The sequence below is a fragment of the Ascaphus truei genome, chromosome 2, assembly GCF_040206685.1.
Source record: "Ascaphus truei isolate aAscTru1 chromosome 2, aAscTru1.hap1, whole genome shotgun sequence".
Taxonomy (NCBI): domain Eukaryota; kingdom Metazoa; phylum Chordata; class Amphibia; order Anura; family Ascaphidae; genus Ascaphus; species Ascaphus truei.
Window position 1 is genome coordinate 124,565,028 of NC_134484.1, and position 144,179 is coordinate 124,709,206.

Consider the following 144,179-nt stretch of genomic DNA (forward strand, 5'->3'; position numbering starts at 1 on the left):
TTGTTTCAACGGAACCTATAACTGCAAATGGAGCAGTCTCTTGGAGATATCCTCCAACAATATTGGGGTATCCTACTAGCAGATAAAGATCTACGAGCTATCTTGGGAGATACGGTGAAATTAACCAGTAGTAGAGAACCTAATTTAAGAGATAAGTTAGTGAGGAGTCACTAAATCTCTCCTTCACCCACCACCTTTCTAAACAAATCCGAGATTAAAGGTTTCTTTAAGTGTGGTCATTGATAGGCCTGTAAATACATGAAACAAACGTGTTTTTTTAAAACCTCTTCAGGTACGAGGGAATATAAAATCTTTTATTTTCTCAATTGTAGATCAAAGAACATAATTTACTATCTTAGCTTCCCATTTGGGTTGATATACATTGGGATGACCACTAGAGAACTTCGGGTCAGGCTTATAGAGCACTCTAGAAATATTAAAAATGCCCACCAGGATCTGGCATCCTTTAAAAAGATTACAAGTGTTGCCAGACATTTTCTAAATGTGCATGGCTCTGACCCTTCTGTTTAGGTAGCATTTGCTATAGATAAGATTACTTTAGGCATCAGAGGTGGGGATATTGAGTAATCCCTTTTGAGAAAGGAATGTAGATGGATAGTACAGCTGGGATCTAGGATCCCAGCTGGGCTTAATGACTACATTGGCTTTGCCATGTTTTTGTGAAACTGCTTACTGTAGTCTCGACGATAATTCTAAAACAAATCTTGGGCAATCTCCAAAAAGACCCAGGTACATGCTGGGTATATGCTGGGTACATGCTGCAACATTTCACACATTTCTGCAGACAGACTAATGGCCCATCGGCTTAACAGCAGGGGTCCCTGGCAGTCAGGACCCCCTGCTGTGCTAATCAGATGGGCCATTAGCCTCTGCAGAAATGTAACTGAAATGTATCCAGCATGTACCTGGTTAGTTAAAGGCAAGTTTAAGAATACTTGTTGGCTCGTCTGTTTCTCTGCTTCTTCTGTCTCTTGTATCTGATCATTCTGTATTCATTTTTTGCTCTATTAGTTCTCAAAATATAAAACAATTTAAAAACAATTTATTGCACATTTCTTTTTTGCATACTTTAACATATCTTTCTTAACCCTCACTCATTTTTGCCCTTCTCTGTATTATTTGTATGTTTTAGTACTTGTATTCATTTGTTTCTTTTTAGTTGCAGATTATTGCAGTCTATTCACTTACTTTGTGCTGGTTAAGGCATATACGATCCAGCTCAATCCTGATTGGACCAGACGCAACATGTAATCTATGGCGCAAAATCGGGAGGGATTTAAAAAGTGCTTACCTGCGCAACACAGACCATACTCCCGGAAAAAGCCTTACGGCGAAACGGCCGTCGGAGTATAACTTAGCTGTCTGGCCCGAGTTTAAATGTCAGCCAATCTGACTGTATCCATTACAATCTATTACATTGTGGGTTACTATCATCAGGCAACTGGGACTAATCTTTGAGCTATATTTGTAGCATTTTTTATTTGCTGTTGACTTTCACCATGGACCACATCTACTATCAATTACATGTGATATGTTTACCAGCTGTAGTAACCCAAGGGACAGGAAAATGGGGGAATGGATGGGGAAGAGAAATTACCCCGGTTCAGCTACAGTATAGTAGTAGTGGATATGGTGCTCGTCCCAGGATATAATAATGTAGGCACTAGAGAAAAAGAACCTGGTATATTGAGGGCACTCAAGTATCCATGTGTAAGGTTGTCATATTAAAAATATTTTTTATTGATAATATAATTAAAATAAAAGGGTATATGTAGAAACATGACGAATTATCGGTAATGTAGGTCAGTTAAACAATAGTATTGTAAACACTGTATACTTTTAATGAATGAACTAGGTTTTATCTAGCTAAGTTGTTTAGCATAGAACAGATAATGTGCTTACATAAGCACCTTGGTGTTAAAGTGCGTTTAGTGATTATGCTATTCTAAGTGACTAGTAAATCACCTTAGATCTACTCTTCACAATAATGTAGGTACAGCTTAACCCCGTTATAACGCGATCCGTTACAACGCGAATCCGCTTATAACACTATGCAAGCATGTCTCCCAATTTTCATATTTATGAATACTTTACATCACGATTATTGGTATCTTAAATACTTTATTGTACAATGCATACAATTGTACATTATTTCTAACGCGATCTGCTTAGAACGCGATGTGATTCTTTGGACAAGCACAGCGTTATAAGGGGGTCGAGCTGCTGTTAGAACTGGGCTTACAATAAGCTTCTGACCTATATACCTGTACTGCACTAAAGTAAAAGAGCTGATGGTTAGACCCCAGTGGATATATACTGTTGTCTATTAACCATATAACCAGACGATTAAAAAGGTGAAATTGGGAGTCTCAAATCCCTAATTCACTCAAGCTCAGGCAGTGGATGCTAGCCCATGAGTGTCTGATCAGGGCACAAATAAAATGGGCTGTATGTGAAATCAATGTTCATTTAGTTAAATGGATGCTAGACTCGATATACGTGGATAATACTGTAAATGGTTATTACCCACAACTTATGTGTGCAGTTATTGTCTCAAACTGAAATCATGTGGTCATTTGAACATAGCCTCCCTAGGTTATAGGGGAGAGATACCACTCTTTTTGACCTTAGGTATGTAGCTGCAACACTCTCGATAGAGTGTCAATATATAAATATATATAAATATATATATATATATATATATATATACATATATATATATTACAGCTTAACTCCGTTATAGCGTGGTCCTCGGGGGCTACCCGAGACCACCGCGTTATAAACGGGGTCGTGAAAAAAAATGCCCGCGTCCGCCGTAGGGGGAAAGCTGAAAACTCTCCCAGCATTCCCAGACCCGGTGGGGCAGCAGCAACTGCACGTAGCACTTACCCGGCATCTGGCAGCTCTTCTCCCTGTCTCTGCTTCTGCTTCTGTCTCTGTGTGTGTATGTATTTGACTGTGTGTGTGTGTGTGTGTGTCAGTGTATGCAGTGAGTGTGTGCAGTGTGCTGTGAGTGTATGCTGGGTGTGTGCAGTGTGCTGTGAGTGTATGCAGTGTGCTGTGAGTGTATGCTGTGAGAGTGCAGTGTGCTGTGAGTGTGTGGAGTGTGTGGAGTGTGTGCAGTGTGCTGTGTGCAGTGTGCTGTGAGTGTATGCAGTGTGCTGTGAGTGTATGCTGTGTGTTCAGTGTGCTGTGAGTGTGCTGTGTGTGGAGTGTGCTGTGAGTGTGTGCGGTGTGCTGTGAGTGTATGCTGTGTGTGCAGTGTGCTGTGAGTGTGCTGTGTGTGGAGTGTGCTGTGAGTGTGTGCGGTGCTGTGAGTGTGTGCGGTGTGCTGTGAGTGTGTGCTGTGAGTGTGTGTAGTCTGCTGTGAGTGTGTGCTATGTGCTGTGAGTATGTGCAGTGTGCTGTGAGTGTGTGCAGTGAGTGTGCCATGTTTGCAGTGTGCTGTGACTGTATGCAGTGTGCTGTGAGTGTATGCAGCATGCTGTGAGTGTATGCAGTGTGCTGTGAGTGTGTGCAGTGTGTGTGCAAAAAAAAAAACCTTCAAATGTATTTATTATTATTTTATTTTTTTTAAATTCGGGGTCCACGCTCAAATTGCGTTATAGCGGATCCGCGTTATAGCGGATCACGCTATAACGGGGTTGAGCTGTATATATATATATATATATATATATATATAAAAACAAAAAATTGTAGCTCCAAAAACAGTACTGTGATAAATGGTGAGAAAATTAAACTATAGTTTCAACAATAAATAAATTGTGCAAATTATATGAATTATAAAAAGTGTATATATCTATAAATTGTATTACCTATTAAACTCTATTTGAACACACCCTATATCAATATAATAACAGTGCATAAACGTGCTGAAAAAAGAAACAGAAAAAATGAATAAAAAGTCCAACCAGTCCTTCAATAATTAGTCCATAATGATAAGTATTCGATGTAGATAGAGGGGTCTTAGGCTGCTCTCACACGGGGTAAACCAACTCCACAGATATCTAAAAACAGAAAAAGAGAGAGAGCGCACGCCCTATAGCATAATACTGCATATGATTTATTAAAAATAAGGGAAGGGGATGGGGGGTGGGGGGGTAGGAATCACACTCACAAGATTAAAATTTATAAAAAGCAGTTTGTGAATAATATCACCACCATCCGGTTCTGGATGCTGAAAAACGTCTCCGTGGACTCCTTCAGGACTGCCAGATACGATCACCAAGAACCAGGTATACAGGGCTCCGTTCGCTATCTGTATAATGTCCAGATTTCAGCTCTCGCTTCCAATGGCCGCCGATGGTATTCCCGCGCTTGGTGTGGCCTCCTGCGCGTGCGCAGCGTCGTCGTGACGTAATCGCGCTATCAGTTCCCTGACGCGTTTCGTCACCTGACGGGCGACTTTCTCAAAGGGCTGATGCTGTATAGAATCAAGTCCTGCCCTCTTATAGCTAGTCCGTTGCCAGGCAACCCGTGATCGGGTGATTGAATAAACCTGTATTGTACTAATGAGGCTGATGTTTATTAGGAACACTAATCAATAGAAAACTAGCTATACAAAGACTATTTGGGACTGATGCACTTAAGGAAAGAACAAAGAATTAATAAATAATTAAATTATCTCAAGGACAACAGTATTGGAACAGGATGGATATGCTAAAACTAAAACTAAAATAGGGTTCAAATATTCATACACAGTCACTTCATATATATTAGTATTTCATTGTACTGCAATGTATAAGTTCAAACAATTTTTTATGATTCCCCATTAGGAAAACCAGCATGATAAACTAATTATATGAGATTTATATATACTCTCAAAAGATTAGAATAGTTATATCATACATTGCACTACATGGTAACCATATTGAAAAAAAGAACATTAAATTAAACAATGAAATCAAATACAAGACAACAGATCTCAATAATAAATAGAGCAATATCACCCGTAAATTCCAATTCCATATCAATTTCATATATATAGAAAGGTTTAGGACCTAATGGTCTGATATAAAACATAAGTTTAGACCGAGACAAGAGTGTCTGCAAAAAATAAATTCCCATATGGGATAATAAAATATATCTGTATATCCACATTGGTGTCTAGTGATAATACAAATATATTCAGACTAATTATGTTGCTAGGGGGCCAAATGAATTACACATCGAACCTCAAATATTATATGACATAAAAATTAAATTACATTTACACTTATTTCCACAGAGACAAGAAGAAGATAGTACCAAGGAGTATATCCAAAAGTATTAAAAAATATATAGTAAAATTATATGTTATGAATATATAAAGGCAAATAAAATGCCTACAATAGTCACACTCATACACATGTACAAATATATATGTTGAGAGAGAAGAGAAGAGAGGAAGTACAAGGATATTAAAAATATATATTGATTGAATAAGGTGGTTTGTGTCCGTAACTAATATTTACCTAATTCGATTATCTAAAAAACCTTCAATAAAAATATAACTAAAAATGTAGTAAAAAACCACTGGGGATATTGTTGGAAGATGGGATAGGGAAGGGGTAGGGAAAGATGGGATGGAAGAAAAAGGAATTGGGAAAGGAAGGAAAGGGTAGGGAAGGGGGCTGAAAGGAGGCATTATGCTCTAAAAAACCTAAGATAAACAAAAATCTCAGCCAAGGTGAACTGGAAAGGGGAGGGCCCAAGCAGTAGAATTGAGAAAACAAATTGGTAGAACGGCAGGAACCCAAAAAAGCACCGGTCAACTCACCAGGAGTAACAAAAATAAAAAAAGTTTATTGGATCACATTGTTAAAAACAAAAAACAAACTAACACAAAAAACAAAACCTCCTACGCACTTCAGGCTCTCCAGCCCTTTCTCAAGATACTCCTTAGGAAAGGGCTGGAGAGCCTGAAATGCATAGGAGGTTTTGTTTTTTGTGTTAGTTTGTTTTTTGTTTTTAACAATGTGATTCAATAAACTTTTTTTATTTTTGTTACTCCTGGTGAGTTGACCGGTGCTTTTTTTGGGTTCCTGCCGTTCTACCAATTTGTTTTCTCAATTCTACTGCTTGGGCCCTCCCCTGGCATAGTGTCTAATGGACAACTTTCGTTTATGATCAAACTCTGTGCTGTACGTACAGGCAATAAACTTCTCATTATCAACTAACCCGTGTTTGTGAGTTTGCAATCAACGACAGCTTAATCACCCCATAATCCCAGACCAGGTTTGCTCTTAGATAACCCCGCTTTTAGACATAAACACAGAAATAGGCCAAGCTCATTGTGTGCCTTATCCCATTATAAACAATATATGTATTTTTAAGATGTAATTTTGTAATTCAAGTTAACCTTTTGTGTGCCCGATTATTAAAACCCTGAATATTGTAATGATCTTATCATGACACTAATAATTATATTCTCCCAAAACATCCTGCATATTACTCCCTAAGAAACTTTTAAGTACCTTAATGACTAGTAATTTCTATCTCTCATTCTCTCCTCTCAAGCAAATAAATATAAATATTTCAGGGTCTGGATGGTAGCAATGCCACCTCTATGTATGCCAACTAATTTCTCATTGAATCCCTGAATATAATTGAAGATACACGTTAAGGTATAACATGACATTAACTTTGTTTATCATGTTAAGTCACTTTACAGAGCTTTGTGGATAGCTTTTTTTATATTTTACAAAGACTCAATGCCATACAACACAGTAGATTGTTGTACAAAAGAAAATTGTCCTATGTGCCAATATTTGAGAATTAGTTAAGGGAAAGGCAACAGAGAGTGATATGAAACAGAACATATTATGACTATGCTTGTGATTTAGTGGTGTGCCTTCAGTGTTCAATACTAGGGGTAGAGATAAAACCTCAACTTTTGCTGAGGGATCTAAAATTAACTGGGCTGCAATTTCTCTGCAGGAGGACTTGAATAAATTATCCCTATTCTCCTGGGCAGGTAAATGGTAGATAAGCTTAAATATAGATACATAGGTGGTTTGCATTAAGATAACAAGTATAAGCATGGAATTTGACACACTTGAAACAAATCAAAATTAAGCTTCACTTTTGTGGAGAAGATCTAATAGTGATTGTAGATAGTAGGCTTAGCAATACTACTTAGTGCAGGACAGCCGCTGTTAAAATTACCAGGATATTATCTTGCATCAAACAAGATGAACATGGAAATTAGCAGAGCAAAATTATGCCTGTGTATAAAACTCTAGTAATACTGAACCTTCAATATGGAGTACATTTTTGTGCATGCTACCTTAATTATATCATAAAACTAGAAAAGGTAATTGAAACAGCAACAAAGTGATAAAGGGCAAGTTAGGTCTTACAGTATGTATTTGAAAAACAAATTAGTTTGACATGCAGAGCAAGTGTAAACACGGGCAGAAAATTGATCCAGTGAGTCATCTGATTTAAATTTGGAAATTTTCTTTTCCCTTTTAGAAATAGTTGGCAATGTTTGTACTGGAGTTTTTTTTATGTTCTTATTTATAAATTTATTTCAGAATTTACCATTATATTACTATCGTGTTTGACATAAACGTAATAGTATATAATTGTAGAAAATGGTGTTACATTTAATGTGGAGCCAAACCAGAGATTTTAATTAAGGATGAGGTCGAGACTACTGCAAGAGATAGTATGATTTTGTAAAAAGTAAAGAGGTGGCAGGAAGGTCAATGAATAAAAAAGGTAATACATTAGTGCTTTAGCTGTAGAATGAAAAAAGTGGATCATAATTATTTTATCTAGGAAGACATTTTTAAGAATGAATGTGAGAGGACTGAGAGAGTGATGAATTTAATCTCATGCCTAGGGAACATTATTCATCTGGTATCTGGTCAATGGACACAACAGATAATAGTGCTGTCTATGATTTAAAACTATGATTTAAAACTAAGCAGTGGGTGAACAAACTCTTTTGTAAAGATCAAGAGCTCTCAAAATACTTTAAATTGGCAAAGTGAAGTCTATAAGATAACATTGGACTGGGTGGTAGGGTGTAACTCTTGGGAGTGAAGATATAATTGAATGTCATCTGCATAAAGGTGATACCTGGAGCCAAACAAAGTATGCCACGTAAGGTGGTAGAGAATGAAGAGAAGTAGTCCAGAGCAGAGTCCTGAGGGACCAGGAATAATAAGAGCCATGGTTATAAGGGATTTAAGAAAGTAAAGACAAGAAGACGTCTAGTGATATCAAGAGTAGAAGAAAGGCTAAAAGGATAAATAGGAGAGTGATGGCTTTGCTATTGAACAGCATCTAAGGTTTTGTTTACAGCACTGTTGATTACAACCTAATTAGAGAGCATACTATTCAAGATAATAGAGAAAATGACTTGTAACTTGAATTGAGGCTGCATACCGTTTCTAATGTTATTTCAAAATGTAACACATTTCATTGCTGCAGCAGTTTCATCAGATGTTTCACACTGATAGGTACGTAGGGGCGGGGGGAGGGTACAATTAGACTATAAAAGTAGCTTGCTTACTCAAGGTTACCTGATGCTGACTGACCAATTGTAATCTATTGCTGCACTTTGACATATTTCACCAAGTTTAGTCGATTGGACAATGTGAAATTGTATTAATTTAGTATAGGTACCTGCTATATTTGGTTTACTAGGACAGGGTTAGAATGCTTGAATCATGTTTTGATCAAAAGATACAACTAAATGGCTCCTTTGTTTTTAGATATAGGTTAAAAATGTATAAATCTCACTATTAAATTGCAGGCTAATTTGGGAGGAGCGCTGGATTTGTATATTTGTTTTCAATAAATGTGAGGCCAATCTTTTAACCAACGACATATTCCATAAAGGGAGGAAAACAGGTTCTATGGATTTGTTTTCTATAATAAATAACCATCTGATTCTCCGAAATGGCCCTCATCTGTCTATAGCCAAGAACCTGATTATACAGACCATAGGGTTCCAATAGTTTGCAATCCTTTTTATTTCATAACCCTACAATTGAAATATATGATTTCCATCCCTTATTGCATTGCTTGTGGTAAAGAACTCATATTATCAATGGAGTTCATTATCGTGATCGTCATTATATATTGTGCAATATTGATCATTTAGACCATAACGTTGTGGTAAAAGCACACAATATTGTTTATTTTATTTATTTTTTCTAGTTGCTCCTACAGTATTTTACACAGTTTGATGTATCTAGGCCTTAGTATTAAAGCTTGTTAGTCCTGTTCCTTCATATTTATTATGTGTCAATAATATGAATGGTTAGTATTAATTCATAAGAAATGTCTTCTGAGATTTGCTCCTACTATCTAAACTAAATAAAACACTTTTTGCATCTGTTTTTATTATAGTGACAATACCCTTTATTTGTTTGTTTATATTTTATGACATTATTTCTAAGAATTACCTTAATATAAAATTCATATAACTCTATAGACTTATGTAGCCCTTTTTGTGAACCCCTGCACAAAGGAACTACTGATGCTGTGTTTTACCTGTGGCTCCAGGAGCTCTAAGCCTCCGCTGTTGGGGAGCCTGGGGTCTTACCCTCTATTATCATGGTGCAGCGCCTCCACTTACCCAGGATTCCCATTGTAGAGAATCTACCCTGAGTAAGAAACATACAACTGTATTGTGCAACAAGCAACCTTTTACTATGATACTAGCTAATACGAAAATACATATAACATGCATATAACTCTTATACTTTATAATCAAGCATTTCACACTGTGGCTCGGCCACACCTTTATAGGGTTAATGTCCTGTACACAGGTGGCTCTGCCACTCTCCCAAGGAGTATGTCCTGCAACTAGTAGTTGTATTGAATGATTTACTGGCACACTAGTGCCCCCAATTAGTTAGTGGGAGGCGGGATCAGCGCCTGGTGACCGGTGTAGGTGCACTTGATGACTAACAATACCTCCCGGTCACTGTGGTGACCACACCACACCACTTCACAAAGGGTCCGTAGTGTTGCTCCAGCCTTGCGCCGACACTCTGCTCTGCTGTGCGGTCTGTTCTCCAGACCAAGATGGCGTCCGCAACTCTTGCAAATGAACCAGCACTAATGGGATGCTTCCCTAAATGCTACGGCCGTCCCTACAAAAGCGGCACCCTACGGTGACAGGGGTTATACTCCTGGGGGCTGGGGGAATGTATCTGTCCTAAGCGGAAGGGTCACTGACCCTCCGCTCGCACACACGAGGTTCCGCCACCTTCCTCCTTCTCCTCTCTCACTCGTGTGTCTGCCCACACGCTTCCTGTCTCTTCCCTATCCAGAGTCTCACACCCTATTGGTCCCCAGCCTCAGCTGACTCCTCCACAGTTCACAGTTCAGAGTTCAACCCCCAAAGTCCCGCCGGATTGGTTGCCGTTCGCGCGCTTTCCTCGCGCATGCGCAGCCTTGCTATTCACACAGTGACCTTACTGGCAAAAGAACAGTATGGCGCTTCCTGCATTAGTAACAGCGCGGAACCCACACATATATGTACACATCCTTACATTCTCCCCTCTCCAGAATCCAACGTCCCCGCTGGACTACCTTCATATATGAACTTATTTACACAGCCCTTCTCCCTTATATTAGGTTACACATTTCATTGAACAGTACCACCATAGATTGCATTCTATGCCGAGCCCACTGCTGAGCCTCATAATGGGGTGCCCCAAATTGATCGTACGCCATTCTCATGGGAGGCTGACTGGTTCTTTGACTTCGCCGAGGTTGGTCCTCCTCGGCTTCCTCCGCAGAGTATCCAGTCTCAACTGGTGGTTCCATCTCTACCCTTGAGGGGTTTTCAGCATTAGTAAAGTCTCTCTGGGGTGTGACACATGGGCTTTGTGGATCTAATGACTGACTCATTGGAGTCAGATTGTCAATGTTCGGGCCAAGAGGCTCTTTACCCGTAGCTCCTTCGGGAGATGCCCCCGCGGCCGGAAGGCCCCTTTGAGAGGTTCCTTCCATCGGATCCTCAGAGGTGGCAAGTTTTACAGTCTCTAGGCCATCCTCTGGGTTTCCAACTTCTCCATCTATTGGTGTAGCGGGTAGTTCCAACTCGTCGTTCCCTACTTGAGGTATGGGAAGCAGGTGATTCCTATGCCACACTTTTACGCGGCCTTTGGAGTCCTTGATCCGATACACGGGAAGGCCAGGCATCTGTGACTCCACCTCGTACACACCTTCCCGCCAACGGTCAGCCAATTTATGTTTCCCAGGAACACCTAAGTTGCGTAAGAGAACCGCATCCCCGGGGTGAATTTCCTTGTGACGCACTTTGTGATCATAGCGTCTTTTATTTCCCGCATTCAATTGCGCTGTCGCTCTTTCAGCCAATTTATAGGCCTGCTGCAGACTATCCCGTAACCGCTGTACATATCGGAAGTGCGTTGGTAGATATCCGCAGTCGCACATCCACCGGTAATCGGGCTTCTCTTCCGAACATCAAAAAGTACGGGGTGTACCCGGTGGACTCATGCCGGGTACAATTATAAGCATGTACCAATGTCTCCACGTGCTTACTCCACTCCGTCTTTTGTGAGCCTGTCAGGGTTCCTAACATATCTAATAAAGTGCGGTTGAACCGTTCGGGCAAAGCATCCCCTTCGGGGTGGTACGGGGTGGTACGTGACTTGGCAATGTTCAGTAGTGTTAGCAATTCCTTTATCAGTGTACTCTCAAAGTCCCTGCCCTGATCAGAGTGGAGGCGATTTGGTAATCCATAATGAATGAAATACTTTTCCCACATGACTCGGGCCACCGTTACGGCCTTCTGATCTTTCGTAGGGAACGCCTGGGCGTACCTGGTGTAGTGGTCAGTAATCACTAGTACATTGCTAATGCCCCGGCTGTCGGGCTCAATACAGAGAAAATCCATACACACCAGATCCATGGGGCCCGAACTTTTCAAGTGCGCCATGGGAGCCGCCCTGGTGGGCAGTGTTTTCCTTTGTAAGCAGCGATTACACCTTCGACAATGCTGTTCCACGGACTCTCTCATCCTAGGCCAGTAGAATCTATCCTGTAGTAGACCGAACGTCTTATCAATGCCCAGATGGCCATGGTCATCGTGGAGGGCCCGAAGGACCATGTTCCTCAAACGCTCCGGCAGGAACAGCTGACGGCGATCGGGATGGTTGTGATATGGGATCACCCGATATAACAAACAATTGTCCATTTCGAACTTTCCAAACTCATTCAACAGGAGTTTCACCAAGTTTTTGGGGGCTTGCTTGAGTATAGAGGGATTTTCTTGTTGTACCGCTTGACGGGCCAGCTCCACTATCGGGTCTTGAGTCTGGTAATGCACTAGATCCCTCCACTAGATGATGTTATCTTCTGTGATATTCATCCCTTCTCGACCCTGATAGGCCCGGGGAATGGCTCGCGAGTGACACCCTAAAGAATCAGCAACCCGTAGTTCCGAGAATGCCACCTGATTATTGACTACCGCAGCCACAGAGCAGAGAGCACGGATTCCGGGACCCGGTATTTCTTCCCATACTTCCTCATCAGGGGTGGATTGAAGGCCGGGTCGACGAGACAGGGCGTCGGCCCCTATGTTGGTGGGTCCTGGTTTGTATTTAAGATTGAAACTGTAGTTGGCCAGGGCAGCTAACCAACGGTGTCCCGTAGCGTCCAATTTGGCGGACGTATTTATATAGGTCATGGGATTATTGTCCGTGCGTACTTCGAACTGTACCCCATACAGGTAGTCGTGCAGCTTGTCCACCACTGCCCATTTCAAGGCCAAAAATTCCAGTTTATGGACCGGATAGTTCTGCTCACTAGGTGTCAAGCTTCGGCTCGCATACGCCACTGGGCGGAGCCCCGTCTCATACTTCTGATGCAGGACAGCCCCCAGCCCACTAAGGCTGGCGTCTACATGTAGGACGTATTCACGTTCCGGATCAGCATAGGCCAAGACCGGGGCCTGGGTGAGGCTGGTTTTTAAGTTCAGGAATGCCTGTTCACATTCTGGGGTCCATTTCTCCCCAAAGGGTGTTTGCGCCGTGACCCCTTTTCGTTCTGTCTCTCCCGGATAGATCTTTAAAAGATTGTTCAACAGCTTGGCTTTGCTGGAATAGCCTTCCACGAACCGCCGGTAGTAGCCACAAAATCCCAAGAAGGACCGCAACTCTTGGACATTATGGGGTCTAGGCCAATTCACCACAGCCTCTATCTTCCCTAGATCGGTGGACACTCCTTCAGCCGAAACGATGTGGCCCACATACGTCACAGAGGACCGACAAAACTTGCATTTGTCCAGAGACAGTTTGAGGCCCTCCTCCTGAAGTCTATCCAGTACCTTCATCAGCCTCTCGGAGTGTTCCTCTAGAGTTCGCCCGAACACTATAATGTCATCCAGGTACACTAAGCATTCTTGCGGGTTCAGGTCTCCGAGAGTCTTCTCCATCAATCTCTGGAATGTGGCCGGAGCCCCGCAGATCCCTTGCGGCATGCGGGTAAATTGATAAAAATCCTAATGGGCAGATGAAGGCAGTCTTTTCTTGGTCCTCCTGGCCCATGGGTACTTGGTAGTACCCGGACCTAAGATCGAGCACACTGAACCATTTACTTCCCGTCAGAGCGTTCAAGAGATCCTCGATTCGGGGCAGTGTGTACTGATCGGGGATGGTGCGGGTATTCAGGGTTCTGTAATCCACGCAGAGACGGACCGTCCCGTTCTTTTTGCGGACTACCACGTGAGGCGTAAGGGCTACGAGATCCTTGCACGATGCCAGCCCCCTCCATCTCGGCGAGTAATCTCCTCACCTCTTCGACGTCCCGGGGTGCGAGCCGGCGGGAGCGCTCCCGGAAGGGGGTAGCGTCGCTCATTCGGATGGTATGGTGGGCACTGCGACTGCACCCCACATCCATATCACTAGTGGAGAACACGCTCCTTCGGTCTTGTAGCTCGACTTGCAGTCTCTTCCTCCATTCATCCGGGAGCGGAGAGTCTCCGAAGTCGAATTCCAACAACGAATCAGAGGTAGGAGGAGAGTACTTGGGTCATTTCGTCGAGGCCTTCTCCTTGGGAGTCACGGGGTATATTCTCCCCAGCATCTGACGCCGATCAATATTCATGGGATAAGGGGAGATATTCCGCACGTACACCCAGGTGCGATCCGGAATCTTCCCGGGCCATTTCTTTACGGAGGCCAGTACTTCGTAGCCCAACCGTTGTTCGTCTTGGGCCACGCTTTCCAAGGCGAAGAGCTGATCCTCCGGCCGTCGTCGGGGATAGTGGCAAGCAGCGACCATCATTCGTCCTTCCCCCGGGGGAATTTGAGTCAGTCCCCATTCTTGACTGTAGAGTACGCCATGCTCCTCTTCGGTCGCAATTTTACCGCAGACCTCTTGGAGGGCGGGGCAGGCTGCTAGGGCCAGCAGCGGGGCTTCTCCCGCTTCTTGCAAATACATGCGGAACACTGCGCGCACAATGTCAGCGTTAGTCCCCAAGATGATTGGAGCGCTGGGGTGATCCTGAGGTTCGGGGCACACTAAGGCCTCCACTTCCATGGGATGATGTTTACCAGTGTTCAGTTGGGGAATATCTAACTGCACCTTTACTACTCCGTCTATGGGGTAATCCTCATGACTCAATCCCCTTAGTCGCAAGGCATCCGCAGAGAGCAACGGTAATCGATGTAGGTGTTGGTCGTAGAAGGGCCGGTATACGATGGTCACCTGGGATCCCGTGTCCAACAATGCGGCGGCGTAGATGCCCTCGATAACTACCCGAATAATGGCGGCGGGGCCGATTCGGTTGCTTGGGGAGGGCAGCGACGCCTCTCCATCCTCCAGGGTTTTGCACGGCATCGACTGCGCTGGCCGGGACGCCGTTTTCCGCAAGGTGGGGCAACGGGCACGCAGATGTCCCATCTTCCCACACGCGTAGCACTGCGTTTGGCTGAGGTAATTCTCGCTTCTCCCGGTTGGTGAACTTCGCCCGGTCGGGGGACAAGGTCTGGGCGTCACTGGTGCGCTGGCATCCTCGGGGTCGGGATCCCCCGGTTCGGGCACGTCGGCCTTGGGTTCCACTTTCTTGACTTCCTTACTCCCGGGCTGGGGCTTTTTCCCAGGGGCTAGGTCACGTCCTAACAACACCGTCTCGTGCGCTTGGACCCGATCCATTAGGTCGTGAAACGATAAGGCTTGCCCGGGCGTTAGGCAGCTACTGACCCGCACCGACACGGGGTGCAGGGGTAGGAGCCCCCTCAACAGCTGAGTGGTGCGCAGTCCATTGGCTTCCATCCTTGGCAACACGCCCTTCCTCACCAGATTCCATAAGTCCAGGTGCAGTCGCCTGAGGAAGTCGGATACCATTTCCCCTTCCTTCTGGGCTAACGCATGGAATTTGGCCATCAAATAAGTATAAGTATCCACCGGAGCCCCATACGCCTTCGTCAGGCAGTAGATGAGATCCGCTGCATCAGCCTCCGGATTGTCATCTCGGTAGTAGTGCACCATGTGGGACGCGGGGGGCCGTAAGCACTCAACGATGCGCTGTCTTCGGACCGCGTCCGTGCAGGTCCATTCAGGCAGTACCTGTTCTGTATGATCCAACCAGTCCTCTATCCCTACTTCCCCTTGGGGCGTGGGTTTCTCACCGGAGAAGGCCTTTAACTTCCTATATTGGAGCGACTGGGTGGTGTTGTGGAGAGCGGCTGCTATCGCGGGAATAGAGGTTTCTCCCGGTAAGCTATCCCTGACTGCGGGGTAGGTGTCCAGTTTTGATAGGCTAAGTCGGTTGAGGCCAGACCGCAGGCCGGGCGGGGTGGACGAGGAGCCTAGGCTCAGGGCTGCAGGCCAGCGAGGCTGCAGGCCACGGTCAGGGGAGTGGTCTGGGCCCCCAGCCACGGCACCTACTGTGGGTGTATACTCTCTCTGTGGGGTGGAAGTGGCCAATGGTGCAGGGGTGTCCACTTGGACTATGGGGCAGCGTATCCCCGGGGCCTCAGGCAGCAGCAGTATACAGGGCAAGGCCTCGGGGCATATGTCTTGTTCAGTGGCATACAAGACCCGGCGCCAGGCCTGGTCGCAGTCGTAGAAGTGGTCTTGTACTTGGGCATTGTCCAGGAGCGGGAGCTTTCGGACCTGCTCGGTCACAGTACCTAACGAGATCGTGGCGGGGACGTGGCCCAGCGCGAAAGCACGATTCAAGGGAATCCCGCACCGCTGGGCCCACTTGCGCACTTCGAGCGCCGAGGGCACCGACATGATGTGGGTTGGTTGCACAATAGAGAAAAAAAGGTGGGGGCACCCCAGGTCTAAGATCTCAGCAGCGCCTCCAAATGTAGCCCTTTTTGTGAACCCCTGCACAAAGGAACTACTGATGCTGTGTTTTACCTGTGGCTCCAGGAGCTCTAAGCCTCCGCTGTTGGGGAGCCTGGGGTCTTACCCTCTATTATCATGGTGCAGCGCCTCCACTTACCCAGGATCCCCATTGTAGAGAATCTACCCTGAGTAAGAAACATACAACTGTATTGTGCAACAAGCAACCTTTTACTATGATACTAGCTAATACGAAAATGCAACGTACATATAACATGCATATAACTCTTATACTTTATAATCAAGCATTTCACACTGTGGCTCGGCCACACCTTTATAGGGTTAATGTCCTGTACACAGGTGGCTCTGCCACTCTCCCAAGGAGTATGTCCTGCAACTAGTAGTTGTATTGAATGATTTACTGGCACACTAGTGCCCCCAATTAGTTAGTGGGAGGCGGGATCAGCGCCTGGTGACCGGTGTAGGTGCACTTGATGACTAACAATACCTCCCGGTCACTGCGGTGACCACACCACTTCACAAAGGGTCCGTAGTGTTGCTCCAGCCTTGCGCCGACACTCTACTCTGCTGTGCGGTCTGTTCTCCAGACCAAGATGGCGTCCGCAACTCTTGCAAATGAACCAGCACTAATGGGATGCTTCCCTAAATGCTACGGCCGTCCCTACAAAAGCGGCACCCTACGGTGACAGGGGTTATACTCCTGGGGGCTGGGGGAATGTATCTGTCCTAAGCGGAAGGGTCACTGACCCTCCGCTCGCACACACGAGGTTCCGCCACCTTCCTCCTTCTCCTCTCTCACTCGTGTGTCTGCCCACACGCTTCCTGTCTCTTCCCTATCCAGAGTCTCACACCCTATTGGTCCCCAGCCTCAGCTGACTCCTCCACAGTTCACAGTTCAGAGTTCAACCCCCAAAGTCCCGCCGGATTGGTTGCCGTTCGCGCGCTTTCCTCGCGCATGCGCAGCCTTGCTATTCACACAGTGACCTTACTGGCAAAAGAACAGTATGGCGCTTCCTGCATTAGTAACAGCGCGGAACCCACACATATATGTACACATCCTTACACTTACATACTGTAAATGCTTTATTCTATTAAGGTTTTCGGAGCCTTCTGAATAAGTCTAAGGTCTGCTTTACTTTGTTTTTTGAGACTGCATATTAATCAAGTGCTGCTTGGCAAAAAAAGGGTAATCAGTGTTTGACTTTAAATAATAAGGAATCAAGTAGCTGTATCTGTTTAAGCTCCACCCACTCAAATATAGCATCATAGCTCAAACTTTCACACACACATACACCTGATTTTATGTAAGAAGAAATAGTGATTCTCATCTACGACCATAGATCAAACTTCCAACAATAGATTTGGTTAAATGCTTTCGCATAACATAGGTTTGTCTTTAGCTACTGTACACAATATCCATATCATAGAACAGTAAATACTGTACGTCAGAAAATTATTTATTTTTGTGATAAACTGTCATAACCTTGTAATTCACAGCCGGCATATTGTTCTGTGTTAAAGATGAATATAGCTAGACATATTTACCATGCATAAATAGCTAAAATAGCAAAGATTCTCAATCAAATGTTGTAGAAAGCAAATCGTTTTTCTAACTTTTTGATAATGGTCCTGTCTATGAAATTGTATACTAAGAGCAAATAATTATATTAATCGTAGCATGCAATGAATAAATATTGCACAACATGTTTAGTAAGAAATGCTAGAAATGTGCCAAAACAAGTCTACGTGCATAAGCTTGTCTATGATGCCTATGATTAAAATAAATCCTAAGGGGAAATGCCCATAGATTTGTAATATGAATAAACAACCACACCTAAACTTGTGAAGCCTTATAGTCTAAACATGACAATTCACTGTGTGAGCAGAAGAAATGCACTTGCACGATAACAGTGGTTTAACTTTCTACTTTACAGTAATGTTGTTTAATGCATGAAGAAAATGTAGCATGAAAAATAAAATACTTAAAATATGACTGTATCTGACTGTATCAAAATTATCAGAAATCTGCCAACTGGAATCATATACAGTAGAGGGATTTGGGTTCCACCCATTCAACCAGGGTGGTATTCAGGGTGCACAAGGGTAATAAGTAAATTAATTACAACACAGAAAGAGGTGTTTCTCTCCACTGATGTAGAAAAACTAGAATACCAAATTGCATGCACTCACTGGATAACCTACGGGAACCATTACAGAAATAAAGAATGGTAAAGGGCAATCCAACATGGCAGGTTTACATAGATGTATAGCATTTTATGAAGAATTAATATTGATAACTAAAGATGTGTGAACCGCTAAAAATCTGTTTCCTGGATTTTCCTGAGTTTTTAGTTCGGATTGTACGAATTTTAATCCGCATGGATCATTGAAAATCCCTCCAAGCGGTCAGTTTCTCGAATTTTAAATAATTGTATGTTGGGTTTAACGTAAATCCAACCAGTGAACCGTGTTTATTTCCAATCCAACGTCGGAATGTAAGAGAAAAGTACTACTTTAAAAAAAAAAAAAACTTGGATTAATTCTCCATTATAAATTTGAGCCGCAGGTATAAAAGGCCACTCCCAGTCATGCCTGTACAATGATTTTGGTGAGGGAAAGCAGAGAGAGGAGAGAGAGGGAGAGGGAGGGAAAGTGGCACACACAGACACAGTAAATTGTTGAATGTTTTTTTCTTCTTTTTTTCTATTTTGTTAAAATATTATTTTCTCTTAGTTTTTTAATTTGTTGCATTTTTCTTATTATTATAAGTACCTTGTAGGCATCACAGGGGTGCAGTAGCCTGCCCAGCAGAGCCACCAACATGGTGTATGCATACTTCCACTTTCCCAGCCAGTGTTCGGTGACCTTTTCTGATGTGGTCCACTGCATGCTTTGTTACGACTGAGACGGATCAAACATAATTGTACACACGACCACGTCAATATTCAGCAATCAGATATTCTGATTGATAAATTCATGGAAATAAACTACAGCTAGCCAACTATCAGTGGAGCCACAGAAAAAGCGAATAAAGTTCAGAGAAGTGAACTGGCTAAATAAAAAATTAAATGGAGAACAATCAAGAATATAAAATGTCCTTTATTACCCAGTACAATAGGGAGCGTCCAAGATTACAAATATTCTTTGTAAGCATTGGCATATTTTAAAGAATTATCCGGTCATTAAAGACCACATACCAGATAAACCTAATATATTTTTTAGCAAAGCGCCCAATTAAAACATTAAACTGGCCCCCACCACCTTTAATTAAAACCAGAGACAGAACATAAAACACAGACAGAGCTCAGTGCACATCCAGTGAAACTTATACATGGTACAGTGCCTAAATTTGTATGTATAGGTATCTATTAAATAAAATGGTCTTTTAGTTTAACATTTTGGCCAAAGTGTTGTAAGCACCTGAGCCACTACACAGCAGACCACATCTCAAGGTTCCCTAACACTAATATAAATTCTTAATAACCTGTGCATTACCAAGAAGAATGATTTATAATAAATCTGTCAAAATTAGTTGCATAGTTCTAAGTCTGATTGAAGCTTTTATTAACCTGTACATTACCAGGAAAAGCACTCTGTATTAGATTTGTCACAATCATACTGCAAGCAAGCAAGTTCCCCTGAGAGTGGGAGATGCTATGGAGTGAGCTTTTAACCATTTAAATGTGGGAGGGGTTGAGCTTCAACAAGATAGAAAGAGCCACCTTCCAATTAGCTAAGACCAGCTGAACAAGAAGACCATTTTATTTAATAGATATCTATACATATATATTTAGGCACTGTACCATGTATAAGTTTCGCTGGATGTGCACTGGGCTCTGTCTTTGTTTTATGTTCTGTCTCTGGTTTTCAATATATATTGCCATGCTCAGTAGCACTCCTCTGTGACACTTATATGCTTATATATATGTTGTGGTTATTTTGGGGGTTCAATATGAGCTTGCAAGTGTCCTGTATGTTTCCCCACACCTTTAAAAGAATATTGAGACAAATCAGAGTTGGCTAACTAAACGCAAAGGATTCTATGGACGTGCAAAGCATGCATACATAAGAATGATAAGTTAATTTTAAATCTAATTTTACTGGAGAAGTGTTCAAAATAGAGAATTGCATAAATTGTAAATCAGACTTTGTGGTCTACATGTTGGAGTGCCCATGCAGCCTCCAATATATAGGATGGACTTCAAGACCCCTAAGGGTCTGGATCCTGGAACATCTGGGAAATATTAGGAAAGGCATTCAGACACACAACTTTAGTATCCATCATCAATCTGATCCCAAAAATCTGTCATGCAAAGGCATAGAGCAGGTCTCCAGGAATTTGAGAGGAGGGGACAGATTAAATGATCTAGCAAAAAGAGAAACTTATTGGATCCATAAGATGCATACTCTGATCCCCGATGGTCTAAATGTAGACATTGATATTGGGGCTTTTATCTCTTGATTTTTATGGGCACACCTTTCACCTTGATGTCTTATGGTTCTGTTATATTATTCAGATTTTTACACCCATTGGGTGCTACTCTTTATTGATAACCTCAGATTTCTTCATTTAAACTTTACATTTTTATGGTCTATCAATTTTGATTGGTGCATATTAATTATTGCATTCCATCTCCGTTTTTCTCTTTTTAGAATTTGCGCCATATTATGCGTCGTATTTTATTGTTATTAAAGGGATAGGTTCCTCATATATGATAGTTTATTTAGATATGTATTGTTTTGTATTAGCATAAATTATTGTATATTTTGCTCTTAGGGTCTATGGTGACACACTCACTTGTACACATGGACTTGATGAACTTGTGTTTTTCAAGATATTTAATTTAACTGTAGTAGTGCTTCAGATATATTAATTCATGCTGTATGTTAATTCATCTACCCTTCTAAAATGCCAACATATCAAAAATAGACATTATTGTGTTCATCGTATTCTGATTCAGAACAAGTGTAGTCAAAAACTGAAGTAGTAATTGAATAATGATATGAGAGGTACATAAATACTCCCATACATAAATAAGAAGTGGTAGGATGTGCTAAGATTCCTGACAAAGCTCTGGTGAAATGCGTTGAATCGTTTGCCTGCGCTAGAGTACAAGAGGCCAGAATCCTGGCAGGCCAGCTTCTTCCACCCTCACACCAGGTGTCACCGGAAGTGATGCTAGCAGTGATGTCAGAACACGGAAGAGGAGACCGAGAGGGTAGAAACTGGCAGAGAGATACTTGGGAACTCCCCAAGTACCAATGCGCATTGTCTTTGTGCAGAATGTGAGTGCACATTTGTATACCTCTTTTTGATTCTTCATATCAACTGTAGACATACTATACTATTGTGAATCTCTTCTGATTTTGAGATACACTGGAAGAATACCACTACATCCATTGGTCACTGATTAAGTGAACTACATCCTTGCTCCCGTCTGTAACGCCATGCTCACCACAAACAAGGCGGGACCCCGGTACTGAGGTGAGAATGGGTATAACGCCACACACAGTCACAGGGACACATCTGGAGTGTGGATGGTCAGGATTGGAGAGGGTAGAATGGTTAGGTACTTGCTGAGGTCTGAGGTAGGAGCTGGTAGAATGGTCAGTGTCCGTTTAGCTGTGGTCAGGGGATGGAGCCAGTAGGAGCATAGAGTTAGCCGTGGTCGGGATTGGAGAGATGCGGAAGGTCAGAGGTTAGCCGGGTAGGTAAGACAGAATTGCAGAGTCCAAAGTAAAGCTGGGTCGGTACACAGGAGATCAATCTGAAACAAGGCAACTAAGACAAGGCTAGGCAGGACAAGGAACCAGGAAGTGGAAGAACAGCGCTAACTATAACTATGCTCAGCCAAAGTGCAAGTGGCACAGTTGAGCATATATGACGGAGCATGACCAATGAGAGAGGGGGGTGGAGCAGAGGCACGACCTCCACAGAGGCACTGATAGGGAGACAGACACAGGAGACAGGTGGGCATGATAATGAGCATTGACACGCAGCTAGGGAGCGGTGCACACTTGTACGCACCATGCGACATTGATGTGCGTCGCAAGCGGGGGCGGAGCCAGACTCTGCGTTTTCAGAAAAGCTCCTGCGTAGGGATGGTGGGGTTGCGTGAGACATCAGGTAAGGAGGGAGTGCGCCACGGGGGACATACTCCCTGATTCCTTACACCGTCACAGAGAGACTGGATCTCTGACATGCCACATATTTAAAGGGGAATTTGTGAGTTGGATACTTACCTTTAGATTCACTTTCCACTAGCACCTTAATTGGCTTCACTATTACACATTGTTTTTCATATATCCATGCTATAAGAACTTTGCTCCCCTTATCTAGACTTCGTGAATTAATTTGGACCAGAGAACAGTCTAAAACGGGTTGTTTGAGTTGCTTTTCATTTATTATCACACATTATGTCACATTGGTGGTGATTTATTAATTTATATATATAGCCATGGCTGGTCCAGACTATCTTTCTGCCTTCCTGTCACGTAAGCCCTAGTAGCTACAGGCAGTGACAGGCTACCATGTGGGGTTTAACCCCCCCCCCCCTCACGCAGCTTCCCTGAGCAGCAAGAGAGAAGGTGACACTGGGTTGGTGTTTCAGCCAATCATGGTGCAGACCCTGTGCCCTCCACTTTCTGCCTTATTATATCTTCCAAATTATAGGATCAGTTTTTCCTTCCCAGTCGGGGAAGAGAGAGAAACTCAGCCCCTCCTGCGGCTGATAGAACCCAAAATCTGTGCATAGCACAAGGCCTCAACATTACCTGCTGGCCAGCACCATCCAAGGGCCTGGAACACATTCTCCACAAGTATGCAAATGCTGTAATATCACCTGCAGTCGCAGTCTATTGGACAGAAGTATAAGAGAAAAGACTGTCATAGAAGGGACTGCCTCCAGCTCTGTTGGAGCCTACTGTGACTGGAGGCGCTGTCACCAATGAAAAGAACCTGAGGATCACCTAAAGCCTGTCCTGTTCCCCACAACATCGTGGCAGCTCATCTCTCCTGGACCCTCAAAGGTAAACAGCACTACACGGACCTGTATCCTAGGAAAAATCTCCCAGATGGGGGGCAGTGCTACATATATTTTCACTTTGTTCCACATTTAATAATATATTTATGTGTTTAATATCTGTTTATTGCACTTTCATTTCCACGAGTTTATGATTTACATGCCAGTATTCCCATTAATATTTGGCATTAAGCACTTTATTTGGTTCACCAAGTTCTATACAGGAGTGCCTAGTTACAATCCTTCCATTTTTAAGAGTTTCTGGTAGGTTGTTCCAGTCGTCAGGTGCACATTAAGAGAAGGAGCGACCGGATTCCCTTTAAACCTTGGGACCGTGAACAATTTTTCAGAGTCAGATCTTAGATGATAAGTGCTGCGTGTGGTATGGGATAAGGATTTTATTCAGATAGTTGTGTAGCTTGCCCAGAAAGTATGTGAATGCAGGACAGGAAAAATGTATTGTGGATCTGGACTCAAGGAACAGCCAATCTAGTGTAACGTTGCTGTCTGCAATATAGTATACAAACCCACAGAGCAGAGGTACAGTAGTTAGTGATACACTGAATTTGGCCAGGGATCAGAGGCTAAGAATACACTGGTAGTGATGTCCGGTCCCAGGTTGAGGCAGGTGGCAGGCAAAAATAGTCGGTTCCGTTTCCGAGGTTGAGGTAGGAGGAAGGCAAGGGTGGTCGGGTACTTTTCTCGGGTCTAAGCAGGCAGAGTACAAGACAGGGATGTCAGGTCATACTTCCAACGTCACAAACAAGATCAACCACAAGGACAGGGGAAAACACAGAACAAGGAATCATACCCAGTATACAGTTGCAGCAGCCGTTATCCAAACATTTCACGATTTGTATTCCTGGGCATACCCAGGTCGTGCCGCATGATTTCTTAAAACTTTCCCGCGTTAAGACGCGTGTTTACTAGTGTTTTAATTGGGTGTAGAAAATGGCATTTTAGCGTTGTCTGCAATACCGTTGAGAAACTCAAGTGGGCGATCGCAAGTTGTTGTCTTAAAATCTAAAAATCTAAATGCAATTCACCTGTCTTTTATTGCCGTACAGTTCTGCATGTGTGTGTGTAATTGTAATTTGAAGATTAACGTTACGAGTTCATACTGTATACTGTACATGGGAAAGAAGTCCTTTCTGAGGCTCCTTAGTCATACACAAATCCTCTACTGCAGAAGATTACAAATATGAGCACAAGCAATAAAAAGTATTTTTAACGAATTAAATGTTGTATTTGTACAGGATAATAAAGGGAAAAGGAATAATACAAAAATACAAAGTCGCCTCTTCTTACGAATGTAAAATATTTATTCCGTGCATGCGTGTATGGTATGTCTAATTGGAACTTGGTTGAAACTCATATGCGTATCATCCCATTTATGCACATGCGTGTATGTCAAATTGGGACCTGGTTGAAATGCATATGCGTGTTATCACATTTATACACATGTGTGTATGTCAAATTGGAACCTGGATAAAACGCATATGCGTGTCATCACATTTATGCGCAGGTGTGTATGTCATTTCCTATGGAGTCGCTAGATACTGTATCTGCTAGATCCAATCCTTTTTGACTGAACCATCTGTGCTCAAACAGGGATATGCTGAAAACCTGCACTGTTGGGGTTCCCTGAGGCATGGATTTGGGAACCACTGTGCCTGACCGTAGAACAGTACTGTTGTTAGTGTATCTAGATAGTAAAAAACACTTTTATTTTAATATATTTTATTTATTATTTATTTTATTTTCTAGATTTATATATTATTTTGTACATTCTGTACAGTACTCTATACAGTTTATCAATTACACATTTTTATATATTGAAATGCCCAAAGAACTTTAGGTATACAGTAGTACTACTTTAAGTGTATAGACAGTAAAAACATGAACCCCACAAAAAGTATATTTAAAGAATAAAAAGTTGGATTTGTACAGGATAACAAAGGAAAAAAGAATACAAAAACATAACGTTGCCTCGTCTTCAAAATTTACAATCTTGTCTTTTTCTTCTTCGCAATGGTGGCTGCTTCTTGGATATCTAGGTCTGGAAAGACAGAGACAATATTCTATATTATCAATTGTGCTGTACATTAAGTTTAAAGTATGCCTGCATCTTCTATAGAGTTTACAGCATGATCTACTGTACTGTACACCAAGAATCACTGATTTATTGTAATTGGCTACTCATACAGGACTTATTCAACCAGTGTGTATTATTTCTGCTACAGTATGCTAAGTGTCAGACTTTCAAGTTAGTATTGCCACAACAATGTTACGTTCTATTGAGAAAAATGTTACTGTGTATCCTCGGCTAAAAGGAGCTCTAATCAAATTGTATCCAACAAAATGATGCATGCTAACAATAAGCATTAGGTTTTGCTAGAGGTTTACATTAGGTTTTGTGGGGTTGGGGGAGGAGGGGAGGGATTTGTTATGCATGGATTGGAGCACTGTGTCTTTCCTATCAGTATTGTTGTAAGAGTTTCCTGCACCAATGGGTTTTTTTTCCCTGCAGGGTGTCTTAGCCCAGCTACAGACATGCAAAATACAAAACATAAATAGAAAAAAATTATTATACCATGCTGCCAGTACAGTCCATTGTTAAACTGTAAAATTGAAAAAAAAAAAACATTAAACAATGAAACAATTTAAAACAATGAACTATCTTTTTACAATATTTAGATTAAAAACATTATCAGTCGTCAAACAATTCGATGGAGCTCCACGGAGGAGCCATTGTATGCCTCAAAAGGCCATTGATGCTGTCTCTCATGTTTCTAGCAATACCAGTGGTAACATTAAAATAGCGCTTCACTTCTTCCCTAATTGTGTTCCTTAAATTTTCAGGAAGAGCCTTCTTGTCTTTATTGCCGTAAAAATTGACATTGTGGGTCCACTCACTGTACAGCTCAAAGCAGACGTGGTGTTTAAAGATGAACTGGGCATATTTCTGTGGTAGACCAGCACATCTGATTTTGAATTTATCCCGGACGCTCTGGGGCAGTTCTCTCAGCATGATGACTGGGAGTTGTACAATCCTAGGTGCTGGAGAGGGTGTGCTTCTGGCAGCAGGCGGGGGTAGATGGTCTGGGAGGATGCTTTCCTCCTGTCGTGGCCTTACCGGGGTTGTCATCTCCTCCACCACAAGGGCATACATGTATTCTGCAGACGGAGGGGGTGAGCGTGGGGGAGCCCATGGTGTGCTTGGTGTTGGCACCTTGAAGTTCAAATCCAGGGATTGAGAGGGTGCACGGGTGGGAGAAGGGGGTATGTGGTTCCTCCATGGTAGAATAAGGTGCCTCCAGGCCACCCTCCTGCATCAGACATACAGGGGCAGGGACTCTAAGCAAAGAATAGATCTCCGCGATGTTCCTCTCAATCTTATCCAGATGAACACCCATGCCACCCCTGCACCTATCCATATTCTCCATGACTGCGAAAAGACGCTCTATCTTGGCCTCCATTCGGTCCCTGTATTGCTCTGTAGAGTTGTCAGTGATGTCGACACCACTGAAAACATTCAGCATGCGGACGAACGAGCTGGATCTGGTGCAAGGAGTGCTGGGTGCTGGAGCAGGTTAGATGGGGTTTTTCCAGATGAGTATCAGCGTTGATAGTTGCAGGAGCAGGTGAGCTTGGGGTTTCCGGATGAGCATCGTGGGCACTTACATGTATGGGGCCCATACAAAGAGGTTTTGTGAACTTGATTTTGACCTTTTCTTCTTCACATAATAAGGAACAGGGTTCTTTGCCTTTGGAATCCTCATAACATTTTCTTTATTCTCCTTTGGCTTTCGCTTTGGCTTGGAAACAGCTTCCGCCTTTCGCTTTCTCATGGTCGGCACGGCAGAAGAACGCTGGTTCCTGCATCTGTAGAATCAGTTTGATCCATGGATGCAGATGGAAGAATGCACAATACAGTATCTGGACAATAGCTCCTTCAGATAGAGATCAGCGTGTGGGAGGCTATGCAATTTGTGTCCCCTTTTATGCACTGAGCTCCCATTTGAATTTTTTGTCGGGCATAGACACGAGCTTTAGGTGTTAAAAGTGGACGTACAGTGCCTAACCTGTCGAGCGAGGTCCATCTCATTGTATAAATACACCATTACTTATGTTGATCCAATGCACATTCGAATACACATTGAACACACACACATCGAATATACATTCCTCTGTGCTTGATTCTTAAAGTAGCAACCATACCACCTTTAGACGCGAGTGCAGGCAAGTGCAGAAAATGGCATTTTAGTGTTCTGGTTTTTAAACACCTGAAATTGACACAGTAGCACAGTACTATACACATTACAATTCATTCATTTCATTGCATTTCATTGCACACAAAGAAACAGAATCCATGAAATTCAAACAAAGCAACCGTGATAAACACTTGTGCCTGGGGCGATTGGCTGCGTTAATGCTGCGTAGAGTACAGCAGCGCACACGAAAACGGCTCCGTGATTTGTTTGAATAACAGCCGCTGCATCTGTATGTCATGTATTTGTGATGACTTAATTTTGGGCCTACTCTAACAAATTGTTCTCTTTTCCTTTACACTGTAGGACGACAAAGCGTCTGGTGGACAAAATCAGTGAGGCAAATGATGCGCAATGTGCAGCAAGAGTCAAGACTGCTCTAGAGAACACTCATAATATCACAGCATCTGAGACCAGCATCAGGCAGATGAGACGATAATTGGTATGGAAATATGGACGTGTAAAGTAAGTCTCTTACTGTAAAAAAGTACAGTACTGTACTCTATATTGCATATAGTACTAAATAAAGAACAGTATACAGTAGTAATAACCCCCGTGAATACTTTATACTACAGTATAGTAATAAAGTTCAGTATATTGCAATAGTACTGTACTGTATGCATAGTGCAGTGCTGTACAGTAGTTACAGTAGGACAGTACAGGTAAAGTGTTGTACAGTACACTAATGTACTATACAGTAGGTAAAAGTGTGGTTTTACAGTACCTGTAAAATTCTTCCTTCTCACTACAGCGCGTATCCACTGATAAGGGATGCCAACAGGTTGAAGAGAGTGAAGCAAGCACATGCATGGATTAAAAGGGGCAAGACTTTTCAGGATGTCATCTTTTCTGATGAGACAACTGTAGCCCTTGAGAGATTTGCCACATTTGCATTCCACAAAAAGTGACGCCTATCTCTGAAGCCGAGGCCCAAGCACCTACTGAAGATGCATGTGTGGGGTGCGATCTCTAGATGTAGACCAGGATTCATAATCATCTTTGAGGGTAAAATAATGCACAAAGTCACATGCTGTAGCCTTATGCACTGTACAACTGTAGTGTATTTTGTACCCTAATGGTACATTTTTCTTCTTCTGTTCCAGGAATAATGGATAAAGAATTTTTCTAAGAAGGAATAGTCCCCCAGATTGTTGAATAGATTAGGCATGATTTCCCATCTGGTCACCGTTTCTCCAGGACAATGACCCTAAACATACCGCCTCAAGTGACTATATTCTTGCGAGCGGTATCAACTGGGTTAAGATGCCACCAGAGTAAGTGCTCCAGTGTACATTAACATTTTCTCATTGTTTTAAACTGTTTTTATCTGTTCAACTAATTCGCCATTTTTTCCCTCCCATTCCAGATCACCAGATTTGAACCCCAAAGAACAGTTGTGGCATGTGTTGAAGGATTATATAAGAAAGGTTGTTAAACATCAAAACAGGAGGAATTAACAAAAGCAATAATTAGATTCTGGAGCGACATACTCATAGTAGACAAATGCAACAACTATATATATATATATATATATATATATATATATATATATATATATATATATATATATATATATATATATATATATATATACAGCTAAACCCCGTTATAACGCGCCTCGCTATACCGCGATTCGGTTATAACGCGGTTTTCCCGTGGCTCCCGTTTTAAAAAAATAAATAAAAATTAAAAAAAAAAAAATTAAAAAAAAAAATTTTTTTTTTGCACACTGCACACACTGCACACACTCCACACACTCACTGCACACACACTGCTCATTGCTCACACTGCACGCACACTGCACGCACACTGCACACACTCACTGCACACTGCACACACACTGCTCATTGCTCACACTGACACACACTGCACACTGCTCACACTGACACACACTGCACACACACTGCTCACACTGACACACACTGCACACTGCACACACACTGCTCACACTGACACACACTACTCACACTGACACACACTGCACAGACACTGCTCATTGCTCACACTGCACACACTGACACACTGCTCATTGCTCACACTGACACACACTGCACACTGCTCACACTGACACACACTGCACACTGCACACACACTGCTCACACTGACACACACTGCACAGACACTGCTCATTGCTCACACTGCACACACTGACACACTGCTCATTGCTCACACTGACACACACTGCACACTGCTCACACTGACACACACTGCACACTGCACACACACTGCTCACACTGACACACACTGCACAGACACTGCTCATTGCTCACACTGCACACACTGACACACTGCTCATTGCTCACACTGACACACACTGCACACTGCTCACACTGACACACTGCACACACACTGCTCACACTGACACACACTGCACACTGCTCACATTGACACACACTGCACACACACTGCTCACCCTGACACACACTGCACACTGCTCACACACACACACAGCAAGGTAACCCAACCTCTGTGGTGCCTCTTCAACATTAACCCCCTCACAGCCAGGGGAAAGGGTGTCCGAGCGTCCGTGTGTCCCCCTCCCCTCTAGGCTGGTGTTATGGCCCGGGGCGGGGGGTGGGACATCATTATGCTGTGGGGGGGTGGCGGGGCCCTGCGCTGCGGCTGAGTGGCAGGATGACCCTGCGCTACGGCGGGCCCTGTACTGCTACGCGAGGGCCCTGTGCTGCGGCAGGGGGGGGGGGGGTTTGCGGTCTTCCGGAGACTGTGCTTACCTGTCTCCAAAGCAGCACATCCCGACAGTGATCACTTTAGGCACCCCTCACGTTCGCCGTGCGCATGCGCATGCGCCGTGCGGCTCGTGAGGTGTGGATGTTCCCTGCCAGTTCCCTCTGCTCCTCCTGAAGCGGGGACCAGAGGGGCATCCCCCCTCCCATCCCGCGGCCTGTCACGCGGTGACAGGGGGAAGCGGGGACCGGAGGGACATCCCCGCTCCCATCTCCTGTCCCACGGGATGAATATGCGCTGATGCGGCGGCCATTTTATTTTTTTTAAAATTAGCGCGACCCCGTTACTAACACGGTGGTCTCGGGGTGGACCCCGAGGACCGCGTTATAACGGGGTTTAGCTGTATGTATTTATATATATATATATATATATATATATATATATTGCCAGTGTGTTGCCTGTTCTTTTATAGCATAAAGGGAGTGCCACCGGAATGTAGTAAGGTACTTTACTGTACTGTAGTGAGGTCTGTGCTTACTGTACTCTCCACTTTCTATATATATTATACATTTGTATTAGACATGTGTGTACTGTCTTACCTATTATAGTTATATACAGTATACAGGCAGTCCTCGTTTTACAACGCTTCACTTTACAACGAATGGCTTATCCAACGCTAAGCAATGCATACCTATATTCATTTTTACAACGCCAAAATGGCTTATCCAACGCTCTTATGACGCTTTGCAATGTTTATGTGTATATAATGTATATAATGTATATAATATATATATATATATATATTGTGACATAGTCCAAAGATGTTAGGCAGCTTTCTGCCCCATTTTAGAGCAGAAAGTGCAGGAATAGCTAAAAATGATCCGGTCCACAGCTTCACATTAACTCAGGCAGCTGGATGGAAAATCCAGACCACAGATTACAATGGCTCTAGTTCTCCCTCACCTGCTCTTCTAATCACATGCACAGGTATTTAGAGCAGAGAGGTTTTGCATTTCTCTCTCTCTCCTTAGAGCCTGGAGGCTGGGGGTATCGCTGCTCCCCTGTTTCCAGTTTCGGGGTTGACAGCCCCTCCAAGTATCACAGTACCAGAGGATTTGCCTGGACACGGGACCGAGTTCCCACCACGAACAGATAAGACCAAACAAATGTTTACTGCTGTTGCTAAAAGACTGTGCTGTATCTAAGTGACCCTAAATGAGAGGGCATTGTTTTAAGCTGGGGAACCAGGTTAGTTGGCCAGCAGCTGTTAGAGAGACTGATTCTATGTGTAGTTAGATCCCTGAAAGGGATAGGATTTTGTTTATATAATTTGGTTTCTTTTTACTTGAAATAACAGTGTGGGAAATACTGTAACAATGAAATGAGTGAACTGTTGAATGAAAGTATCTGAGTACCTCTAACCTACACATGTTAAAGCTGCAGTACCTTACTTGGATGAAAATAAAGCAGGCAGAAGCCTGAGTTAAGCAGCTTAATACTTTGCATGATCCTGTTTTTGTATTAAATAACCCTAGAAGACTGTGTCGGGAAGAACCCAGACAGACGTCAGCACTACAAAAGAGGGGCGTTTGTCACATATGGTGGAGAATGCGGGCAGACACTAAAAAAAGTCTGTGGGTTTGCAAATAAATGTGGGGGTTTAAAATGGCCGCCGAGCTGAACTAAAGTACAGATGCTATGAGTGAAGTCTGTCCCACTGTGTATATCAGTTGTGCTTCTAGCATACACAGAGAATGTGCGAAGTGTGGATGCAATAGCACCCTGAACCCAAACAGAAAACCAAAATGTTTTGCTGAAAAAAAAAAAAATTGCATCTAGCAAGTGCTGTTTGTAAAGCTAATGCCTTTTGCTGAAGTGAGTGAATTTGCAGCTAGCAAGTGCTGTATGTAAGCTGCTGAAGTGAGTGAAATTGCAGCTAGCAAATTGTCCCTGCCGGGTTTCTAAAATGGCCGACGTGAAATGTTTGTTGTGTAATGTACGTAACCATACAAAACAATGTCCCTTCAGGCCATACGATGATCACGACCCTGGAGGAGAGCCGTACCCACAGATGAATTTAGTATGCTGGGCCTGTCGTGAAGTAGGTCACATGGAAGATGTGTGCCCCAAAATTTTCAAAGACAAACAGCTGCAAAAGCAAGCAACGCCCTGTGAGTGCAAGCAAGATGTGGAAGCTGATAACAGTGAGTGTGTGCCCAGTACCACTGATATCTCTGGAGCTAATAAAGCAAAAAGAAAGAAAACTGTTCCTCAAGTCACAGGGGAAGTGACCGAGCCACTTGAACCTGCACTGTCAGGACATGCGTCAGAAAGGCGCCGAGATGAGCAACAGCCCATAGGGCCTGGCGCAATCGTCCCAGGAATGACGACACGCCTAGAGATGACAAAGGCTACTGCTACCATCATAGGCAGAGAGCCAAGCGAATCAAAGAAAACAAGAACTGACTGGAAACTATGCTATGAGATGTCCCAGAAAGATGTGCAAAACTTCATCACAGAGTTAGGGGTTTCTCGGCAAGAGGCTAGCGAGCTTAAAGCAGAGCTGGAACTCTCACGCCATGAGGTCTACGCTCGCAGCACAGAGCTGTGTACATTGAAGAAAACCTATGAGAATACCCTGAGTAATTTAGAGACTGTAAAAAGAGAGAATGTAAGTCTGACACAGAAAAATTCAGACTTGACTGACCAGATCAGTGAAGGTGATGAGAAGCTTCACCAAGCAGGAAAAGTGGAGAAGCAATTGATCCAGGAAAAGTTAGAAATGCAGGAAGCACTGCAGAATACAGAATCAGCGGCGATCCAGGCGACACAAACTACAGAGCTCCAAAAAATGGAGGCGCTGATGCAAACCCAGAGCAAGCACCAGAAAGAGGTGAAGACCCTGAGGGAGGTCTGGCACGATCAGGTTGAAGAGCTGCAGAAGCAGATGGCTGAGCGCGAGATACAGTGCGCCAAGAGAGAGGAGGTGTCCGTCCGTCAGGTGGTTTGCCTGACACTGCGCTATAAAAGCGAGATGGCCGATATCTACAAGCAGCTGGACCACACGGCAAATGAGGGGGCCCGGCTGCAGCTGGAGCTGGACAAGACCCGGAAGGAGCACCTGCAGCTGCAGGTCAAGAATAGAGAAAATGAAACAGAGTTAAACCTCGCTCTGAAACAGATGACGGACATGGGAGAAGCGGCTAAAGTGGTTCAGTCGGGCTATCAATCCTACCTCCTAACCAAGCAAGCTGTACGTTCCTATACGTGTATCTTCAATGCTGTTGCAATATTACGATTTGCTATAAAGATGAAGTTGGAGAAAGAGATTCCAAGGCTAAAAGAGACACGGTCACAAAAGGAGACCAGGGAAAGTAAACTCAATGCCCTCACTGATGACAAAGAGGAAGGAGAAAGAATTGACTTTGATTGTGCTGCTGTTATTCCAGAAACAGATAGGCACCCTTCTGAGAATATACTCCCTGATCTGGAATTCAAAAATCCAGATCCTCAATTTCATTTACGTTGTCCAGAAGATTATCAAACTAGTGGACACACCCAGGACAACACAGAAGATGTTTTAGCCAAGTGGGTGGCAGTTCCTGAAAACACAAACTTGTTGACAGATCCTGATGACATGGTTAATATGGACTACATTTGTACAGAGGCAACTAGGTCTCCAAAACCCAAAGGCCTGGTAATGGCCACAAAAGGGAAATCAAAGATTGAAAAGAAAAAACAACGAAGGTTAACACGGCGCCTGAATAGTTCCATATCTCACCAATCTGGACCACACTGTGGAGCCAAGGAGAATCTGGTCCAAGGTTCTCATCAGAAGCTAAAGAAACAGTCCAGTCATTTGCAGGTTGCAGCGGACTATGAAATAAAGTCAAAGGATGCAATAGACTGGAAGTCAAAAAAAAAAAAAAAAAAAAAAAAGTTTGGGGGAACTGACCGATTTTTTTTTTTTATTACACGTGTGGACTATGTCACGGACACTTAACTATGCAAATAAGCATTTTGTCAATATTACAATGTTATATTGATTCTCTGTGTTGAAAATGTAGCTAAACTACAAATTAATATACAGGGTTGATGGCCCTTAAGATTACAAGGCTGTAGTATAAGAGAAAAAATATTGGTAGCTTACAATATGGAAAAAAAAAAAAAAATGCCCTTTTCGGTTGGTAAATTTATAATGAAGTTCATATTCGTATCATGTGAATACTTAATGTTGTACTGAGGAGTTAGCTCAAGTATTTCAGGTAGGACGCTCACCCCAGTGAGGTCCATGGCCGCTCACCCCAGTAGGTGTGAGCTGGGGAGGGGGATATGTGACATAGTCCAAAGATGTTAGGCAGCTTTCTGCCCCATTTTAGAGCAGAAAGTGCAGGAATAGCTAAAAATGATCCGGTCCACAGCTTCACATTAACTCAGGCAGCTGGATGGAAAATCCAGACCACAGATTACAATGGCTCTAGTTCTCCCTCACCTGCTCTTCTAATCACATGCACAGGTATTTAGAGCAGAGAGGTTTTGCATTTCTCTCTCTCTCCTTAGAGCCTGGAGGCTGGGGGTATCGCTGCTCCCCTGTTTCCAGTTTCGGGGTTGACGGCCCCTCCAAGTATCACAGTACCAGAGGATTTGCCTGGACACGGGACTGAGTTCCCACCACGAACAGATAAGACCAAACAAATGTTTACTGCTGTTGCTAAAAGACTGTGCTGTATCTAAGTGACCCTAAATGAGAGGGCATTGTTTTAAGCTGGGGAACCAGGTTAGTTGGCCAGCAGCTGTTAGAGAGACTGATTCTATGTGTAGTTAGATCCCTGAAAGGGATAGGATTTTGTTTATATAATTTGGTTTCTTTTTACTTGAAATAACAGTGTGGGAAATACTGTAACAATGAAATGAGTGAACTGTTGAATGAAAGTATCTGAGTACCTCTAACCTACACATGTTAAAGCTGCAGTACCTTACTTGGATGAAAATAAAGCAGGCAGAAGCCTGAGTTAAGCAGCTTAATACTTTGCATGATCCTGTTTTTGTATTAAATAACCCTAGAAGACTGTGTCGGGAAGAACCCAGACAGACGTCAGCACTACAAAAGAGGGGCGTTTGTCACAATATATATATTATATTATATTATACTATATCATATATTATATTATTATAGTATATATTATGTTATATTATATATAATACAGTATATACACTATATAATTTATGTGTATGCTGCATATCTTATTGCCTGTGTAAAATATTTGGTGTATTTTAGTGTTAAAAATGCCTTCAGGAACGGAACCTTTCATTTAAACAGTGTTCCTATGGGAAAACGTGTTTCGCTTTAAGACGTTTCGCTATTCAACCCCATTTTGAGTAACGCATTGTGTCGGATAACTGAGAACTGCCTTTATATAGTATGGTTATACTGATATGGTTAAATGGTATGGTTAAATAAACCGTATGCAAAGAAGACCAAACCTAGCAAAAGGTGAAGGTTTTCAATAGTACAGGTTTACTGTAACCAACCCCCCCCCCAAAAAAAAATTATGAGTATGCCACCTCATGTAGAAATAAAAAGTAAGTGATTTTAAGAATGTATAAATGTGGTTCTGTGAGGTCCCCACTACTCGGGTGTGAGTGCTGTACCCTTCCGAAGCTGGGAGCTGGGAGCTGGGAGCTGTGGGAAAGCACATGCTGGCGTAGGAATATCCAACATTTCAGCTTTGCTGTGTTTGGTGCACGTGGTGCGGGCAGACCAGGAAGTATCTCTGTGTGTGGTCCTGGAGCTTCTGCAGTGCTGGGAGAGGACTGAGGCAGACGCAGCTAGCTGGAAAAACCTGTCCCTGCCCATAATAGACTCCTCGTCTGAGCCCAGGTGTTAACAACAGCAGCAGCAGCAGCAGCAGCAGCAGCAACAGCAGCTATCCATAAGAGGGGATACTCTTTGAATTATCCATTGCCTTATTACATCCTGTTTTCGGTAAGCAGGTACCCCCACCCGAGTTGGAGAATCTTGCCTGAACCTAATATATGTTTTTATGTACTATTTTATGTGTAATAAGTGTATTTTATGATATTAATGATATGCCATATTAAATGCTATTGTGAGTAGTTACCTGTTGTTCTCAGCGTTTGTTAAGTGTTGTTTGTTTACACTACCGACACACTTTATTGAAGTGTGGTCGGTACCGCAAGCCGGGAAATCTCCCGGCTTGCTAGTGGCCGCCCCTCGGCGTGCCGCGCGTCATAGACGCGCGGTCACGCGTCATCGGGAGCGTGCGCCCGCTGCACGCGTGTCCAGGGGCTCCCCGAGGGAGCCCTGGTGTCCCGCGATCGCGGGACAGCGGCAGGGGGTTCCGGGGGACCCGGCGGACCCGGCAGCGGTAGGGAGAGCGCCCCGATCGGAGGGCGCTCTTCCGCTGCTTCGGCGTGCGCCCATCACACTCGGGCGCGCGCCAGGCTACTGCTGCGGCACAGAACGGGCAAATGCTCGAATAAACTGTGCCGCAGCAGTATGTATGTGTATGTTTTACAGTATTATGCTATGATTTGATTTCTTTGTATATTTACATGTTTACCCTTACCACGTGGAGCATCCAATCGGACGGGCGATTTCCGTGGCTCTGGTTGTATATTTTATAATATATATTTTATAATATCTATTAGAATTGCTTTGATCATTACAGTGTTGAGCGCCACTGATATAACTTCTTTTCCACTTCTATAGCCTGACTAGGGGTCAGGGTTATATCACCGGCTGCCAGCTCACTGTGGGATATAGCGCTACCTATTTGTTTTTTCTACAGTATACTGTAGTACTGTACATTATATTTACCTTCATTATAAACTTTGCCAAATGGGTGGAGATGAGCCTCTGTCACTCCTGTAGTCTACATTATAGTTATAGGTGACAGCCGGCCTTCAACACCTGTAGTTGACAACTTATGAAGCTGGTAATCATGTTGGCATACGTAAACCTGCTGGAACATGTAATCTGGTTGGAAATCAGGCTGGAAATTTTGCGGGTAATCTGGCGGGGGTCAGGTAGCAAGGATTGCCGTTCACCAGGTTTACACTGACGGTCAGACCGTTATTGTAAGCCGGTGCTGGTGTCGGTGCTGGTACATTGCTGGATTTGGATAGACGAATCTTATATGGATTAAACCCGACCTTTCTTCTTTTGCAGTTGCCATGATCAAACATACTGTAAAAATCTGGGATCACGCACTAATACCATCTTCTATCTCCCGGTGGAAGGGCAATGCGAAAAAACAATGATTGTTAGTTAAGGTTTGCCTTACCGAACGCTTCTACCCACAAACATCAGGTGAAAATTCGTAAAAATCATAGTTCGAAATTAAATATTCATATATTTCTGATAAAGTCGCCATCGTATCTGTTGCAGCATTAATTGCAGAACATATTAAAAATGCATAACTACAGTCAGGATTTTTATACGTGTACGGTGTACACATGGTGTCCAGTTCAGTCAGCAATTGTGCAGGGATAAGAATGTAGAAAAAAGCCCACAGCATTGTGTTTTAGAGGTAAACACAGATGTGATTGGGGGCATTCTCGGCAGCATTCACTGAAGAATAAAGAGTGAATGTCACGTGGAATACAGTAGAGTTCACGAAAACGGCTCAGTGAAATGTTCGGATAACGGCCACTGCACCTGTAACAATACTTTGCACGGGCACTGGCTGGGAGCAACTGGTTGCCATTTAAAGCCCAGACTTCCTGGCCACAGCCATCTTAGTTGGAGTGAGAGTATCCTGGTCTGTCAGCCATCTTGACTTCGGAGCAAATCTTCACATCTAGTTCTTGGAGCATTTGGCAGTGATGTGCTTTATGCTTAAGTTGTAGTACAAAGAGGCATATTGAGTTGTAGAGAGTGTCTAGCTTGTCAAGGAGAATAGGGGTGATGTACCATATATTATGGTCTATACTTGGCATTAGCATCTGTTGTGTGATGTGCTTTCTGATTAGTGGTTCTAGGGAGGATTAGTTCCAAAAACATGAAGTGAAATAATTTGCCCTAAACTAAGATGGGGTCTGGAGATCGGCTACACCTGCCCTAGTCCTTTATATAACTTCCATTTGCTTCCAGCCAGAACCCAAGCAAGGTGTCAGCTTCCTTGTGTGCCTAGACCCCAATTGTATTCTGCGTTGTCTCTTGCCTGCTCTTACCCCTGCCTGGATTTGGACCACGCTGTGTCTTCTGTTTTCCCTCAACTTGGATCGTGACCAATATGCTATGCTTATTCCCTCAGCTTGAACCGTGACCCCCGTCTATGGTGCTGCACCGTCTCAACTTTCGCCGGAGACCCGGATAATCCCCTCGATCCTGCCTCAGTCCTTTAGGTCACTTTCCTAGTCTGACACGAGCACCGTCACTTTTTGCTAGTGACATGGACCCTGATGAGGTAGTAAAGGCCATCTCAGCTCAAGGCTGTCTATTTGGAGATATTGAGAAGCGTCTGTCTCTCCAGGAACCAGTAATTGGCAATAATCGTCACGGCCTTGAAAGATTTAACCCATCATGAATTGCCCAGAGGTCTCTCCTGAAGGGTGAGTACTATGGGCATTTGTGATCAATCAAAGGTATCCTACCTTCTCCTCAGCCTAGACCTCCACATGGACCCCTGCTAATACTTGGCTTTTGACCAGCATATTCTGACATTTTTTACTCCAGTAGAGAGGTGTTGGGAACATTTATAGGTAATGTAGGGACGTGCTGAAGAGGGTTTACCATGATGTGGTTGCAGCCTTATAATCCTTTGGCCAAAGATTTTAACTAAAGAACCCTTACTTATGAGTAATAATACAGATAGCAAAACTTTTTCTCACTACAGTCCACACTTAGAATTCAGTGTCCATCTCAATTAATGGAACACTGCCTATAAGGAGACTGGAATTCCTCAAGGGAGTGCTAGATCATGAGTTTAATGTTATTCCTGTGAGCTTCCAGGATGTTATGTTTTAAATTCTTGTTCCTGTTCTGTTATCCTGCCTTGACTACAGCCTGGACTCCTCACTGGACCTCCCCTTGGAATTTTGTTGGGACTTCCGCCTTGCACCCTGCCTTGGTCAGAACTTTCACTCCCCTCCAAGCCTGCAGTGGATCGACTGGAGTTTGATCCTAGAGGAAGGGGAACTGCCAGGTCATTGCAGCCATTCCCATTCACCACTGGTATATTCTTGAAAGTCTGACATCTCCAGTTTCATTGCCTCAACCAACATGGCAGAGATCTGAAGTTGCTTTCCTGTCACCTCTACCAAGATGACTGACTGCCCTAAACAAAGATTAAGTCTGGAGATTGGCTACACCTGCCCCAGGCCTTTATATAGCTGCCATCTGCTTCCCATCAGCGCCCGAGCAAGGTATTAGATTCCTTGCATGCCTGGGCCACGTTTCTATTCTGCTCTGTCTCTTGCCTGCTCGGAACCCTGTCTAGATTTGGACCTCACCTTGCCTTCTATCTGCCCTGAACTTGGCCCCTGACTACGCGGCTTTAACCTCTCCAGGACTCAGTCCCAAGGCCTGTGGTCAGTCTCCACTCCTGCCTCAGCCATGCGGGTAGCTCCCTGATCTGAGACGAACACCGACACATAAAGTACACCTAGTTTGGTATAGGTTTTGGATGTCAGAGTATCAATTTTGCAGTCACATCCATCATGGACATAGTTAGTGTTGCGACTAGTTTATTTTTGTTAAATTAGATTAATAGTGGTTTTGGATTTCATATCTGCGTTTTTAGCCTTTGTTTCAAATTCATATGCAATTTTCCAAATTGCATGCATATACATTTTAGGTCTCTAAAATGTGGCATGCATATTGGATTGTTATTATTTTTAAACAAAGGCTATTGTGAGGATTCACCATCCGGTTGGCCGGAACTCACCTCCTCAGCCTTCTACATCTGGCACTCAAGAGTTGCGGTCCCACGGCGGTTCCTCTATGCGCGCAGGCGACGCGCGATCAGCCTGCCTCTCCAGGTTCGCCTCCAGTCTCCGCCTCCGCTCCAAAGATGGACATGCGTGGTGCGCGATCGACTCGCCAGCCCTTGATGTCAGTGATGCACGCAAGACAGGTTTCCCCTGGACCCGCCTCCAGGCTCCATTCCCGTTCAGATGATGGGCAAGTGCGGTGCGTGAGTGGAGCGTGATCGGATCGCCACCTCCTGATGTCAGTGACGCGCATGGGACGAAGCTGCACAATAGGGTGCACCTACGTGACCCAGCAGCCTATCTGCGTGTTCCATCTCGTCCCGCCCCACTTCCCATTGGAGGGAGGCTCCTTAAATACCTGCTCAGTCCAGACACTCATCGCTGAGCATAACCTAGTGTGTGATGCCGTGCCTTGCTTCATTCTCACATTGATCCTGCTGTTCCTTACCTGCCTTGTTCCTGATCTCTCTGCTGCCTGACCCTGCTTCGTTCACTGGACTTCACATCTCTCCAACTCTGACCCGGCTTACGTATGACCATCCTGATCTCTACAACCCTGACCTTGGCTACCCTCACAGCGACTACTCTCCACTCTCCAATTCAGTCCTTGGCAAAGTACCCCAAAGATCTGCTACTCTCCAATCCAGACCTGCCAAGTATAATGACTACTTTACCTTCCGTACTCCTGACCCAACTAGCAAGACTAATCTACATCCTAGGCGTATCCGCATGGCTGTGTGTTGGCATTTCTCAATGCCCTACCTCAGCACTGCGGCTGCGCTTCGTTTGTGGTGAGCTACAAATTACAGCTATACAATAATGCTGCCTTGGTGGAGATCAAATAACGTGCTTGGATATATTTTCATTTCTTATCAATCATAGACATTATGACGACTCGTTAATTAATACATTACAGTAATCACGGTTAAACATTTCATGACTGTGTTATTGGCCTTTGTTTTCAATACATATACAATTTCCCAAATGGCATCTATAGACATATTAAGTGTACAATTGTCGGCATGCATATTGGATTATGAATTTTGAGACTAAGGCGATAAAGTCGTAAATTGAGAATTTAAATCAAGGACTCGTTATCTCCACCTAAGGACTAGAGATGTACCCTGCCAAGGTCTCTACCATTCTGGATTGGCCATTGTTCAGCTGACTGAAGTCTCTTTAGAGGTTCCTTGGATTTTCCAATTATTATAGATGTTTTATCCGGGATTTTTCAAAGATCGTCACACCCATTATGGCCAAAAAAAAAAGGGTGAATCATGTGAATTAGTCTCCATAGGCACAAACCGTTTTTCTTAAGCTAAAAATACTTTTTCCTCTGCTCCTGTCCTGAAGCATCCTGATCCTCTTGATCCATTCATTGTTGAAGTTAATGCCTCTGATATTGGAGGTGGTCCTGTCGAATTCAAGGGCCCCTTGCATCCATGCACATTCTACTCAAAAAAGTTCTTGCCTGCTAAACGCAATTAATGTAGGCAAATAGTCCTGGAGGAGTGGAGACATCTCCTCAAGGGAATCTAAGTTCCAGTCACTATAGTTCGTGGCCACAAAATTCTGGAGTATCTGAAGGGACTTGCAGGCTTAATACTCAACAGGTAAGTGGGCGCTTTTTTTCAGCCGATTCAATGACATCATTTCATATCAATTGTGTCTAAGAACATGAAGGCAGACACTCTTTCCTTCCAATTCTCCATGGAGGACTCAGATACTGTCAGTAAGAGTCCTATCATCCCTTCTGCAAGGTTCATTGTTGCAGTCACCCTTTCAGTGTATCATGAAAGCCCAGTCCATGTTAAAAATTGATTTTAAGGACTTTGTCTCAGTCATGGAGAGACAGAAAAGGTCAGCTGATAAACGCAGTAGGTCATCCAACCCCTACGTGGTCAGGGATGAGATGTGCTTCTACACACAAAATATCTGCCTATACCAACCTTTAGCCAGGTTTGGGCCATGCTTCATTTTGCATTAAGGAACCATTTGTAAGGTGAATGAGGTGGCTTTTCAGCTTGAACTTCCTCTATTTTTAAAGATCCCATTTATCTTCTATGTCTTGCTCTTGTATCCAGTCATCAGGAATCGTTTTTCCAGTTCTTTACTGCCTCCCAAACCTGTAGTCATTGGTGGGCAACCAAAGTATCTGGTATGGCAGATCCTGGACTTTCTTTATTTGACGGGTTTCCTGCAGTACGTGGTGGAATGGAAGGGATATGATCTTTAGGAAAGTAGTTGGGTCAAGGCTCAGGATTTCCACACCCCCTACCAAGGTCAAGGCGTTTTATCACCACCATCCTGTGAAGCTATGCTGCCGTACCCTGCCCACGATCCCTGAACTAGATTTGACTATTCTTGATTGTCTAGGCACTAGATCTCAGGTCAAGCTCTCGGTTATTATACTCCCTACGTTTGCCCTGTGGACCCATCTCCTGGATTACCATTAGAGATGCAGCGGCCATTATCCGATCATTTACCTTGGTGAATCACGCACTGTACCACGTGGTGGTCTGAGTTGGTCCTCTGCAGACTAAATGGCCCATCAGATTAACACAGCTGTGTTAATCCTACCAGGGTCTACTTGTCTGTAAGAGACACCCAGTAAGAGATAGGCTGAATCAGTCACTCTACCTGCGTGCCTCTAACAGGAGATCTCATGGGTTTTATTTACATTTTAACACTACAGTATTGTAGCAGGGGGTCTCCGGAGCTGAACCACATTGATTTCAGGTCCGGGGACCCCCTACTTCCCGAGATACAGGCCCCGATATGAGGTGCCGGTATCCCCAATCACGTGGGTCACGTGACCATGGGATTTTCACATTGAAGTAGATACTGGCTAGTGCAGCTATAGTGCTAGTAGATGTGTTAGTATTGTAATAATGTATTAGCCCACTTCTCCATCCATAGCCTCTTGATTGCTGGGTGCAGGGCCAGTCTATTTGGGAGGAATCAGATGGGATGAAGGCAGTCTTCATCCCATCTGGTGGCTGAAGCCACTTCAAACCAATCCAATAAAGGGGTGATGTCCAATAATACAAAAAAGAAATCAATAAATCCAATGACCACCATAACAAAAAAACCCAAACCCATAAAAAAACATCCAAAAAGCGATGGTTACCATAAAATTAAAAAAAGAACCAAACCCAGAAACAATTAATTCAGGCTCGATGGCCAAATAAATACTGGCTTGATGGCCTATTTGTAATCCAGTGCCATCATAGGGCAACGATTAACAATTTGCCCCGAAGCCCTCGATCCTCTGTTCATTAAAGAGTCAATCAGGTCCTTCAATCAATTAAAAACAAATTTGCCTATTTCTCATTTCTTATTTTTTCTTTGAGTTAGACATTCCTCCTTTCTGGGTTTAGAAATCCCCACTCTTTTGTAAAGGAAATACACTAAACTTCTTGTCCATTCTCAGGTCAAGAGTAACTTTACATACGTTTCCTTTATTACATAAAATGTTTTCCGAAATGGGACACTGCATTAAAAGCCTCCATTTTGAAGGACTGCGACAGTCTTAAAATAATTTATCTTCAGCATCTTTAGAAGAACCCTACATAAAAATCCTAAATAGGGCCTATATCTCACAATAACAAAAGCCTATATGAAAAAAGATAACTAAGAATTATGTCCTAAATGTAATTTCTATAAAGCTCATTTATACAGTAGCAGAATTAATGGACATATAGGAAAATTGCAATTCTTAGAAGTTTGTATCATATATTTGAATATTACTAAAAAAATAAAAGGCATTTGGGAATTTTGATAACTGGGAACCTCACCTAACAGTAACTCAGGATAAAATAATAATTCTAAAATTAGCACAAAAAATGATAACAATTGTAAAGCAATTGATTAGGAATACCCCATGATTTATCATTTTTTTTTTAAAAATTAGAATGTTAAAGGAGCATTGTTACCAACGGTTATAATCCAGGGGGTCTCTGGAGATGAACCGGATTAACTTCAAGTCAAGGGACTCTTTGCTTCTTGAGATACCTCCATAGGTAAATCTACTGTGGCACTCTGGACAATAGGAACCTGCAACAGATGCTATTGTACACCTCCCTTTTGTTTCCCCTGCAGGGGATGGTAACGGGAGCACCCTCAAAGATAAATATCTCGGGAACAAAATGGTCCCCGAAGTTGAAATTAACGTAATTCCGCTCCAGAGACTACCTGATTCACAGCTATGTAAAAAGAAAAAAAAAGAGAGTAGGCTGAACTACACCATTAAATACTATTCAGTATGATAAACAGATGTGGTATCAACTAATGATATGGGTTAGGAAAGATTCTACCAAAAAAGGAGAACTATTTGAAATGTATTCCTAATCAACAGAGTGAATCTATTGTTAAAGCTTTTGGTGGCATTGACTTGGTGATCCGAAAGAATTTGAAATCCCAAAAGAAAAAAAAATGATTGTTTAGTAAGTGATAACATATTACCAATGTAAAAGGTAATAATAATAATGTATCAGTATTATTCATTTGTTATTTTACCTTTTATACTGTACATACATACATACTTGTGTAATTATTTTACTATTGTTCTTAGCCTAGTATTTATATTTTCTATGTAGAATTTTTGTCCCCTAAACCTCTACATCTTGTTCATACATTTTCACCTCTATTTGATGTTATATTTCTGAAAATGTATTGTTCAATATAAAGATTTAAAAAAAGAGAGAGGGAACGAGATTTCTATATCCTTAGATACACGTGTTGGAAGATTTTTGCTCTGCTGGACTTTGATATATGCTACAGTTTATTAGAATTATATATAACTTCTTTGGTCTACATAAATGATTTGTTGTATATCTTTGATTGTATTTTAAGAGTTTTTATAGTTAATTTTTTTCTAATATACTTATTAGAAGTTATTTTTAATAGCATATATATATATAACATATTTTCCTCACTTATATGAAGAGGGTACTTCCCCTGACAACCAATCCTTTATCACCTATGGCTGTGTAACATCTTAAGTGTCACATTTAAAGTGTCTGTAGAGTAAATTTTGGAGTTGAAATTGGAGGTGAAGATTAGAGGAAGATCTGGACTCTGCACAACAACAACTTTGCAACTGTGATAACTTGACTTTATAAATGCTGTGATTATTTGTACTCTTCCTATCCTCCAATACCTGGGAAGTCTCTCCTCCTGCATCTCACTATGCCCTCCCTATTGCCTTTCTGTTTACTGTTTCCTCACTCCTTTGTAAATGTCTCTGTTCTCTCCGATATCCCCACTCCCCACTGTGCCATTATTTATACATCTCTCCCAACAACTTCTTTACCCCACAATAAAAAAACACCCACACAAATCCTCTATTCACACCCTCTATCTACTCCTTCCTGCTGCTGGGGATCTCTCCTAAGCCAGAACCCAGACATACGCACCTGATCTCACCCACGGCTCCCTATACATAGTGTTAACCTTCTGATTTACTACTGACTACCCTTAAAACTCACCCCACAAATCAAGCATCTCAATAGCCTGCACTCATGGCTATTGTCCCACACCCACAGTCACTCATACCACCCATTGTGGCCAAGCACTGCCATCAACAGCACTTATTCCCTCACCTGTTGTCTCTGTAAGGCTCCCATCATACCACAGATTGTAAGCTCTTTGGGGCAGGGATTTCCTTTTCTATTGTCTGATTTTGCTGCGCTTATTGTATTATTATAATTCCCCATACTGTATTTTTTGTGAAGAGCTGAGTACACTTTAAGCGCTAAATAAAAAAAAGACATACAGGCATACCCCGGTTTAAGGACACTCACTTTAAGTACACTCGCGAGTAAGAACATATCGCCCTATAGGCAAACGGCAGCTTGTACATGCGCCTGTCAGCACATCCTGAACAGCAATACCGGCTCCTTACCTGTACCGAAGCTGTGCGCAAGCGGGGAGACTATAGAGCATGTTACAAATGTGTTATTTACATCACGTATAGGACGATTGGAGTACAGTACATGCATCAATAAGTGGGAAAAAGGTCGTGCTTCACTTTAAGTACATTTTCACTTTACATACATGCTCCGGTCCCATTGCGTACGTTAATGCGGGGTATGCCTGTACAATACAATACAATACCTAACCTACCTTTGCCTAGTCTTACTGATAAAAAATTGCCAATAAACAAATAGCCAATTCCTGCCTTTATAATTCTACAAGGTGAACAAGGAAGCATTCATAGCCCCATTTTCCCCTTCTGCTTATCGCTACCAGGGTTTTCATGTACAGTAGTTCTTTTCTGTTTTAGAGGAGCTTTGTTTCAAGGGTGTATAATTATAAGTAAATCTTTCTGATCATTTACATTAATTTAATTAATGGGAGAATGATTGCTCCTTTCTCTTTGTGCCATTTTACACACATTAAATAGTTATGGTGGGTAAAAAAGTGACAACGACCTTCCACCATACAGCATACAGCAAATAAAAATATCATGTGAGCATATTAACGTCTCAGACAGGTCTGCAACCCTGCTTTTCACCATTATGTCCTAGCATATAATGCTATAGTGCTTCCACTCTAGCTAGGGATTCTGGGAAATGATATACAAATTATCACAGTGTCACCTTTTGATTCAAATCCATTTTAACATGGACCTCTGTAAGTTTATGACTGCCGAAAAAGGCCGCGTTTATACTGCCGGCGACGGGACCGATGATGTCACCAGTCGCCGTCGCCACTGGCAAAAGTTAAACTTTAGTTTTAAGCGACGTCGCTGGCGACAAGGCCAATAACATCACCAAGGAAGAGGGCAGTGCTCTGTGATTGGTTTAGAGACAGTCAAATGTGGGGACTGTCTCTAAAAAAATTTGGGCACAACATCGCTCCGTCGCTGTCGTGCTTAATATAAGCGCACGCGACGGATTCAATGGATTTGTTTTGGAGCGACGTCGCGTCGCCATCGCCGGGCACTATAAGCGCAGCCTTAAAAAGCTTTTCAGCTGGGTTAAAGAAGTGCATAGCCAGTAAACCTATTCACAGACAACTGTTTTGAGCTTTTGGGTTTCATCACTGTGAGGCTGGCTATACTGGCTTTGCAATTTGAAGCATGGATAGATTTCAACAACCCATTAAATAAGTTGTTGTGTGTAAGAAAGTGACGAAAACCTTCCACTCTATAGCATACAGCAAATGAAAATATCCCTTGTGAGCACATTCACGTCTCACTGTAAGGGTTCCGGTCCTGGCTTTGGCTGGAACTCACCCTTACAGGGCTATAGTGCTTCCAGGCAAATCCCACCCTGCACTGGGCAATTGGAATCACCTGGTTCTGGACTTACACTGCAGTCTGCTTCATGCAGCCTGCTATGCAGCTCCATCCCTATTGGCTGCCTGTGCTATTTAGGTTCAGCCCTTCCATTTGGAAGTGGCCGAGAAAAATTCTGGAATCACTTTTTCCTGGTAACCTGTGCTTGCTACAAACATCTCTGCCTGGCCTACCTTGGGCCTTCCTGCTCCAGTGCCGAAGCTTCAACGTTTCTGTGGCCTGTCTGCATACACTGCTTGCTGAGGCCTTCAACACTTCTGGCCTTCTTGTGCTGAAGCGCCTACGCTGAAGCTTCCAGTCTCCTTGTCTCCTGTTCCACAGGTCCTCCCGTACTGGAGCACCTGCACTGGATCCGCTGCACTATTGCTGCTCTGGAGACCTTCTTTTGCACTGAAGCTCTCCGCTGAAGCTTTCCGCTGAAGTCTTCCTGATGCCAACTCCAGCCTGTGACCACGACCATTCTCCTGTTCCGCCTACCTTGACCCCAGCCTGTGACCATCGCTACTGTAATAGCCTTGACCCAGCCTGGATAACATTTACCCTGCATTCTTGTAATGTATGTGCTTGCCATAAACTGGTACCGGACTGCGGGGCTGAGGTGGGGATGTATAAGCACCGACATTAGGCCACAGAGTCAGGTCCGGAGTGCAGATTCCATAGTCAGACATAGCCGGGATTGGAGAAAGTAGGGTTAACGTTATCCAGGCAGGGGTCAAGGCAGGCGGCACAGGAGCGGTGGTCGAGGAAACAAGCCGAGGTCATCAACAGGAAATCTTGTGTGAAGGTACTTCAGCATAGGAGGCTAGAACCTTGAGAGAAGCCACTGCAGCAGAGATGCTTCAGCGAAGGTGCTGCAGTGCGTCAGGAAAAGGCCAGGAGTAAACTCCACTTGGAGGAAACAGGAACCAGAGGTGCAGACACGCCACAGGAAACTCTGGGGAAACCAGCGTAGCCGCTTCAGCACGCGAAGGCGAAGACTGCCAGGAACGAGGAAGCAGGGCCGAGGCTACTATGCAAGAAGCCCTAGGCAGCAGAGGAGTAGGTGCAGGATACAAGGCACAAGGAGGCCTAGCAGGCCAAACAGAGAGTCTGTGACAAGCACAGTTACTTGCAACTTGGATTGCAAAGTCTATGTCCAGCAACTTCCTGAGGGCGGTGCAGTCACTAAATAGCACAGGAGGCCAATCAGGCCAGAGCTGCACAGGAGGCAGCAAGAGGCAGCAAGAGGCAGGTGATTGCAGAAACAGGGAATAGTTTGTCTGGAACCTGCAAAGCTCTGGATGGATGGGATCGAGCCAAACCCAGGAGTGGATTCCTGACATTACCCTCCCCCCCCCCTTCACGCGAGACCTCCGGACGAGCAGAGATAGGATCCCACAGAGGTCTGGGCGACATTGAATTATTTCTGAATTGTCTGGGTATAGTTGTATATCTGCGCCGAGGTCGTTTGTCAATGAGCGCTTTTTTCAAAAGGAAAAGCAGTGGCACTGCAATCAATAGGGGGTCAGCACCCCTAGGTAGGTGAGGTTTAGAGAACATAAGGTCCGAAGTCTTGGCATCCACATAGAACGCAGTAGGCACGAAGGAAAAAGCAGAGAGAAACATGCCCGTGCTCAGAGTGAGAGCACAGGAAGCAGGGACGGGCACCTCAGGGAAGGCAAGGAAGTCCAATAGGAGCATTGCAGTCTTTGATGATGACAACGTGAAATCCAGAGAGAACACACGAGGTAGTACAGAAAGGTGGGAATCACAGATTCAGAGATAACATGAGGTACTGTGGGGGGATAGGGAGGGAAGATGCTTTACTGTGGAAATCTTAGGATCATCCATGGTTATAACAGGACGTGCAGAACAGTCAGTGAGGAGTATGTTTGTCCCCAGAAATGAATGACTGAGAGGATACCAGCGGTTACCCTAGGCAGAGAACAGGGGACCTAAAAAGGTACACTGGTCACTGAAGTGAGTATTTGAGAAGCAGCAGGAACTGGAGTAAGTTCTTTGATTGACTCAGAGGACGTTGTGCTTGTCTTTGAAGTAGGTATCAGAGAAATAGCAAGAGCCAAACTAGGTATTTTGATGAGCCAGAAGGCATTGCGCTAGTCTATGAAGTGGGTATCTGTGAAACAGCAAGGGCCAGAGTAGATGCATCAGTTGAATCAGAGGAAGTTGCGCTTGTCTCTGAAGTAGATATCAGAGAAATAGCAAGAGCCAAACTAGGTATTCTGAAGAGCCAGAAGGCATTGCGCTAGTCTATGAAGTGGGTATCTGTGAAACAGCAAGGGCCAGAGTAGATGCGTCAGTTGAATCAGAGGAAGTTGCACTTGTCTCTGAAGTGGGAGTCAGAGGATCAACGATAGACATAACAGAACCTGGGGAAATTTTCATGGCAGGAACCTTAGAAACAGAGAAAGATCTATCCAATACTTCACGGGGGCCAGCAACAGGGGTACTGGTCATGAAAGAAACAGAGCTAGGTGCATTTAACCATGCGGGGACATCAGGAAATACACCTCTTACAGCAGGAGTTTTAGTGACGGGTAAATTACATGCTACCGGAGAGTCAGAGAGAGGAAAACATGCTTTTACATCAGGGGCTTTGAAATTTTCACAAATTAACCCAGGAACTGCTGGAAAATCCTGGCATGCATAAACAGGGGACTGAAAACTTGCAAAGGAATCAGAGACAGAAAGGCTGACCTCTGAAGTGGTAGATTGAGAAACAGCAAAAGGAGAGCCAAATGCGTTGTGGGGCTCTAAGGAAAAGGGCTTGGAGTCAAAGACAGAAATCTCAAATGTCTGAGGGGCAGCAGTGCTTACACTTTGTCCCTTATAGGGTTTAGAGAAAAGTGCACTGGTCTCTGAAATGGGCATGTGAGAGTTACTGCTAGGTACTACAACATGATTACGAAACTTTGACAAAGATAACATTGACTCAGAAACTGGAGCTTTAGATGCAATGGCAGAAAACTCAGACATGTCAGTGAGGGTACTGTTTAAAGCATGAGTTTTAACATTAGTGATTGACATACAGTATCACATACTACAGGGGAATCTTAGAAAGGGAAGGCTACTATTACATCAGGGGTTTTAACAGTGGTACAGGTTAACACAGGAAGTGCTGGAAAATCCTTAGATGCAATAACAGGAATTTGGCACTTTGCAGGGAAAGGAGAAAAAAGAAACTTTGACTTAGAAACTTGATTCTGAGATACTGTAGCAGGGGGCTGAAACCTTGCAGTGGAAGGAGTGAAAGAAAACTTTGAGTTGGAAACCTGAACTGTCAATGCAGGAAAGGAAAGCTCTAAGGAAAGAGATTTAGAGACACAGACAGGGATTTCAAATTTCTGAGAAACTGGAGGGGTAACACTAAGTGCTGTAAAGGTTTTAGAGACAGGGACGCTGGTCTCTGGAGTGGTAACTTGAGAAGTAGCATGGGTTAAAGCAGGCATAGCTTTAGAGTCAGAAAAAGGAGAGTTTGACTTTGAAACTGGAGGCATAGTAATTTCATCTTTTGGCTCTGGGGATGCAACATTGGCTTGGGAATTACAAAGATACACAGAGGGAGGCTCAAAGGTTTCATTAGCAGGGGTTAAAGCAGGCAGTGCAGGAGGGTCTGAGAGAAGGGAGGTGGAGTCAGTAGCAGGGACCGTGGCAAATTCTTCTTTTGGCTTAAGAGACACAAAATCAGTTTGGTCATTACCAGGAGAAGGGGGTGCCCCCAGGGGTTTAATAACAGGACCGGTAGCACAGGGAAGCAGTCCCATAACAGCGTCGCAGGCGAGGATAGGGTCCCACAATCTTATGTACTGGTCCAAAGAAACGGACAGTTCGTAAAGCATATTCTGAGACTGCGCCAGTATCACAGGATCCACGTCTTCCCAGGTCACAGGGGAGCCAGGGGCAGGAACAAAGGATATCTGAGTCTGTTTTAACTCTCTAAGGCATTGGGCCTTAATAAGGAGTTCTTTACGGATCTGTTGTCAAATGGTGTTAGGCCAATAAACACGGACTGGGTTTCAGGCGAAGGCAGTATTTCAAACAAATACTGATCTTTAGACAGGGGCCGGTTTACAGACTGGGACTGGTTTTCAGACAGGGACAGGCTTTTAGACCGGGACTGGTTTAAACCCACCTCAGCGAGGTCCGAGTTTGTGGGGCTGGACATACTATAATGTACGTGCCTGCCACAAACTGGTAACGGACCGCGGGGCTGAGGTGGGGATGTATAAGCACCGACCTTAGGCCACGGAGTCAGGTCCGGAGTGCAGATTCCATAGTCAGACATAGCCAGGATTGGAGAAAGTAGGGTTAACGTTTTCCAGGCAGGGGTCAAGGTAGGCGGCACAGGAGCGGTGGACGAGGAAACAAGCCGAGGTCATCAACAGGAAATCTTGGGTGAAGGTACTTCAGCATAGGAGGCTAGAACCTTGAGAGAAGCCACTGCAGCTGAGATGCTTCAGCGAAGGTGCTGCAGTGTGTCAGGGAAAGGCCAGGAGTAAACTCCACTTGGAGGAAGCAGGAACCAGAGGTGCAGACACGCCACAGGAAACGCTGGGGTAGCTGCTTCAGCACGGCGAAGGCGAAGACTGCCAGGAACGAGGAAGCAGCGCCGAGGCTACTATGCAAGAAGCCCTAGGCAGCAGAGGAGTAGGCGCAGGATACAAGCAACAAGGAGGCCTAGCAGGCCAAACAGAGAGTCTGTAACAAGCACAGTTACTTGCCACATGGATTGCAAAGTCTATGTCCAGCAACTTCCTGAGGGCGGACAGTCACTAAATAGCACAGGAGGCCAATCAAGCCAGAGCTGCACAGGAGGCAGCAAGAGGCAGGAGATTGCAAAAACAGGGAATAGTTTGTCTGGAACCTGCAAAGCTCTGGATGGATGGGCTCCAGCCAAACCCAAGAGTGGATTCCTGACAATTCTTCAACCCCGACCCGGCTACTCACGATGACGGAATCTGCAATCCGGACCCAGCTTCGCGGACTCAAGTCAGTGCTTTCATATCCCCACCTCAGCCCCGCGGTCAGGTCCAGGTTTGTGGCGAGCATGTCCGTTACACTCACATTCCCTCTTACACAAAGATAAACTTTAACATGCACTTTTAATTGGTACTTAGTGATTGCAACAATATGGACTCCCTTCATGTTATGTAACCTAATGATCGCTCATATTTCCACAAAGAGTTATAAATAGAAATATATAGATGCCTCTCTGTTAAACTGTTAAAGGGTTTCAACTAATATTTGTACATGTACAGTACAGGCCTTGATGTCTTACCCAGATACGGGAGCCCACATGGGCACTTCAGAAGCTACACTACACAATTGGTTTTACAGTTTATGTAGTGGTAAATTATTGTATTGTATGTCTTTATTTATATAGCGCCATTAATCTACATAGCGCTTCACAGCAGTGAATACAATACATGTGATAATCAAATAAATAACAGATAATATAAATAACAGATCATGGGAATAAGTGCTTTAGACATAACCGTAACATTAAGGAAGAGGAGTCACTGCCCCAAGGAGCTTACAGTCTAATTGGTAGGTAGGGAGAACGTACAGAGACAGTAGGAGGGAGTTCTGGTAAGTGCATCTGCAGGGGGCCAAGCTTTATGTATCATGTGTTCAGAATAGCCACAGTGCTATTCATATGCTTCTTTAAGCAAGTGTGTCTTAAGGTGGGTCTTAAAGGTGGATAGAGAGGGTGCTAGTCGGGTACTGAGGGGAAGGGCAGTCAATGAAAAAGGTTTAAGGCGGGAGAGGGCTTTAGATACAAAGGGGGTAGAAAGAAGACATCCTTGAGAAGAACACAAGAGTCTGGATGGTGCATAACGAGAAATTAGGGCTGAGATGTAAGGAGGGGCAGAAGAGTGTAACGCTTTAAAAGTGAGGAGAAGAATGGAGTGTGAGATGCGGGATTTGATCGGAAGCCAGGAGAGGGATTTCATGAGGGGAGATGCTGAGACAGATCTAGGAAAGAGTAGAGTGATTCTGGCAGCAGCGTTAAGGATAGATTGTAGGGGAGACAGGTGAGAGGCAGGAAGGCCGGAAAGCAGGAAGTTACAGTAATCAAGACGGGAGAGAATGAGGGCCTGAGTCAGAGTTTTAGCAGTCGAGCAACAGAGGAAAGGGCGTATCTTTGTTATATTGCGGAGGAAAAAGCGACAGGTTTTAGAAATGTTTTGAATGTGAGGGGCAAATGTGAGAGAGGAGTCGAGTGTGACCCCAAGGCAGCGTGCTTGGGCTACTGGGTGAATGATCGTAGTTCCAACAGTAATGTGGAAGGAGGTAGTAGGGCCAGGTTTGGGAGGAAGTATGAGGAGCTCTGTTTTAGCCATGTTGAGTTTAAGGCGGCGGAGGGCCATCCAGGATGATATAGCAGAGAGACATTCAGAAACTTTGGTTTGTACAGCAGGTGTAAGGTCGGGTGTTGAGAAATATATTTGTGTGTCGTCAGCATAGAGGTGATAATTAAACCCAAAAGATGTTATTAGGTCACCTAGAGAGAGTGTATACAGAGAAAAGAGAAGAGGTCCCAGGACAGAGCCCTGGGGTACCCCCACAGAGAGATCAATAGAGGAGGAGTTAGCAGAAGAGACACTGAAAGTACGATGGGAGAGGTAGGATGAGATCCAGGATAGAGCTTTGTTCCGAATGCCAAGAGCATGGAGAATGTGAAGGAGAAGAGGGTGGTCCACGGTGTCAAATGCTGCAGAGAGGTCGTGTAATAAGAGCAGAGTGTAATGACCTCTGTCTTTGGCAGCATGGAGGTCGTCAGTTATTTTAGTGAGGGCTGTTTCCGTGGAGTGAGCAGTGCGGAAGCCAGATTGTAGAGGGTCTAGGAGAGAATAGGTGTTGAGAAAATGGAGCAAGCGAGCGAATACAAGACGTTCAAGGAGTTTAGAGGCAAAAGGCAGGAGGGAGACAGACCGATAGTTAGAAAGACAGGTAGGGTTAAGCTTGCTGTTTTTGAGTAATGGTATGACTGTTGCATGTTTGAAGGAGGATGGAAAGGTTCCAGAGCAGAGGGAGGAGTTAAAAATTTGTGTGTGCGTAGGGATTATAGTAGGAGCACGAGGTTTTAGGAGATGGGAGGGAATGGGGTCAAGAGGGCAAGTGGTAGAGGGAGAAGAGGCGATCAACAGCGACACATCCTCCTCTATGACAGTGGAAAAAGAGTCAAGGAAGGCAGGAGGAGAGTTAGGAAGAGGTGTAGGATGGGAGGAAAAAACAGAGGGGATGTTCTGCCGTATGGATTCCACCTTTTCCTTAAAATAGTCAGCAAAGTCCTGAGCGGAGATGGAGGAAGGAGAGGCAGCTGAGGGTGGTTTGAGTAGAGTATCAAAGACAGAGAACAGTCGGCGTGGGTTAGACTTGTGCATGTTGATTAGTGAAGAAAAGTAGGCTTGTTTAGCTTGCGAGAGGGCAGAGTTGAAACAGGATAGCATAAATTTGTAGTGAAGGAAGTCTGCGAGAGTGAGACTTCCTCCAGAGGCGTTCAGAGGAACGAGTGGAGGAATGCAGCATGTGCGTGTGGGAATTTAGCCAGGGTCTAGGGTTAGAAGGGTGAGTGCGACAGAGAGAAAGTGGGGCATGTAGATCAAGAGACGAGGACAAGACAGAGTTGTAGTTCCTGACCAGGTTGTCAGGGTCTGTAGCAGAGCTTAGAGAGGAGAGGGAGGAGTGTAACGTGGACTCAAAGTCAGGTAAGTGAATAGAGCGCAGGTTTCTGCAGAACTGGGGGGTAGATGGAGGTGGAGAAGGGGAGAAGCGAGATAGAGAGAATGAGATGAGGTGATGGTCAGAGCAGAGAGAGGAAAAGGGGAAATTGAGAAATGAGAGAGAGAGAAGTTTTTAGTGAAAACCAGGTCTAAGTAGTGGCCATCCTTGTGGGTGCTGGCTGCAGTCCACTGTTGAAGGCCAAAAGAAGAGGTTAGAGAAAGAAAGCGGGAAGCCCAAGGGAGAGAGGGGTCATCAATGTGGCAATTGAAGTCCCCAAGGAGAAAAACAGGGGAATCTGAGGAGAGAAAGAAAGAGAGCCAGGATTCAAAGTGAGAGAGAAAGGCAGAAGGGGGATGAGTAGAGGTAGGTGGGCGATAGATGACAGCCACGTGGACAGGGAGAGGAGAGAAGATCTGGACAGTGTGAACCTCAAAGGAGGGAAAGGCAAGAGAGGGGGGAATAGGAAGAGTTCGGTAACGGCAGAGAGAGGAGAGCAGGAGCCCCACACCTCCACCCCTGCCATCAGGGCGCGGAGTGTGGGAGAAGGAAAGGCCACCATAAGAGAGGGCAGCTTCCAAAGCAGTGTCAGACTGAGTGAGCCAGGTCTCAGTTATAGCAAATAGGAGCAGAGAGTGAGAGAGAAAGAAGTCATGCACAGAGAGGAACTTGTTAGAGAGGGAGCGAGCATTCCAAAGGGCACAGGAGAAAGGGAGAGAGGAGGGAGGGTGGCATGGGATAGGTATGAGGTTGGAGGGGTTAACACCAGAAGGAGTAGAAGTTGTATGTGGGAGGCGAGGACGAGAGCAAGTAGAAATAAGGCAGGGACCAGGATTGGGAGAGATATCCCCAGAAGCAAGGAGGAGAAACATGGAAAGAAAGAGAATGTGTGAGGATGATTTGTAGGGGTGTGTTTTAGTGCAGGGTGTATAGCTGTGTGGTGACAGAGGACGCAGGTAAGAAAGGAGTTCATGTGAACAGAGAAGTGATGAAGGAAGGAGAGATGGAGATATATGAATAGAGTTATAGACATAAGGAGACTGGTGGAAGGAAGTGCATCATTTGAAAATAAGTGAGGTTGCAGCAAATATAAAAAATAAAGGCGGCATCACAGCAATAGTTAAGTGTTGAGATGTGCAGTCTTAGATAGATGATATCCTTTTTTCCAACGTAGATCAAAAGCAGGAATCAGAAGCAGTAGGTGGTGTCCACTTTTCCACTTCTTTTGGAACTTCCTTTTTAAACTTCATATTCTACTTGAAACATATCTATTTCCTTTTTAAACTTCATATTCTACTTGAAACATTTCTACTTCATTTTTAAACTTCATATTCTACTTGAAACATTTCTACTTCCTTTTTAAACTTCATATTCTACTTGAAACATTTCTACTTAAAAGCATATCTGCTAAAAGCATGGCTGCAAGCAGCAGTGGCTGTTATGAGTTTACTTATATACTTTTAGAAAGTCACCTGGTTGGCACAACAAACTTAATTAGCACATGTGAGGGTAGTTTAAGCAAATGGTTTTTCAAAGGTGGGTGTTGTCTTGCACAAGTGTGAAAGCTGAGTTAAATTAAGACAGTAGGGGGATGATTTACAGACAGACAATTTGAATATGTTTTTACCTAAATAGAACTAAATACACAGCAGGGGAGGATATCAGGATAGACAGACAATTGGAATATGTTTTTACCTAAATAGAACTAAATACACAGCAGGGGAGGATATCAGGTTAGACAGACAATTGGAATATATTTTTACCTAAATAGAACTAAATACACAGCAGGGGAGGATATCAGGATAGACCGACAATTGGAATATGTTTTTACCTAAATAGAACTAAATACACAGCAGGGGAGGATATCAGGATAGACAGAAAATTGGAATATGTTTTTACCTGAGGAAAGAGAAGAGATGAGATGAGTGAGTGATTCAATAGTCTTCCTTCCTTTTATATTATAATTATAATATGTTCACGTGTTTTAAATTCTCAAACGCAGTTTCTCATTTGAACCAAATTTACAAGCCCAACGTGCAAAGCATGCAATCAGGTCTCTTCTTCTTTTATTAAGATTTGAATGCAATTTGTGCCAATTTGTCTTTCAGAATGGTAGCTTTTCTAAAAATTTCCTGAGGGTAATCACGAATAACATCTCAAAACAGGGAATCTCTCAATGGGGGATATTTCTTTTAAACGTGCCAGTGTTTATTCATGGTGTTTACCATCCTAGATGCCTCTCTGTTAAACTGTGTTGTGAAGGCAAACTGAAAGCCATTTTTCATTCTCAATTGTTTATTCTTTGGTGTTAGAATGAGATCCTTGAAAAGGGAAGACTTTCTAACTAATGCTTCTTCTACATTAGTAGCATTGTAGCTCCTCTCAAGCATCTAATTTCCAATATCTCTGCCTGATTCTCAAACATCTCATCATTGGAGCAGTTTCATTTGATTCTCCTTAACTGTCCAAAATGTATATTTGATGTCCATTTATGATGGTGACAACTTGCATTTAAAGTGTAATTGTTGCTATCTACACTCTTAAAAAATGTTTTAGTGTTGAAATCATTATTTTCTATGTAGATATCCAAGTCAATGAATTCTATTTCTTGCTTGCTCCATTTCAATGTGAATTTAAGATTTTATTCGTTCTTATTTAAAGATATACAAGATTAATTTTGACTTTCCTCATCAATTTGCCATACTAAAAAGACATTGTCTATGTACCTCTTCAATAGGACCAGGCTAGCACCAAATGGGTTGTTAGACCAGATATAACTCTGTTTCCACATCCCCATAAAAACATTGATGAAACTTGGTCCCTGTGGCCATACCACATTTTTGTAGATAATAATCACCATTAAATCAAAAATAGTTGTGCTTTAAAATATAATAAATCCATTCTAATAAAAACTTGGCCTGCTCCCAAGACATATCTTTATCTTCCTCTAAGACTTTCCCTATTGCTTCACAGCCTTTGTCATGTTCCATTAAAGTATAAAGAGATGTTACATCAGATGTCAACGTAATAAATTCCTCCTTCTAAACGATATATTTTAGCAATAAAAGGATCTAGATCGTATCTCTTAAATATGACTTCATGTTTCCTATATTTTTTGAAGAAAAATATCTTTGTTTTCTGATAGAAATGCTGATAATGAGCCTCTGCCCAAGATTATTGGCCTTCCAGGTGTTTTTTTCAGATCTTGGTGGATTTTGGGTAAAAAATAGAATACAGGTAATATTGGTTAATTTGTCTATTGGTATCTGTATTCTTCCTCATTCAGAATGCCTAATACTTTTCCTCTCATCAGAAATATATTAAGTTAATCGTCACCCAATATTCGACCGGCTTCCTCTAAATAATACGTGGTGTTCATTATAACTACACCCCCTCCTTTATCAGCTTGCTTTATAATAATGGATTTGTCTTCCGGGAGTTATTTTAATGCAAATTTTTCTGCTTTTGTAAGGTTATTCCTAAATTAGTTTTTAGCTCCTGTTAGCTTCTCAAAGTCATCCAAGACTAATTTATGAAAAACTTTCAGAAAGTGCCCTTTACACTGAATGGGGAAGAGATTAGATTAGGATTTTAGGTTAGAATGGAAAAACTGACTATTGTCACCCTCATTATTTTATTTTACTTGGGTATTAGTTTCTGTGATCCCATTTCGAGTCATCGCATCTTTATACATAACAAAACTTTTTATTGTAAATTTTCATAAGAATTTATTTTCATCTATAAATAGACAAAAATAATTTGGTCCTACTGCTGGTGCAAAATTCAATCCTTTAGCTATTACATAGTTACAGTAGAGGCAACTCTTATTCGAACAAAAACCAGTGGCAATTCCCCAAAAAACCCAGGAAACACCCAGGTACATTCTGAATACATGCCTTAAACTTTCCATAAACTAGCCCCAGCATTTCTGCATTGATTAATGGCCTATCAGATTAACAGCGGGGGTCCCTGGCAGTCCCATTCAAACTGAATTGGACTGCCAGGGATCCCTGCTGTGTTAATCCTATGGGTCGTTAGTCAATGCAGAAATGCCTTAAACGTGCCTCAAACTAGCCCAGAACATACCCAGCACATACCCAGCACATACCCAGAATGTAACCCGGCTAGTTTACGGCAAATGTTAGAATAAACGTTGCCTCTACTGTACATAGCAGATGAGGTTGAAAAAAGACATGGGTCCATCAAGTTCAACCTATGCTAAATTTAGACAACAGATACCTTATCCTATATCCATACTTACAGTATATTCATCCAGAGGAAGGCAAACAAAAAACCCCAGTGAAATATCATCCAATTATATCTCATAAGGAAAAACTACATTCCTTCCTGTCTCCAAGAATTGGCAATCAGATTACTCCTTGGATCAACATCCTTCCCACGTTTACTTATTTGGGATATCCCTGTATACCTTTACTTTCTAAAAAGATGTCCAACCTTTTTTGAAGTGAAACTTCTTTGTTGCACCTACCAAAATTTCCTTTGCAATATATCGCCTTCATGATGACGGAAGAAAGTCACTGTTGGCAGAAGAAGCCGTCAGCGACGTCAGTGTTGGCATCTCAGCACGCATGCGCAGAGGCCTCCTGCACTCGGCACGCATGCGCAGGAGCCTAATCCCCTTCCCCCCACGCACCTGCGCAGTAGCCGCTGGCTTGGCACACCTGCACTGTAGGCATCAGCTCGGCACACCTGCCCAGTAGCCGCCGGTGCCATGCGCATGCGCAGAAGCACCACACACACAAACACACACAGAGAGACACACCAATACACATACAGACACAAGGAATTCACAGTTACTATAAATATAGAAGTGCAAATAGCTAAAACAGGGGGGGTGCCATGCACACACGTTCTAAGTCAAACGTCTTTGCGTTTTGGCGCTAAAATTGTGTTATGATTTTTAATTAAAAACATCACCATCACAAATACAATTTCTGTGACAAAACAGTGACAAAAGACAAGATGTTTCACTTAAAATGCATGTGCTTGGCATACACATACTTTTTTGAACAAATCTATTGTATCTGCTATCACAGTCTCTATGGGTAATGAATTCCTAATTTTAACTTCCCTTGCTGTAAATATTCCTTTCCTTTGTTGCTGGCAAAATTCCCTTTACTCCAACCTCAAGGGATGAACCTGTGTCCTTTGTACTGCCCTTGGGATGAATAGTTCTTTTTTAAGACTTCTTGTACTGTCCCTGAATTAATTTGTATATAGTTCTTATATCCCCTCTTAGACGCCTCTTTTCTAATGTTAATAAATCTAATTTAGCTAGCCTTTCCTCATAAATCAGATTATACATCACCTTTATTAATATGGTGGCTTTTCCCTGCACTCTCTCAGTTCCATAATGTCTTTTCTAAGGAGTGGTGTCAAAAAATTGAACTCAAAATTCAAGGTCTGATCTAACTAATGTTTTATAAAGGGGCATAATTATGTTTACTTCCCTTCCATCTATTGCCCGTTTAATGTAAGATAAGATCTTGTTTGCCTTTGCAGCTACTGCATGATTTTGGGCACTATTGCTAAGCCTGCTGTCTATAAGCACTCCTAAATCCTTCTCCATCAAGGATCCCCCAATATATCTCCATTTAATTTGTAAGTCGCCTTTTTATTCTTGCATCCCAAATGCATAACCTTACATTTATCTGTATTAAATCTCATCTGCCATTTACCTGCCCGTGTTTCCAGTCTCTCCAAGTCCTTCTGAAGAGAAATTACATCCTGCTCTGATTCTTCTACCTTACACAATTTAGTCTCATCAGCAAAGATGGAGACCTTGCTCTCTATGCCAGCCTTAAGGTCATTAATAAATTATTCAAAAAGCAGGGGTCCCAGTACCGATTCCTGAGGCACACCACTCAGAACTTTAGCCCAACCTGAAAAAGTTTAATTTATGACAACTCTCTGTTATCTATCCTTTAATCATATGTCAATCCAGGTGCAAATATTTTTACGGAGTCCAATTTGCTTTATATTGTACACTAACCTCATGTGAAACCGTGTCAAAAGCCTTTGCAAAATTTAAGTAGAACACATCAACTTCATTACCCTTGTCTAAATTCCTACTTACCTCCTCAAAGAAACTAATAAGGTTAGGCATGATCTATCTTTCATAAATCTCTGCTGACAATTACTAATAATTTTGTTTTCCATTAGGTATTCCTGAATATTATCCCGTATTGAAAACCTTCAAGTAGTTTCCCCACTATTGAAGTCAGACTTACAGGTTCAATACCACAAGATTGGTGTAAAGCAGATGTAATTCCCCAGTTGCGATCTAGCTCCCTTTTTAAATATAGGCACCACATCTGCTTTACACCAATCTTGTGGTATTGAACCTGTGGAAATGGAGTACTTGAATATTAATCGTAATGGCTTGGCTATTACTGAACTTAACCACTTAAGAACTCTTGGATGTATGCCTTCTGGGCCAGTGTCATGATCCGGGAGACACGCCGCCCTCGGCGTGCTCCTCACTCACCTGCAGCTCCACCGGGTCCCCCCGCGGCACGCAGGCAGCCTCCCTCCGGGACGCCGATTGCTGCTCCACGTGGGCGCGCTCGCGCACGCCAATGCTCTTCTTCTAGTGTTGGTCCTGCGGGTATGCCCGGTCACGCGCCCGCAAGCGCAGCTACACGGAGGTGCGGCCACACGGAGGCGCACCAACCCCTTAAAGGCACAGCACCTCAAACCATTGCTGCAATCAAATGCAGCCTTACTACTGGGCTTTATTGCTCCTCCCCTGGGACTCATGCTGGACCTATCCCTGCCGTAGCCTGGCCCTTCCACACACCCCCACCTTGCTGCGCTGCCATTGGACCCTCTCTCCTATATATACCCTACAGTTTCACTGACTCGTTGGCTGAGCATAGAACCAGTTGTTCTCATCACTCTCTGCCTCCCTAGTCCTGTCTTGTCCTGTCTTGTTTTGCAGTCTTCCTCGTGTACCGAACCGGCTTCCTCTACGACTATCCGCACCTCTGGCATCCCGAACTTGGCATACGGCAATACGTCTCTCCGGACCTCTGGCATCCCGAACTTGGCATACGGCAATACGTCTCTCCGCACCTCTGGCACCCCGAACCCAGCAAACAGTAAACGATTACGTCTCTCTCTCTAACCCCGGACTTGGCTAACAGCACCCTCTACCATCCGTACCTCTCCTGCCCCGACTCGGACTCCCAGACCACTCTACTCTCAAGACGTGCCCTCATGGCTGTGGGTGGCGTTATATCCTATCCCACCTCAGCACCGCGGTCCCGCCTCGTTTGTGGTGAGCTCGTCCTGACATTATGCTCAGCCCAACAAACATGGACCCCGCTGAGGTGGAGCGTACTTTAAATTCTCATACAAATCTCTTCACCAGGCTAGAGAATTATCTGGAACAAAATGATAGGCGGATGTATTTGCTTCAGCAGAGCCTTCATTCCCTTACCGTTCAAGCCCAAGCTTCCAGTCTGGGACCTTCACCCATGGCCTCTACAGCATCCGCAACAGTCTTTGCATCACCTCCGTCTGCTATGGAACCCCGTATTCCTGCTCCCAAATGCTATGCTGGGGATCCCCAAGGATGTAGGGGTTTCCTTAATCAATGTTTCATCCAATTCCGACTCTCGCCCTCTCGTTTTGTTTCTTCCATTTCTAAGGTTAGCTATATCGTGGCTCTTCTCACCGACGAGGCGCTGGCCTGGGCCTCTCTCATCTGGGAACAACAAGGGCCCATCACACAGGACATCGATCTCTTCGCCCATGAGTTCCGAAGAGTCTTAGACACCCCTGCACGGCAATTAACGGCAGCTTCCTCTCTCCACCAAATAACCCAGGCAGATCGTTCCGTCGCCCGGTACGCTGTGGAGTTCCGCACCCGTGCTGCTGAGACGGGATGGAACAATGAAGCACTATCTTCGGCGTTTTGGCAGGGCCTGTCAGAATCCCTAAAGGATGAACTCGCGACGCGGGAACGTCCCACTGACCTAGAGGATTTGATCGGCCTGTGCATCCGGGTGGACCAGCGTCTGCAGGAGCGGAGGACTTAACGTTCTCGTTACCGTCAACGGGTTTCAAGGTCTCTTGCCCCATCATTCGTGCCTCCAACACCTCCATCTTTGGACGTTCCGGAACCAATGCAATTGGGAGGTAATAAGCTGTCTTCTGCCGAGAAACAACGCCGGCGCAGTGCCTGTCTCTGCATGTACTGTGGCAATTCCGGTCACTTAGTGCTCCAGTGTCCCCACAAGCCGGGAAACGCCAAGTCCCAATGAGATCCCGGAGAGTCTCGTTGGGAACACTGCCCCTCTCTCCCATCATCAAAGACCTCCTTCCCACCAGGATACTGTTGCCAGTGACGCTGTCTGGAGAGGGGTTTCATACTCAAGCACGGGCATTCGTAGATTCCGGTTCCGCAGGCAATTTCATCGATCAAACCTTTGCTAGACGGAACAATATTCAACTTATCAGCAAGAGGATGCTAGTGGGTCTGGAGGCCATTGACGGTCGACCTCTACAGCCGGCATTCATCACGCTACAGACGGTGCCTCTCCTACTGCAGTTCGTCGACGCTCATACGGAGATCATTACCCTCGATGTTATCCACACTCCCTCCGTTGAGTTGATTCTGGGTCTTCCTTGGCTCCAAGTCCACAATCCTCGCATCGACTGGACAAATCAGGAACCCATCCAGTGGGGTGCTCAATGTGCCAAGACCTGTACAAGGATATTCCAGAGGGTTGGTGGTTTGTGTACCCTGCCAGAGAAGGTCGACTCCTTGCCTTCTGTATATTTGGAATTCCGCGATGTGTTCGACAAAGCAAGATCCGAGGTTTTACCTCCGCACCGACCTTTCGACTGTCCGATTGACCTGCTGCCCGGGGCAGCTCTCCCCAGGGGACAATCCTACCCACTCTCTCTCCCAGAGACCAAAGCCATGAAGACTTACATTGCAGAGAATTTAGAGAGGGGTTTTATCCGAAAGTCCTCCTCCCCAGTCGGAGCAGGCTTCTTTTTCGTAAAGAAGAAGGACGGGTCTCTTCGTCCATGCATCGATTACCGGGGTTTGAATAACATCACGCTCAAAAACCGCTACCCGCTACCCTTGATATCGGAACTCTTCGACCGCCTTCAAGGAGCTACTGTTTTTTCTAAACTGGACCTAAGATGCGCCTACAATTTAGTAAGGATAAGTGAGGGGGACGAGTGGAAGACTGCTTTTAACACCCATGACGGCCACTATGAATACCTGGTCATGCCGTTTGGTCTGTGCAACGCACCAGCAGTCTTTCAGGACTTTGTCAACGAGATTTTCTGGGACATTCTTAACAAATTCCTTATCGTTTACTTAGACGACATCCTAATCTTTTCTAAATCCACCCAAGAACACATCAAACACGTTCAACAGGTGCTTTTACGCCTCCGGGAAAACCATCTCTTTGCGAAATTGGAGAAATGCCAGTTCCATCTGACGTCCATAGCATTCCTGGGATACATTATCTCTGAATCCGGCTTCAATATGGATCCAGCGAAACTAAAGGCCATTCTGGACTGGCCCCGTCCGACCACCCTCAAAGCCGTGCAACGCTTTCTAGGTTTTGCAAACTATTACCGTCTATTCATTCGCAATTTTTCCACCACGGTATCTCCCATCACCGCTCTAACCAAGAAAGGTACAGATCCCTCATCATGGTCCGAACCCGCCATGCGGGCATTTAATCTTCTCAAAAAGGCTTTCGTGTCTGCCCCTATCCTCACCCACCCAGACCCTAAACTTCCATTTACTCTGGAAGTGGATGCCTCTGACGTCGGGGCTGGCGCTGTCCTGTCCCAAAGGACTTCCCCCTTAGCCAGATTATACCCATGTGCCTTCTTTTCGAAGAAATTTTCTTCCGCAGAACGAGTTACGATGTCGGTAACCGGGAGCTCTTGGCAATCATGTTGGCATTAGAGGAATGGAGACACCTCTTAGAAGGCACGGAGACACCCATAACCATCCTCACAGACCATAAGAACCTCCTCTACTTAGAAGGGGCACCTCGATTGAGCGCTCGACAAGCCCGCTGGGCACTAGTCTTCTCACGGTTCAATTACCTCATCTCCTTCATTTCTGGCTCCAAAAACCTGAAGGCGGATGCCCTGTCTCCACAGTTCCTTGCAGAGGATAGGTCTGAAGAGCAGTTAGAGACGATAATTCCCTCTAAATTTATTGTGTCCGCCAACTCCTTTGATATCATGGACAAGATTCGATCCGAGCAACCACAGGCTCCTATGGGGTTCAAGGTTCCGGAGGGAAGACTCTACACAGCACCGCAACATCGCAAGAGAGTTCTCGAGTGGTGCCATTCCTCTAAATCGGCAGGACACCCATGGATACGGAAAACTAACGACCTTGTCCAGCGAACCTTCTGGTGGCCAGAGAGGTCTAAAGATGTGGAGGAGTTTGTAAAAGCGTGTAGCACATGTGCTCGCAACAAAGTACCCCGGGTCAGACCAGCAGGTCTTCTCCTTCCTTTACCCATCCCAGACCGGCCTTGGAACCATATTTCTATGGATTTTATCATAGAGCTCCAAACCTCCAAAGGGATAAATACTATTCTTGTGGTAATTGATTGTTTTTCCAAACAGACGCACCTTGTTCCCTTAAGGGGTCTTCCGAATTCCTTCAGGCATGCGAATGTTTTCGTCCAGGAAATCTTTCGTCTCCATGGAGTGCCCTCAACCATCGTTTCTGACCGAGGGTCTCAATTCATGTCAAGATTATGGCGAGCCTTTTCTCGAAAATTGGGCATTTCTTTACAATTCTCCTCTGGATACCACCCACAGACCAATGGGCAGACGGAGGGGGCCAACCAAAACCTGGAACAATACCTTCGATGTTTTATAACCGATACACAGGATGACTGGGTGGATCTGCTTCCTTGGGCCGATTTTGCTCTCAACTCCCTTCATAATGACTTCACTTAAGAATCTCCATTCTTTATAAATTTTGGTTTTCATCCTTCCCGCTTACCCTTCTCCCCCCTATCCTCTGGAGAACCAGCGGTTGACAAGCGTATCTCCCGGCTGAAAGACTTATGGAGGAGGATTCAGGAGAACTTAAAGGTGGCTACTGGGAGACAGAAACTCCAGGCAGATCGCCTCCGACGCCAAGTTCCAGAATTTTCTCCAGGAGACAGGGTATGGCTTTCATCCAGGAATATACGACTAAAGGTTCCTACTATGAAGCTGGCACCCAAGTTCCTCGGTCCCTTTTCCGTGGTTAGGAGGATTAATCCTGTGACTTATCGCCTGCGCCTTCCACCCTCTATGAGGATTCCTCCGGTCTTTCATATATCCTTGCTAAAACCAGCATTTCAGAGTCCTCGTTTTTCCAAGACCACTTCTCCTCCACTCCCTCTGCTGATCCAAGGCAACAGGAGTACGAGGTCCAGTTTATCCTGGATTCTAGGATCTCTAGAGGAGGAGTACAGTACCTGGTCCACTGGAGGGGGTTCGGACCTGAGGAACGCTCGTGGGTTCCCCAAAGAGATCTCCATGCTCCTCGACTCGTCCAGGCTTTCCACCGTAGGAATCCCTCCAAGCCATATCATGGACGCCCGGAGGTCGCCCCTGAAAGGGGGGTACTGTCACGATCCGGGAGTCATGCCGCCCTCGGCGTGCTCCTCACTCACCTGCAGCTCCGCCGGGTCCCCCCGCGGCATGCAGGCAGCCTCCCTCCAGGTCGCCGATCGCAGCTCCACGTGGGCGCGCGCGTGCACGCCAATGCTCTTCTTCTAGTGTTGGTCCTGCGGGTATGCCCGGTCACGTGCCCACAAGCGCAGCTACACGGAGGTGCGGCCACACGGAGGCGCACCAACCCCTTAAAGGCACAGCACCTCAAACCATTGCTGCAATCAAATGCAGCCTTACTATTGGGCTTTATTGCTCTTCCCCTGGGACTCATGCTGGACCTATCCCTGCCGTAGCCTGGCCCTTCCACACACCCCCACCTTGCTGCGTTGCCATTGGACCCTCTCTCCTATATATACCCTACAGTTTCACTGACTCGTTGGCTGAGCATAGAACCAGTTGTTTGCATCACTCTCTGCCTCCCTAGTCCTGTCTTGTCCTGTCTTGTTTTGCAGTCTTCCTCGTGTACCGAACCGGCTTCCTCTACGACTATACGCACCTCTGGCATCCCGAACTTGGCATACGGCAATACGTCTCTCCGCACCTCTGGCATCCCGAACTTGGCATACGGCAATACGTCTCTCCGCACCTCTGGCACCCCGAACCCAGCAAACGGTAAACGATTACGTCTCTCTCTCTAACCCCGGACTTGGCTAACAGCACCCTCTACCACCCGTACCTCTCCTGCCCCGACTCGGACTCCCAGACCACTCTACTCTCAAGACGTGCCCTTGTGGCTGTGGGTGGCGTTATATCCTATCCCACCTCAGCACCGCAGTCCCGCCTCGTTTGTGGTGAGCTCGTCCTGACAGCCAGGAGCCTTATTTACTTTAATTTTATCAAGCTGGCTATGAACTTCTTACTCAGTTAACCAATTGTTTGTTAATATAGTGGTTGTGTCTTCCTCCTGCGGCACTACTATTGCAATTTACTCCAGCCCTTTCTAACTGGGTGGGTAGCTAAGCTGGTTACCATCCTAAAAACACACACACACACACACAATATATATATGTATGGACAGACGTGTGTGTGTATATATATATATATATATATACATATATATATATATAAGGAAAAAACAAAAAACAACAGGCGCACTCATAGTTTGGGATTGGACTTTCACTTGTATTGTATATTTTACATATAATTTTTCAATTCTTGTTTTTATTACATATATTTTTTATTATTGTTTTTATTTATTTTTATTGCATGGTAAATGCTCCTTATTTATGTTATGTGCAGTACTTTCACAGCTTTACAACATCTGTGTCAGTGGGGTTTTGGAAAACGCTAATACCATTTATTTTTCTTGTTACATATATATATATATATATATATATATATATATATATATATATATATATATATATATATATATATATATATATTATGTTAATGCACTAGGTTTGCGCCTGTTTTTTCTTTTTTTCATATATATATATATATATGAAAAAAAGAAAAAACAGGCGCAAACCTAGTGCATTAACATAATAAAATTTGTATTTCAAGGAACATAAAATCTTTCAAATGCCCACTCACAAAGGTAAAGCGATAAATAGCATGTATGAGATTGGCTCTCATGTGCCGTCAGCTTAGTCCTCTCGGTGTAGCTCCAGGTACTGGCGTCATCACGTGACTCCCCTCGTGATGCCTTTGAACCGGTGAACCGGAAGCGGAAGCTTGCACTCAGTGTTCAGCTGGGTAGAGACACTCCGGACAGCAAAAGTCCTCCACATCCTCTATGGTTGGGTTGGATTAAAGCCGTGTGATACACACAAGGGATAGAGTCTCTGGCAACAACTAGCCTCAGTGCTCGTGGGCAAATGGCGGTCCCAAACTAGTCACGCCCTACGCGTTTCGTCATCGATGATGACTTCCTCAGGGGATACCCTCCAAGCGCCCCTCCATGATATTTATAGGGAGATATTTGCATAGGATTAGCCAATATTCAATTAGATAAAGTAATTTACCAATTAATTGAGCATACATAATTAACATCTCATTTAACAGGTGTGTAACATTGATGTATTTTGTGAGGACCCCATTGAGTTTAACAGAGAAAAAGTTTACATGTCAGTCATATATTATAAATACCAATAAATTTGTGATATTAAGAATTAGAATTTATAAATACAATCTATCATTTGGAAATCCAAAATACATGACAATATGATTAGCTTAAATGATAATTAAAACAAGTGTTTTTAAGAGACTATTGATAAGAAATGTTCCAATAGATTGACATAATGAGACTATATATCCATATTAAAACTACTTCTTATTAGAATCAAGGATGAAGAACTAGAAAAATAAGTGGAAAAGTACACCCCTATACTAATGAATACTAGTTTACACCAATTTAAGAGGTGTGTTGTAAAAAATACTTTTTAAAACCCTTCTTAAAACATCATTGTAAATCCTTAATACTAAAAATTAAAAATTAACTGGGTTAATAGTAACTAGTACTCAAAAGCAATCATTGTAGGTTATTCTCAATATAGACAATAAAAAAAAACAATAACATCATAATAATACCAATGATTCCTAACCTTTATTGTGGATTCCGGTTGGAGCCAGAGGAGGCGATTTCAAAGCAAGGACAGGAGCAGGACCGACATTAGCCACCAATGTATACTAATGTGATGAACTATGTGTCTCAATGATAATATAATGTGAAATAAAGAGATTGTATATATGTGTGTGTTTCTTTTGTTCAATGTGTATGTGATGTATTGACTAATGAATAAATAAAGAAAATGTAAAAAATAAAAATGGATATAAAAATGAAATGAAAAAATAAATAAATGAAATATATGAAGTAAAAGAAATGAATAAAATAAACTAAAAGACTATTTGTGGAAATAAACCGTGCACAGCAATAGCTGTGTACCCTACAAACTGTCCTCTCTGTATATAAGGTGACGTTCAATGATCAGAATGTCGACCATAGCCCAGAGGGAATGCAAAGCATTTAACCCAGACCTCTGGAAGAAAACCCAAATGAGTGATCAAACTATGGTACTAATGTCAATATGATCATTGTGTCCCTTTGGATATGTAGTATCCAATATGTACATCAAATATGTTTCTCTTGTACATAATTTTTGAAAGCGATCACCTCCCATGTAGGAGGGGGGAATGAATTCAATACCCATAATGGAGAGGGACTTTGGATCTTTGTTATGATTGGCACAAAAGTGACGGGAGAGGCTATGAGTCTGGCATCCATGTATAATATTGCGCCAATGCTTCAAGAACCGTGTACTTAGAGCCCTTGATGTTCGGCCTACATATTGTGTGCCACATTCACACGAGATGAGGTACACAACATATTCACTTAAACAATTGATGTGATCTTTTATATCATATGATGTGCCATTCGAAAATGATGAAAATTTGTTTGTTTTTGTTAGATGTTTGCAAGTCAAACAGCGGCCTCTTCTGCATCCAAAGTTCCCCACCCCTTTGGCTGAATTTGAATCAAATTTCTTTTTAGTTTTGAGTTTACTTGGAGCAATTAGAGTTTTGATACTCCTTGCTTTTCTAAAGACTGTTGGAGCATATTCAGGTACTAGATGACCTATTATGGGATCGTTACGTATAATGTTCCAATGACAATTTAGTATGTTTCTAATTTGTTGAGCAGATTGATTGTATTGAGTAATAAATTTTGGTATATTACCTTCTTTTTTGTCCATTTTCCTATTTGCACGTAACGATTTAGATTTATTTTTTGATTTTTCTAGTAATGTCTCACATTTTATAAGACTAGCATCCTGAAATGCTTTTGTAACAACAGACATGTCATAACCCTTCTCTTGAAATTTTTTAGAGAGATCCTCACCCTGTAGTGTAAAATCAGTGTCCTTCGAGCAGTTGCGCCTAATTCTGTAGAACTGACTTTTGGGTACGTTATCTAACCACTTTTTGTAGTGGTTACTGCCATAATGTAGGTAACTATTAGTCGACACTGATTTAAAATGTGTCTTTGTCTGAATTTGTTGCTCTTTACCAATGAATAGTTCCAAGTCCAAAAAAGTTATAGTATTTGGATGAATAGTGTATGTGAAACTCAAACCCATCTCATTATCATCGAAGGATGTCAGAATCTCCTCCAGGATTCCCCTCTCACCATCCCAAATAATAATAATGTCATCTATGAAACGGCCATAGAACACCAGACCGCCTCCCAGACTAGCATTGTCCCACACATAGAGACTCTCCCACAGTCCCATGTAGAGATTAGCATAGCTGGGGATGTCCAACTTGTCGAACTTGTCCCAATATATTGATTATTATTTACAACCATACGTACTAAATTTACGCTCAGACATTCGGGACACTTTGCATGTCATCGATTCCACCTCTGGTATTATATGGAAGGATACCTTTCACTGGGCAACATGTGATGTTTCTTCACTATACACTTGTATTGATCACACAAAAAGTATCCAGGCTATCAATCACTATTTAGAGTTAGACCTAGATATGCACCCTTCACAGAGGTTATTTCTTTTAGCATGCATTAAATTCATCCTCAATCACAATTATTTTTTATTTGAAGATCTATTTTACTTGCAAATCTGTGGAACGGCGATGGGCACCAGATTTGACCCCAGCTATGCTAATCTCTACATGGGACTGTGGGAGAGTCTCTATGTGTGGGACAATGCTAGTCTGGGAGGCGGTCTGGTGTTCTATGGCCGTTTCATAGATGACATTATTATTATTTGGGATGGTGAGAGGGGAATCCTGGAGGAGATTCTGACATCCTTCGATGATAATGAGATGGGTTTGAGTTTCACATACACTATTCATCCAAATACTATAACTTTTTTGGACTTGGAACTATTCATTGGTAAAGAGCAACAAATTCAGACAAAGACACATTTCAAATCAGTGTCGACTAATAGTTACCTACATTATGGCAGTAACCACTACAAAAAGTGGTTAGATAACGTACCCAAAAGTCAGTTCTACAGAATTAGGCGCAACTGCTCGAAGGACACTGATTTCACACTACAGGGTGAGGATCTCTCTAAAAAATTTCAAGAGAAGGGTTATGACATGTCTGTTGTTACAAAAGCATTTCAGGATGCTAGTCTTATAAAACGTGAGACATTACTAGAAAAATCAAAAAATAAATCTAAATCGTTACGTGCAAATAGGAAAATGGACAAAAAAGAAGGTAATATACCAAAATTTATTACTCAATACAATCAATCTGCTCAACAAATTAGAAACATACTAAATTGTCATTGGAACATTATACGTAACGATCCCATAATAGGTCATCTAGTACCTGAATATGCTCCAACAGTCTTTAGAAAAGCAAGGAGTATCAAAACTCTAATTGCTCCAAGTAAACTCAAAACTAAAAAGAAATTTGATTCAAATTCAGCCAAAAGGGTGGGGAACTTTGGATGCAGAAGAGGCCGCTGTTTGACTTGCAAACATCTAACAAAAACAAAATTTTTTCATCATTTTCGAATGGCACATCATATGATATAAAAGATCACATCAATTGTTTAAGTGAATATGTTGTGTACCTCATCTCATGTGAATGTGGCACACAATATGTAGGCCGAACATCAAGGGCTCTAAGTACACGGTTCTTGGAGCATCGGCGCAATATTATACATGATGCCAGACTCATAGCCTCTCCCATCACTTTTGTGCCAATCATAACAAAGATCCAAATTCCCTCACCATTATGGGTATTGAATTCATTCCCCCCTCCTACATGGGAGATGATCGCTTTCAAAAATTATGTACAAGAGAAACATATTGGATGTACATATTGGATACTACATATCCAAAGGGACACAATGATCATATTGACATTAGTACCATAGTTTGATCACTCATTTGGGTTTTCTTCCAGAGGTCTGGGTTAAATGCTTTGCATTCCCTCTGGGCTATGGTCGACATTCTGATCATTGAACGTCACCTTATATACAGAGAGGACAGTTTGTAGGGTACACAGCTATTGCTGCGCACGGTTTATTTCCACAAATAGTCTTTTAGTTTATTTTATTCATTTCTTTTACTTCAAATATTTCATTTATTTATTTTTTCATTTCATTTTTATATCCATTTTTATTTTTTATTTTTTACATTTCCTTTATTTATTCATTAGTCAATACATCACATACACATTGAACAACACAAACACACACATATATACAATCTCTTTATTTCACATTATATTATCATTGAGACACATAGTTCATCACATTCGTATACATTGGTGGCTAATGTCGGTCCTTCTCCTGTCCTTGCTTTGAAATCGCCTCCTCTGGCTCCAACCGGAATCCACAATAAAGGTTAGGAATCATTGGTATTATTATTATGTTAATGGTTTTTTTATTGTCTATATTGAGAATAACCTACAATGATTGCTTTTGAGTACTAGTTACTATTAACGAAGTTAATTTTTAATTTTTAGTATTAAGGATTTACAATGATGTTTTAAGAAGGGTTTTAAAAAGTATTTTTTACAACACACCTCTTAAATTGGTGTAAACTAGTATTCATTAGTATAGGGGTGTACTTTTCCACTTATTTTTCTAGTTCTTCATCCTTGATTCTAATAAGAAGTAGTTTTAATATGGATATATAGTCTCATTATGTCAATCTATTGGAACATTTCTTATCAATAGTCTCTTAAAAACACTTGTTTTAATTATCATTTAAGCTAATCATATTGTCATGTATTTTGGATTTCCAAATGATAGATTGTATTTATAAATTCTAATTCTTAATATCACAAATTTATTGGTATTTATAATATATGACTGACATGTAAACTTTTTCTCTGTTAAACTCAATGGGGTCCTCACAAAATACATCAATGTTACACACCTGTTAAATGAGATGTTAATTATGTATGCTCAATTAATTGGTTAATTACTTTATCTAATTGAATATTGGCTAATCCTATGCAAATATCTCCCTATAAATATCATGGAGGGGCGCTTGGAGGGTATCCCCTGAGGAAGTCATCATCGATGACGAAACGCGTAGGGCGTGACTAGTTTGGGACCGCCATTTGCCCACGAGCACTGAGGCTAGTTGTTGCCAGAGACTCTATCCCTTGTGTGTATCACACGGCTTTAATCCAACCCAACCATTGAGGATGTGGAGGACTTTTGCTGTCCGGAGTGTCTCTACCCAGCTGAACACTGAGTGCAAGCTTCCGCTTCCGGTTCACCGGTTCACCGGCTTCACGAGGGGATTCACGTGACGACGCCAGTACCTGGAGCTACACAGAGAGGACTAAGCTGACGGCACATGAGAGCCAATCTCATACATGCTATTTATCGCTTTACCTTTGTGAGTGGGCATTTGAAAGATTTTATGTTCCTTGAAATACAAATTTTATTATGTTAATGCACTAGGTTTGCGCCTGTATTTTATTTTCTTTTTTGCAGATATGGTTAGGGACTGGTGATCCCTTTGAAACGGGCTGCAGGAACCTGGTGCAATTATCATTGGAACAGGACTTTTTATTATTGGAGGTTTTTAAAATATTTTTTCATTTTTTATTTTTTACTTTTTCACTTTTTATATTTTGTGGTATTAATGTTTATATATATTTTAACCCTTACTAGAATTTTAAATTTAATACATGCTGTGATTTAGTCCATATTGCTATATATTTTTAGTCTATATCATTGTGTATCAGTCTCTAATGAGCCACTCCACCAAGCACCTTTTCATGATTAGCTTGACCGGTTCATTTTATTAATTAGTTGTATATAGAAGCGCTACTTCATTTCTTGTCTGTTTTGTTTTATATATATATATATATATATAAGCGTTATAAGCGATTCGCGTTATATAGGGGCGCGCTATAACGGGGTTCAGCTGTATATATATATATATATATACAGCTGAACCCCGTTATAGCGCGCCCCTATATAACGCGAATCGCTTATAACGCGGTTCTCACGTGGCTCCCGTTTCTTTTTTTATTTAATTTTTTGCAACATTTTTTTAACATTTTTTTTGCACACTGCACACTGCACACTGCACACTGCACACTGCACACTGCACACTGCACACTGCACACACTCTCACTGCACACTGCACACACTCTCACTGCACACACTGCACACACTCTCACTGCACACACTCTCACTGCACACTGCACACACTCCCAGCACTCACAGCACACACTACCAGCACTCACTGCACACACTCTCACTGCACACACTCTCCCTGCACACTGCACACACTCCCAGCACTCACTGCACACACTGCACACACTCTCCCTGCACACTGCTCACAGCACACACTGCACACACTGCACACGGCACACACTCTCACTGCACACTGAACACACTCTCACTGCACACACTCTCACTGCACACTGCACAAACTCCCAGCACTCACTGCACACTGATCACAGCACACACTCACACTGCACACTGCACACACTCCACACACTGCACACTGCTCACAGCACACACTGCACACTGCTCACAGCACACACTGCACACACTCTCACTGCACACACTCCCAGCACACACTCACACTACACACTGCACACACTACCAGCACTCACTACACACACTCCCAGCACTCACTGCTCACAGCACACTCTCACAGCACACAGCACTCACATCACACAGCACACTCTCACAGCACACTCTCACAGCACTCACAGCACACTCTCATAGCACTCACAGCACACTCACAGCACGCTACACTGCACAGCACACCACACTCACACCTCCCACTCCCCCTCCCTACCTTTGGAGATCGGAGCAGAGCTGGCATCAGGAGGAGGGGGCATGTGTCGGGAGGAGGGGGGTGTCGGGAGGAGGGGGTGTTGGGAGGAGGGGGGGTGTTGTCGGGAGGAGGGGGTATGTCGGGAGGAAGGTGAGTGAGGAGCAGGCTGGGACACGGAGGGCCGCGTGGGCTAGGCCGAAAACTGATTATGCCACGGAGGGCCGTTAGGTGTGGGGGCCTCGGGGTGGGGGAGGAAGTGGATGCCGGTGGAGGGGGATGGATGCTGGTGGTGGGAGGTAAGGAGCAGGTTGTGGCTGGACTCGGAGGGCCGCTGCTGGGGGATGTGTAGGGCTTCCGGCCACCTCTTCCTTCCTTTCCTCCTTACTCCCTCCCGATCAGGCGCGCGGCGGCCATTTTTTTTGTGGCGGCCATTTTGTTTTTTCAAGACCCCGTTACTAACGTGGTGGTCTCGGGTGGACCCCGAGGACCGCACTATAATGGGGTTCAGCTGTCTATATATATACATACATATAATATTTATATATACACACACACACACACACACACACACACACACACACACATCCAACAAGAAAGTCTCTTATCTGTTTCTGTTGTTGTAGCTGTAGGGGAAGGTCCCTCTGTTCTCCTGGGTCAGCATCCTTGTGTGCTATGGGACTCTCTGTGTGTCAGGTATAGAATTCTTGTCCCCTTGTCTTGCTGTCAGCATACAGTCCTTTTATGTGCATCAATACATCATGTTTTCCTCAGGTCAGCCCAGTTGTGGGCTAAGGAAATCTCTGCAGTCCTCTTTCTCCTTGTGTCAGCCCAAATGTGAGCTAAGTAATCTCTCTCCTGTTTCTCACATCAGGCTTTTTCTAAGAGTCCTAATCAGCCAGGTGGAGTCTGGCTGATTGCCTGTGTGCAATTAACCAGCACACTGCAGGATTTAGAGGCAGTTTCTCTCAAACAGTGATAAGTCCCTGTTACATACCTCCCCCGTTTGTGGGATGTTCAGGCTTACCACGGCCAAAGCCCATCCTTCCACTCTCACTAGATATATCCCTGCAGCTTGAATGAGGGTGGATGGAAAATGAGAACCCTCAGTCCCGCTGGGATTGGAGTCCTTTCTCAGGTCAGTAATGTCTTCTCAAGAAGGTGCTTGAACTCAGTACTCTTCAGTCGCTCAAGGAGGACTTTTGCCAAGCGCAGTCTTTCTTCTGACGCTTGGTCATGTATTTTCCCCTGCGTCAGGCAATCCTTTCTTCCCTGATTAGGGTAATCACCTGCATCAGGTTCTGTTGCCATATTCACGGGTGGTTCAAGCTGGGTGGAGTTTTTATCCATACCGATTGACTCCTGTGGCATCTCAGTTTGGTAGTTACCTAGTGTTGTACCTGTAGCGGTTCCAAAACAGTTCTGCCTCAATCTAGCCAAAGACTGTATCTTTCTAGCGCTATCTTCGTGAGGAATATGGATTGTGCCCTGGGGCCACAGAAGCATAACTGTATTGGTGTTGTGCTTCTCAGTCGGAATTCTGTTCTTCTTTCCTGATGTGTGGAAAGCCGATCGTACTACTGAGATGGCATTGTGGGTGCGCTTATAGCAACACACAGCTTGCTTGGTTGTGATGTAGAACCTATATCTGGATTGAATCAAACCAGCAGCTTCCTTCATTTTTTTGTAGTATCTTTGCTGCAGACACTTCCTAAGATTTGGCTGGAATAAGATTACACACTGCTTCAAATGTTCATAATTCTTTCTTTACATTGTATTCTCCATATGGATTGGAGAAGACAGGCTGCATTATTCTGGCTATTTAGCCGCCGAGTTTTCATTCCTCTTTAGGCCACCTGTATGGTGAGTGCTGCAGAGCTTTTGCACAGATATATTTCTCTTTCCAACCTTGCTTGGACAAGAGCTGTGTAGTACTTCTGAATTACTCTGCTGCTTTTCTCCCTTTTTAAGAAGTTTAGCTCATCAGCGAGAGAATCCTTTTCCTGGAGCGTGCTCTGAGTGTGCATCAACACATTCTTCATTATATTTTGGAACTCTGCGGATTTCTTTGCTCGGGCCGCAGCTGCTTGCCTCAGTTTCTGGACCTTCTTGTGCTCCCACGTACCGAGTCACCTAGCCTCTAAGCTTGGCCTCTAGTGATGCTCAGGGTAGCCTTCAGTTTCTGATGCTGCTTTGCGGGGACACACTGGGTAATTAGACATTCCTGCAGCACTTGTAGTTCTTTAGCAGCCTGCAGATTTTCTTCCTGCAGACATCGCTGTTTGTATTCTGCAATCTATATTTACGCACGCAGATCTTGCCGTTGGTTCTGCAGTAGGTGCTCTACTTGTGTGCATTGCTCCAATGCTTCTAACATTTATATTCAAATAGTTTCATCATTTTGTGTAGCTCATGAAGCTTTTCATTCTTTTCATTGACGTGTTCAGTCAAATCAGAATTTTCTGCTTTCAGCCTTGTACTTTCTCTTTTTACAGTCTCTGTAATATTCAAGGCCTCCTTGTAGTCGTCCTTCCATTTACGCACTTCTGAGTTGAGACTCCCGGTCTCCTGGCATGAGACTTCTATCTCTAGGTCTAGGTTGAGGGTGTGAAGCTCCTTCTGAGAGACTTTAAGATTCATACTAAGACTGTAGACAGCTTTTTGAGAGATGTCCAGCTCCTCAGGAAGACTGTGAAGTTCCTTTTTAGAGACTTGCAGTTCTGTATGGCAACTGCTGATCTCTTGGTGTGAGGCAACCAGTGCTATGCGGAAAGTATGAACTTCATTCTGCGACATGTCCAACTCTGTCCGAACACTGTTGACCTCCTGGTGTGAGGCATTCAGTTCTATGCAGAGAGTATGAAACTCATTCTGAGAGATTTCCACCTCTCAATGGCAATTATGAACGTCTTGCTGAGAGAGACTAATCACGTCACGGTTGTGGCATCCACAAGCGTAACGGTATTCGGTGGATGTTAGAGCTCTGGACCTACAGAGTATACGGCCGTATCTTTGGAAACTTTCCTAACTGTATTATGATCACATTTAACCACTCTAAGTGATCTCTATAGACGTTTTGGTTATAGTGGCTTGCTGCCTTCTATCAGATGTAGCTGCAGTTTTGACACGTTGCTATATGCCACTGAAACTTTCATTGTACCAGCATAGATAACTGTGATATTCACTTTGTGCTTTCAAAGGTATATTGAGGAATTTGCCCAGCCACATTGGTGACCAATTTGTTTTCTACTGACCCCTGTGAATTATCTGGCAATTATAGTGACTTATTTCCCATTACCACGTGTATCTTATGTATCTACACACTGTTACACGCTACTGACATTTGTATCATATTGGCACAGATACTATTGCTGTTTACTGTTTGCTTTCAATGCTGTACGACCTATGCAGTTTCATGCTCTGCGTTTGATATATTTAAAGTGGTTCTATTATAGGGATGTGGATTTACCCACACACATTTATATATTATTATTATTAATATTCATTCTACTGGATGTAGATCCAATGGTGGTCTTTCTCCCTCCTAATAGAGGTAAATGAGAATTTTAATCCTAATAGAGATATATTAGTATTTTATCGGTAGTGTTAGGACTTGCGAACAGGGTCTGCCTTGTCGTGGCTCGCAAGCTTACAATGCTTTGGCCAAAGGGTTAAACTAAATGACCCTTTTTCAAGAGAATATATATGTATTTTACTGTGTATTTTTGTCATATTGGATGTAGCATTGGGCTTCTCTGTCGTTTGTTGTATACATATGCCACGCTCAATAGCTCTCCTTTTTGACACTTATATACATATATATTTTGTGGGGGCTCAGGGGTTCCCAAAAAGAGCTTGCTGGGGTTTTGTGTGTTTGCACACATTTATATATTTATATACCGTATGTGTGGTCCAATATTGTGACACCCTTCCACCACTTTACATCCACCACCCACTCCTCACCTGGGGACTTATTTTATTCCAATTTTATTTTCACTTATATTTGCTACACTTTTTTGGTTTCGGTGTTGCTATTTTGAATATCATTAAAGATTTATTATTTTTGTTTTTAGCAGTTACACTCCCTAGTACTCTTGTACTATAGGTATTGTTAGGGGTTCTCCCCTATGGATATTATATCCTAATAATTATAAGTTACCTTAACTATGAGTGCATACTTAAGTGCCTGTTGTTACCTTGGTCACTTCTTGTGAGGATCCAAAGCGCGCTCCCGCACGGTCCTCACACACGCGCAGGGCTTCTCTGGTCAGGACAGCACCCACTGCAAGGATCTCAGACTCGCAAGATCTCACGCACGGTCCCCGCGCACGCGCAGGGCTTCCCCTTGCAGAGCGGCACCCGCGGTTCACGCAACACGCATGCACACCCTTCCGACGTCCCCAGATGCCACAGGGGTAGCCTCAGTCTCCAGATCGCGTCGTGCGCGCAGAGCACAATCGGTTACATCACCTCCAATCGCCTCCTGCTCTTACCCTATCACAGCCTACACTGAGGTCGCTCCTCTGCTCCATCCCTCCATGGGATTGGGCAGTCTTGCCTACATATGCTCAGCTGTGCCACTGGCACTTTGGCTGAGCATAGATTCTTCTAAATCTGTGTTCATTTCTTCTACCTTGCCCTATTCCTGTTCTGTTGCATTGCCTTATAGATTGATCTCCTGTGTACTGACCCGGCTTGCTTTTGGACCTTCCGTCTCTCTGTTATTCTGAACTCGGCTATCTCTGACCCTCCTCTCTTCTCCAACCCCGACCACGGCATTGCACCTCGACTATCATACTCTCTCCAAACCTGACCTTGGCTATAGTACCTTCTACGTTCCGGACCTCTCCTACTCTGACCTCGGCAAGTATAAAGACAACCCTGACCTCTCCACCCCAGACCCGGCTACCAAGACTAACCTACACTCCGGATGTGGCCCCCGTGCCTGTGGCTGGTGTTTATTACCTATTCCCATCTCAGTACTGGGGTCTCGTCTTGTTTGTGGTGAGCACAGCATCACACATCACTTCTGTGCTTTTATTGTATATGTATATCCCGTTGCACCTGGTTCTCTCTTTCTGGTATATGGACTTGAGCGATATTTTACCACCAGTGTCTGCATGAAAGTTATAAAACAAAGTATTCAAAATTATAGCTAATCATGTTTATAAAAGTTTATTACATTACATGTTAATGGTCTTTATTTCAAATGAATATGCAACAAGCCAAATGTCATGTCATTTTATTAATAAATTATTGACATATTTAATAAATATGACTCATTACATTAATTAATCATGGTTTGCTAGTGCAAGGCTAAGGTTTACAGCGTTCTTTTTTTTCAAATTAATATGCAATATGTCAAATTGCATGTCATTTCATTGATCAATCACAGACATATTTAATAAATACTACTAGTTACTTTATTACAAAGACACTTAGTAGTACTAAGTAGTACTAATAGACTGTAGTAGTACTATTAGTTGTCGAATATGTTAAAAAAACAAATAACAAAGAACAATAAGTTTAACTTATGTAAGTCATGAAAAAAACAGGATTTTAATTATTAGAATTAATTTTGAAGAAGAATTGTATGACCTGACTGCCAATTGACCCCTCACTCTCCAATTTATTTTTTTGGTCAACTATCTCTTTGTGAAATCATATTATAGAAAAGAAAAAAAATAAGGAAGCGCAGTAAAACGGGTGATGGCAAAATGACAACTTTATAATGAATATATAACACAAAATGAACAATAAACAACAAATGTTATAATAAAATCAGTACTTGAATAATGTCCATATGATTGGAATCACTGGTGAGCGGCGATCATAGCCGGCTGCTGCAGAAAAAAAGTCAAAAGGATAACAACAGGTAAATAAACCTGGTGCAAGATCAAACTTTCCAGGACCAGCGTGACGGCCCCAGATAAATGCACAGACCGTTGGGGGATGGAAAAGTTAGTAAGGGGGGAGTGTATATGGGCCGTTAATGAGCCACTGCTGAATGAGCTCACCCAACCTCCAATTGTTGATATAGAACGGCACGTATATTCCTCCCCGTGGATTCCTCCCCAACCAGCTCCTCCGAGTCTCAGGTGTTAGAGACCAACTGTATCCAGCCCACCGGGTTTCCGGGTATGGCGTCACTGCCGGACATGATGCACTAACCCTTCCCAGACTGTTTGATCCTCCTCCGCAGCGCAGATCGTGGACAGACACGCCGACAGCAAAGTCACCGCCGCTCCCTCCAAGGCACGCAACAATGCCAAATGAAACCAGTCAATAGGACAAATGGGAGCACAGACCCCTGGCTCCTCCTCCTATGCATTTCACCACTAAAATGGCTTCATCAGGGATACCATAGAGTGGAATTCATAGAGTATATATACCCCTAGTGATAGCTAGACTAATTGAATAATCAGCAATAATATATATTCACTCAATCAATAAAAACAAGGGGGTAAATGAACTCCTACTCACAGTATAGGGAATGGTTCATGTCACAAAAAAAACACAACTATTAAATACACAATGAAAAACAACAATAAAATAAATTAATTAACATTAAAATGGATAAATAAACATATATAAATATGTTAAACATTACAAAACAATCCTCAATAGATACCAAAAAATGTATTTAAACATGGAATGCTAAAAGATCAAGCTCCTCATTGAGACCTCTTGGACTCAGTGTTTGTAATTTAAAAATCCAATAGGTCTCCTGTTTTCTGAGTTTTAAAAGTCTATCTCCTCTCATATTAGTTTTCTCAATCTGTTCAATACCCTTAATAGAGTGTCCTTCAATGCACATATTGTGTTTTGTAAGGAAATGTCTGGACACTCCATGGCCAACAAAACCTTTTAAAATATTTCTTCTATGTTCTGTGAATCGTTCTTTTAAACTTCTTGTTGGTCTTCCTATGTAATAAAGGCCACACGGGCAGGTGAGTAAATAAATAACATATTTGGTGTTACAATTAATAAATTGTTTAATTTTAAATACTTCTCCTGTATTGTTAGAAGTGAATTCCGTACTCTTATTAACAATGTGTTTACAAGTCAAACAGTTAAGGCGTCCACATTTGTTACAACCTCCCGGGCGTGACGGTAACCACATATTTTCTGGATTTGAATCTTTTGTTAAAGTGTTTACACATTTTCTCAAAACTGTTGGTGCTAAAACGTTCTTGAGATTTTTTGCACGTTTGAAAACAATCTCTGGTTTCTTTTTGAGGGTCTTTCCTAGAATGGGGTCATTTTGAATAATTCCCCAATGTTTCATTAAAATTTTTCTTATTTCATTAGAGGCCCCATTAAACTTTGTGATGAATAAGCAATTATTTTCATCAATGGGGTCATTTTTCCCTTTTCTTTCTTCTTGACTTTTTCCTTTAATCAATGATTGTCGGTTTTGCCCCCTCACTCTTGCTAACGCAACATCTAGTTTATCTTTTTTGTAACCTTTTGCCAAAAAAAAATTATATAATATTTCTGCTTATTCCTCAAAATCTGAATCTTTCGTACAATTTCTACGGACTCTCAAAAGTTGACCATAGGGAATATTATTAATCCAAGCCCTAGAATGGTTACTTTTTCAGTCAAGATAACTATTTGAATCAACCTTTTTAAAAAAAGTTTTAGTTAAGATCTTTTCCCCTTCATTAAATAAAACTAAATCTAAATTTGATCGATGTTGGATTATGTTCATGGGTGAAATGCAGATTAATATCATTCTTATTCAAATAATCATAACATTTTAAAAGGTCTTCTGTTGTACCCCTCCATATTATTAAAATATCATCTATAAAACGTTTATAAAAACAAATATTCTTAAGGAAGGGATTATTATGCCAGATATTATCAATCTCCCATTTCCCCATGATCAAATTTGCAAAGCTAGGGGCAAATTACGTTCCCATAGCTGTTCCAATGTTTTGTATATAAAATTTCCCTTCGAATAAAAAATAATTATTCTTTAAAATAAAATCTATACTTTTTCTAATAAAAGATCTCTGTTCTGTACTCATAAAAGGGTCTTGTTGTAAAAAATAATCAACAGCCTCCACTCCTTTCTCGTGTATGATACTTGTATATAAGGCTGTCACATCACACGTAACCCATAAGAGATCATCCGCCCATTGAATGTTACTTAAAAGCTCTAAAATATGCTTCGTATCCCTTGTATATGATTCTAAATTTTTCACATGATTCTGAAGAAATGAATCAACAAACTCCGACAAGTTGGACGTTATAGAATTAATCCCAGAGATAATTGGGCGTCCAGGGGGTTTGTTTAGGCTCTTATGTATTTTAGGTAAATGATACATTACCGGAGTGATAGAATGTTCCACATTTAAAAACTTGAATTCCGCTTTATTTAAAACACCTTTTTCCAAACCATCTTTCAAATGTTTTAAAAGATTCATTTGAAACTTACTTAGTGGGTCTACCATGAGCATAGAGTAAGACTCTCTATCTCCTAGAATCCTAAGAGCTTCCAACACGTACTCAGTTCTATCTTGGATCACTATTCCGCCTGGAATGGTTCATGTCACTTTATAATCATTTGTGTATTTTATTGACTTTTATTCATTGTATGTTTTTTTTAATTATCTTAACATAAGTTAGTCAAGTGTTTCACGATTCAATCATCTGGCGCACCCACCCTTCTTTTTTCCTTTTTATCCTGAAATCATATTATGTAGGAGTCGAACATCAAATTTATCATAATGGATTAATTGGATTTTTATGACATAAATAACAAGGCACCTGTTTGTGCTCTGGTCTCCTTCTCGGGTGTAGTAGTGTTAAGCCCAGGTCTACGGCTTGTGGGTCGTCCCTATTTCGGGATATTGAAGGGGTTGATTCAAATCCAGATAGGGACTCTGCAAAGCCACTAGTTGACAGAATACACTTAATTCAACGCACAGAAGTTTAATTTCATGCTCCTTCATTGTGAGAGAGAACATCAGTTTCTTCCCTCTCATTACTAGATGAAAAAAATATGATCTAAAAAATATTTATCAACTGGATAGATATGAATACATGGAGTGGCAGTGGCTGGGTCAGTGATTCACCCATATAACATTCTAAACAAAAGTGTTTTTCACAGTGTAATAAATATTAATTATTGAGATGTGAAACAGAATTAAACAATAGAAGAGTATGTCATTGGGTCCTTCTTCCCACCCCTGTGTTACTGAGAGATGGAAAAGTAACTAGTTTTAGGTCATATAAATGGTAATGAAGCCAAGCACATTGACAACTGCCAACCTAGATGTTACGTAATGGTGTTGCTGGTCGGTCTGCAGTGCTAGCCGCTGTCAAATTCAAGTTAACATAGTTATGTTGTGCCACTGTCTGGCATAGTATGGCAGTTTGAGTGCTGGCTTGTTTGGGCCCCCACTATATGGTTAAAAAAGGATGCTATTTTTAATCTTTGGCATGATGATGGTGATGGTGATGGTGATGGTGATGGTGATGATGATGATGATGGTGATGATGATGATGATGATGATGATGATGATGATGATGATGATGATGGCACTGTAGACACCCACAACATGTCACTACATGTAGTGCTAGTGCTTGATAGTGTTATTTGTTAACTGTCAAGTTATTGAGTGTAGTGGACAAGACACAGTCCAGTTGATGCACTATGCCACCATGGACATTGACAAGTTAGTTAGTAGTTACATTCAAATCAATACTCATCATCCTTCACTGCAGTAGCATCAGTCTCACTTTCTCATCGCTACATGCTTTCACTGTTATTCTCTATCACTATTCTAGAGATAGAACTCTAGAACTAGAACTCTAGTGGGTTGAATTGATGATGAATAAGCATAATAGCTTAGTGGTGGTGGAACTAAAGCACACAATAGAACAATAAAACTACAAGACAGTTGTCAAGAAGATTAAGAAATCCAATGCGTAATATACTGAGGTGAAAAACTTTCAAACAATGAGTTAGTTGTCAATATGATTGTCAAAGCTAACAAGAAAAGTGCATTAAATCAGGAAGCATTTTTCATCATAAGATTAAAAAAAAGGTGTATGTCCTGGGGCTCTTCCTCCCACCCATGCATTACTGAGAGATAGAACTGTAACTGTGGTTTAGGACATAGTTACACATATATTATTAAACAATACAAGCACTGTGTATGTCAAAGCCAATGCCAACCTGGATGTTACGTAATTGGTGGCTGGTGGCTGGCTTACAGTGCGAGTTGTCAAATGCCAATTCCAAACTAGATGTTATGGTGTGCCACTGTCTGGCATAGCACGGCAGTTTGGGTGCTGGTTTATTTGTGCCCTCACTATATGTTTGGTCCAAAAATATATAACATATCATTCATATTTGACCGTTTTGGTTTTGAAATAGCCATGAGATAAATACTAATGATGATGATTGCTGATTGACAGTGGAGGAATGGGATGTTTCGGCACGGCCATCTCACCACAGCTGATCAGCCACAGGAATTTATCCGCCACGATCAGTCACAGGGGACAGCTAGCCGCCAGCCGTTAGAGGGATTAGTGTTAGTATTTGGGTTAAGACATAGGCAAACAGCGCACTCAGGATCACTATGTAATAAATGTATTAAAATAAAACAATCGGGGGGGCGTGGCCAAGACGATGAGGAGAGCAGTCGCATGCTATCTTTGCTCCGCTGTTGTAAAAGGAATAAACGGGGGAAAAAATAAAGTAAAATCAGCCCCAAACAAATAAAGAAATAATATATACAAGCCTGAGATTTACCAGCTTCGGACCTGGCCCTAAGGTAGGAAGAAACGGAGGAGCCTGGATCCTGCTCGGTGCGGGGAGGAGGGGAGGGCTGACGGCAGGGCTTTGAGGCAGCAACTGCTCAACATGGTCAGGGACTCGGGACACTCGCCGGACCCCCGCGGACATCTAATGAGGCGAGAGGTTGGGGAGGAGAGCCTCGGCGGGTCCGGAGGGGCAACGGAGAGTAAGTGGATCCCCCCCTCCTTTTCCCCCAAAAAATCACCTTTCCCAGATCGCTGATGCACCAAAACAACTTTAATTGCTAGACGAAGCAACAGAGATGTCGAATAAACCTAGAATAAAGAATCAACAGAGCGTCTCAACTTACTTTCAACCAGGGCTGCATCCCTCTCCCCCGTGTGATTCCTCTCAAGATGGCGCCACCTCAGGTGTTCCAGAGACGCGAGAAAACACCCCCCTAGGGGAGTATGGTCATGAGAAGGGAACCCTTGACAGGGACTATATGGAAGACCTATTCTCTCACATGCGTAGAGGCTTTCAAGAGGATTTGGCCGCAGCAATAAAAGTATTTGAAAGCTGAAATACACACTCGGGCGGAACGAACAGATGCAGTTGAATACAGAGTGGAAGAGGTGGGGGTATCGCAATCTGCTATGGAGGAGGACATGTCCCAACTGGGACTTGAACTGAGAGCTCTGAAGGATCAGGTGGACGACCAGGAGAACCGAGAGAGGAGACAAAACCTCCGCATTCGCTATATCCCCGAAGAAGTTACAACTGACCTCCTGGAAGATTTCCTGAAGGACCTGTTCATAGAGCTGGTCCCTACCTTGAACAGATGCTCAATAGAAATTGACAGGACCCATAGGGCTCCAGGCCCAAAGCACACAGATCCCAAGAGGATGAGAGACATTTTGGTGAAATTTCACTCCTACCGCATAAAAGAGCTAATTCTGTCTGCAAGCCGTAAAAAGTCTGAATTACTCTTCTCAGGCTCGCTGCTCTAAATCTACAGCGATCTCTCCAGATCCACTATCGACCGCAGAAGAGAGTTGAAACCGCTCACTGAACTACTGCGAAGCAAGGGAATCCGGTATAGGTGGGGATTCCCTTTCAAAATCATCGTTCCCCAGAATGGCAAATTCTACACGCTCTCCTACCCAGAGGATACACCGAGGCTTCTGAAAGATCTAGGCCTCACAATGCCCGAGACCGCAAAGGAGGAGCGACAGAGAAGAGGCCCACAAGAGCAAGAAAGACAGAGACGCGCCTCCGAAAGAATTGCAGGAAAAGCTGCAAGCAGGTCTCTCGACTAATCGGTCGGAGCCCTACAGCAAAGACCCTCAATGGACGCAACCACCATGATTTGTCCCGCAAGTATACGAGCCCCGCTGGTTTGATCGCCCCGGGGGTGGGGGCACCAGAGCCCTGCCGCCTACGGGAGTCGGGGGCGAAGGGGGGGTACCGGAACACTGTGGTCTATGGCGAGGACTCGGATGGAGCGGATGATGTGCTAGGAACTGTGCCTCATGGTAGAGCCTGGAACTCACGGGTCTGATTGGAGGCTGATGTTCCTCTCGATCCCGAGCGGTCGATCAGGGGTTGGGGGGGTCATGTCCGCTGGAGGTTCAAGGTTTCCGACACCTTTGTGGCTCTTCATACCTATTCGGGATCACGGGGGTTCCCGCTGCCGACCCCCCCCCTCCCCTCCTGGGAATTGTGTAAAGTATACGCATAAGTTTGATTCCTGAGAGAAAAGTTTAAAATGTAATAGGTAATACAGGAATCTGTTCCCCCTCTCACCTGTTGCCCCCCCTCCTTTTCCTCCTCCCCCTTGCGCCCATCTGCTCCCTCCCCCCTTTCCCTCCCCACTTCCCCCCCATTCTCTCCCCCCTTACCCCATCTCCCACCCTCCTCCCCTCCCTTCCCCCTCCTCCTTTTCCTCCTCCCCCTCGCGCCCATCTGCTCCCTCCCCCTTTCCCTCCCCGCTTCCCCCCATTCTCTCCCCCCTTACCACATCTCCCAACCTCCTCCCCTCCCTTCCCCCTCCTCCTTTTCCTTCTCCCCCTCGTGTCCGTCTGCTCCCTCCCCCTTTCCCTCCCCAATTCCCCCCCTTTCTCTCCCCCTTACCCCATCTCTCATCCTCCTCCCCTCCCTTCCCCCTCCTCCCCTCCCTTCCCCCTCCTCCTTTTCCTCCTCCCCCTCATGCCCATCTGCTCCCTCCCCCCTTTCCCTCCCCACTTCCCCCCCATTCTCTCCCCCCTTCCCCATCTCCCACCCTCCTTCCCTCCTTCCCCCTCCTCCCCCTCTCCCTTCTCCTCCCTCTCCCCTCCCGCTCTCCCCTCCCGCATCCCGCCCCCTTCCCCCTCCTCCTACCCTCCTCTCCCCCCTTCCCCCTCACCCCACCCCCTTGCCCCTCCTCCCACCCTCCTCTCCCCCTTCCCCCTCCTCCTCTCTCCCCCTTTTCCCTCCCCCTCTCCCCCTTTTCCCTCCTCCTCTCCCCCTTTTACCTCCCCCTCTCCCCTCCCCCCTTTTCCCTCCCGGGTCTCCCCCCCTCCCCCCTCTCCTCCCTCCCCTTCTTCCCTTCCCCTCCTCCCTGCTTCCCACGTCCCTCCCCCACATGCCTCACATGCCTGCGGTTAGCAAAAATTCAAGCCCATGGCGCTGTCCCGGATGGGAATCTAGTGTGTTATTCGGTTAAATTTGTTATAGGGTTGATATGTGTTTTACTTTTCTGGAGATGCCTCCTCCCCCATCCTTCCCCCTACCCCCTCCCTCCCCTGCCCTCCCCCTCCTCCTCCCTCCCCCTCCTTTCCCCCCCTCCCCCCTCCCCCCTCATCCCCGCCCCTTTCCTTTTGCCTCCTCCTTCCCCCCCACTCCCATCCTGGGCTCCCACAGCTCCTTCAGAAAATAGAATCTCTCCTATAAATGAACCACTATCTGAGATTCTCTCCTCGAGTGCACTCTAGTTAAAAGGTTATTAACAAAAAGGTTGAAATGTTATTTTTAGGTTTATCACATCCACAATTATGCTTTATATGTATGTAATTGGGTGTCTGGGTCTGACCAGACTATACGGAAGAGGGGCTCGACTTTCCCCCTGGAAGTACCGGTGTCTGTCCGCACGAGAAGATCTCCAAGGGCCTTATGCCCACATCCTTCGCCATTAGGGCAATGAAGGAGTTTAGTCTAGGGCTAATCCATAGCCCATCTACTTCCTACTTTTCCCTTCTTACTGTCTCTCCTATTCTCCCCCCCTCCACCCCCTGCCACACACCCCTTCCACCCCCCATAGGAACCCTTTCCCCCCCTGGCGGCTCCGCCCTGGGAGGACGTTGGTGCAGGAAAGCTGAAGTGCAGTGGGTTTCTCCCCCAAAGAAAAGAGAGGGTTGACTGCCTTGGGAAAGTAGTCGCTAACCTGGCTAAGAAGACTCAGACAAAAATATGTCTATCGCTTAAGATATAAAATTAGTATCGATTAATGTAAAGGGGCTTAAATCAGTACTGAAGTGTAGATTGGCCCTGCAGGAGATACGTAAACTAAAAGGGGATATCATCTTCTTACAGGAGACACATTTCAACACCTCAACGCCGCCCAATACGTTCAGCAATATATACCCGCAGACATTTTTTGCCTCTTGTAGATTTAAAAAAGAGGAGTTGCTATTTTGTTCCATCACAATACCCCATTTACTCTTGAATCATCTAGTGCAGATCCAGAGGGAAGATATTTAATGCTTTTAGGTTCTCTTGCAGGATCGCCAATCACCCTAGTGAACATCTACGCGCCCAATGTAGGACAAATACCCTTCCTCAGATCGGTCCTCAAAAAAGTGAGTAAAACAAGATATACACCACTTATCCTGGCAGGAGACTTTAACATGGTAAACTCGCCAGATCTTGATAGAGCCAGCACACAGGGCACAGCACCACCGAAGTCCACCCTCATTAATGCTAAAAACCTTAAAGATGTCCTCAGGGACTTTTCCTTGTTTGACACCTGGAGGTTGCAGCATGAGGACAGAGAGACTACACATTCTTCTCCTCCCCCCATCAGTCCTGCCGATGATTGATTTCTTTCTAGGTACCAAAGAAGCCCTCCAGGCATCCTCCCAGTCTAATATTGGCCTGATATCCTGGTCTGACCATGTCCCCATTGACTTGTCGCTCTCTTTGCCTTTCTTTAAGAAAACCCACCACTAATGGAAACTAAATGATTCTCTGCTAAACTCTCCAGAGGTAATAAATTCGGTATCTCAAAAAATCTCAGAGTATTTTGTTTTGAACAAGGGCTCAGTAAGTTCTCCAGCCACGCTTTGGGAGGCCCATAAGGCAACAATCCAAGGCTCCCTCATTTCCATTGCGTCATTCCAAAAGAAAAAAAAGGAGAGAATATATAAAGAATTGTCAGAAAAGGTTCGATCGCTAGAATCTGAGCACAAAAACAAGCCGACAAAACAGTTATACAAAAAACTTAATATAGCAAGGATGGAATTAAAAGCCATCCAACTTGATGAGGTCGAGCGGGTGATGAGGTGGACAAAACAGAGATATTATGACAAGGGCAATAAAGCTGACCGGATACTGGCCAATAAATTAAGAGGTCTTAAGGTTAAATCCCAAATTACTGCAATTCGGATGAAATCCGTTTCCAAAAAGCTCAAAGAGAGCGAAATTGCCCAAGAATTTGCAGACTTCTATACCAAACTCTACAACCTGACCCCCCCCCCCCTAGAACGCGAAGTCTGGGTTGACGGCTATCACAAAATATCTAGAGGAATGTAGCCTACTAGCCCTCTCAGAAGAAACCGCCCTAAAATTAAATGAGGAAATAAACGCCGGTGAAATACTGGAAGTATTAAAACAATTAAAAACAAACAAGACCCCGGAGCCAGATGGTTTCTCTAATCTTTATTACAAAAAAATTAAGGCCGTGCTAATCCCACACCTAGTAGAAGTTTTCAACTCCTTCATGAAAGGGGAAGATATCCCGCCTTCAATGTCCGTAGCGAACCTAGCAATAATTCATAAAGAGGGTAAGGATCCAATAAATTGCGGCAGCTACAGATCGATCTCCCTTCTTAATTCGGACCTGAAAATATACAGCAAAATTTTGGCCAATAGACTAAACCCAATAATCCCGAGTTTGATCCACAAATACCAGGTTGGCTTTGTCATGGGTAGACAAGCGTTGGACAATACACGTAAAATTCTAAACATCATCGACCATGTACATCTCTCTAAAACAAAGGCCTTTATTTTGAGCCTCGATGCTGAAAAAGCATTTGACAGAATTAGATGGGACTTTTTAGATCACACTCTGATCAAATTTGGCTTCCGAGGTCCTTTCCTCAAGGGAATCAGAGCTCTGTATAAAAACCCGTCTGCATTGGTAAAGCTCCCGGGCGGAGGCTCAAGTCCCGTAATAATAAAAAATGGTACGAGACAGGGCTGCCCCTTGTCCCCTCTCCTCTTTGCCTTATCGATATAGCCCCTGGCGGCCACCATCCGAAAAGATATCAATATAAAGGGAATCAAAATAGCCCAAGAGGAATACAAGATATCTCTGTTTGCCGACGATGTAATATTGTCTCTGGCGGAACCCTTGACGTCCCTCCCCAACCTTCAATCACAATTAGAGAAATTCGGCCAGGTATCCAGATACAAAATCAATAATGACAAATCTGAAGCCCTAAATTTATCCCTGACACCATCCGAGGTAAAACTACTACAAATTAATTTCAGCTATAAATGGAACTCCTCCTATATTCGATACCTCGGAATTAAAATTACGAACTCATATGAGATATTGTTTAAGCATAACTTCCCCCTCTATTTGCAAAAATTAAAGGAGACCTACAGAGCTGGAATGAACACCATATCTCCTGGCTGGGTAGAGTTGCTTCAGTAAAAATGAATGTCCTCCCCAGAATTCTGTATTTATTCCAAACATTCCCAGTCCAGGTCCCAGGAGCTGATTTAAAAATATCCAAAATAATATACTCCAATGTATCTGGAATGGGAAAAAGCCAAGAGTGGCACGATCGGTTATGATGGCACCAAGAGAGAGTGGAGGTCTGGGAGTACCAGATATTTCCAAATATTACCTTGCAGCCCACCTAAAACAGGCAGCCACATGGAATAATGACCCAGCGTCTTGCAGCTGGTTGGAGATTGAAGCCTCCTACATCTCTCCCCTCTCCCTCCCTTCCCTTTTGTGGGCGGGGTGGGGGGGAAGGGGCAGGAGACAATGCTGGGCAGGATGGGCCTGGGTGCAATGAGATGTACATGGGGGATATGGTCAAAAACAAAACAAAAACAAAACTATCATCTTCCCATTCAATTCTGACCCCCCTGTTTGGCAATCTGGACTTCCCCCCGGGTTGTGATCCTAGGGACTTCAGACTGTTCAAAGCAGCCAATATAACAAAAGCGTTCCGATCTGCTAATCAAAGGACGGCCTATGAAATTCTCCGAAGCACAGGAAAAATATGCCCCTGGGGGTCTCCCCCTATATGCTTTCCTTCAGATCAGACACTTCTTAACAATGATCTCCCACAACTCCAACGCCATTCTGGCCAGGCACCAGCCAATGGAGTGGAATATACTGACACAGACAGGGGTCAGTCTATTCAGTCACAGGTTAATACTAGAAGTTTATTAAGTAAATCATGTTTAAATATTTGATTAATAGTACTACAGCAGCAGCAGGCTAATCAGCCCACAAGCTCTTATGAAGGCACCATAACACATGCAATTTATTATGTGCAGAGTTCATTTGATTAATAAAACACTTGAATATCTTGTGTTACTGCATTTGTCTGAATTCATATACACATAAATTAGAAGTGGTGATAGCTGCTCTTTAATCTTATCAAATCAGTCATCAAGCTATTATAATTAGCTGAATATTTTAGTTTCAACCTCTGCTCTGCTCTCACACACTGGCAGAAATAGGTATAGTAGGTACACCTGATATAAATAGGTACAGAATATAGAAAATAGGTACAGTACCTGCTAAATAGTTACAGTAGGAAGGTATAGTCTGTGCAACCAGTCACCGTTTCTCTCACCCTATACCTCTAGTCTCCACTTTTTTCTCTCTCATATATGTCCTTTTCTGTATGCTGTGAAGCTGATTCCTGGAAAACATTTTAGTCCCTTGTATTGAGTACAGTTGATCTCTTCTCCAAAAACAAAAAAACAGATTAGCAAACGTGCTGTAGTGTATCTTGAATAATAAACCCCCTAATGTATGTCTCACATTGCACCCAGTCAACTCTTCTCTCTACCCACTGCAATAACTGCACACTGTTTGCGATCAAATCTTCAATTTTTTTTGTCCTCCCTCCCATATTGTACTGTAATGCTAAATATGTTTGTGCCATACTAATAAAAATAATAATAAATAGAATATAAACTATGTGTGCCATTGTACTACGTTAGTGAATGCGGAATTGACTGGGGCAACATTTTGACCATCACTGTAAGTGCTGCCGAGTAGCCACATGAGAGAACGAAAACGCGTACAAGCTCTAAATGGTCTGGCTGCAGGTGCACTGTGGCACTATTGAAAAAATATATATGGAGCTGACACCGGGTGATAGGGAATAAACGGTGATGCAGTAATAGGTATAAAGGGATGATTAGGGAGAACAGGAGGGGAATAACACAGGGACAATATAAGGTGAAATGTATTCACATAGTCCCCATAGCCCTGCAAGCCCGGTGTGGTGTAGCCTTACTGTACTCACGATAAAACACCGCCCTGAGTCCCTTCCTTCAGCTGCTTCCCTGACGCTGCCAGAATGAATGCGTCTCCCGTGTGACTTCCGGTGGTGTAACAAGATCCTCACAGACGACTCACTTTCTTATTCATGGTAACAGTTAAGAAGATCCTTTTATGTACTTAGTTAGTTGCTATGTACACTTTTAGGATGTTAATAAGGTGATGTAATTTGGTCTTTTCATTTTTATTCATATATTTAGTATTCTCATTATTTCTTTGTTTTTCTTAATTTTTCCCTTTTGCTCTCTGTTTCTTTCTTTTCTTTCTTTTCTTTCTTTTCCTCTTTTCTCTTTTTCCTCCTTTTCCTCCTTTTCCTTCCCCTTACCTTTCCTTTTTGTGTCATCTATCCTTTGTTGGTTTTGCAAGGCTAATTTAAGTATTAATATCAGCTGTTTTGCATGACGGTGGGAGGTTTAAATGTTCCTGACCTCCCCCACTTTGTCACTCCTTGAGAAAGTGCCACAGTGGACGTGAAATGCGTGGGAGAGCAGTTAGCACTGTTTTGTTTCCTTGTTTTTTTTATGTAGTTCATTAAAGTTGTTTTTAACTTTCTATTGCTGGTGAGCGTCTTACCTATTTCTTGGAGCGGATGTTCATTTGATCCATATTTGTTTGACATCACTGAAGTTGGAATGGAGGGGCCGAAACTTGTCGCACCTGAAGTTTGTTGCAAAACCATGTTTTTGTGGGGTGTACTGTGTTATGTTTGATAATATTAGATACATGCCTAATAATAGCTGCTTGTGACCTAGGACTTGTACATGTAGAGCTGGAAGAATAGTTATATAGAGGCCTATTCATTAAATAATGATGTTGTCAATGCAGCATTTCCTGAAAATGCAATGTAATTGGACACTGAAAAAATCTGGCATTTTCGCTGTGTTTATTGCACAAAAATCGCACAAAAATCGCACAATCTGACATCTCATATGCATGCACATTTCACCCAATCTTGTGCAATGCCAACGGTAAAGTCACATCCAGAAATCTTGTCTCAAGACATGCATATTTGGGCTGGAGAGGGAGAGATAGGCAGACATGGAGGATCAGTTCATGAAGCAGTGGTAAGGAGAACTGGAGGTGTGCTAGCTGACCAAAAATGTACTAATTTATAGAAAGAACATCTTCAGTTTTCCTTACCCCTTCTTGATGTATCTGGGCCAGAGAGAGAATAAGAAAAAACAGAAAGTAAGATCTGCCTTTTTAGAACTTAAGAATCTAAAGTCGTTTTACTAATAAATTGCAAAGTGACATGTCGGTCACTTTACAATTTATCTTCAACATTCCACTAGCCTAATCTTCAACATCCCTCTGCCTTTCATTTATTTCTTGTGAGATTGCTTAAACACTTTTTTTATGTGATATGACTTGAAAAATGTTTATTTTTTTAATTTCTCAAAGAATTTCTGTGAGTAACACAATCTGTGTCTTTACACTGTAACTATTTTACTATCTTCTATTTACCTGTTTACCAACTACCATATTCAAGTATACCCTGACTGGAAAATCTTGTTGCAAAACATTTATGATGTGCAAAGAGACACCTTCACTTTCAATATGTCATCGATAAACCTATCAAAAATATTAGGATTAAAGAAGAATAAACATAAAATTTGTTGGCAAAATTAACAATATAAAACTTCTTAGTTTCAAAACAAACTTCCCATCATTATTTTAAGAAAATTGTGAGTAGAAAAATCAGTCTTGTGGATACTCCCCCTCGCTTCCTTTATAAGCAAACCAAGGTTTCATTAGAAAGTTTGAAAGTACAGTTGCCACATTGCACTCTCTCAAAGAATAAGGGACGGGCGAAGTATCGGATGAGTCATGTAGTCATCTGAAAATGTATTTGGCTTAATGCCAGACTAACTGAAAGAATTTGATACACAAGCACAGATACAGTAGGGAAGTTAGAAATAATCAGCTAAAGAACAGTGTTATTACAAAAGAACAATAAATCGTAATAGTTGTCCAGGGTTTAGATAGGCTTCTAGCAACTGTGCCGTTCAGCAAATTTAAGAATAAATCTGGCAGCACTGATTTGGTTGAATAATGTAGTAGTGATCAGGTATATAAAAAGTTTTTATTCTTTAATTATATACTGTAAGTAGCAGCAAAAGCGGATTAAATTAAAACAATTAGTGATAACTAGCAATGCCATAATATTAAAAATATTGAGCAGAAATCTTTGGATCAGAAAGTCATGGAAACATCTTTGCAGAACCTTGGTGTAACTTATTAAGAACTAATTATGTGTAAGAATTTTGTGTAATCGCTTCCAAACTTTAAAACAGAAGAATTACTATCTTGTTGATGAACAACAATTGAAGTGATAAAGGCGCTCAACGCTTGATCCCTTTATGATTACCATAAACAGAGGAACAATATAGGACATGAGGGTATGTGAGTGTAAGGAATCCACTACTGGCTTTGACTCTAGCCTTGCAGACCTGTGCAGTTGCAAGCTTCCTCTGGCAATCTATGGCACAGGTGCTGCCTCTCATTGCAGCTTCTGCCCTGTGCTCTTTCATTGGAGGAATTCTCACACACCCTCCTCCTGTGATTGGATCTCTGCCCTTTATATCATGGGCGTTGGCACTGAACCAGTGCCGAGCATAACCATTCCTACCTCTATGTTACTGTCTCTGCCACAAACCACCCCAGGCCTCTCTCCTAGCGTTCTTACCTTCCAAGTTCCTGAGTATCCAGAGGTCTGTTCTTTCTCCTGTGCTGAAGCGTTGTTGCCAGCACTGGTAACTGCTGCATTCCCTCCTAGCAGTGGCTACCCTTCCTGTCCTGCGGCCTGCTGCTATCCTCCTGCAGTGGCCTGTTCCTGGACATCTGTGCTGAAGCGTTGTTGCCAGCAATGGCCTGCTGCTATCTCCTTGCAGTGGCCTGCCCTGGACGTCTGTGCTGAAGCGTTGTTGCCAGCACTGGTATCTGCTGCATTCCCTCCTAGCAGTGGCTACCCTTCCTTTCCTGCGGCCTGCTGCTATCCTCTTGCAGTGGCCTGCCTTGGACTTCTGTGCTGAAGCGTTGGTTCTCCCCGACGCTGTCCTGCGGTGAACTTCGGCCAGCCTGCTGTCTCCTCCTGCTGAGATCGGCGTCATGGGCCGAGGCCGCACCTCGCGCAGAAGCCACTCCCGCGCCTACACTCCTAAGCTGAAGCGGGGAACTCCTGACTACCTGTTGCCGAACTCCTGCTTCAATAACGACGATGCTGCCTTCTCCAATCCTGACCCTGCGATGTACGACTACGAACTGCGCACTCCGGATCAGTCTGCGTGGACTAAGATCGGTGATAATATAACCCCACCTCAGCCCCACGGTCCGGTCCCGGTTTGTGGCGAGCATCGGCGTAACAGTGAGAAAATTGAAGTAAAGTCCCCAGAAGAACCAATAATCCCTGAAGGGCAAGAAAAAGGTTAAAATAACCTAACCTCAATCAAGCCCTCATTGGGATGGTTACTGGACTCAAAATAAGTATTCAGTAATGAATGATACTCACAAAATCCCCCTTTGCAATGTCCTGTGGAGGCGTGCAGCCTGGTAGGGATATGCTTGACTCAGACGGCAAATAGAAAAAAAAGAAAAAAAACAGCACACCTACAAAGTGGGTTCCAAGCAAATGTATTGAAAAAAATCTTCTTTATTTAATCCATCTAAAAGTGGAGGTTAACACCCTCCTACGCGTTTCGTGTAAAATACACTTTATCAAGGAGTTATCAATCATCTGTTCCTTAGCAGGTCTAATAATGAGGTAAATACAACCTCAGATGAACAACAGCACATGACATATTACACCGTGTCTTGATTTATTTAACAAAAATAAAGCCAAAATTGAGAAGCCATGCTAAAACATGCTAAAATATGCAATTTGGCAATGACAATTTGAATCTACTAAAATAAACCCCTTACACCCAAAATCCCAATTGTAAAAGTCACACTAATAATTACAACAGGCTTTTAAGGGACTTATTCCTGTGGAAATAATGCTACAGTAACATCAAAGATGGCCTGTGTTGTAGTGCAGAAAATCACAGATATGGTTTTGTACATCCACATAAAAATGTTTTTATATAATTTCATAATTATTATAGCATAAGGATGTAAAAAAGTAATCCAAAGCAATTTGGGGGAAAAAAGTAGGACTGCACTTGTAACCTTGCTTCCCTCAATACATAAACATATATACTTAATGTTGATTTTCATTGTTCAAATGAGTCTATGAATATACTGCACATTTCCCATTAAAGCTGCAGTTCAAGCAATATCCTGCATGTGTGTTTTTTTTAATAAATCAGTTCTGTAGTAAGAATAAATACCTTTAGCACTTTTTGTTTTAAAAAACAACAACTTTGAAATACCAATTTTCTTGTATTTTATTTTTAAAAGCATGCTTGTTGCTATAGCAACCATTTACATTCCCCATATTTAAAGATGTCGCCAAACTTTGCCGATCAATAGACGGAGAACGAATTGACCGGCAGCTATGCAGTTCTTTAGGTAAGTAGAGATTGTCCACATGAAACTATTAAAGTAAAAAAAAAACCTAAAAAAAAAAAAAAAATGGGAGCTTGAACTGCAGCTTAAAGGACTGCAGCTCTATTAAAACCCTGACCTGGTTGGTTTGAAGAATTAAAAATGTACTGTGGATGCTGTTTCAAAACATTGTTAAACCTGTCTAGCAACTATAGTGTGCAGGCCCCTTTTCTCAGTTTCACTCTACTAACCATGCGTGTGCCTTGTGTCTACATAATGTGTGAATTCTCACATTCCACATGGACATGTAATTTTAACTCCAGGGACTGCCTACAGTACTTCACTGTCTGTCTGTCAGTCAGTTAATCTCCATACATCTGTAATCCAAAAACAAACCAGACATAACACATTTCTTTTGTTGCCAACATAACAAACATAAAAAGCAAGGTTATTTGGTGATTTGTAATGAAACTTCAGTCTGTACATTATAATATTTAAATTACATTTGCTCAATATTCCCTTGTGTAACTTTTTTGCGAGTAAACAATTGTAAATAATGAATATTTCTACCCTTACACTATGTAGTTATTGAGCCCTATCCATAGTACCACTGAACCAACACACATCCTACATGCTAGTCAATCTATCTATTTGAGATACCTTTTAAAATAAATGATAGTTGGCACACAAAATAACATTTTAAAAAAAGAGATATCTATTAAAATGTGTTATGAGTTATAACAGATCACATCTTGCAGCAATGCACACAACTAGCTATGTCTGTGGTTTTAATTTTCTCATATTAAGCCAAATGACATGATTATGTCAACCACATATTTGAAAATATTAAAAAGCAAATTTAACTGCAAATACAAATAAATATTGTTATGTATAGCAGATGGTGCTCAGTGTAACGGGTGCTCACCCCAAATAAGACGGGACCGCAAGGCTGAGGTGGGGATGTTAGTGTACACCGACACGAGAGCACATCCGAAGTGCAGAGTGATAGTCATACAGCCGGGTCAGGGTTGGAGAAGTTTGAATAGTCGTGATACTCAACATGGTCAGGGGTTGGAGAAGTCAGATGGTCATAGAGGGTAGCCGCGGTCCAGGGGTAGACAAGGTGGAGAAGGTAGAGGTAGAGAGAAGTCGGGGGTCCAGGTACAAGCTGAGTTCAAAACACAGAGACAAGACAGGATCAGATTGCACAAGGCAACAAGACAAGGCAGCAGATGCTTGGGGTAAGCACTACGTTTATCAACACAGAATTATGCTCAGCCAATTTGCCAGAGTGCTGGCTGAGCATATAAAGGGCAGATAGCCGATGAGCAGCCAGCAAGCAGCTGCCACACATTAGCATCAACCTCCCACTCGGTAGACAAGCGCCCAATGGTAGACAGGAGGCGGAGTGAGCTGCAGGTGCAGGTGATCCTGGGTCAGTGTGGAGTTTAAGGATTAACGCTTTGCGTACTCTTCGTAGCACGGCATCTGCGTGTGGTTTCCTGTTGGTGTGGTGCGTCACCTGTGTTGTCACGGGTGACGCAGGGGTGAGGCCTAAGCCTGAACCTGGAGGTATCCCCCTGCCTGGTAGTGCGGCGACTGCGGGTAGCTTCCCTGGTCTGCGGCGCATCACCTGTGTCGTCACAGGGGCAGGACTTAATGCCAACCCTCCCCCTTCAGGAGCGACCTCCGGGCGTCTCAGGGATGGTTTGAGGGGGTACTTCAAATGGAAGGCCTGTGTGACCCTGGGGGCATGTAATTGGTTCCTGGAGATTCAAGTTCACTCTTCGGGCCCAAAACCCCTCCAATGGACCAGATACTGGAGACTTCCCCATGTTATCCTGGAATCCAGAACTGTCTGTACTTCAAACTCTTGTTGACCCTCTACAAGGAGGGGTTCAGGGGGCGAGACAGGTGCAGGAGACTGGGAGTCCTGTACAAATGGCTTAAGGAGAGAGGTGTAGAAGACCGATGGGATTCGCATGGAAGCTGGCAAGAATAAGTGATAGGCCACTGGATTGATCTTCTCAATGATGGTAAATGGACCAATAAATCTAGGTGACTATTTCGCTGTGGGTACCTTCAGATGAATGTTTTTGGCGGATAGCCATACCTTCTCCCCAGGATTGTATGCTGGAGTTCTCCGTCGATGCCTATCCGCCTGTTTTTTCTGCATAGAAACTGCTTTCTTGAGATTCTCTTGAATCCTTTCCCATGAGTTCTGTAGTTGCAGAATCCTGTTGTCAGCTGCTGGCACCCTGGATCTGGGTCCTGTAGTGGGAAGAACTTAAGGATGAAAGCCATAATTGAATAAAAAACGGTGAGCCCATTTTTGACTCACTCCGTAAATTGTTGTGAGAGAACTCGGCCCAAGGCAAAAGATCCGTCCAGTTGTCCTGGGTATCTGAAATAAAGCATTGGATGAATTGTTCTAGCAATTGGTTAGTCCATTCTGTCTGACCATTGGTCTGGGGATGAAAACCAGAAGAAAAATGGAGAGAGGTCCCCAATTGTTGGCAAAAGGCGCGCCAAAATGTAGAACTAAATTGGAACCCCCGATCCAAGACAATAACCTGGGGTACCCCATGGAGACGAAAAATGTCTGATGAATACCTCTGATAGTTTGGGGGCATTAGGCAGTCCCTTAAGGGGAATAAAATGGGCTTGCTTGGAGAATCAGTCCACCACTACCAGGATGGTATTCATATCTTTGGATATCGGTAATGCCACGATGAAATCCATGGATAGGTGGGTCCACGGATGATCTGGAATCAGAAGAGACTGGAGCAATCCTTTGGGTCTGTTAGGGGGAGTCTTATTTTGAGCACATGTAGGGCACGCAGTGACAAATTCCTTGATCCCCCTCCGCATTCCCGGCCACCAAAAGGTCAATTCAAGCAGGTCGATGGCTCTCCTAGTTCCTGGGTGTCCAAAGCTCTTGAAAGAATGACCACATTCCAGTACCTTCCTACAATATGCAGGTGCATCCTTCTGGGACTTCGAGACCCTCAGGAATATCAGACTGACCTTGAACGATGTTCTCCAAAGAATCAAAGGTATTAGCGGATATTATGCATGATGGGGAAGTATAGTCTCCTCTTGGTCTTCAGCCTTGTCTTCCATCAGGAATTGACAGGAGAGGGCATCTGCCTTGATGTTCTTTGAGCCTGGTAGATACGAAATAATCAAACTAAACGGAGAAAAAAAAAGTGACCATCGTGCTTGTCGCCCAACCGACGAGCACCTTCAATGAATAGGCGATTTTTGTGGTCCGTAAGTATGGTGACAGGATTTTCAGTGCCCTCGAGCAGATGCCTCCATTCTTCTAAAGCCATTTTGATGGCCAACATTTTCCAATTGCCTACATCATTGTTTTGTTCAGCAGAAGAACATTTTTTGGAGAAGAAAGCGCACAGGTGAAGTTTGGCCTGAGGTGTCATCCTCTGGGACAATACTGCTCTGGCCCCGATGTCAGATGCTTCCACTTCAAGGGTGAAGGGTAAACCATGATCCAGGTGCATAAGGACAGGAGCTGATATGAAGGCTGTTTTCAGTCTCTCGAATGCTTGAATAGCAGTAGGAGACCATATGCCAGGATCAGCACCTTTCTGTGTTAAGGCCGTAATGGGCGCTACTACAGAGGAGAAGTTCTATATGAATCTTCGGTAGTAGTTGGGGAAGCCTATGAAGCATTGTACAGCTTTCAGAGTCGTGGGACGAGGCCAATCCAGGACCGCTTTCACCTTGGCTGAATCCATGACAAGGTAGAAGAACATAGTTCTGTAATAGTGCTACTAATGACCAAGGATGTTAAATGTATAATCAATCTTGATTGAAGAAGAATAATAAACGGTTGGTATTATACACAAATGTGTGCTGGGGTATACAGGTGGGCGTAAAATTAAGACATATATATAGTCCTGGTGTGCGGAGATATATATAAGCCCCACCACATCACTCCCAATAGGGACCAAGTCTGTAACCGCCTATGAACACCTGTAGTGTACCTCCCAGTTAATTGCTGCAATGCAAAGACTCATGTGAACCATGCCCGTTTTCTTCTCATGTGCGTGCTTCTGCTGGGTTGAGTAGACAGTCTGGTAACCACGGGATGCGGCAATGCAGAGCACAGCGGAACAACAGGACTCCACAGGACAGCAGCGGTAAGATAAAAAAGATTCTTTATTGGCATGTCATGGTGCAGACAGGGATGGGTGCAAAATCTCCTCCTCTGGATGCCAATAAAGAATCTTTTTTATCTTACCGCTGCTGTCCTGTGGAGTCCTGTTGTTCCGCTGTGCTCTGCATTGCCGCATCCCGTGGTTACCAGAGAATCCATGACAAGGCCAGTATCAGATGATTTAACCTAAAAATGCCGTTGTGGTCTGATGGAACTGACACTTCTCTAACTTAGCAAATAGATGATTCTCTCGTAGATGTAGTAGTACCTGTTTAACATGATTAGGATGTTCCTTAAAGAACTTAAATTTCGTTAACAAAGTCCTGGAATACTGCTGGAGCATTACAAAGACCGAATGGCATAACTATGTATTCTTAATATCCGTCCCAGGTGTTGAAGGCTGTCTTCCACTCGTCCCCTTGATGAATTCTTACTAGGATTGTAAGCTCCACATCAGTCCAGCTTGGTGAAGATTGTGGCACCCTGCAGTCTGTCAAAGAGTTCAGAAATTAACGGTAAAGGGTACCCGTTCTTTATCGTGATCTTGTTAAGGCCCCGATAATCAATGCAGGGTCTGAGGGATCCATCCTTTTTCTTTACAAAGAAAAAACCCGCTCCTGCGGAAGATGAGGATTTCTGATAAATGCCCTTAGTAGGTTCTCTTGAATATATTCCTTCAGGGCCTTGGTCTCTGGAGGGGATAATGGGTAGGAATATCCTCGCGGGGGAACCAAGCCGGGCAGTAGATTAATGGGGCAATCGAATGACCGGTGGGATGCTAGTCTCAGATTGTTAAACACATCCTGAAAGTCAGAGTAGATTTCAGGTAACTGTATGTTTACCTGTTCTGGTACTGAAACCCTATCTTCACAATCCAGGGGGAGCATGAAAGGAGAAAAAACAACAATACAAAAATCTAAGTGCAGATGATAATTATATGTGAATAAATTCGTTCAAATCTTGGCTCTTCTGTGTGTCCTACTCACAAGAATTACGTAGTAATTAGGGCAACATCTATGAACTGTTATGAATATTTCTGGAATCAGGTAAGGATGTACTTCAATGCACGACTCAGCAAGGGAGGGAGATGCAAAGAGAAAGGAATATATCCATAGCGCAGATCAGTATAATAAAAATAAATGTTTATAAAAAGACTCAAAAATGCGCACTTACAATAAAGCACAATAAAAACAGCAATTAACACTGATAATGAGTGGATGAGAACACCTCATGCTGTGGCTCACCACACCGCCTCCGTTTGGACACACTGTTGTATTCCCTGGGGATCTTCTGCATTCAGCTGCCTTCCCTCCAAACACCCTCAAGGGCTAAGCTCCGTCGTGGTCTCCAGGATAGCGTGTAACTTCCGGTTTAGGCTTCCGTCGGTACCAGCCCCTTGCACTGTGCCTCCCCGCCTCTCAGCAAAGGTCTGGGCGGTCCACTCTATGCGTTTCGCCAAAGTGAATGAACGGCTTCCTCAGGAGTGTGACGCCCCCTCCCCAGTACTTACTTTATATAGCAAGTGCAATTACACTATTATAATATTAATTTAATAAACTAAACTGCTTTTATGGATATGGAAAACTTGCAATGGTCAGTATTGTATTCACATTACCAAATAAAAATATTATATGAACTATATATATGACAGGGATATACATATTTAATTTCCTATCATATCCTATACATTCCAACTATGTGTATCAGTATGTATGCCTTTTTGGCATTAGTTTTGAGATGGACATCTCCATCTTCTCTAATATATACTTATATATGTATAATGTCAATAAAGGTTCAAAATGTTCTAAAAAAAAAAAAAAAAAGCTTAACGCATACATTTAAATAATTTGAAATGTTAAAATCACTTTTCATTGTTGAGTTTTTCTTTTGTGATTGGAAGGGATAGCACTATATAGTGTCTCCCTCCCCTATTCACAAAAAAAGTGTTTGTTCTTGTTCTTTGTACTATACACTAGTATATAAAGAATTCTAATAGGTGTAAGATAAGAACCTAATACTGTATTATTATTGTGGTTTCTGTGTAATTAAAGAAGTTTAGACTGGGACTTTGTCCTTTATACTTGTTTATAATAGAGATGAAATTAAGGTCACATCAGTCCCTGTCTACACCATAGACTTTATTATAGAACTTTGTCAACTGCCTGTATATAGTATCAACTGATATTTAAGATAATTTTTTTGCAGTCTATACATCTCCTTATAGATTCCAAAATGAGAGTTTAATATATATTCTTAAATGGAATTACCTCCATATAGGAAGGCACTGCATTAGGGCATTTGCCAATGTCCTTTCTTGGTGACTTGATAGGGATTTATACCATTTTTATACAGGTATTATAGTTGTTTTTATGTATTTTCTTATTGTTGTTGCTGTTCATTATTTTTTAGCTGATTAAAGTTTGTTTTACTGAATATGTTTACCACCTGACATTTTTGGCCAATGAAAATAGATGTCGCGTCAGCGCGGCTAGCTTTGGGGTCGTGCACCGATGTTTCATTCTGTTTTCGCGCATTTAATTCTGTCCATCTGTTACTGAGCTTGCAATAAATTGATTCATACCAGTATATATTTGAGTTGCCCTGGATTCTTTATAATTTTTTGGCTAATTCTGGCTATTTTTTGGTTGTGCTCTGCATCTACCTACAACCTTTGCAAATACTATACCACCACACGCACATTCAGAGATCAGTGTTAACCTGCAAAACTATTTGAACCAGAAAGAAATAAAGCTAATGCACCTGTGAAACACTTAATCACATTTGTGGTTTAATTAAAACTCAGTTGTCCTTGAGAATCAAGAAATAAGTTAAAAAAAAGTTTTGTTTAAAAAAAAATAAATCTACTTGTATTTAATTTATTTAGAGTTTACACCTGTTAACACTGATGTTAGCTCAGAAACATATCTACAATTATTCATCAGCAACTAACCGTGCTTATAGGATCAGTAGACACCATATTATACTTTATTTTATTTACCAAAACTAGAGTGCAATAGGTCACGCACATACTGTAATCACGACTGTTGTATGTGTACAAAAGATACTCTTGCTGATAAGCACTACAATGAAAATAGCATTAGTACAAAAATTACAGACACAACTTCCTAACCAACCACGTCTCCACTGGCTAAGTTTCTGTCTCTTAACATTCCTCCTTTACTTATAACAGATATAGCACTTAGGGAGACTGCCCTTCTTTTCCTGAAATGAGCTTCAATATAGCCACAATAGCAAAGCCCATTTGTCTCATGGTAGGAGACATTAGCAACAATGAGTATACAAGTGCTTAAACATAATGGTAACCTTTCCAGTAGGACATTATTCAGAGTCCTTCAAGCAGAAAATTGGTAAAGGAAACCCAGAGCATTCCCAGATCTATTTTTCTCACACCGACAACTATTCAAAGTGATATACAATGATCTATTAGTTTATTGGACTATAATTTGTGGCATGATAAATAATAATCTGGCATATTTCCAATGAGTTATAGGTGCATTGCAATTATTTGAACACACCCGAATCATAGGAGGAACCACCCAACAACCAGCATTGTGTTAAATGGCAAACATGATTTTACTACACTTACTGAGTAAAAGATTTGAAATTAAAATAATTATTTTACATAGTTTCAAATATACAACCACATCCAGGGCACATTATATATGTTAAATGTAGACTGTATTTCGAATAAGAAATCCTGATTGCGCTTTCCTAGATTATTGAAAATATTAGAACATTTAATTTTGGTACAAAAAGTGATCACTAATAGAGGTGATGCAATGTCTAGGAATCCTTTAAAAGGCATACAACAAATGTGTCTGCTTATATTGAGTGACTGCATACAGTGTGTATGTTACCTCCCTCAGTGTATTATGTTGTACAAATGCAACAAAAGAATCACATTTGACAATTTATGGCAACTTAATCAGGTGCCACCTAAGACTATAATATAACATCAAAAGAGCTAATGTGTAAAATTACATGATTGATTTGTCAGTGATGTAAGCAATGTGTGATGTAACCAATGTTCTGTTGAATGTAAAAGCTGTAGTGTCACAAATTAGATGTTCCATTTCCCAGCAGTTACAGCATTCTCTGTATGTAGTGTAGACCAAATAAAAATACAATTTGCTGTACACACCACAGAGGAGGTTTTTGTCACTTTTTTTTACTCTCCATACCTATTTTGTGTCTGCATGTACTGTAATTGCTGACTTAACTAGAGACAAAGAATGTAAAAAATGATAGACGGGATAATGGCAGGTTTTAACACTACACGGGAATGGAGTAAACCCTATTATTTACAACAACAACAAAAAACAAAGGATGCTATTTTTTATTTTGTAGGAAATTACTCCAACCAACTAATCGAATTACTTGAGAAATTGATACATCCCTCCCAAAACGCTGAAATGTTAGACTAGTATTTGGGAAATATGGCAGCCCTAATATTTAATGAGGATCACATGGAGGTGCAATATTTTTAAGTAATATGGTACGTATCATGAATAAACAAACCTATAAAACACATTGTTGTTTCTTGCTGGAAAGTGATAATGGATACTAATGTCATCACAATACTGATGTACACTTGCCATCTTAAAGGCAGTAGGAAAATGTCTATGCTTAAAGCAGTAATACTACTTTCCAACGTTGCTTTCTTTTTTTTATTATTTGTATTGTAAAGCATGTGATAATGTATAATTCTACATTCTTACCTAAACTGGCAATCCTTTGGTGCTCCTGTTATAAATCTGACAAAATCCTGATTGTGGGCCCAACATACTGGCTGCTTCAGTCAGTGTAACTCAGCAGCTACAACGTATCCTTATACTATTAAGGTAACATTATCTATTGTTACAGTTTACAGCTGGGAACATTTGCAACACATTATCCCAAACAGGAAAGTTGCACTGCTTTGGAAGGTGGGCCAAAACCTGCTATAGAAATAAAAAAATGTTTTAAAACTCATTAAAATTCGAATTAAAACAAAACAACTAAAAGATTTGTATTATCTAATACTACAGAACTGATATATTAACTAAAAAACATAAGATTTCACTGTTGCTGCTTTAATTATATTATTTTTTGTTGTCTACAGTTCAGAATGAATTGCAAAAAAAAAAAAACAGACATCCGCAATATAAGTATTTATCATTTGAGAAAGTTTTCATTTAGTGTCAGAATTTTGAGGGAGAGAGGTTTTGTTTATTCTGTGTCACCCAACCAAATGTTAGTGTAATGGGATTTATTAACTCCTTTCCTTGACAGAAAAGGGGGGAGGGCATATAACATGCAGTTAGAAAAATAAAAAGCAGAATATAAGTGAACTGAGACAACTGAAGTCTTAACTTACTTCTGAATCTTACAAACATGTCATACATAACAAATGGGCTGTGTGTGTTGGTAGTTTTTTCTGTTGCTACTGTATATCGTACCTGTCAACTCTCACAGCTTTTCAGTCAGTTTCAATGATTTGGCGTCTCATAGATTTCAATACAGTCTCATTGACAAAGACCAGCACCTTCACCTTAAAATGCAATTTTTTTGGCCAAGAACCACCAAATCTCACTCCATGGCTAGATTCCTGGGCTACGGCAAAACTCTTGGTGAGCCTGACTTTGTTCAACTCCCGTCAAAGTTCTGGGAATATTGTATCTGTTTGTGCCTCCACAGAACCTACTTAGAAAATTAGATGTACATGAATAACAAATATATGTGGTTTTTAAAATGTAGATGCTATTACGGCTCTTCTTACAACCAGGCAATAAGGAATTCCTCATTTTATTCCTGCTGTACATTCAAAGCCTCCACACTTTTAAGGCTGAGGACCCGCTGCGGTCGGCGGTGCACGCGTCACTCACCCGCTCGTTACTTCCACCTGAGCCGGCCCCAGCCCCTCCTCACTGCAAGGCTCACTACGCGCTGTGACGCGTCAGCAGCCAGGGGATGCAAGAGGATTGTGATCCCGAGCGGTGACGCGTCACGTGGTGCGCTGGTGAGCCTATCAGTGCCAGGGGCTGTATTTTCCCTCCAAAAGGTATGTGGGGGAAAATATATATATGACACACAAGTTTGAATACCGCATCAGAACAACCAATACAAATAAATACTGTCTAAACCAAAACAGAGTATAAATGAAAATAACAGAATACCTCTGTTGGCGGTGCTAGAGGAATAAATAAAGTATATGAACACAAAAGAAGAAAAAGAAACCTCACGAAAAGCACTCAGACATGTAATACAAAATAATGATACATTTATTGAATCAATATTTAAAGAAAAAACAGGAAATTGACTGAAACCCTAACTACTGGACTCTAAGAAATGTCAATGGAAAAAATAATAAAAAGGGGACTAGCTCATAAAACACAGAAATAGGGAGAAAAATAAACAAAACCTCAATCTATAAAACCACCATGGGGACAGAAGTGATTAACAACCGGCCGCTCATACAATGAAGAAATGATATGAGATAACAATAAAATCAAATGCCCTAAACTCCTAACCGTGTACAAAAAAATGTGTGATGAAAGCCCATCAGGAAAAATGTCAAGTAGCACAGATACACAGAATCATGACACAACAATCACACTGAACATGTCTAAACACATATATGAAGTACTGTGATGAACCCCTCTATAACATAGTGCTACAAATGTAGCTCACATGAACAGGGGAGAAAGGAGCAGGAAAACTAATTCAGTAACCCAAACATAAACCTACAGAACAATAACATGCAGGAGACTGGTTATACATCTGATAGAAAATGAAATGCCAGTACAGTAACTGGTATATACTGCAGTAGCATATATATGAACCAGAGTAAGGGAGTAAGGGATATACTCAACTCCTAACAGTGCTTGGATGGTCAAAGTTCAGTGTAGCATAACATCCTAGAAAAGTATGGCAGATGTCAGCCTCCATTCAGAAAAAAGGATAATCAGATGTTCCATTCATGCAATGTCTCCATATCAAGGAGAGCATATCAAAGCACATGATGCATAATAAAAGTATCTAAAATAGCAGAAAAAAGAGAGGGAGTTAATGAACTAATTACATAAAAACAACTATTGTAATCAAACTCTAAAAATACCAGCTAAGAGGAAAAAGTTTTTTGGGGGGAGACAAGGAAAGCATTACTGTGAATAACTGTAAATAAATACAACATAAAAAAACAGACATTAACCTAAAAACTCACCATTGAATCCCCATAAAATAAGGCCAAAAAATTATTTAAATTGGAAAACGGGGGAAGAAACGATGAAGAAAAAACAGAAGACATTATTAATCACAAAAACATTGAAAACCCCAGGTAATCATTCAAACCTTGGGGTAACATGGAACCCAGCATAACAATCCACCTACATTCCCTCTGAGGGAGTGCTCTTTCTATATCGCCACCCCGTATCCCCAAAGAGACACGTTCTATGGCAAATGCAGATAGTACAGAATTGTCAGCCCCATGTTCATGTAAAAAATGTTTGGCAACTGTCGTGATTTTCTTAGAGGATTCTATATCCCTTTGTGCTGATTTTATATTCCGACAATGTTCTAGTATCCTAAAACGAACCTCTCTGGTGGTCATGCCCACATATATTTTATTACAAGGGTATGTGAGATAGTAGATTACCCCCTTAGAGCGACAGTTCAAGAATTGATGCATCTTAGGCCCGGGCCATAGAGGTGTGGGGAGAGCGGAGGCGTGCTAACGCTGAGGCTCGCCTGCTTCAGTCAGCGCGATTGCACGGACTTGCAGGCGAGCCAGCTTGCGCGAAGAGAGCCGGGGGGGAGGTTGTTGGAGGCGGGGCAGTGACGTCGCTGGGCCAATCGCCCGCGACGCACTGATGTCAATGTCACGGCGCCGACGTCACGGCGCCGTGACGTTGACGCTGCTGTGCAGTGATTGGAGGTTTTCAGCCGACAGCGCGCTGAAAAACAGCTTGGTGCTCGGCTGAAAACTCCAAAGCCTGAGCACGCCTGCGGATGCTCGAGTGAGCCCCCTCTCAAGGCATCCTCATTGAGGATGCAGGGGCTCAGCGCTAAGCGTCCGCACGTCTCAGCACGGCTGGGCCATCTATGGACGCAGCCTTAAACTGTTGTATTCCCTTGCTGTCAAAAAAAGTAGAGGTCTGCCGTACAAATTTATAGGCAGAACAGCCACTACATTTGAAAAAACCCTTCTTGTCAAAAGAGGACAAAAAGGTAGGATTTATATGCGAAATGTAGTGGCTGTGAACCAGCTTATCTCTAAGATTGGGGGACCGCCTACTTGTCAAGTCTACTCTCGGCCCTAAAATTTCTTTTAAATCTGGGTCCATCATGAGGATCGGCCAGTGTTGCTGCAAAATACTTCTCAAATTATTCAATTGTTGGTTAAATGTCCCAATAAACCTTATTTTATTTGGAGTATTTTTATCCTTAATCTTAGGTTTTAGTAAGGAGGCCCTACTCATGTTTTTGCTACGTTCATAGCCTTGTTTTATTACAGATTGGCTGTACCCTCTTGATTTAAACCTAGATTTCATCTCTGCTGCTCTTAACTCAAAGGTTCTAGGATTAGCGCAATTTCGTTTTAGGCGAATTAATTCGCCAATAGGAACTCCCGAAATTTGGTGTCATGGATGGGAGCTAGAGGCATGTAGGATTGTATTAGTGGCAATTTCCTTTCTAAAAATTTCAGTATTCAGTTGACCATTGACGCCAATACTGATACACAGGTCTAGAAAATCAATGGAGCTGGAACTGTGTTTAGATGTTAATTTTATATTCAGGTTGTTGTGGTTGAGAACATCGACGAACATCCCAAAATCCTCCACAGTGCCCTGCCAGAGGACTAGGATGTCATCGATGTATCTCAACCACAACAGAACCTGATCCGTCATCTCTCTGTTTGCTTCAATAAAGACTACCTCCCGCTCCCACCAACCTAAAAAAAGGTTAGCGAACGAGGGAGCACATGCGGCTCCCATGGCAGTACCTCTTAAAGGAAGATAAAATTTGTTCTTGAACACAAAATAGTTGTGCAATAAAATGAAAGACATTAACTCCATCAGAAAATCTACTAAATTGCGTGATAAATTTGTCATGGATAGAAAAAAGTGGGATGCTCTGAGGCCATCTTGATGATGAATGGAGGTGTATACAGCCTCCACATCACATGTGGCTAAAATTACATTCCCATCTACCGTAATCTCATTCAGCCTGGACAGGGCGTCCATAGTGTCACGGAGAAAAGTTGGTAAAGTCTCTACTATAGGGTACAGAAAAGCATCAATAAAGCGACAGATAGGCTCACTCAAACCCCCTATCCCTGCCACAATGGGCCTGCCGGGGTAATTCAGGGTTTTTTTGTGAACCTTCAGCAGAATGTAAAAAGTAGGTATAATAGAAAATTTTGACGTTAAACCCTTACTAATTTTTGAGGTGATTGTACCCTGTGAACTGGAATTCTCCAGGTTACAATCCAATTCGATCTTAAATGTAGCTGTAGGGTCTGAACCAACTTCACAGTAACATTCCGTATCCCTGAGTTGCCTAAATACCTCTTTTTCATATTGTTTTTTTGGCCAAACCACAACATTCGCACCTTTATCAGCCGGTTTAATCTCCACCGCTGACAGTTTAGGTAAGTCAGCAATTGCCCTCCACTGCGATCCAGACATGTTATTAGAACCTGTACATTTAGGTAATTTAAGAATGTCTTCAGTTACCAGATTCGCAAAAATTTCGATAGAAGAATTGGTTTGAATTGGAGGGCAAAACGTCGATTTAGGTCTAAAATACGACATCAGACTTAATTCATGTAAGGAATCCACACCTCAGTTTACTGTTTGCCTTGCCTTCCAGACAGGTGCAGCCCTGGAACACTGCTCCTGATATTTACTGCAGCTCCACCCTGGGTTCACTCATTAAAGCAATGCTGTCACACGCCCCTTCTGCTATTGGTTCACTGACCTTTAAAGACAGCCTTCCCACAATGCTCCCTGCCGAGCATAGTCCTTCCTGGATGTCACCAAGTATTCTGCCACAAGCTCCTGGCTTGTTATCTCGTTACTATTTCTGTTTTGTCCTAGTTCTTGTTCCTGTGCTGAAGCATTGAATCCCCAGTGTAACTTCAGCTTCCTGCTTTCCTGAGGCCTGCTGGTAGTTTCACGCAGAGGCCTGTTCCTGTCTCCTGTGCTGAAGTGGAGGTCCCTCCAGTGTTGTCTTCAGCTCTCTGGTTCCTGGGGCCTGCTGCTCATTCTCCATTGCAGAGTCCATGTCCTGGTTCCTGTGCTGAAGCGGTGGATTCTCCAGCCCGCTCAGGACTCTTGCGCTGAAGCACTGGTTTACCAGTGCTGCCAGGCGGTGTGCCCACTCCGGTCTGCCTATCCTTTCCTGAGACCAGTGCCATAGGCCATGGTCGCCGCACGCGCAGAGGCCACTCCCGCGCTCACGCTCCTAAGCTGAAGCGGGGAACTCCTGACTACCTGTTGCCGAATTCCTGCTTGAACAATGTTTACCCTGATGTCTCCGATCCTGACCCTGGCTTGTCCACTGATGATGCTGCCTTCTCCAGTCCCGACCCTGCTATGTACGACTACGAACTGCGCAATCCGGATCAGCCTGCGCGGTCTAAGGTCGGTGCTTTTACAACCCCACCTCAGCCACGCGGTCCGACCCAGGTTTGTGGCGAGAACAACCGTGACAATTCATTAGTATCTGCAGTGGGAACTGTTGTTTGAGAACCAAGATCTTGAATTAGTTCTAGCTCTTGTGTATTCCAAACATGATCACTTGCTGCTCCCATATCATCACTTTGAGACATATTTTTAAAATGTTTAGTGAGAAGCAGCTTTCGACAAAACAGATTAAGGTCTTTAACCCAGTCAAACTTATTAACAAAAAGGGTAGGTGAGAAAGAGAGGCCCTTCTGAAGAACAGATGTCTGCTCATCAGAAAGAACCACATCTGAAAGGTTAATTATAGTCAATTCATTGTTTATCATTTGGCATGTTTGCCCTTCCTTCCCCTGTAGCCATACCGCTCTCTGTCTCTTAATGGCCGAGGTTCCTCACTTCGTCCTCCCGCTGGATGATTTTGTCCGTCGATCCTTCCAAAAAAAGATGACGAGCTTGCATCTCCTTCTGCAGAGTGCCTGGAGTCATAATCTGAAGAATCAATGTCACTAGATATAGCATCGGAGGAGGCAGCTGACAACAGCAATGCACTTACCATGGAGCTTTGCTGTGCGCATGCGCGGGAGTTTGATCTTCTCCGCAACTGGAGGGAGGCTTTTGGCGCGAAAGTGACGTCATCACTCGCAGCCTTTTTATAACGGATTTGCTCAAATGTTTAATTACCACCTAGAAGAAGCCCATAGGGACGAAACACATTGTGGTAGCTATCTGATACTGGCCCTGACTGCTGGCCTCGTTTGGACTCAGTACATTCTGGATTGGACTATTCTGATGTGAGGTGATACAGTCTGGTTGGGGTGACCCCGTCTAGGATGTTATGCTACACTGAACTTTGACCATCCAAGCACTGTTAGGAGTTGAGTATATCCCTTACTCTGGTTCATATATATAATACTGCAGTATATACCAGTTACTGTACTGGCATTTAATTTTCTATCAGATGTATAACCAGTCTCCTGCATGTTATTGTACTGTAGTGTTATGTTTGGTTTACTGAATTATTTTTCCTGCTCCTTTCTCCCCTGTTCATGTGAGCTACATTTGTAGCACTATGTTATAGAGGGGTTCATCACAGTACTTCATATATGTGTTTAGACATGTTCAGTGTGATTGTTGTGTCATGATTCTGTTTATCTGTGTCTCTTGACATTTTTCCTGATGGGCTTTCATCACACATTTTTTTGTACACAGTTTGGAGTTTAGGGCATTTGATTTTATTGTTATCTCATATCATTTCCTCATTGTATGAGCGGCCGCTTGTTAATCACTATGGGTACTTCTGTCCCCATGGTGGTTTTTTAGATTGAGGTTTTGTTTATTTTTCTCCCTATTTCTGTGTTTTATGAGCTAGTCCCCTTTTTATTATTTTTTCCATTGACATTTCTTAGAGTCCAGTAGTTAGGGTTTCAGTCAGTTTTCCTGTTTTTTCTTTATATATTGATTCAATAAATGTATCATTATTTTGTATTACACATATATATTATTAAGGTTATGGTGGGTAAAAAAAAAAAGTGACAAAAACCCTCCACAGAAATATATATATTGCATGTCATTTGCATGTCTTAGACAGGTCTGCAACCCCGCCTTTCACCATTATCACCCAGCACACAGCACTTTCACTGCAGTAAGGGATTCTGGGAAATGACATGCAAATGAGCACACAGTGCCACCTTTTGCTTCAAATCCCTTGCTGCAGTGAAAGTGCTGTGTGATAATGGTGAAAGGTGGGGTTGCCGACCAGTCTAATACATTTGCTATATGCTTTGCTGTGGAGGGTTTTTGTCACTTTCTTACCCACCATAACTTAACTAAGTGTAGCCCCCTGTAAACAGCACAGGCTATACCTATCTCCCTTCTACTGTGGTAGGTCCTGTAAAGATCAGGCACCAGTAATCATCATGGGTTTTCCCCCTTCATAGCCCTGCCCTGAGTGGTAGATGCAGGCCTGGACTCTGCTGCAGGCGTGAGCAAGAGGGGAGGTTCTGCTGACATCACGAGAGGTGGGGCTAGCTCTATATTTAGCAGCCAACTCCTGTTAGTAGTGTTAGTATGCCGAGAGAGTTAGTATGGAGAGTAGTATGCCGTGAGTCGAGAGTCCTGCGGATCGGTCCGAGGAGTTGGAGGAGACCGCGGTCTCACCTGCGCAGCGTGCAGGATCAGAGAGAGGAGTGGAGATACTCAGCCACTTTTAGTAGCGCTGATAGCATTATAGACCTGGTGGACCAATGCCCCTCACCCCCCTGCCTGGGGTGATGGGGAGAATCCAATCCCCACCGCGAGGATAACCTCGGAGGTGGGCCACGGGGTATTGAAGCCCCAGCCCAGACCATCCTGTCAGAGGAGAGACTTGGAGGGAAGGAGAGGAGGAAATATCTGTGTGGGAGGAGAGCGGAGCAATTAGCAAGGCTTGGCTGTTGTTGTTGCGGCTGCTGGAGGCCACTACATTTGGGAGTCGTTGATCTGCCAATAAAGAGACTATCCTTTGTACCAAAGACTGTGTGTGAGTTGGAAGCTATTACCCTGGGACCGAAGGGGTTCTTCTATACAGGTCCTGTCCCATATTCCTGGGAGTATAGAAGATGGAGGCGCTGCACCACTAAGAGATCATGGAGGCTACCACTCCAGAAGCCTGGTCTTGGCTCCCCAATAACATCGCGGGAAGCTCAGGCCCTCCTGTTCCTCACAGGTATGCACCACACCACATGTAATCTACCCTCATGCACCCTAGACACCACCGTAGAGTCTGGGGGAAGGGGGGAAGCAGGGTTACATTTGGAGGCGCTGCTGAGATATATGTCAGAACAGGACCGGCTTATAGCAAGGCGGAACGGGATGAGTGAGATGCACTCTCCGTGCAAGTGTTGGAGAAGGATGGGCGCAATTGCATATGCCGAGGGTAGTCAGGGGAGCGTAGACTCTCGCACAGTACTACTGATAAACAAAATATATCGTGCGCAATTAATAAACCTCTAATATTATCAGTGATACAATGTGTATTAACATATACCCTTCTAATTTTTACTCAACTGGTAAAACCACAAAAAAACCACAGTGAGAAAATTTTTTTTTTTTTTTTTTACATAACCGTGTAATGTGATGTAGAAAGCGTCTGCTGCTATTAAACAGGGGGTGGCTCGGCACCTCCCAAACACTAAAGATATGGAGACAAAAAAACAGCGCACAACGCAAATAGTGAAGTATGAAAGTAACAAGTGTATATTAAAATAGGGGATAAATATTCTGCGTACATCAAGGTATTAGGACATAAACATTGAGTGTGTTAAACATACAAGTTACCACTCGGCGGCCGCTCATACAAGAGTCAGGAGTATGTTTCCCTTGACAGGCATCTGGGACAGCAGCTGCGATGCTTTTCCTTCCTAGGAACACCTCTGCATTCGGTCACCGTCTCTGTGGGAAACTCCCCTCTGGTCAGCTGGGCTCCAGACGGCTCCAGACGGATCGAGCAATCTGCAGCCTGCAGACGCACTGGGAGGGTCCCCGGATTGATCAGTGAGGACCTGGGTGGTTCACAGAGCTCTCCGTTTAGTGCAGCCACAAGCAGGGGTGAACTGGCTGACTGGGAATGAAACTCCGATATGTCGCGCTGTTGCTCCGTTGCGGGACGCTGCGGAGTGACGTCACAGTGGCGATTTCAAAAGTACAAAAAAAGTCTCTAAAGTGCCCAAATTGCACACATAGGATATAGTAGCAATAAAACACTTGGATCAATTTTATCCTACATGTTTCGTAGTCACAACTACTTCATCTCGCACAGTACGCCTTGGGTGCCCATAGGAGGTGGCGTAGAAAGGGTGAATAGTTAGAGCTGACCGAGTCCCTTGAGGCAGGTAGCGTGAGGCAACTGGGGGGGGGTCATCCTGTTAACCAGTCCAGGGACCATGGCCCAGGGCCTGAGCTATGAGTGGCCAAAAGTAGGAGACGTCCGTACCTAGAAAAGAGGTACCATAGCTATCACCCGCACACACGCACCACAGAGCACTTGCATGGTAGACATCGAGTACAGTGCATGGAGGAGAGGAGTTCCGCTGAGCCTGGGGTACAAGCCACCTCAATTTAGTGAGAAACCGAATGCAGAGCACACAGTTGGCAGTCAGTCAGTGTTTAGGTACGAGATACCCGTTAGACACTGAGGATAGGGCACATGGACATTTGGAGGGCTCATCCAAGATGGCGTCCGTCCCTACATGTGCTCCGCAGAGCAAGAACAGTGATCTAAAATGGCGGTTCCCGCCAAGCTTGGAGCAAGCACGTGCTGGAAATGTGGCTGGAAATGTGTAATAATCTGGCGCCAAACCTGGATTCTTTGCAAGGGGAGCGGAGCGGCGCGAAAGCCGAAAGCCCACCCACCTGTGCCGTGACTGGTCAGAAAGCCAGGCCACATCACGCTGAAGAAGAAAAGATCCCGCCTCTGGATTCCACCAGAGGGAGGGGGCACAAGGAGAGCCAATCAGGAGAGTCCTCCCCAGCGAAGGGAGTGACCGGAAGCCTTAGCGAAGAGCTTCACTTTTGTCTGGCATTCGAGGAGCAAGGAGCTGAAACACTGAGCTGTTCCAACCCTGAGCGAACCATGTCCGAGATGAATACTTCCATTTACCAATTACCAGGAGGCCTACTGGTAGTGGAGGTAGCTGAGCACGAATACATCCGGTGTTTGTGTGTTGACTGCGGGATACCGGGCGCGGTACGAAGCACCAAGGCCCGATGCCCTCAATGTGGCACGTTTTACCTTTGGCCGAACGAGCCGTGGCCTTTGTTCGGAACCCAGCGGGGTGCCTCTCCGGGAACATTGACGGAGGTGGAGGAAGGCAAAGACAAGACTGCCCTGGTTCCCCGTTATACTCAAGCGGGAGGAACCAAGGCTCAGCCCGCTATTGAACTGAGCGAGTTGGCAACAGAGAAGAGCGCGACCGCAGTGGAGGTACCAGAGCGAGACTACTTTGTACCTATACCCACTGGTTGTATCGCCGAAGAACCAGGTGATTCCCTAGCGGAGAAACCGATCGTGATTTCCTCGGAGGAAGAGGTTGGCGTGACAGCGGTGGCGATGCGCCTACCGGCGAACCACCCCAAAGGTATCAAGAGAGAGCAGACAAGTCCGGAAACCATCCGACGGCGAGCGCTGGTGCGGCCGGAGGCCCATAAAAGTCCAACCGCAGTGGTGACTCCTAGTGCGATGGAGACGGAGACCGAGACGATCCTAGAGGAGCCCGATGTCATCAAAAAGCAGCGGAGCAGTAAGGAGACTCCACCACCCCTTACTCCCGCCAGGCGCAGACCGCAACCCCGGCGAACGAGAAAGAGAGGCTTGAGGCCTACTTGTTCGACCGTGTACCGGATGCTCCGCCACCGCACCTGCAGGTCCTCGACGCAGTTCCGGTGCATGACCACGGAGCGGGTGGAGATTCTGCAGGCGATCCTGATGACGTAGTTTCCGGTTCCACCGGAAAGAGAAGGCCTGGAGGAGTGTTCTCCTCTGGAAGCATAGACTCAGCCATTGCCCTGGCTACCCTACAGAGTCGAGGCCCCTCCCGAGAAGCCAGAAGTATGGCGGAGAGTGCCTCTAAGAAAATGTTCATTGGGCGTGGTATCACCCGCTTGCTGGACAATGCCATGGACGTTCCCCCAGCCCCGGCCCATAGCTCCACTGCCCCTGCCCCGTCACGAGTGATGCCCCCGGGACCTACCAGGGATAAGTTATGTAAATACCCCAAATACTCCAAGGACTTGCGGGATTCGGAGTTGAGTGATGAAGGATCTGATGGGGAGATACCGTATTCGAGTGTTATATCTGTGCCTAACCCTGTGCCGTTTTCTCCTGTAGCTAGAGGGAGGGCCGTGGGTCTCACACTCCAGTAGAGGCTGGGTCTACCAGCAAAGTGGTGCACAAAATGAACCCTACTACGTATTATAATGCCAAGGGGAGGAGAGATTGCTCGCGATCTACTGATGTGGGTACGTCCGGTGTATCATCTCAGGTAGAGTACGAACACCGCGACAAATGGTGGGCGCCTTTGTTCACCGGATACCATGAGGGGATGGACCGTACACGTTCTTATTAATTAAGAATGATCTAGTAGACCATTGGTGGGCGGCTGGTTCTTTCACTCCACAGGAGGTGGAGGATGAGTTAGATCACCGGTTTCGGGAGATAGAACAGAAACTGATTGTACCTCGAGGCCCCAGTATTCTGTACGATGAGGTAGCTCCAGAAGAGCCTGTGTTTTGGGTACTGCCAAGCAGGGCAGGGCACCGCAAACTCACCAAACTAAGTCGAGCTGACCGGGCCATAGTCGCTAGATACTGGCAGTCCCACGGGTATGAGTATCCCTACGTGTCTGAGCCCATTATGAGGTAGATTGAAGAGAACCGAGACAGTTGGCTTAGGGAGGCAGTCCAGAAATACCTTCGGACCAAGTTCGGTCAGGGAGGGTATCACAATGAGGATAAGATTAGCGAGTTAGCACACATATGGAGCATCGGTAGGTGTATCTACATGCACGGTGTTATGTACAGGCCTGAGCATGGGCCGGTCCAATCGTTCGCTGTGACCGTCACGGATCATAATGGATGGCGGGTAAGAAAGCCTGATCCAAAGCACTATCTGTAGGGTTCTCCATGTTGGGAGTACCCGGGTGTACTTGCATTGAACTACCTCATTATGCCATGTATTATGACAATGTTATGTGTGCTGTTTCCCAGGTGGTTCGCCGCAGGATGGGTCTGCTAAAACTAGGTCCAAGTGGGGACCATTGGATTCCACCATAGGCAGAGTGTAGCCCCCTGTAAACAGCACAGGCTATACCAATCTCCCTTCTACTGTGGTAAGTCCTGTTAAGATCAGGCACCAGTAATCATCATGGGTTTTCCCCCTTCATAGCCCTGCCCTGAGTGGTAGATGCAGGCCTGGACTCTGCTGCAGGCGTGAGCAAGAGTGGAGGTTCTGCTGACATCACGAGAGGTGGGGCTAGCTCTATATTTAGCAGCCAACTCCTGTTAGTAGTGTTAGTATGCCGAGAGAGTTAGTATGGAGAGTAGTATGCCGTGAGTCGAGAGTCCTGCGGATCGGTCCAAGGAGTTGGAGGAGACCGCGGTCTCACCTGCGCAGCGTGCAGGATCAGAGAGAGGAGTGGAGAGACTCAGCCACTTTTAGTAGAGCTGATTGCATTATAGATCTGGTGGACCAATGCCCCTCACCCCCCTGCCTGGGGTGATGGGGAGAATCCAATCCCCACCGCGAGGATAACCTCTGAGGTGGGCCGCGGGGTATTGAAGCCCCAGCCCAGACCATCCTGTCGGAGGAGAGACTTGGAGGGAAGGAGAGGAGGAAATATCTGTGTGGGAGGAGAGCGGAGCAATTAGCAAGGCTTGGCTGTTGTTGTTGCGGCTGCTGGAGGCCACTACATTTGGGAGTCGTTGATCTGCCAATAAAGAGACTATCCTTTGTACCAAAGACTGTGTGTGAGTTGGAAGCTATTACCCTGGGACTGAAGGGGTTCTTCTATACAGGTCCTGTCCCATATTCCTGGGAGTATAGAAGATGGAGGCACTGCACCACTAAGAGATCATGGAGGCTACCACCCCAGAAGCCCAGTCCTGGCTCCCCAATAACATCGCGGGAAGCTCAGGCCCTCCTGTTCCTCACAGGTATGCACCACACTGCATGTAATCTACCCTCATGCACCCTAGACACCACCGTAGAGTCTGGGGGAAGGGGGGAAGCAGGGTTACATAAGTATATATATATACACATATATATATACACATATATATATATATACATACATATATACATACATACACACACACGTGTATGTATATATATATATACACACACGTGTGTGTTGTGTGTTTCGCACAGTGTATCTCCCCCTCCTCTCTCACACACGGGGGGGGTCCTCCCAGACCCCCCCCTCCCCCTCCTCTCCTGAAGACCCACAACTTCCTCCACCCCTCTCCCCGGGCTCAATGGCCACACCGAAAAAAGTTCACTGCAGACCACAGATCGCGGTGCAGTGACGACTTGCACGCGCCGCCGGCAAGCAAGGCGGGCGTGCGGGCGTGTGCAGCGGGTCCTCAGCCCAACTCTCCCAAAAAATCATTAAAAACCTGTGCATAATCGAAATGAAATAAAAGCATGCTGTACCTGTATTTGCTATTTACTGCAAATGCTTCCCAATACACAGCAGCCTACATATATACATGTATATTATGTAAAGCTTCCCTTATTAAACTGATATGTACAGAATATATAAAATAGCTTAAAAAAAATGCAGATCAAATGTCATTAATTCTTATAGCGTGTTCTAAGCACAATCATTGATTACATAATGGTTTAAATTGTTATTATAAAATATATACGACAATGAAAATGTTATTAATATGTACCATATGCCATTTATGATCTTAACATACTTCAAATTCAGTCTCGCTACAAACATGGTAAATCATGACAAGAAATAGCATACGATTAGCACAATTACATACAAATTAACTGTAATTAACGTAGGTCGTGAAATCAGTGGCCACTTCTGAATTTGTTGCCCCGTTCCGAATTGTTTGCAGATGGCACTAGGGACTTCAGAACATAATTTAACTGCAAACCCGAGAATCACAGATTCACAGCAATGTGTTGCTGCATGCAAAAGGGCCAAGTGAAAACATGCAATAGGTTAATCTTCTGCGGTTAAAGGAGGTAATTCAGTATAATCCAAAAAGGCCATTTGGCAGTTTTTAGATTAAATGCCCTCTCCCAGTGATGTCCATGGTTTTTTTGGGGTGAAAATGATCTGAACAGCTGCTTTGGACTATATTGAATCAGCCCATTTGAATATGTTTTGACAATTTGAACGTTGTATAAAGTTTTTTAGGTACGATATGAAGATTGGCTGATGGCTAACACGTGTAAATTAGGGGAATATAAGGAAGTAAAGGGAATCATGGTGTTTTGCGTAGTCCTTGAACAAGTCCTTTATTTTCACATTCCTGACGGTGCTGAGTTTTTCTGGCTCTCTCCATTGCGATGAGTTGTCAATGGTTAGCTCTGAACACTCAAGCGCATTTCAAGGATTTTCCCGGAGCACCCTTCATACAGTGTCTTTTTGTATTCTTAATAAAGAGCATTAGATTAGCCACATTACCCAAAATAGATATATTCATTAATATTCATACCACTAAATATTTTTTACTACACAATGCCAAGATAAAAGGCACTACGGGACCAATTGAGTATTCGCTAAAGCCACGGATTGAAGAGTTTGTTTCAGACAAAATGCCCCATTGAGTTAAATTGGGAATTTGGAGTGAATATGGCACAATTGTCCACTTCAGGGGATATAGAATAAGCCCATAATCATTGACTGTTATTTAGTTTATTCAGATAAAGCCTTACATATCAATGTTTTTCTTAGTAGTTGATTCTCTTCAGGAACTGGTTTTGCAGGAATTCTGCCAAATGTTCAAATCTTGTACTCTGGGCCTGTTATTAACTGGACGCTGTAATGCTTGTCACCTGATGCACGTCAACTGCCGAATTCTGTCTGTATTGTATATGACATCATGCATATGTCAACATTTCTTATTGTCAAATTAAAGGACCCACGACTATATCACACAGCTTTACATGAATTGCTCTGTTTCTCTGATGCATGGGTGGCTTACCACATGTGCACATATCCTCATCTGTATTAATAGTCCCCTTCAAGTGGTAACTTAAAATGCCAGATAAATAAATAGGATAAAAAAAGGCAATGCTTTTGGGAATTTCCTGTTTAGATGGCTCTCGTCATCCTTTCATCCACTGAAAACTAGTTTCAAATTTACACTTCAGTGGTGTCATTTTACAGCTGAGTAACGTTAATTATTTTTAAGTAATATTTAACTGGGGTTCCCTGACTGTGGCTCTTATTCAACATGGTCTGAAGTAAAATAATTCACAGTTAATGATTCACTAACGTCACTCTCTTGAATGGACATGAAAGCAGCAATTCCCCCCCCCCCCCCAGAAGCCTATTTGAGTTTATAGAACAATTTCACATTTTTCTTTTAAAGGTATGAAGCAGGGAAGGTCTGTGGCACTGACCCACATTAACTTCAGGGACCTTCTGCTTCCTGAAATACTTATCTCCATAGGAGCTGCCGGTGCTCCATGATTCTTAAATCTCCCACATTACATGGGCCATGTCACGTATGACCCCCTGCTAGCGCGTGACCTTTCCATGGTCTCCTTTTGTGACCAACTTTGGCCTCTTTTGGCTTTGGAATCACTTTCTCCAACATCATATTTTTAGACACCAATTTAGCACGAAATGTCTGTTCCTTGTAACCCTTGCTCAGGTCTTGCAAAGCCTCTGACAGCTTGCTTTTGAATTTTGTCTGATCGCCAGAATCCATTTCTACTGTCCTAGTCTTGTGCTCTTTTGTGGTATCATTTAAAGGGCATTTAAGACAAGCTATTTCAGTTTTCAGCTCTTGAAGCTGTTCTTCTGCCCTTCTTTTCCCACTCAATTCAGTTGCCAGTTCAGCTTTTTTGGAGTTGAGTCGCAATTCCATATCTCCCAGCTGACTCAGATCAAGGCTTAAATCTGTTTCCTTTTCTTTATTTCTGACCTGCAGCTGCCGGTACTCCTCCCGAACCTTGTCCAGCTCCAGCCGGACCTTCTTATGGGCTGTGTAGTCCAGCAATTTGTGGGCATCGCCCATTTTGACCTCATAGCGCAGTGTCAGACCGAACACTAGATGGATGGACACCTCCTCATTCTCTTCCTTTTTAGTGAGCTGTATCTTGAGCTCATTGATCTGCGCCTGCAGCGCTGTGAGTTGCTGGGATGTGTGTTCAGCTGCCAGCTTTAGTTCTTCCACTCTTAGGCTTTGCTGCAATTTCCACTCCTCAGCGAGAGTTGATTACATCCTGTAATTCTCCTCTCAGGGCCTTCATCTCTTCACTATGCTCGCTCTGAGCTTGCTTCCACGCCTCCTTCATTAAGTTTTGGAGCTCTGCCAATTCCTTCACTAGCAGCTTGCCTTTTACAGGTTTTTTTCCTGGGTGACTGTTGGGGATGGAGCAGTGTCTCTGCTCCTCTAGCTCTTGCTTCAGTTTCTGGACCGCCTCATGCTCCCTTTCATACAGAGTTACCTAGCCTCCAAGCTCCTCCTCCAGCGAGGCTCTGGTTATGCTCAGTGTGGCCTTCAGCTCCTCATGTTGCTCTCTGGGGACACACTGGGTACTCAAATGCTCTTGCAGCATTTTTACTTTGTTAGCAGTATGGGTACTTTATTCATGTAGAACTCCCTGCTTCTCCTTAGCATTCACCTGTTTTTCTGTGGCATCCTGCAGACTCACACACAGTTCTTGCAGCTGGCTCTGCATCGTGGTTTCTGCTTGTGTGAGCTGCTCCAGGGAGACACGTTCTTATTGCAGCACTTTCTCTGCATTCTGCAATGCTGCCTGTACGTCTAACTTTTCCTGGGCCAATTGTTTCTTCTCCTCTCCTAATTCATGGAGTCTTATTTCCTTCACTGACTCGGACATAGTGATTCTGGATTACAGTTTCAAAACTGCTATTTAACCCTTCGAAGATCTCTCTCATTGAATATAGTTCTGTGTTGAAGCGGCAACTCCTCTCCTTAGAGGCTTCCAGCTCTGTACTATGCCTGTGAACTTCCATCTGAGAGGATCCAGCGCTGTGCCAACTTTATCGATGAAACTCTGGTCCTGGGCAGAATCAGCATATGCCTTCTCCAGCTTACATGACAATATCACCCTGTCACTCTCCAACTGATCATTTTCTTTCTCCTGGAGAACACACTTCGCAATTGCTGAGGACAGGCACGTTTTAGTGCAGCCTTGGCCTCTTGCTCTTCATCAAGTCTTCCATAGAGGCAATCAATCTCATTCCATGCAGATAGAAGTGCCTGGGTTAAGGCATCAATTACCTTGATTAAAGGCATCCTTTTTCTTTCCCACTATTCCTGGGATGGTTCTGTGAGTTGCCTTAGATGGCAGCATATCTCTTTCATCTAATGCAGGCTTTCCTGAGGTTAAAGGGTCATTTAATTCCTTCTATAGTTTTCACTATAATTGAACAGACATCCTTCTTTTTCTTCTTTCTATTTGCCTTGAGAAACTCTGAAGAATCAATGGTACTGTGTTCACATTTATTGCTCAATACTGTTTTCAAAGTGGGAGCCAAAAAAGCTTCAGACATGGGGAAACTAAACTTCCCAAGAAACCAGTAAAGAGGAAATGTGTCTTTAAAGCAGAGACATAGGAATGAACAACAGAAATAGACAAACAGGGAAACAAAAAGATAAGAAAGCCGACATAGATTTGAAAACTTAGCATAAGTGATAGAACTATCATAAATTGCAGGGGAAACTAGACAGAAACTTGCAGTTATATCTGAAACTTTAGAATTAAGCATAGTAATATCACAGATTGCAGAAAACAAACTACAGGGAAACTTGCAGTTAAATCTGAAACCTTAGAACCAATCATAGATTGCAGGAAAATCACAGCATAAGAAAAAACAAAAACAATGGGAGTACTTTAGTCTTTTGAAATGGAACCCTGTAAAAAAGCAGCGGTCCAATCAGGGGAAGCAGAGAAAGAGACAAGGCTTGTCTAAGGAAAGAAAGTCTGAGTGAAGTGGCGATAACAGGTACTGCAGGGCAGGCTTTTTTAAAGGGAATTTTTCTCAGGGAGAAAATGGCACAAAAAACCTGCAGAACCCTTTGCAGTAACAAACACAGGGATTTCCAAACACAAAAAAAAAGTACCTTCAACCAAACGTAAGCGGAAGGGGTCTGCTAAAGCAGACAGGTGAGGATCTGTTCCAGCGAGGTCCAGATGTGGCCTTTGCTTTCTGTCAATAGGGAGACTCCTGGAATGGGTAGGACCTCGTGGCCGGAACAACGGAGTACAGGCAAGGATTGTTGGGGTCACAAGCAGGGTTTGGTGGCAGGCAGCAAACGGGATCGTCAGGGTCACAAGCACAGTTTGGTGGCAGGCAGCAAGCAGGATCGTCGTGGTCACAGGCAGGGTCGGCAACAGGAAGGCAGGAACAGGGTAGGGGAGCAGGAACTGAGACTAGGGATCAGGGACTTAGACTAGGGAACAGGACTGGGACTTGCTAGCTGGAAAAAGACTGGGGGCAATCTAGTTCAAAGCAAGGGCCTTTATTATGGAACAGATACAGGAACAAGCTTAAGCATGTCAGGGAATACAACACAAAATAAAGGCAAGGGAGAAACAGGAAACTATAAGGACAGAAGACAGGAGAAACATGGAGACAGACAGACAGACAGACAGACAGACAGAGGAAACCGAAAACAGCAGCACACCCGGTGGACAGAGAAATTAACTATGGCTGGGAGCAGGATGTCTAGGAAGACTCTGACACGTATGTGTTTGTATTGTATTGTTTCTGGTCTAAGTGGGATTGGACCCATTTCCTAAGTAGCCTGTTTGGGGTTATAATTTTGGTTCTGGAGGTCCTAGAAACTTCCCGCAGGGCTCCCCTGATAGTGGACCCTGGGAACCAGTAGGACAGCCTATAACCACAAATCCTAATCTTTTAGGGGGTTCAGGGTTCACCCCAGTAACAAACTGGACATTGGAAGTCTAATTAAGGACAAAGTGGCCAGGTGACAAACCTTCCTTGCATTCTAATGCCTCTGCTTGCATATCCAATGAAGCCATGGGGTTGGGGGCGTGGGGGAGGGCATCAAAGGGAGTAATCTAAATTGAGAGGACTTTTGTGTAAAGTGGGCTACTTCTCACACCAACCAGCTTGTCAGCCAGGAAACGACTTGAGTGTAATATAACACTTCAAGGGAATAGAGTGTCAGCAGTATGTGCCTAACTCAGGCAGATCTAAATAGGCCAGGAAAACCCTTTGAAGCATGCAGACATTCTGGCATCTCTCTGAAGTTTGGGATATAACTGAAGGCCCAACTGTACTTGTGTGCATGTGTGTGTCTTATGACTGCTCAGCCCGAGTCTGTATCCAGTTCTTGAGGGGCCTGTAGGTATACCTTGTGGGGTGTACTGGGAGTCTCAAGCGGGAGACTAAGTTCCTGGGTCGGCTTACAGCAGGACTCTGAGTGGAGTAGTAGAACTAAACACCTGTCTGTGTGAGGGGCCCGGTTCCATACGCTCTGGTGCGTTCTGAGCCAAGAAACCAAAGCTACCAATAACGTTTTGAAGAATTTCTCTGTCTCAGAGAGCTGATACCTTTAACCCTTGCACAGATAACCAGTGGAGGTCAGTACCTGGACTAGCTGGCGGTCTCTACCGGTAATTGCACCAAGGACTGTTTGTATCTGTTGTGCACACGCTCTCCAAGCAGCCCCAGGACATTGCTGTACTCCATAACGGACTGTTTCCCAAACCCGGAAACAGAGGGACTATTGCGGCTACAACTGGCACCACCTTCTGGTAACCTACTCTATGGGGAGAAATCCAATCCCTTCCCAGGTTAGGCGGTTACTATTATCCATAGTAATGCCCTGAATTTCAGCAGCTTGCAAAATACAGTTTTCAATCTGTTTATTTCCAGCCAATCAGCTTTCAGAACAGCTGAGACAGGGCAGGGGATTGGTTTCAATTAAGTAAAAGCTCTGAGACATGGCAGGGGATTGGTCAAAAAGTATCAGCCACGGTTTGACTCCTCCCCCTCCCAGGCTGATTTTCTGAGCAGATTCAGTTGAATTGGGGGGGGGGAGGGGGGGAGGGGGAAAGACTGCAAAGAAGTAAGTGTGTTGTGTATAGAGATGCAGTGTTGTGTGGGGGGGGGGGGGGGGAGAGGGTGTAGAGGTGCTGTACTTTGTGTAGAGCTGGGGGGGAGAGTGCAAAGTTTAGTAAGTGGCTGCATTTTTGATTGTGGCTGCAGTGTGTGTGTGTGTTGTGCTGTTGTATGTGTAGCAGCAGTTTGTGTGAGTGTAGAGCTGATGTGTGTGTGTGTGTGTCAGTAGCAGTGTTTATGGGTGTAGGAGGTGTGTGAGGCAGCAGAGTTTGTGTGTTTCTGAGCTGCTGTGTGTGTAGAGCTGCTCCTGTGTGTGTAGAGGTGCTGTGTAGTGAGTGTAGAGGAGGTGCTGTGTTGTGTGTCTAGAGCTCTTGTGTGTGTGTGTGTGTGTGTGTGTGTGTGTGTGTGTGTGTGTGTGTGTGTGTGTGTGTGTGTGTGTGTGTGTGTGTGTGTGTGTGTGTGTGTGTGTGTGTGTGTGTGTGTGTGTGTGTGCAGTTTGTGTGTGAGATGCTGTGTGTGTGTGTTGGGGGGGAGGCAGTGTGTGGATATAGATATCTGCAGTGTAACAGTATATAGAGGTGGTTTTATGTATTTACCATTTTATTTGAATAAAAAAATCTATCTAACTATACAAAAGTGTCTATTATTTATGAAATAAGCCTACATTTAGCCTATAATAGTAATACTCCCCTCAGAACAGGGCATTACTGGCCAATAATGCCCTGTTCTTCAGGGATTATTACTTAATTATTGTAAGAGATGTGTGCAGAGGTAATGGAGATCGATTTGGGTGCAATTATATCTTGGCTTTATTGAGCCTTTTCCTTTATCCAAGCAAAACATACAAAAACAACAAAATAAACCCTTATCTCTTTGTAAAGGCTAACTTACTTTCCCATACACTATCTGCAGGACTGGAGGGCTATTCCCATCACCAGTCTATCACCCCAAAGTCTCAGGAAGTAACTTAAGCAGGTGGCCCTCTATGTCCAGGAAATATAGGTCTCTGGGTGTCTTGATCTCATCACAGCCTTTGTGCTCATGACATTATCTCTGTGCAGGCTTTTCTGCTTTCCTGTGTCAGCCCAAAATGTGAGATCAGGAATTCCTCTCCTGTTTCTCACATCAGGCTTTTCTAAAAGTCCTAATCAGTCAGGTGAAGTCTAGTTGATGGCATATGTGCAATTAACCAGCACAATGCTGGATTTAGAGGCAGTTTCTCTCAAACCATGATAAATCCCTGTTACAAGACATTGCATGCACACTTAAAAAATAATATATCTTATACTATATTAGTGAAAGCACTGTATGTTTGCCTGCCTGGATGTCCGGTGTCCCTAGGGGAAATCTCATTGGTCCCTTGGCCCGCCCGCCCCCGCACACCTCTCATTGGCCTGAGGCGGAGTGACGGGCCAAAGGACACACAGGGACACACACACACACAGGGACACACACACACACACACAGGGAACACAGGGAACACAGGGACACACACACAGGGGGACACACACACACACACACACAGGGACACACACACACACACACACACACAGTGACAGACACACACACACACACACACACACACACACACAGGGACACACACACACAGTGACAGACACACACACAGTGACACACACACACACACACACACACACTCACACACACACACAGTGACAGACACACACACAGTGACACACACACACACACACACACACACACACACTGTTACATACATTAGCGGGGCTCACAGTGTTAGCAGCACCCGCGCGCACCTCCTCTCCCCGTGTCTCCCGCGCTTTCACCCCGACCCCCCCTCCCCCGGCGCCGCTACAGTCAGCGGGACACACACACTATTATTACCCCTTCAGCGCCCCCCCCCCCCCCACCCAGTGTCAGCGGCCGTGCGAGACCCCCCTCTATATCTCCCACCTCTCCCCCCCCCCCACACATATACATGCCCCCCCCCTCCCCGGCGCTACAACTCACCCCTCCCCGGCGGGGGAACAGCCAGTGGCCAGGCAGGCTGCCTCGCGGCGCCGAGTACCCAAGATGGCGGCGCCCGGGACACAGCGGGGGAGCGGCCACAACACGCAGCCTCCCGCCTCAGATCCACGTGGGACCTGCCGGATGGGTGAGTGAGCGGCCTTCACCTCCCCTCCACCCCCCCCTCCCCTCCAGTGTCAGTGTCTCCCCGATACCCCCCCCCCGGCGCCGCTACAGTCAGTGGGGGAGCGAGCGAGCGCCCGGGACACAGCGGGAGAGCGGCCACAACACACTGCCTCCCGCCTCAGATCCACGTGGGACCTGACGGACGGGTGAGTGAGTGGCCTTCACCTCCCCTCACCCACCCCTCACCCCCCATCACCTCCCCTCACCCCCTTTCACCTCCCCTCACTCCACTTCTCCCTTCCACCCCCCTTCACCTCCCTATTTACCTCCCCCCCTTCACCTCCCCTCCACCCCCCCTTCACCTCCCCTCCACCCCCCCCCTTCACCTCCCCTCCACCCCCCTCCCTTCCACCCCCCCCTTCACCTCCCTTCCACCCCCCCCTTCACCTCCCTTCCACTCCCCCCCTTCACCTCCCCTCCACCCCCCCCTTCACCTCCCCTCCACCTCCCCTCCACCCCCCTCCCTTCCACCCACCCCTTCACCTCCCTTCCACCCCCCCCTTCACCTCCCCTCCACCCCCCCCTTCACCTCCCCCCCTTCACCTCCCCTCCACCCCCCCCTTCACCTCCCCTCCACCCCCCCTTCCCACCGCCTCCCCCCCCTTCCCACCGCCTCCCCCCCCCCCTTCCCACTGCCTCCCCCCCTTCCCACCGCCTCCCCCCCCCTTCCCTCCGCCTCCCCCCCCTTCCCACCGCCTCCCCCCCCTTCCCACCGCCTCCCAGCCCCCCTTCCCACCGCCTCCCCCCACCCCTTCCCACCGCCTCCCCCCACCCCTTCCCACCGCCTCCCCCCACCCCTTCCCACCGCCTCCCCCTCCCTTCCCACCGCCTCCCACCCCCCCTTCCCACCGCCTCCCACCCCCCCTTCCCACCGCCTCCCCCCCCCTTCCCACCGCCTCCCCCCCCTTCCCACCGCCTCCCCCCCCCCTTCCCACCGCCTCCCCCCACCCTTCCCACCGCCTCCCACCACCTTCCCACCGCCTCCCACCCCCCTTCCCACCGCCTCCCACCCCCCGCCTTCCCACCTCCTCCCACCCCCGCCTTCCCACCGCCTCCCACCCCCCGCCTTCCCTCCGCCTCCCCCTTCCCACCTCCTCCCCCTTCCCACCACCTCACCCCTCCCCCCCTTCCCACCACCTCCACCCCCTTTCCACCACCTCCCCCCCCTTCCCACCACCTCCCCCCCTTCCCACCACCTCCACCCTCCCCCCCTTCCCACCACCTCCCCCCTTCCCACCACCTCCCCCCTTCCCACCACCTCCCCCCTCCTCCCCCTTCCCACCACCTTCCCCCTCCTCCCCCTTCCCACCACATCCCCCCTTCTCTCCCTTTCCACCACCTTCCCCCTCCTCCTCCTTCCTACCACCTCCCCCCTTCCCACCACCTCCCCCCTTCTCCCCCTTCCCACCACCTCCCCCCTTCTCCCACTTTCCACCACCTCCCCCCTTCTCCCCCTTTCCACCACCTCCCCCCTTCTCCCCCTTTCCACCACCTCCCCCCTCCTCCCCCTTCCCACCACTTCTCCCCTTCCCCCCCCGCTCCCCTTCCCCCCCGCTCCCCTTCCCCCCCCCGCTCCCCTTCCCCCCCTCTGCTCCCCTTCCCCCCCTCCGCTCCCCTTCCCCCCCTCCGCTCCCCTTCCCCCCCCTCCGCTCCCCTTTCCACCCCCCCCTCCGCTCCTCTTCCCCCCCCCCATCACCTCTTTTTCCCCTTTCCCCTCCCACCCCCTCCCACACTTCCACCCCCTCCTCTAACCCTTCCCCCCCCTCCTCTAACCCTTCCCCCCCTCCTCTAACCCTTCCCCCCCTCCTCTAACCCTTCCCCCCCTCCTCTAACCCTTCCCCCCCCTCCTCTAACCCTTCCCCCCCCTCCTCTAACCCTTCCCCCCCCTCCTCTAACCCTTCCCCCCCCTCCTCTAACCCTTCCCCCCCCCTCCTCTAACCCTTCCCCCCCCCTCCTCTAACCCTTCCCCCCCCCCTCCTCTAACCCTTCCCCCCCCCTCCTCTAACCCTTCCCCCCCCCTCCTCTAACCCTTCCCCCCTCTCCTCTAACCCTTCCCCCCTCTCCTCTAACCCTTCCCCCCTCTCCTCTAACCCTTCCCCCCTCTCCTCTAACCCTTCCCCCCTCTCCTCTAACCCTTCCCCCCTCTCCTCTAACCCTTCCCCCCTCCTCCACCCCTTGCCCCCCTCCTCCACCCCTTGCCCCCCTCCTCCACCCCTTGCCCCCCTCCTCCACCCCCTCCTCCCCTTCCCGCCGCCCTTCGCCTTCATACCCGCCTTACCGCCTCCCCACCCCCGCCTCTGCCTTTCACCCGCCCTTACTCCGGCCGCCTCTGCCTTTCACCCACCGCCTCACAGCCGCTGCACGCACTCAACAGACACCCGCCACACTTGACACATACCTGCCGCCACACACACCTGCTGGCTCCCGCCCCTACGCACCGACATCACTGACCCACCGCCTCACACCCTAGCAGGACCCCCACTCACAGACAGCACTCACAACCCACGCGCCAGCCGCCGCCTCACACCCTTGCAGGACCCCCACTCACAGACAGCACTCACAACCCACGCACCACCCGCCGCCTCACACCCTAGCAGGACCCCCACTCGCACACAGCACTCACAACCCACGCGCCACCCGCCGCCTCACACCCTAGCAGGACACACGACTCAGATTTTTACATCACTTATGCCACCAAAATATACATTGTACTGTGGTGTGTTTACAATAAACCATTTTTATACAACATCGTATTACATTTTCTTCCATCTTTCTTTTCAATATTATTATCCAACCTTTACAACAAACAGTCACCTATTGTTCCACGATTTATAAATAATACTACCTATTACGCATTTACATCCCGGGCAACGCCGGGTCTCTCAGCTAGTATATATATATTATAGGCGTATATAACACTTACAGACCAGATAAAAATGTGAGACAGCTTTAGTTTTGAAAGAACTTAGACTGCTGGCGGCAGTATACTATTTAGTATACTATTTTCTTCCCACTACAGGTGCATTTTCTATTTGCAATAGGTTTCCAGAGATGCTTATCATTACCTAGCCCAATCAATCTAGGACATGTTCTCTTCCTCTGACAGTACCTGCCCTGCTTCTTAAGTTTCTTGTTGGCTAGACAAAAAGGTGGCACTGTAGAAAAAAAAAAGAGTCTTCAAAGTTTTTTTCTTTTACTATCAGCCTCTCCTTATTCAATGAAATTGATGGCTTTTTTGATACAATCTACCTTTTCACATGCATGTCTCTATCAGTAAAGCACTTGCAATAACAATTGTGGTAGTCACATCATTAAACTGAGCTAAGCACCAGATTTTCTACTTAACTCTAGCTCTGAATTGTATTATTTTTCTAATCAATCCATTACCTATTTCTTACAGATGCATTCCTTTTAGCAATCACTCACTTGATATATCTTTCTTTGCTTACTTTGTATTTGTTTTTGTTTTTCAGCTTTAACTTCTTTAGCCTGTTTATGCAAATTGCCTTCATTCTCCTTCTGCTATTCTCTCTACTACACTCTCTTTCTGAGGCTGAGTCCATGGTCAGCACTTAGGCGCTGACCCGTGCTGAGGCGCGCTGACGCTTGTCAGTGAGTCCCTGCAGCCGCAATGAGAGCGGCTTTAGCAGGGGCTCGCGCACGCTTATGCAGGCGTGCGGAGGCGTACCACTTAAATGTTTTTTAGTTTTGGCGCTCACGGGAGCGCAGGGCCTGTCACGTGAGCGGTTCGCCCAACGAGGGCGAACCAGCTCTGTGACGTCACTGGCCCGCCCCCCCGACACGCCCCCGGATGGCGCGCGAACTAAGGCCAGGGAAAGCACCCGCTTTCCCTCAACATCAGCGCGCCTCCGCACGGCTGCAGTTACCATGGACTCAGCTTTAGCCAAACCTGTTGACCATGATGTATTTACAAAACAGAGAGATGACTGCCGCTCTCCAACTATATGAGAATGAATGTATACAAAAATAGGGTGCATACGGGAATAATGCATTAATTGAACCGGGAGGAAGGTTACAGAAGAAGCCTAAAAGAATCCTATTTGCACTCACTACTTACAAATGATGGCTAGGGAAGATTCAATCCTTGGGAGAGGCCCAATAGCCATTAAACATATTAAAATATTTTATTAAACATATATACAACATATGCACAAAAAAGGAAACCACTACGTGGCTAAAAATAGGGGGTGGGTACGAGAGAGGTGAGAAGTCAATATAGCTTAGTAAGTTGAACAGGGGGTAGTCGCCCATCAATTGTAGTGGGAGATGTGGGGTGTATACACTGATATGCAGAGGTAATACGTATATCCTCATATACAGATGAATAGTAGTGTATATTCTATTCGTTAACTTTTAGACATATTCTCCTGTCACTACAGTAATAACATGTTTCTAACCAATGTACCATATGTGTTGGTACAGGTGTTATTACTACATACACCGTTTGCACCGCTACTAGTGTAGCTGTCTGTGCCTTATAAAGCCCCCAGCTACGAGTCACTTAAGATCCCAAAAAACCACTGCATAGTTTACACATATAAATCATAGTTTATCAATGCTGAAGTGCAGAATGTATGTAAAACCAGTAGTGTTCGTAATATTACACAAGGATCAAGTGTCCGGCTGTTGCGGTATTTAAGATGGAAGTATACAACCTGGCATCTTTAGGCTGTTCAAACAGAGCCGCCTCGCGCTGCTCCGTACCCGCGCTCCCTGATGACGTCACAGAAGACACGTCATTTCGGACCAACGTACGTTTCGCGCCACCTAGCGCTTTGTCAAGATAATGGGAGGGGTTGGAGAGACCAGATCCCTTGCATCTTATGTGAGATGGCCGGAGGCGGAACTAACCTGAACGACCAATCCACACATAGACAAGTGATGTAGACGCGTTCATAAGGCATGTTTACTGATTTGTCTAATTAGACTGTGTTAACACTGTGTGTGCCGTATAGGGTCTACTTGTGTTACATTATAGTATCCAAGTTGCAAAATCAACTAATAGGTTGATGGTTGAGATGAGTGTCATTATAACCTCATAATATTTACTGAAGTGATTTAACACTGTTTATAAAAACAGTAGAGCGAAGTTACTAATGTGTGAAATAAATAGACAGTGCAGGGGACAGAGATACCAAAGATGTAATTAATTATATCAAGATGGAAACATCACTGATGGTTAGCAGTCACATGATTAAAAGGTAAGTATACTATATCTCATCGTTCTCATATTTTACCTTGTCACTTGTATATGCATATCAAGGATAAGAGGACTGATATGCACTATGAGAAACATATACAGACTTATAAACGTATATATGTATATACATACACATATATCCATACATACATACATACACATACACGTACATAAACATACACATCTTTTTGTAAGTCATGTAGGAGTGTGTGAACAGTTAAGTGACCGCCTCTAAAAGATAATACGGTCATAGGGAGTAGAAGACTCCACTGTATACCCGGATCCCCAGACGATTACCATATACTTTAACTAGGAGGATGTTATTATCCACCTATAGTGAGTTGGGTACCAGATAAATGAGATATGTGACAAAATGATTCATGTGATGATTCCATCTAAACATATAATCCCCTGTCAGATGTAACGGGAGGGTAGCTAAGGATAGTGTATTCCCATAAAGATGTTACTATGGGGCGGCTTATAAAAATGAGGAATAAATATATCCCTCATTTAATCCATTGGCTGTAACGTCTGGAGCGTGAAAATCCATTGGCATTCACGCTGCATCAGACGTTTGTCCCAATTCCCTTTACGGGGACCCCATGGTATGTGCTCAATCCCACAGAATGTGAGAAACTGTGGGTCTCCATTATGTTGGTCATGGATATGGCGTGCGACAGGAGTATCCTGGATGTTCCTTATTGAACCAAGGTGTTCCAGAACCCTCACCTTCAGGGCTCTGTGGGTTTTACCTAGATATCGCACGCCACATCTGCAAGTAATCAGATAGACCACTCCTACTGTCAAACAATTAATAAAACTATTAATGTCGTGTTGTTTATTATTAGGTAGGTTAGGAATCGTCTTAGTGACCTTCATAAAAGGGATAGGCTCTGCAGCGGCTACATGGATATGATCCAATGGGTTTCCTATCTCCAAGATAGGTTCTTTGTGTTTTAACCTGAAAGTGACTATGCACTAATCTATCTTTCAGGTTTCTAGCCCTCCTGCAAGTCATAGTCGGTGTTTCCTGTAGCACCTGCTTCAAATCAGGATCATTTCTTAAAATATGCCAGTGTTTTTTGAAATTGTTTCTCAGTTCATTCCATGGATTGTTAAAAGTACCAATATAGCGTATAGTTTTTTCTTTCTGTGAAATCAGATGTTGTCTGTCACTTAAGATTTGTGTACGGGATGTTTCTTTGGCCCTTATGTAAGCATTGTGTATAGCGTTCTTGGAATACCCTCGTTTAACAAACCTCGCATTCATATCCACTGCCTGTTTCTTAAACTCTTCCATGGTTGAGCAGTTCCTGCACAGCCTCAAGGAACTGGCCGGTGGGTATGTTCTTTACTATGTTTTGGGGGTGATGGCTGTCTGCACGTAAGAGGCTATTGGTAGCAGTTGTTTTCCTATAGATAGTAGTAGTCAATTTACCGTCTATCTGTTTGGAAATAGTCAGATCAAGAAAATTGAGAGTTGTGTCATGCACTTCAAAGGTAAGTTTTAGGTTGTGATCATTGTTATTTAGTACATTGATAAATTGACTCAGAAGAGGTTTCGGGCCTTTCCACAAAAAGATGATGTCATCTATGTTGCGGCCCCACCATCCAACGTGGCTAGTGTATTCTTCAAGGGCGTCGCTGAAGACCACTGTTTCCTCCCACCAGCCTAGATATAAATTGGCGTAGGTGGGGGCGCACGTGGTCCCCATAGCGGTGCCCTGGATCTGATGATAGAACTTCTGATCAAATAAAAAATAGTTCCTGGTAAGAACGAAATCTAGCAGTTGAATGATAAAGTCATTATGGGTGTAACAGCTAGTATAGCACCGAATCAGAAAATGGATCACCACCTTTAAACCTACTGGATGGGGGATATTTGTGTATAATCCCGCCACATCCAATCCCACAAGAAGTGTATCAGAACTTACTACGACATCTTTGAGTCTCAACAGAACGTCTTTGGTGTCTCGTAAAAAGGATGGTAATGAATTCACGAATGACGTAGAACTACATCCAGGTATTTACTTGCATTTGCCGTTAAATTGCCAACTCCCGAGACAATTGGTCTCCCAGGAGGTGGCAATTTATTTTTGTGTAATTTCGGCAAATGGTAAAATGTGGCAATTTGAGGATTTTTTACCATAATAAACTCCAATTCTTTCTTGGAGATGACCTTTTTACTAAGACCCTCAGTCAGGATGTTTAGAAGTTGGGTCTTAAACAAAGTAGTCGGATCTTCAGACAATAACCTATAGTTCTTACGGTCTGGCAATAGTCTCCTGCATTCAATAGCATAATCCTCTTTGTTTAATACAACTATATTCCCACCCTTATCCAAGGGCTTGATTTCAATCAAAGGGTCCCGTTCTAAGCCTGTAAGTGCTATGCGCTGTAAGTATGTGAGATTCTGTCTCTTCGTTCTTTTTTGTAATTGCATAATATTTGCCGTTACAATTTTAACAAAAACATCCACATTAGAGCAGGACTCAGAAGGGGGGGTAAAAGTAGATTGACTCTTAAGGTCTGTGAAAGGACCACTTACTGGAGTGCTATTACATTCCTCAACCAAATCACCCAACATATCTAGGTTATCAAGTTCTATATCAGTTAGATTTTCAAGTGATGTTCCCTGTATCGAATTGTGTCCCCGTCTTTGAAAAAAACTTGTGTAATAGGAGTCTCCTTGAAAATAAGTTTAAATCCTTGATGCATTCAAAAGGGACCATTTTTATAAGCCGCCCCATAGTAACATCTTTATGGGAATACACTATCCTTAGCTACCCTCCCGTTACATCTGACAGGGGATTATATGTTTAGATGGAATCATCACATGAATCATTTTGTCACATATATGATTTATCTGGTACCCAACTCACTATAGGTGGATGATAACATCCTCCTAGTTAAAGTATATGGTAATCGTCTGGGGATCCGGGTATACAGTGGAGTCTTCTACTTCCTATGACCGTATTGTCTTTTAGAGGCGGTCACTTAACTGTTCACACACTCCTACATGACTTACAAAAAGATATGTTTATGTACGTGTACGTGTATGTATGTATGGATATATGTGTATGTATATACATATATACGGTTTATGTCTGTATGTTTCTCATAGTGCATATCAGTCCTCTTATCTTGGATATGCATATACAAGTGACAAGGTAATAATATGAGAACGATGAGATATAATACACTTACCTTTTAATCATGTGACTGCTAACCATCAGTGATGTTTCCATCTTGATATAATTAATTACATCTTTGGTATCTCTGTCCCCTGCACTGTCTATTTATTTCACACATTAGTAACTTCACTCTACTGTTTTTTATAGACAGTGTTAAATCACTTCTGTAAATATTATGAGGTCATAATGACACTCATCTCAGTCCTATTGGTTGATTTTGCAACTTGGATACTATAATGTAACACAAGTAGACCCTATACGGCACACACAGTGTTAACACAGTCTAATTAGACAAATGAGTAAACATGCCTTATGAACGCGTCTACATCACTTGTCTATGTGTGGATTGGTCGTTCAGGTTAGTTCCGCCTCCGGCCATCTCACATAAGATGCAAGGGATCTGGTCTCTCCAACCACTCCCATTACCTTGACAAAGCGCTAGGTGGCGCGAAACGTACGTTGGTCCGAAATGACGTGTCTTCTGTGACGTCATCAGGGAGCGCGGGTACGGAGCAGCGCAAGGCGGCTCTGTTTGAACAGCCTAAAGATGCCAGGTTGTATACTTCCATCTTAAATACCGCAACAGCCGGGCACTTGATCCTTGCGCAATATTATGAACACTACTGGTTTTACATACATTCTGCACTTCAGCATTGATAAATTATGATTTATATGTGTAAACTATGCAGTGTTTTTTTTGGATCTTAAGTGACTCGTAGCTGGGGGCTTTATAAGGCACAGACAGCTACACTAGTAGCGGTGCAAATGGTGTCTGTAGTAATAACACCTGTACCAACACATATGGTACATTGGTTAGAAACATGTTATTACTGTAGTGACAGGAGAATATGTCTAACAGTTAACAAATAGAATATACACTACTATTCATCTGTATATGAGGATATACGTATTACCTCTGCATATCAGTGTATACATCCCACATCTCCCACTACAATTGATGGGCAACTACACCCTGTTCAACTTACTAAGCTATAGTGACTTCTCACCTCTCTCGTACCCACCCCCTATTTTTAGCCACATAGTGGTTTCCTTTTTTGTGCATATGTTTTATATATGTTTAATAAAATATTTTAATATGTTTAATGAATGGCTATTGGGCCTCTCCCAAGGATTGAATCTTTCCTAGCCATCATTTGTAAGTAGTGAGTGCAAATAGGATTCTTTTAGGCTACTTCTGTAACCTTCCTCCCGTTCCTGATCATGATGTATGTCTGGCACTCTACTATTAGGAGCAATATATTGAGGAATTCGACTGAAGATCAGATTAGAAATGTACAATACCTTTTGTGATATAAACTACACCTGAAAGTCACATGTTATGTAGAGGTGTAGTTACAGACTCATTGGAGTGTACAAGTAACATCCTTCAACTTCTAAACATTGTGATACGTGTGCCCTCAACAACAGGCTTCTTTCTATCTCTTTCACTACTCCTCTCCCTACCATTTATTATGATTCAGTACTCATGCCCATAAATCTGCTTTATTTTAAGCATCTACTACAAAAACTTTGACACATAAATAATATTTATAACATCAAAAATATAAAGGTAAAGCATGATTATATTATCTATGACAACACAGCTCTGAGGTACATAACTGTCTCCCAGAGAGTATATTATTATTGTCACTATTACAAAGAGGTTGCTATATATTAAAACTGAGTCACTAAAAGAAAAAAAAAATATTCACTTACAATCAGATTAGTCTGGGGCAGAAGCAGAACTTATACTCAATACTTAGTCATTCCATGTGAATCATCCTAATAACCATGCATGTCTCTACATATCTAGATACAATTACTCCATTGCATCACTGCACCTTTAATTGAGGATCTCCACAAATCTGAACTTTATTATGTAATCCTCATATGGAAACAATATGTTTTTTTTCTCTTGTAATTTGTAATACAACAGAAAAAAAATCTGGATAAAGGGATTTTACTCTGGAATATTAACACCCAGGAGTTGCCATAAAAGTATTATCTGTTATTTATGATTAATGTCTAAAGTATGTTCAAATGTTTTTAATAGAGAAATAGGCACTCTGAATTACATCACCCCACACCCACTCTGAGCCACACATTTATACCCTTTACTCACTCTGATTCTCTCTCATGCACCTCCACTTCAGTGGTTCCTCGTGCCATTGCCAAATGTAGCACATTACAATTAAAATACATTAAATATACACTCAAAGTGGTGAATGATGTATTTTTAAAAAGTACTACTTCGTGGAGATCTCTGGACACTTTACAGTATGCTGATATCGTGGTGAACTACATATCCACACAAAGCCAAACTAAATTAATTCATGTCCAATAATTGAAAAAGGCGTGGGAAAAATAGGACAAGACGAAACATTAAAATAATAATTTATCCTGTCACTTTTCTACCTGAAACCAGGTGTGTGGATAATACTACCGCAATTTCTGTTGTATATTTCTTTTATCACTGCCTCTTTTCGTAATTGGCTATAAAACACGGAGTAAGCATACAAATTGTCACGGGGGTGGAGCAAACAAGTTTGAAAATCTTCACTATTTAGTGTCCTGTGGTAACTGCAACATTTCTAGACTTTCAAAATGAATAAAAAATACTTGGGCATTAATTTAATTTTATCACGTTAAGCATTTGAAACGCGTTTAGGTATTCGCTGTTACATTCTTACGCAGTATATCCCACGATTGGCATCATCACATTTTTGCGTCTTTTGCTGTGATAGACCTATATACTGTAGTGTGTTAAGTACAGAGTTTTTTCTTTAACAGTAAGTGCCGCTGAGTTAAGGTTGCCATGGGGTCATAAAGCACTGATTACTATATACAGAAGTCTTGTCTGGATTTAGTCAAGGGGTCCAATTAAGGCTGCGCTTATTGTGCTCGCGATGCGACTGATGATGTCACCCATCACCACCCGTGAAAGTTATGAATTAACTTTCAGCGACGTCGCTAGCGACAGGGTCATTGCTTGGTTCAGACAGTCACATGTGGCGACAGTCTCTGAAAAATCAAATTTACCCTGCTTCCAAATTTTTGGTCGCTCCATCGCCCGTCACGCTTACTATAAGCACTCACGATGGAGTCAATTGTTTTGTTTTGGAGCGACATCGCGTCGCCGGCAATATAAGCGCAGCCAAAGGTGTACGAAGGGAGGATGGACTAAGGCCCCACCATAGCAAATATGCGCTGGGCCTTTCTGTTTTTGACTGTTAATGATTTAGACTTTTAATATTAAGCATTAACACACCAATACTATATATATCACTTATCAGCAAAAAAATGGTGGCATCTAAAAATATCAAGTTAAGTGACTGTTGGGTGTCGAGCCCTGCAGAATATTCTTACTTAGGGCCTCATAAAATGTTATTACCCGCCTCCCACACACACTGCTCAGGTTACAGCAGGGGTAGGAATCTCCAGTCCCCAAAGGCCACCAACAGGTCAGGTTTTCAGGATATCCCTGCTTCATCACAGGTGGCTCAATCAGTCCCAGCTTCATCAAGAATAGCTCAATCATTGGCTCAGTCTTCAACTGAGCCCCATGATTGAGCCACCTGTGCTGAAGAAGGGATATCCCTAATACCTGACCTGCTCGTGGCCCTTTGGGACTGGAGTTGCCCACCCCTGGGTTACAGGTTAGTAATTTGAAGCACAGGGCTGAGTTGAGCCGTAAGTGAAAGCTTGCAACATTTCCTCTCTAGTGACATCTGGTGAGGAGCACAACAAGATCTGATGTCACAGAAACCCGGGTAAGGTGCTGCAGGCAAAGGTGTTTACTAAAAATTCAGCGCATTTGACATTTTTAAGAGAAAACATACATAAATTGGAAGTTTTCTGAACTAAAAGAAAACCTTCAGCCATACTTTCCTTAAAGTCCTAGTATTCCTGTATAAAGTACGCTATATAGTTCGTTGTAAAAAAATGTAAAACCCTAACCAACCTTCTGTTTTACTGTATGTTATCATTTAATTTTATTTATTAAAGCCAGTGGTTTACAACATTTTTTGATTACATAACCCTATAATTATATTGTGAAATTCTGCAGAACCTCAACCCTCTCTAATAATGCGTCCGAGATCAGATGCATTGTAAAGAACCCTGACCCTCTCTAATAGCGTCTCTGCGATCAGATGCATTGTAAGGAACCCCCACACCTCTCTAATAGTGCGTCTGAGATCAGATGCATTGTAAAGAACCCCCACACCTCTGTAATAGCGTGTCTGAGATCAGATGCATTGTAAAGAACCCCCACACCTCTGTAATAGCGTGTCTGAGATCAGATGCATTGTAAATTCTTCTGTAATTAGTGCGATTTTCAAATGACTTGAAAATTGCAGGGAACCCTTTAGGGATGCCCGGGAAACCCAAGTGTTCATAGGAACCCAGCTGATAAACACTGGTTAAGGCACTGTAGCATATGTTTGTTATAGCTGTGTTTTTTTCCCAGTGTTCCTTGTTTACTTTTCAATAAAGTAATAGAAAAAAATGCAATGAGTCTGTGCAGTAGCTACAGGAGAGATCAGAAGCTTGAGACCTGCTGCTCCCATTTCATGCGTCTGTGGGTGTGTGTGCAGCTCACTCAGGGCAGGGTCAGGCAAGCACAGTAACATTAAGGGTGTGAAGAGAAGCGATGAATGAATCATACAAACCAACCCAATAAACAGGGTGTACACTGATAGGTAACAAGCATGACTAAAAAAAACAGCATTGCTTGCACCTTATGCAAATGATATAGGCATATGTGTCCCAGGCTCCACCCATTACACATGGTTAATCTTTCTTGTACGGTGAAAAAATTAATCTTGTTTCGTAGTGAAAGGATAGAACACAGCTGTATTTTGATTTCATATATGTACCATGATATGACTTCTAAGGAATTTAAAAAAAAAAAGCGGTTTCTTTTAAAATTCTCATTACAAACAATTTGTAATACAATTAGTAGATTATCAAATAAATCATTGTTTGCTATGAATATAAACAGTGTTTAAACTATACCGTGACCAAATATATTAATATCTACTTGTATTTCCTTGGTTTTGTTTTCTTTTAGCTAGAAGTTAAAATTAAGTAACAAAGGGCAAAAACAACATAAAGTAAAAGAAAATGCATAATAAATGCTAGACAAAATACAAAAAGATCTACATTGTTAGAGGCATCAGCAGCAGCCCCTTCAAGAAGAACCACAAAGCTGCCACAAAATGTTTATT

At 43.8% G+C, this 144,179-nt stretch overlaps 1 long non-coding RNA gene across 1 annotated transcript; it reads right to left on the minus strand.

The window, feature by feature from the left end:
- Window positions 1-25,813: 25,813 nt before the first annotated feature.
- LOC142488571 (uncharacterized) lies at window positions 25,814-94,259 on the minus strand. Its single transcript, XR_012799504.1, has 3 exons — window positions 94,203-94,259; window positions 93,463-93,590; window positions 25,814-25,878 (listed from the first exon to the last, which is right to left on the minus strand). It is a non-coding gene; the product is annotated as an uncharacterized LOC142488571 (long non-coding RNA).
- Between the last annotated feature and the right edge of the window lie 49,920 nt (window positions 94,260-144,179).